The following is a 104,751-nucleotide window of genomic DNA, read 5'->3' on the forward strand; positions in this document are numbered from 1 at the left end:
TGTATTTGGGGAGTTTCTCTCCCATTTTTCTCTGCAAATCCTCTCAAGCTCTGTCAGGTTAGATGGGGAGCGTCGCTGCACAGCTATTTCCAGGTCTCTCCAGGGATGTTTATTAGGGTTCAAGTGTTCAACAAATCAAAATATATTTTATAATTGAGATTCTTCAAAGTAGCCACCCTTTGCCTTGATGACAGATTTTGCACACTCTTGGCATTCTCTCAACCAGCTTCATGAGGTAGTCACCTGAAATGCCTTTTCAATTAACAGGTGTGCCTTGTTAAAAGTCAATTTGTGGAATTTCTTTCCTTCTTAATGCTTTTGAGCCAATCAGTTGTGTTGTGACAAGGTAGGGGTGGTATACAGAAGATAACCCTATTTGGTAAAAGACCAAGTCCATTATGGCAAAAACAGCTCAAATAAGCAGAGAAACAACAGTCCATCATTACTTTAGAACATGAAGGTCAGTCAATCCGGAATATTTCAAGAACTTTGAAAGTGTCTTCAAGTGCAGTCACAAAAACCATCAAGCGCTATGATGAAACCGGCTCTCATGAGGACCGCCACAGGATAGGAAGATCCAGAGTTACCTCTGCTGCAGAGGATAAATTCATTCACTAGAGTTAACTGCACCTCAGAATCCAGCCCAAATAAATGCTTTACAGAGTTCAAGTAACAGACACATCTAATCATCAACTGTTCAGAGGAGACTGCGTGAATCAGGCCTTCATGGTCAAATTGCTGCAAAGAAACCACTACTAAAGGACACCAATAATAAGAAGAGACTTGCTTGGGCCAAGAAACACGAGCAATGGACATTAAACCGGTGGAAATCTGTTCTTTGGTCTGATGAGTCGAAATGTGAGATTTTTGGTTCCAACCGCCGTGTCTTTGTGAGATGCAGAGTAGGTGAACGGATGATCTCTGCATGTGTGGTTCCCACCGTGAAGCATGGAGGGGGTGTGATGGTTTGGGTGTTCTTTGCTGGTGACACTGTCAGTGATTTATTTAGAATTCAAGGTACTCTTAATAACAAACATGGCTACCACATCATTCTGCAGCGATACGCCATCCCATCAGGTTTGCACTTAGTGGGACTATCATTTATTTTTCAACAGGACAATGACCCAAAACACACCTCCAGGCTGTTTAAGGTCTATTTGACCAAGAAGGAGAGTGATGGAGTGCTACATCAGATGACCTGGCCTCCACAATCACCCGACCTCAACCCAATTGAGATGGTGTGAGATGAGTTTGACCGCAGAGTGAAGGAAAACAAGTGCTCAGAATATGTGGGAACTCCTTCAAGAATACCACGAGTGTGCAAAGCTGTCATCAAGGCAAAGGGTGGCTACTTTGAAGAATCTAAAATATATTTTGATTTGTTTAACACTTTTTTGGTTACTACATGATGCCATGTGTTATTTCATAGTTTCTGTCTTCACGATTATTTTTACAATGTAGAATTAAAGAAAAACCCTTGAATGATTAGGTGAAAACATTTAATGAGAACTAAAAGGTGTGCAACATGATAATATTGTCTCATTTACATTGTATAATTAATTGATGGTCCTTAATTAGCCCCAGGGATAAGCTTTACAAAGTTCAACCAACTTTAACACCTGCAAACACACACACACACCCTAAAACCAATTTCAGTCATGGCCGCTACTATCCTTTAATAACCCAATCTAAAAGGAGGCCAAATCAGGACATGCAGTCGCCTTTTAAAGGTAATTTCCAATTGAAAAGACATATGCAGCGTTTACCATGAATGCAGTCTCCGGTAACGCTGGAACATCACCTTTAAATTTCAATCGCACATTGTATCGAGCCCCTAATTCGATTTCACTGGCACCAGAGTCGATCAACATATTAAACAGTAGATTAGACAATCTATAAAAAAAACACACAACAATCTAATCAGTACTCCATTGATTTTACTCCTACAAAATAACTCCATTCATTCTAGCATGAAAATAATTAGTGTTAGGTTAAATTCGGATTAAAAGGTGTTGAATTCGGATTAAAGGAGTCTGTTAGCTTTCTAGGCCAAATAGTGCATGTCTGATATGAGCAACAACCTCACACAATGAATTCATAGTTTGACGATTCAATTGACAGCTACAATTGACACATGCTAAGTGTGTTTTTTCACATATGTGTGTAGTTGCACATAGACAGTAGTTCCTGTCCATCCTAAGACACTGGAGTACAGGTGCTTTTGATCAGAATCAGCTGCTTCTTCCAAGGAGCAGACACAATGACAAAATGACAACGGAAAATCTGGAACGAGAGAGAGAGAGGAAAGGAGTTTTGGCGTTAGGGAGTCAGCATAGCAGAGAAACTTCAATGTCCAAGTTCTTTGTGATAAGGACTGTTACCAATGCAAATAGTGCAAACATGCACAGCCTCTGTGCTATTAGCACTACCTCCACCCCCTTAACAAGAGATTAGATTAAAGACTAAATACTGATAGCTCTTGAAGGACTTTCATTGCCTCAAAAAACCTTGCGGACCCCTGTCTGCATTAATTGTCTGAAATGCAAGGCTCTCCCAAAACCATTCTTGAAATGAATTCAGAAAACATTTACATCCTCCATCTCTATCAGAAGGAAATTTAGTTTGTTTTATACCTATTGGTAATGGACGTTCAGGTCTGCCCTCCCTGTCTCTTTCTCTGTCCCCCCCTCTTTCTTATGCCCCTAAATTAAATCCATAAAATACATGCTGCAGATACCGAGCGGGTTCAAGATGTGGTTGAGGCATACCTGGGTGTTGGAATTGTCTGGAGAACAGGAGGAGGACTGGCAACCTCTCACCTCCACATCAATGTCGTACTGACCTGCACCGACCTCCTGAGAGAGCCACACCTTAGTTCAGCTTCATTTGTGCATTAAAGGGCTTTCAACAAGACATCGGACGCAGAGCAAACACGAACAATTGCAAAATCATACTTCCATGTACAATGCAAATGCAACAAAGCTATGTTTATCTAGTTGGGAAGTGAAAATAAAATGTACAGAATTAGGGGGGGGGGGAACATATGTAAAAATGCTAAATCTCGAATCACCATACCTAGAAAGAAGAAAATGCACCCCCTAAATCTTTATTAGGTGTTGCAGTCTTTATGAACAGATTGCCCATAAGGTATGATCCCTTAAAATCAATTATGAGCTGGCGAGACTGCAGTCAAACAGGGGGGTCTCTCACCTCTCTGTGGACAGAGTGGAACTTGGTAATGTTGTGGAGCTGATGAGTCTGGCTGTGGAAGTTGAAGCTCTTGATGCCGAAGGCAACACAGGCCTGTACCTCTGGGTCAGCTGGGTCCACATCCTGCCCAAGAGGTGCCGCAGTGGCCATGGCTGACAGGAGGAAGAAAGGGCAGAGGAAATGCCAGAAGTAGAACATATTCGGTCTGGTTAGTAACAGGTTTTCCTAAGACTTAGAGAGACTCTCTGGCTGGCACCAAGAAGGGCGGCGCCAGAGTTCCCACTGTGTGTACACAGAAACTCGCACGCACGCACACGCTGGTTTGTCAGTAGCTTAATCTGTTTAGTGAGCTGTGTTTGTGTGAGCCTTTGATACGTCTGTCTTGTGTAGGACTCGGACAGTAATCAGTTTAGTGGGTTAGGTTTGAATATCTCATGTTAGGCCTGGGCTGCAGTAACACGTGGTGAGGTCAGTGGCTGGGTAGGCACTGGCTATTATCAAAGCACAAATTAACCTTGATGAAGGCCAAGTTCACCGTACAACAGATACTGTAGCTTCAACAACCAGGGTGACATAGGCCAGGGTTTCTGAAACTTGGTCCCGGGGCCCCCTCTGGGTGCACGTCTTGGTTTTTTCCCTAGCACTACACAGCTGATTCAAATAGTTAAATCTTGATGATGAGTTGGCTATTTGAATCCGCTGTGTAGTGCTAGGGCAAAAACCAAAATGTGCACCCAGGTGGGGAGGAGGGCTGACATACACTATTAACTGAAATTGAGAAACGATTTGATGTAACCATCCACAATTTTAACCTATAGGTGGCACTAAAGACCAATATATGGACACATTTGTAAAAGTCAAGCTAACGTTGTTCGGCCTGCTACTTACTGTAGGGGGAGAGAGGGTGAGAGAATGACCTGTGATAAAGACTGTGATGAAGACAACGTCAGTGACTTAATGGTGCCAGAGCACAGCTTGTGATCAATCACAATTCATGGCATTGTCTGGAGGAATGGCCATATCACAAGGACTGGGGAGATTTTCAGGATAAAATGAAACAGAATGGAGCTAAGCACAGGCAAAATCCTAGAGGAAAAACCTGGTTCAGTCTGCTTTTCTCCAGAGACTGGGAAACTAATTCACCTTTCAGCAAGACAATGACCTAAACACAAGACAGAATCTACACTGCTGTTGCTTACCAAGAAGACTGAGAATGTTCCTGAGTGGCCTAGTTAGAGTTTTGACTTAACTCTGCTTGAAAATCTATGGCGAGACTTGAAAATGTCAGTCTAGCAATGATCAACAACCAAACTGTCAGAGCTTGAAGAATTTTGAAAAGAATAAAAGGGCAAATATTGCACAATCCAAGAGTGCAAAGCTCTTAGGGGCCGATCCCGTCTTAGGAATTTATGCCTTTCCTACGCACTTCTCTGTATTTGGTGTTCAGACTTGCCTTGTTCAGTCACGTAATTCACTCTGCAGGTGTGGCTACCTTGCGCACTCTGAATACATTTCATTCAACTGCTGAAAACCCTCCCACTTTCTGGCCAACAGATTTTCCTGTGGAGTTTTCATTCAGTGGGGTTTTCGTAACATTTATCTGAAGCCACTCCTTAAATACGGTGCACTTTTAATTCTAATTTGTCGACAAACTCAATAGAATACATTCTTAGAACAGGTTCAGAATATAGGAACCAATACAGCCCCACAGAGGAGGTGTCATAATACCAATAAAACCTTGCGGTCAAACAGGGAAATGGTTCCGATCATTTTTCCACCATTCATTTTTCCCATAGGGGACGTTTTGATAACCATGCAAATATCTCTCGGACAAGGTGACTTTTATCAATATATCTGGCTCTATTTACTCTCAGATTCAAAAATGCTAATTAGGATCAAAGTAGACGTCATGTAAAACTACAAATCCCTGCAAGGGCCTGCATGTCATCTCTAGCTGATACCTTTGCTAACAGGTATTGTGCCAATTTAAAACTTGCGCAAGACAGTTCACAGAATTGTCCATTTAAAGAAATGTAACCTATTTATTCATTACTACATTTAGCTAACATTAGATAGGTAATCCAGAGATTCTTACCTTTGCCTTGATTCGGCCGTCTCATCCAGATCATCATGGCATTTGTAGTTCTTTATGATACCCACTTTAGCAGCTAATTAACATTTCATTTTGGGGGAGGGAGGGGGGTAAATACAGGTGAATATATTGATAAAAGTCACCATGTCCTAAAGAGATGTACATGGTTTTAAAAGGTCACACCAGGGTAGCACAAAACACAGCCCTTATTTTAAAAGTTTCTAAAATCCCTTATGGGAAAAATGATTGGTGGAAAAACGAATGGAACCATTTCCCTGCTTGACTGCTAGGTTTTATGGGTGTTATGACTCATACTGTGGTACTCTATGAAAGAAACCAATCTATGCATTTTCGTCTCAGTTTCAGCACCAACTGATGGTAGATTTAAAAATACTCTGATTTTGTAGACCATTTAGGTACATTTTAGGGTTAGGAAAGTATGTATGAATCATTAATAAAACCGTTTGGAGATCCTTTACGCACGAAATACTGTATATTACACCAATCAAAAATACAGTGGTTTGATTAATCCGTAAAATTGTTAGAAATATTGGAAGGTGTAAAACAAAGTGTACAATGGGAGTTGAACAATAATCCTATACATCTACCCTAATTCTCACTGATCGTGGAACTGTTCGACAATAGTCCAGTCGTCGTGAACCGTGCTTCAGGCTCCCAGTTTAACCTGCTACGTGAGTTCCACGATGATTCAAATAGGGTACATGCCCTAAATTATTGCACAACGTTAGCCTCATATAATCCACTAATTAATTTACACGGACGTGACAGAGGAAAGAAAGGTAAACGGAATGATGCGAAAATAAATGCATCTGGGTATTACTGACGCTGGCTCCCGATAGTGGCTAATATTTAACACGATATACATTAACATCATTCACGGAGAAAAGCCCGGGTATATAATTAAAACATTTTAATGCGCATAGGTCTATTATGCAGATTCAGCCCTACAGAAGCCTATAGCTTGGGTCACCAAATTTCCTCCAAGCAAATGATGGCACACAATTAGAATTCGGAATAATGGCACAGCTATTTATATCCAATTTCACTGTGGAAAAGAGGCCGCAATACATGTCATGTTGATATGATTTTCAGTTTGCTTCAATATGGCTGGTTTCACATTCGTCTCCAGGGATCATTTAAAACAATTGCTATGTGTATTTACAATCCCCCTTTCCAAACGGATTACTAATTTACCTAGCTCTTATCAATAGAGATCATCAATGTGTCAATGACAGTGCTTGGAGAAAGATCTTATTTCTGTCGGGAAAAAAAGAAGTAGATGCTTTTTCCTCTTGGAACCGGTTGGTTCGCTAGACCTTATTCATTGTTTCCTCGCGCGTAAATGTGTCGGAATTATTAGGGAGTTAAAACAAGGTCCGAATACAGTCCATCTGTGGACAGACCTCCGCCACACCTTCATTCATTTGAGCTCCACCTCAAAACGCTTAAAATCAACGTCAGAATACGCATAGAGAGAAAAGTGCATACCCCAGGTCGGAATCTGGGCCTTACTCAAAATAACTCACAGCTGTAATTGCTGCCGAAGGTGTTTATAACATGTACTGATTGACTCAGGTGGGTGAATACTTGGCTAATTTATGTGCGTTGATAGTGGTTAATTAATTGATGTTATTGTTTATATTTTTATTCTTCCACTTTGACACGAGTATTTTGTGCAGATTGACAAAAATGGGCAAATCAAATCCATCTCAATCTCACTGGGTAACACAATCAAATGTGAAGAAATCCAAGGGGGTGAATAATTATGATAGGCGCTGTAGCCTATTACATTTCAAGCCCAAATCATCTTATACAATTTTAAACCATAGACAATAACCCAGTACATGTTTGTCTACTTCTAAGGCAGGGGTGTCAAACTCATTCCACGGAGGGCCTAGTGTCTGCAGGTTTTTGTTTTTTCCTTTCAATAAGGCCCTAGACAACCAGGTGTGGGGAGTTCCTAACTAATTAGTGACGTTAATTCATCAATCAAGTACAAGGGAGGAGCGAAAACCCGCAGACACTCGGCCCTCCGTGGAATGAGTTTGACACCTGTGTTCTAAGGTATTCATCGACATTTCCATAACTACAATTATCAGTGGAGGCTGCTGAGGGGAGGACGGCTCATTATAATGGCTGGAATGGAGTGCATGGAATGTTATCAAACACATGGATGCCACGTGTTTGATACCATTACATTAATTCCGGTCCATCCATTACTATGAGATGTCCGCCCCTCAGAATCCTCCACTGGTGGATTCATTCTTTGTGAGATTACTAGATGAGATGACCATTGCACCATATGAATGAATATAGACCTACCATTGCCATCTTTGGGCGTTTCTGTAATTTTATCCTCTTATTCGGGGCTCAAAACTACTACACTGAACAATAAAATCCCCAACATTTTCCAGATGCACAAAAAGGCTATTTCTCAATCTTGTGCGCAAATTTGTTTACATCCCTGTTAGTGAGCATTTCTCATTTGTCAAGATAATCCATCCAACTGACAGGTGTGGCATATCAAGAAGCTGATTAAACAGCATGATCATTAAACAGGTGCATCTTGTGCTGGGGACAATAAAAGGCCACTCTAAAACGTGCAGTTTGGTCACGTAACATAATGCCACAGATGTCTCAAGTTGAGGGAGCATGCAATTGGCATGCTGATTGCTGGAATGTCCGCCAGCGCTGTTGTCAGAGAATTTGATGTTAATTTCTCTACCATTAGCCACCTCCAACGTCATTTTAGAGAATTTGGCAGTACAACCGCAGACCACGTGGATGGTATCATGTGGGCGAGCACAATTGCGTTTCATCGATGGCAATTTGAAATCACTGAAATGCCGGGATGCGATCCTGAGGCCCATTTTTTTTAAAGGTATCTGTGGCCAATAGATGCATATGCATACCACCCTGCATACCACTGCTGGCTTGCTTCTGAAGCTAAGCAGGGTTGGTCCTGGTCAGTCCCTGGATGGGAGACCAGATGCTGCTGGAAGTGGTGTTGGAGGGCCAGTAGGAGGCACTCTTTCCTCTGGTCTAAAAAATATCCCAATGCCCCAGGGCAGTGATTGGGGACACTGCCCTGTGTAGGGTGCCGTCTTTCGGATGGGACGTTAAACGGGTGTCCTGACTCTCTGAGGTCATTAAAGATCCCATGGCACTTATCGTAAGAGTAGGGGCGTTAACCCCGGTGTCCTGGCTAAATTCCCAATCTGGCCCTCAAACCATCATGGTCACCTAATAATCCCCAGTTTACAATTGGCTCATTCATCCCCCTCCTCTCCCCTGTAACTACTCCCCAGGTCGTTGTTGCAAATGAGAACGTGTTCTCAGTCAACTTACCTGGTAAAATAACGGTAAAATAAATAAAAAATAAATATGTGTATTCTGAGTCATGTAAAATCCATAGGCTAAATGAATTTATTTCAATTGACTGATTTCCTCATATGAACTGTAACTCAGCAAAATCTTTGAAATTGTTGCATGTTGCGTTTATATTTTGGTTCAGAATATTCTATATGTTAATAATATATGTTCAGAATACCTAAGAAAAGCACCCCATTAAAACCTACAGCACCAAACCTAAATACTAAGGCAACGATGGTTTTATGACCAATAATGTATAATTTACTTATTCAACATTTTGTTGTTAGAGCCTGAATTCAAAATGGATTACTGTTTTTTCCTCCCTCACCCATCTACACACAAAACCACATAATGACAGTGAAAACATGTTAAGACATTTTTACAAATGTATTGAAAATTAAATACAGCAATATCTAATTTACATAAGTATTCACACCCCCGAGTCAATACTTTTGTAGACGCACCTTTGGAGACGATTACAGCTTTGTGTCATCTTGGGTATGTCAATCAGCTTTACACATCTGGATTTGGGGATTTTCTGAAGCTCTGTTAAGTTGGATGGGGATCGCAAGTGAACAGCAATCTTCGTCTTTCCAAAGATTGTCTGGACTTTTGGCTGGGCCACTTCAGGACTTTCACATTCTTGTTCTGAAGTCATTCCAGCGTTGCTTTGGCTGTATGCTAGTCCTGTTTGAACATACATCTTCCCCAGTCTAAGGTCGATTGCACTATTTGGCTCTGTTCATTTCTCCCGTCTATCCTTACCAGTCTCTCAGTCCCTGGCTCTGAAAAGCATCTCCATAGCACGATGCTGCCACCACCGTGCTTCATGGTAGGGATGGTGATAGATGAGTGATGAGCTGTGCCAAGTTTTTCTCCAGACATGGCTCTTTTCATTCAGGCCAAATAGTTACATTTTTGTCTCATCAGACCACATCATCTTTTGTATTATGCTCAGACTTTCACGTGCCTTTTTGCAAACTCCAGGTCATGTGCCTTTTTCTCAGGAGGGGCTTCTGTCTGGCCACTCTCCCATAAAGCCCAGATTGTTGAAGTACTGTCGAAACTGTTGTCCTTCTGGCAGGTTCTCCAATCTCAGCCAAGGAACTCTGTAGTTTTGTCAGAGTGGTCATTGGGTTGTTGGTCACCTCACTGACCAAGGTCCTTGTTGCTCAGCTTGGTCAGATGGCCAGCTCTAGGCAGAGTCTGGGTAGCTCCATATTTATTTCGATTTCCAAATGATGGAGACCACTGTGCTCCGCTGTGCAGATGATAACCAAAGTAATAAATGCTACAAAGTCCACCTTCTTCACATGAAACATGTCAGGATCCCTCTGTTGACAAGGAACATCATCTGGTGTCTCATCTACTCCTACTACCATTACTTCTTCAACTTCACTCCTTTCTTCCGCTCTTCTCAACCCCTCTGGATAAGAGACATTCTGGACAGCCCTTATTCTTGAGACCTCCGTCTCCTTCACCCCAACAGAACACTTCAGAAATTCGGGTGCATGTTCACCACAATTGCAGCGTTTAGACTTAGCTGGCATATACTGTAATTCTCCCCCATTTGGGCACGAAGGCTCTCACAGGGAATCTCATATAACCCAAATACATGCCAGCTGATTCAAACAGAACATCCGCTTCCTCCATTTTTTCCCCCTGGCGCCATGTCTTCCTGCTCTCACCTTGACATGCACTATCAACTGTGGGACCTTATATAGACAGGTGTGTTTCTTTCTACATCATGTCCAAACAATTGAATTGGACACATATCAAGGATGATCATAGGACATTGGATGCATCTGAGCTCAATTTGGAGTGTCATAGCAAAGGGGTGTGAATACTTACAATTGAAGTCGGAAGTTTACATACACCTTAGCCAAATACATTTAAACTCAGTTTTTCACAATTCCTGACATTTAATCTTAGTAAAAACCAACCCGTCTTAGGTCAGTGAGGATCACCACTTTATTTTAAGAATGTGAAATGTCAGAATAATAGAAGAGAATGATTTATTTCAGCTTTTATTTATTTCATCACATTCCCAGTGGGTCAGAAGTTTACATACACTCAATTAGTATTCGGTAGCATTGCCTTTAAATTGTTTAACTTGGGTCAAATGTGTTGGGTAGTCTTCCACAAGCTTCCCATAATAAGTTGGGTGAATTTTGGCCCATTCCTCCTGACAGAGCTGGTGTAACAGAGTCAGGTTTGTGGGCCTTGCTCGCACACACTTTTTCAGTTCTGCTCACACATTTTCTATAGGATTGAGGTCAGGGCTTTGTGATGGCCACTCCAATACCTTGACTTTGTTGTCCTTAAGCCATTTTGCCACAACTTCGGAAGTATGCTTGGGGTCATTGCCCATTTGGAAGACCCATTTGCAACCAAGCCTTAACTTCCTGACAGATGTCTTGAGATGTTGCTTCAATATATCCACATAATTTTCCAACCTCATGATGCCATCTATTTTGTGAAGTGCACCAGTCCCTCCTGCAGCAAAGCACCCCCACAAAATGATGCTGCCACCCCCGTGCTTCACGGTTTGGATGGTGTTCTTCGGCTTGCAAGCATCCCCCCTTTTCCTTCAAACATTACAATGGTCATTATGGCCAAACAGTTCTATTTTTGTTTCATCAGACCAGAGGACATTTCTCCAAAAAGTATAATCTTTGTACCCATGTGCAGATGCAAACCGTAGTCTGGCTTTTTTATGGCGGTTTTGGAGCAGTGGCTTCTTCCTTGCTGAGCAGCCTTTCAGGTTATGTCGATATAGGACTCATTTTACTGTGGATATAGATACTTTTGTACCTGTTTCCTCCAGCATCTTCACAAGGTCCATTGCTGTTGTTCTGGGATTGATTTGCCCTTTTCGCACCAAAGTACGTTCATCTCTAGGAGACAGAACGCATCTCCTTCCTGAGCGGTATGACGGCTGTGTGGTCCAATGGTGTTTATACTTGCGTACTATTGTTTGTATAGATGAGCGTGGTACCTTCAGGCTACCTTGAACCAGACTTGTGGTCTATCATTTTTTTTTCTGAGGTCTTGGCTGATTTCTTTTGATTTCCCCATGATGTCAAGCAAAGAGGCACTGAGTTTGATGGTAGGCCTTGAAATACATCCACAGGTACACCTCCAATTTACTCAAATGATGTCAATTAGCCTACCAGAAGCTTCTAAATCCATGACAATTTTCTAGAATTTACCAAGCTGTTTAAAGGCACAGTCAACTTAGTGTATGTAAACTTCTGACCCACTGGAATTATGACACAGTGAATTATAAGTGAAATAATCTATCTGTAAACATTTGTTGGAAAAATTACTTGTGTCATGCACTAAGTAGATGTCCTAACCGACTTGCCAAAACTATAGTTTGTTAACAATACATTTGTGGAGTGGTTGAGAAACAAGTTTTAATGATTCCAACCTAAGTGTATGTAAACTTCCAACTTCAACTGTATGTATTTCTGTATTTCATTTTCAATAAATTTGCTGAAACATTTTCATTATGGGGTATTGTGTGTAGATGGGTGAGAAAATACATAGATTAAATATATTTAGAATCCAGGCTGTAACACAACAAAATGTGGAATAAGTCAAGCAGTATGAATACTTTCTGAAGGCACTGATGCCCCATCCACTTCTACTGATTGTTAGCTAGTGGTGGCTAAAGTTAGCTGAAGTTTGTAATGGCTGTTGTGACAACCCTCCTACAATGTCTGCCGAATTCTCTTTGCTCTTGTTTTCCTTAATAGGATGTCGTCAGCGAAATGGGACACACCTGGGCCCGGGTGTGTCCCAGGATAAATACACCTCTTCCCCATTCATTGAGGAGGCTCTCTCCATGCAGACACATTGTTGGGTTGGGACACCTTTCAACACATCTATGCACACAACCACTCACTTACACTACTGGCTACATACACCACTGTATATAGGTTACTTCAGTTATTAAATATATTTTTGTTATTCCATATCTGTTGTCTCCCTTTTTGTTACGGGCTTCGAGCCATTTCGTGACACTGTTTTAAAGAAAAACAAACCTTGGATTACAGTTTATCCTGGCCCAAAGACTACTTTAATGGTGCGGAACCATCTAACATCGAGTTGTAAAATCCTAACCTACCTCTGTTTTGTTTTAGTCTTTTTACTTTGTTGTTTTACACCAGCTTCAACATTTTTGAAAATACGATATTTTGGGTTATTTCACAGCAGTTAAGATGGAGCAATGATTCTGTACACTTAACCATTTTTTTCAACGAGAACATTTCTACATTTTGCGCCTTTAATAGTCCACAATAAAAAGAAAGACGACTGAATATCAAAAAGATACATGATTAAAAGTCACAATGCATACACAATGTGCTGTATTTCCCCACACATAAGCACATCTAACTAAGCATGATACATTGTGCGCAGTGGCGACTTTAGCATGTAAATCTTGGTGGGGGAAAAAAATGGATGCATGCCAGCAAAGCCACAACACTAAACAGTATATTAATCACAATAACGGTGACAAACAGTGCCCACAAACTGTTAGGGCCAACAAGAGTCCCAACACCTTACTACTGCTACACCTATCAGCAGAGCCTTGTCTGACAGCAAAACAGTTAATTCAGCCTTATTTACTGCCTTAAAAAAAAGCATAGCTTATGTGGCTGACTTGCTTAAACAAATGTGGTCTACTGACAATTAAAATGTACAAACTGTGGCATATTGGTAAATTAGATTAAGACATTAATGAGCGAGCTAGGATGGACGTAGTCAATAACTATTTGTTCAGCACTTTTGAAATGTACAGCGACAGAACTCGGAACATGGGCCATTCTTAAAGTATTCTCCCTGTACACCAAGTCAGAACCGTAGGATAAATAAAGGGGGGAATATAAGTAGACAATGAAAGCTCTTACAATATTCCATGCCATTTCTCTTAAACAGGCTATATACTACATGTGCACCACCAAGTCAGACAGTAGGTAAAATGATGAAGGGAAAAGGCACAAAATTATTAGGATGAGGCACATTGGCTACTAACAGCTTACTACACAACATACACTTAGTATTACTTTCTTAGCTACAGTATACATATCTCCCTGGCATGTTACATCATTTATGCAGCAGCAGACAAGACATTTTTGGACTCACCTTGTTGTGTTGTGCTCACTTGAACAGGAAGGTGGTGCGGCGGCCCTTTGTGGGCATATTGTGTCATCAAACTTTGTCATCAAAGTCTTACATTCTCTGGATTTATGGTGCTTTCAAGACAACTGGGAACTCGGAAAAGGTTGAATCATGACGATTCATCAGTGATCTTCAGGTCGGAGCTTTAGAAAGAGGCCTGAGTTCCCGACTTGCAATTCCGAGTTGGATGACCATTCAAAACTTATTTGCCCAGTCTGAGCTCGTTTTATTCCGAGTTTCCAGTTGTTTTGAGCGTGCCAGAAGTCATGCTGGATTGACAGTATGTCCAATGTTCAATGTTTAAAAAGAGACCCTTAAACTCAGACTTGGACCACACACCCACTCCACTGAATGGCAGGCTAGTGATTGCTTTGCAATGCTTGCAGTTAGCCACCGATTCCTTCCAAACTCATTATTGAATTTGCGATTTCCAACTTCTGTAATGTTTGTCCAATGAGCACTGATATGTTTTATCTATAATTGCTCTTCATTATTTCTCTTCATATGACTAGGATTTGCCAGTAGATTGTCGACTTGATTCATGATGACTGCTAGCTTGCGAAGATTTTGGAAGTATGATGTTGACATCAAAGCTACTGTAGATAAGTGATTTGACAATTTTATCTATGGCCAATGACCTTGAGCCTTCTTGGATGGGCACTTCTAATGTAACTATGACACCACCCAAAGGCCTTGAATTTTCGAGTTCTACCCGCAGAGTTTGCGGTGACATAGGGTCCCCATGCGTGACAGAACACTGAGCCAATCACAGTGCAACTAGAGAACATTACCAACCTCTACTTTTTCCGCTGGCTGCCCTAACACCACAGAAAGTACTGAGCTAATCTGAAACACCTGCATCTTGGAGCTGCCTTACTAAAGAAAGCAAAAGAGACCAAGTTTGTATGCAGCTTTATTAACTAAATGATTTTTATGAAATTACATTGTTTGCAAACTGATATGTGACACATTACTGCCAAAATAACATGCAAAACTACTTTTTTGCTAAACAGAGCCCCATCTGATGGTGTGAAAATAAGTTCTCTTAGTAAAATGTTGAATAAATACAATATCATACATAGGTGCTAAAAACATGGTTATTTCCATTGACCTGAAAAACACTATTAGAGTGAGATTGGATAAACAACAAAAAAATACACCTGGGTGTACACATTGTTGTGTACCAAAAATCAACATTCCTGCATTTTCCTGTGATGTTGTCCTTTCCAATGTATACAGTGCATTTAACCCCCATTCCCACAGAGAACAGCCAGACTCTAAACCCCTCCAGAATACACACATTACTCGATAACCTAATCCTCACCACGGTTGGACCTTCTTGTCCATCACAAACTGTCCCTGCGGCTCCCCAGCCCCCGCAGGAAGCAGGGCCAGGTAAACGGGGGTGATGGCGCCCTCGTCAGGTGACTTGGTGGCGTTGGGCCCAGCCATATCGGTCCTCACCCAGCCCGGGCAGCATGCATTCAGAAGGATCTGGTCAGCTGGTCTCTCATGCCTCAGCTTGCGGGCGTGGATCCTGGAGAGCACGGTGAGGCCTGTTTTGGACACCCCGTAGGCTGTGTCGGGCCAGCCCCCCTGGGAGTGCGCCCCTGCCTGGGCCTCCTGGACAAACCTCTCCATCAGCCCCACCAGCTCCTCCTCTGTGATGTCATTGCTGCGGAACCGGGCCTGGAGTTCAGGGCTGCAGCGGTTCAGGGCGATGGAGCTCATAACACTAGACACGTTCACCACCCTCCCTGAGGACAGACAGACACAAACAACTGTCAATTGACACAGCAAAATAACCCCATGACTATGAGAGAGGGCGGGTAATGTGGTTGTGAGGTTCTGTGGCACAGGAAAAACACAGGGTCCTAGAATGTGTATGGTCACAGAAGATCATTGTTCTGAAAGTGATAAAACACAATGATGTGTGGTCATAAAAGGTCCCCCTGTTCCAGGGGATACGCTCTACAATCTATTGCTATGCATCAGTGTTCTAGCTGTCAGTTGGCTTGTTCTAACAGTATTACCTCCTGGTTTGATGATGGGGAGAAACTCATTGCACATGTCTCTTGTGGCAAAGAAGTTCGTTTTGAGAGTCACCTCAGCTTGGGTTCCAAAGGGTGTAGTATCAGCATCTGTAAAATAAACATCAGTCTTCTGTAATAAATACCATTTAAAATAACACAAGCATATTGCTATTACATTGTTATAACTAACTTCTTTCTAAGCAGGGTTTCTCACACACCCAGAGACAGATGGCTGACAGAACATTCCTAAACACTGATAAGAAAAGGGTGCAGACACACACACATACTCAAGGACGGAGGGCTGACTACGCACACACAAAATCTCCTGCTTAGCTGAACATTTGATAACAAAGAACTTTTGCTATAAGACTCAGAAGGATGACGCCCAGCTCATCAGGACCAATCTGAGAAGACAACAACCTGTCCAGAACCAACCAAAGGACCAGAACTTCCAGACTCAACCTACTTTCTGTGTTGTATAAAATGTCTATGCATTCTGTTATCTGGGCTTTTTCTGGAGGTTCTCTATGAGCCGAAGGAACGAGACCGTATACGCTTGTACCAGATATCTTTACTCATAATTAAACTGTCGCTTGTCATACAATTTATCACCTTGTCTGAATCGATCCTTGACCGGCTCGCCCTTCTCCATATCCAATTATCAACACTTCTCTCAGATCAAAGGGGCATCATATAGCATCATTATGGCCAATCATAGTAGCTATTACATTTTATCAACTTATTTCCATACTTTTAAAGGCAATCCCAGCATTGTTAACGAGCACATCAAGGCCACCATATTTCTCATTGAAGAAATCTCGGGCCGCGCGCACACTTTCTGGGTCGTCGATGTCAAGCTGTTGGAAGAGGGGTTTCAGCCCTTCAGATTTCAGGCTCTCCACAGCCGCTGTTCCACGGCCAGCATCCCGGCCACTGAGGAAAACATCACCATTGAATTGCTTGCAAAGCGACCGCACAATTGCAAATCCAATCCCCTTATTGGAACCAGTCACCAGTGCAACTTTTGGCATACCTGAAATGCAAAGTTTACGAGAGAATTAGATTATACCAGAGGTGTATTCATTAGCCAGATTCCGTTTAAAAACGTTATGAGGACCTGGATTTGTCCAATAGAAACTCTCGTTTGCGTTGCAAAACGTTTTTCGTTTGGAGTAGATACACGGTTTCCATGCCAAAACATTTTGCAACGGAATCCGACTAATGAATACACTCCAGGCAACCCTAGAGCGCCTTGCTGCTCAAACTAGCGATATGTTCTAATTTGCTAACGTTAGTTAGTTGTGTGCTAAATTGAAGTGACTACTCTAAAACAGAAGCAGTTAAGTTAGTCGATGGTACAGCAGTTTTGATGTACTTACTTTACAGTGGGGGTACTCTTGATGTGTCGTATAGTACTGTCACAGAACTGGCTTCAAACCACTGAGGTTGACACGCTTTAGGCTACTTGCTTGCTTCCGTAACAATAACAGCCTACTGCGCAGAACCGGAATAACAAACTAAAATGTAGATCTGGGTGAGTATGCGCTGAATTACAAAATCAACTTTTACACAATTATAATCTGTCTATGATATGATAATTATCTTTTAACATAATTCAATAGACGAATAGAGAGCCTACTGAGAGATACTTGTGACGCCACTGGGTTTGACTAGATGGGATACAGTTTGTATCAGAATTGATTTCTTGTAGCAGGTTAGAATTTACCGCTGCAGGTTAGGATAATTAACGTATCAGGTTAGGACAACTTGGTTAAAGTTAGGAAAACGGTTAGCTAAAATGAACAAAAAAAGGGGGATCACCTTGAGGTAAATTTGACAAACGGTATCCCCTCTAGCCATGACCGCAACCACATGCTGCTTGCTTGGTCAAACAGTTGGATAAACCCCAAAGTAGTTACGTTAGCTAGCCAGTCGTTTATTTCTTGGCCATATGATATACTAACGTTACATATTACTAATGTCAAAACGGGTTTAGCAACAGCATTAGCTAGCCACGAAAATCAAAACTAAATGTTTACAGTTAAACAACATAACCATGACAGTGAGTAATGGAGGCATGAGTGGGATTATTATCAACATTAGAACACGGAGTTTGCCAGTTAATACGAATGTCTGGGTATGATTTCCCATCAAAGCCCATCATCATGACGAGGAAGCAACATGGGAGAAGGGCGAGAAAGAAGAGGCAACGGGAGTGCAGAGAAACAACTGTTCAGTCAGGTGCAAATCATTACTGTCAACCTCATAATTCTCAAATTGGGTTCATGTTTCTTAGCCTTACCTTGTGGTGCTATTTGTTACCTCTCCAGTGACACTATCTCATGAACCACAATTTGTGGCTCTAAGAAGATGGCTGCAACAGAGAGGCTTCAGCTCCAAGCTTCTAGTACCTGCACACTTCTCAGGTAGAAATCCTTCAGAGCCAAGATGGATGCCAAAACGTTATAAATTTGGATAAAGAGTTGTCTTCTATTCTTCATACATTTCTAACCAGCAGCTTTGTCTTTTTCTTTACAGACACAGGACGTGGACTGATGACCTTACAGCCTATCAAGGTTATGAGAATACCTGTCTTTTACTTAAAATACAAATTTGGTTCCAGCACGCCTTCAAACTCTTGTTTTGATTGACTTTAGGCTGACGATTTGGTGATCTCCTTACCTGAAAAATGCCTTTTAACTACCTCTACTGTTCTAAGGAGCTACATTGGTGAATACATAGAAAGGTAACGCATACAAACAGCATCACACACACCAAGGGTGTATTCATTAGTCGCACACAGTAGAAACATTTTTGCAGTGGAAACCGTTTACTCAATGCTCTGCAACTTGACATAAAAGCTGCTCTTGTAGTAAATAGGAATTTATCTTTGCTACCCTGCTTCAAAATAATTACCTACAGCTTCCATTTCAGAACTAAACGGAACTCGACAGCTTTTACGTCACGTTGCAGAGTTTTTTAGAGTTAACGGTTTCCATTTAAAATGTTCTCTGCTGAGAACTTGATGTTCAAGTCCGGTTCAAATACAAAACTATCTGGTTAAAAAAATAGATACAAATGTATATTTCTGGTTTGTTGATATGTTTCATTAAATCCTCTCCTAGATGGAAACCGCCTGTGTCTCCTCTCTTAGCTCTCTGTGCTTTCCTCATCTCTGAGAGACATTTTGGCCAACGTGCAGAATGGAAGCCCTACATCGACGTTCTGCCCAAAAAATACACGTGCCCTGCTTACTTCTCAGATGAGGTCATCAACCTGCTGCCGGGGAGTCTGAGTGGGAAGGCCCTGGAGCAGAGAGCCACAGTTCAGGAGCTGCACTCCTCTTCGTTGGACTTCTTCAGCTCCCTCCAGCCTCTCTTCAGTCAGCCCGTAGAGAGTGTGTTCACGTATGATGCGCTGCGCTGGGCATGGTGCAGTGTGAACACACGCACTGTGTACATGGAGCACCAACACAGCCCCTACATGTCCAGGGAGAGAAATGTGTATGCCTTAGCCCCCTACCTGGACCTGCTCAACCACTGCCCAGCCATACAGGTGAGAGCAGTGAGTACACCTACAATGTAGGAACACACAACTTAGTCATTACTAACCTGGAATCCAAACTGAACTCTGCTCCGTTCACTGAAGTGAAACGGCAGTGAAATGGAACAATATTCAGTTTAGATTCCAACAAAAATATAAACGCAACATGTAAAGTGTTGGTCCCATGTTTCATGAGCTGAAATAAGATCCCCAAAATTTTACAAATGCACAAAGATTATTGCTTTCAGATTTTTGTTTACATGCCCTGCTAGTGAGCATTTCTCCTTTGCCAAGATAGTCCATCCACCTGACAGGTGTGGCATATCAAGAAGCTGATTGAACAGCATGATCATTACACAGGTTCATCTTGTGCTGGGGACAATAAAAGGCCACTAAAATGTGCAGTTTTGTCACGCAACACGATGCCAAAGATGTCTCAAGTTTTGAGGGAGTGTGCCTGCTGACTGCAGGAATGTCCACCAGAGCTGTTGTCAGAGAATTGAATGTTAATTTACCAGCCTCTAACGTCGTTTTAGAGAATTTGGTAGTACGTCCAACCGGCCTCACAATCGCAAACCACGTGTATGGCGTCGTGTGGGTGAGCGGTTTGCTGATGTCAACGTTGTGAACAGAGTGCCCCTCGGTGGTGGTGGGGTCATGATATGGGCAAGCATAAGCTAGGGACAACAAACACAATTGCATTTTATTGATGGCAATTTGAATGCACAGAGATACCGGGACAAGATCCTGAGGCCCATTGTCTTGCCATTCATCCTCCGCCATCACCTCATGTTTCAGCATGATAATGCACGACCCTATGATGTCGCAATGATCTGTACACAATTGCTGGAAGCTGAAAATGTCCCAGTTCTTCCATAGCCTGCATATTCAGACATATGTGTATATATATTGACATCTCTGTCTGGTGACAGTTCAAGTTGAAGGTATCAGAGTGAAGTATCAAAATGTACTCTGTCCTCAGGTAAAGGCGAGCTTCAGCCATGTGAGCAGGTGCTATGAGATCCGTAGCGTCCAAGGCTGCAAGAGATTCCAGCAGGCTTTTATCTGCTACGGTCCCCATGACAACCAACGTCTCCTGTTAGAGTATGGGTTTGTTGCTCCTGGAAACCCTCACAGTGTGGTGTATGTGGACCAAGGTAAGGAAGGCTAGCTTATTAGTGGGATAAAACGGTACACGGACCAGTTGTTTTCAGCAACGATTATATGTTCATGGTCTCAATCCTAACTTGAGTTCTGCACGCCATTGACATCAATGCATGATGTACGCAAAAGTTAGAGCTCGCTCCTCAAGTTAGTTTGGCCTTATGTTTGCTGTAATATTTAGTATGCATTTATTACGCTGTCCCTATCCCAATTTCCAACCAATAGAGCCAATTGACTTTTTATTTTTTTGGTTATTCATGTGTTTTCCAGTTATCCTTCAACAGTGCATCTGTATAACAGACATAAATCAGCTGGCACAGAAGCTACTCTTCCTGAAGAAAAATGACTTTTTAGCGTAAGTGTTATCAGCATCACAACTTACTGCTGTCTCGTACAGATGCCAGTATTTACAGTACCATGAGTTCACTTGCCCTCTCTCTCTCTCTCTCTCTCTAAAACAGAAACTTGACCCTTAGTTTGGATGGGCCCTCCTGGAGACTGATGACCGCCCTCAGGCTGCTGTCACTTAAGACAGAACAATAGTAAGAAATATAATCTTTCCGTTTTCTAACACAATCAACAGCAGCTGCAAAACATTCTTAGAGGGGCAATCTGCAGTTCAAATAATAACAAAGCGGTCACACCCCCACCACTGCTTAGGTAAACAGCTAAGGGGTGGGGCTGGAGAAATATAACAAATAGGATCCAAGAACTGACTGATCCTGCCAGTAGCATATGTTTGTCTCAAAGATTAAGCCATGCAAGTCTAAGTATACACGGCCGGTACAGTGAAACTGCGAATGGCTCATTAAATCAATGGCTCATTAAATCATTAAATGATATTAAAACCGTGTTTTGAGGCTATAGTGTTTTACAATTACATTGTTTATAAACAGAGTAAAAACAAGCTTATATTTAGTTCTGATTGGGTACAACTGTTGAATTAAGCTCATGAGGCATTTATAAATTATATTATTCTAGAATCAATGGGTATACACATCATGTGGACACCTGCTCGTCGAACATCTCATTCCAAAATCATGGGCATTAATATGGAGTCGGTCCCCCCTTTGCTACTATAACAGCTTCTACTCTTCTGGGAAGGATTTCCACTCGATGTTGGAACATTGCTGCGGGGACTGGCCATTCAGCCACGAGCATTAGTGAGGTCGGGCACTGATGTTGGGCGATTAGGCCTGGCTTGCAGTTAGCGTTCTTAATTATCCCAAAGGTGTTCGATGGGGTTGAATTCAGGGCTCTGTGCAGGCCAGTCAAGTTCTTCCACAAAGATCTCGACAAACCATTTCTGTAAGGACCTTGCTTTGTGCACGGGGCATTGTCATGCTGAAACAGAAAAGGGCCATCTTCAAAAACTCTTGACACAAAGTTGAAAGCACAGAATCATCTAGAAGGTCATTGTTAAGATTTCCCTTTACTGAAATTAAGGGGCCTAGTCCGAACCATGAAAAACAGCCCCAGTTGGCACTATGCATTCAGGCAGGTAGCTTTCTCCTGGCATCTGCCAAACCCAGATTCGTCTACCGGACTGCCAGATGGTGAAGTGTGATTCATCACTCCAGACAACTTGTTTCCACTGTCCAGAATCCAATGGCAGTGAGCTTCACAATAACAGCACTTAGTTACTGGGGCAGCTCTAACAGGGCAGAAATTTGACAAACTGACTTGTTGGAAAGGTGGCATCCTATGACAGTACCACGTTGAAAGTCACTGAGCTCTTCAGTATGGGCCATTCTACTGCCAATGTTTGTCTATGGTGATTGCATGGCTGTGTGCTAAATTGTATACACTTGTCAGCAACGGGTGTGGCTGAAATGGTCAAATCCACTAATTTGATCATGTAGTGTATTTAAATATAAAAGTCCCAAAATGTGTGTACCAATCGCAGATCAAGATTGCTTAAATTTGGAATGATTTTTAAGTGTGAATGTGTCTTTCAGCCCTTTTTGGAAGAGTGTCCTCTTGGGGGCGGTGGTGAGCCAGGACAGAGAGGAGTGGAGTGTCGATGCAGCCCTTAGGCTTTGTCACTACCTGATAGTTGACAACACTAGAGCTCTGGACAAGGTACAGTAGGAAAAAGAGACCTGACATTTAAATCCAAAATAGAAAAAAAACAACCCATAGACGCTCACAAAACATGTCGTGACATAAGGCAAGAGTTGTCAGTCTCTAATGGCAGGTAAAATGGTCCTCAGGGTGACCGGATTACCAAGAACTTGAGGTCCATATATAATAGGAAGAATAGTTGGAAACTCTGTCACCCTTAACAAAAAGGCAGTATGTATAGTGCCGATCACTTGAAGCCTCAGAGGTAGGATGAAGAATAGATAGTCTGAAATGATACAAGACTAGAGAAAGGACAAAAACTCATGAAGAAGACCAACAGAGGTGAGATATAGGAAGGTCAGAGAGACAAACAGAATTCAGGAGCAGAGAAGGACAAAAATGAATACAGACAAATCGAGAGCAGGAAAGAAATGCGGAGAACAGACACAAAAGCACAAAGAGCGAAGCAGAAAAGCTAAGAAAATCATGAAGACAAGGTACCGTGGTTGTGAGTTGCACTTGATACCCATGGCTATATCCATAACATTCAAGTTGAATTGGTTTCAGTTATTCTCCATTGGCCACTTTAACAGATATTTGCACCTACAGACGTAGTGGAGCAAGCTTATTTAGGATTTAGCTGATGTGCTGATTCTAGGATCTGACAATGAGTTTGTTTTGAAATTGTGTTGAGGCTTTATCCTCTGTTTTTCCAGATATCCCAACTAACAGAGAGGGCAGACGCGTCTCTCAAGGAGCAGCTAGCTGTGGTGGAATGTCTACGACGAGAGGAGCAAGGAATTTTGGGTCTTAACCAGAAACAATTGTTGCCAAGCAGACAGAACGGCATGCACAACTTAGTATGACGTTCCAGAACCAGTCACTTTATTTATCACAGGCTATGCTTCTATGAGGAGACAACCATGTCTGTTTCATTATCAGTGCAATGAATTGGCTCAGCAAAAGGGCACGGTCACTAGCTATGTTTCCATTAACTTGTCCAGTGATTTATTTTTTTGGTCAACATTTTGAACGATTGCATAGAAAATAGATGTGACAATTGCCTGCTAGGGTGCATTTCCATTTAACTATTTTGTCGATTAAAAACCGCTGGATGTAATAACATCCCACCAAAAAAACAATTTACAACAAAACCTAGTGTAGAATAAAAATGTGGTTCAAGTGCACAACTTTAGTTTTAGAAGTGTTGGGGACATACATTTTTTTTATCCAATTGGATAAACAGCCTACCTGAACACTCAGAGGCATTGGCATGGTCCTAAAGCTCATCGTTGCCTCATTTTGTATTACATTCCAATTATAAAAATGCAATTTCAGAATGTGGTGGTGGGGGGGACGGGGACATGTCCCCAGTGAAGTGAAAGTTGTGCCCCTGGCAACAATTGACTAATATTTGCCATATTTTAATAATTCTCATGTGCCAACGTATAGCCTAGGCTCTAGCGCCCATGGGCAGGCACTATCGGCTGCCTAGGCTAGTCTGTGCCATGTTGAAACTTGCACTGAAATAATTGGAAGGTGAAACTTGCATTCAGCCAACCAGAAAAGCAAGTGGTAGTATTCTTAAGTCAGGACAATCCTTGTGCTATTTTTATAGTTGGAAAATTGTTATTTGTAAGCAGTAGGCATTTAATATTAAATGTAGAGTGGATGATGACATCACGTGCCCACATACCCTAAAAGTATTCAGCAATCTTATCCAAAAAACAGTTACTGTCAATTTGTCGCAACAAAGAAAGTTCGAAGTATACAATTTTTGGTCCATCTTTAGAAAATGTCTCATCTGCCATTTCCATTACCCGCCGCAATGATTTCTTTTGCTACATTGCTTTTGTTGAATAAACCTGGGTCAATGGAAACCTGTCTATTGATAGGTCAACGACCTCAGACATCAGGGGTATGTTAACGTTTGCTACATTGCGGAACAGTTTGTACTGAATGACACAGTTCCCCCAAACTTCTTGTATGTTCTTGAACAGACTTTGAAATACGTTTGCTCCGGTCGGTGGGTTTGCCAGGGTGTGGGTTGAAGCAATGAGTGACATTTTTAAAGAACAGCTGTGCATTTTGAACCCACAACCAAATCCTGCCATGTTTTGTTGTTTTTCCCCCAATTGGTCATTCAGTACAGCATGGTTTCTGTTCAATTGAACGTTCTATTACATTATGTACTGAATGCAGCCCTGTTAACTCTGGCCAAACACAGTGAGGGTCACTTGACAACAGAGCGTTGACTGGAAGGACAAACTATTTGGAAGTGACCCGTCTCAACACTTCTGATATGCCCTCAGAGAGCGGTACAGGTGGACAATGGTACTTCTCCAATCCCAGAAAGCCTCCAGAAACAGGACATTGTTTTTTCCCCACCTTAGATTAAATAATTTAGCAAGAATTTCTCTGGTCACAAATGACACACGAAAAGCAGTTGCAGTTTATGTAGAATTCAAGCTGGGTCATGTTCAGTAAGGCACCAAACGGAATAAAACTTCTAGGTTCTACAGATGTTTTCTGTTGCAAATGATTTGCTACGGTGTGTCATACTAAACGCCACTGATGTATGTGTTGCTCTGTTGGAGGCTGTAAAAAATGACAATGATTCATGCTTGAGGGTTAACCACAAAGGTTTTTAATAAAAAGACAAGCCTCAATGTGTTGAATGTAATTACACTAAGCAGAGCAAACATCATTAGATATCCATCTCATTTGATATGTTTTGATCAACTCAAACGGACTCTTAGCACATATTTACATTGTACTGGAATGACTGGCAACCAGTGGTATAAAGTACTACTTAAGTTGTTTTTTGGGTAACTTTTACTTCACTACATACCTATAGAAAATATTGGTACTTATTACTCCATACATTTTCCCTGCCAACCAAAAGTACTCGTTACATTTTGAACGCTTAGCAGGACAGGAAAATTGTGAAATTCACACACTTATCAAAAGAACACGTGGTCATCCCTGCTGCCTATGGTCTGGCGGACTCACTAAACACATGCATCTTTTGAAAATAATGTCTGAGTGCTGGAGTGTGCCCCTGGCTATCTACATTTTATAAACAAGAAAATGGTGCCGTCTGCTTTGCTTAATATAAGGAATTTACTTTTGATACTTAAGTATATTTTAGCAATTACATTTACTTTTGATAATTAAGTACATTTAATACCAAATACTTTTAGACTTACTCAAGTAGTATTTTACTGGGTGACTTTCACTTTTACTTTCTTTTAAGGTATCTATACTATTACTCAAGTATGACAATTGGGTACTTTTCCCACCACTGCTGGCCACAAATACGAGGCAGAATTTGGGAGCCTGTCTTTGACAAGGGGAATGCTGGACCAGAGTGTCTGTCCGCCTCAGAGTTGAATAACCAACCTCTTCCGGACTTGTTTCTTTTGCACCATCTCCATGGAAACTGTGGCATCATACAAAGGCACCGGGTCCTCTAGCTGGGGCCTGCATAAGACAGAGGGCAAAGTGAGCACTGTCCACCAGGATAAACACAAACTCATCAACATACCAAGAACAAATGTACAGTATAACCATGCTTATTCAAACATATATATATTTTTTACTTTTCACCCATCTCGTGATATCCAATTGGTAGGTACAGTCTTGTCCCATTGCTGCAACTCCCGTACGGACGAAGGTCGAGAGCCATGTGTCCTCCGACACACGACCCTGACAAGCCGCACTGCTTCTTGAAACACTGCTTGCTTAACCTGGAAGCCAGTCGCATCAACGTGTTGGAGGAAACACCATACAACTGGCGACCGAAGTCAGCGTGCATGCACCCAGTCTGCCACAAGGAGGCGCTAGAGCACGATGGGACAAGGACATCCAGGCCGGTCAAACCCGCCCCTAACCCGGACAACGCAGGGCCAATTGTGCGCTGCCTCATGGGTCTCCCGGTCGCGGCCGGCTGCAAAACAGCCTGGGTTCGAACCCGGGTCTGTAGTGACACCTCTAGCTCTGCGATGCAGTGCCTTAGACCGCTGCGCCACTCGGGAGGCCCTAGCTTATTCACACTTGCACTGCACATACACACTCATTATTGCAGTTCTGTACCTTAAGGTCCCAGTGGAAAGCTTCTCCACTATATCCTTCATGATGTCTGAAAAGGAGCATGTAAGGTTAACATGTAACATATTAGCAATTCTATTATCCATGCTCAACCGCTTATATCAGATTTTAATTTCAATCTGTTTGTTTCATCTCAATGAATTATAGTTAGGAGATTTTAAAATTCCTGCCCCCTCCAGAGGCTGACCCAGAGGGGCTGGGGTAAGCTAAAGGATACGGAGGTACCTCCCCTGGCGGGCACTGGAAGCCCCCCACACCTCCTCGTTGAGGAAAGACAGGGAGGCGGCCTTCAGGAAGAGGCTGCGGCTATCTGGAGGGTCCAGCTGAAAAACAGAAGAGAGAGACGAGCTCAGATTAAACCCCAAACAAAGACGTTGTGTACAAACTTGAGCAAATCCACTTGAAGGTCAATGGGAAGACAGATAAACACATTATTACAGGAAACACGATCTAACCCAGATCTCTTCACTACTCCCTGCATGACATTGGCAGCATTCATGGTCTGTTTTTTGCAGTATAATTAACTTCTCAGAAAGCACACATTAATAAGCTGTAACAAACACAAACAATCACCCATGGCAATGTATGAGTGTGACAAGTAGTGATGAATAAATCTTATATGATGATTAGTGGAACTGAACTGCCAAATGGCTGCTCTAATCCAACACGAATGGTTGGATGGATAGAATACTTGACTTCCATCTACCTGTAGGTTTTGCTCAGTTGTAACCCAGTGACCTCCGACCCCGAGCAGGGTGATGATGTCATGCTTGTAAGGCAGAAGACACCTGGCCTCTGGCTCCTCCTCATGCAATCTCACTGGAGGGAACACACACACACATCACCACAATAACTTTGAAGGACACCTCTTAAGCCTGTGTCAATGGTATAAAAACAACAGGGCACAACAGCGAATCCATTTTCCTTCTATTCCTGTTACAAACCTTTACTGTTTTGTGTTAAGATACAAAATCACAGAAGCACACACACTCACAGCACTACGATTCATGTTAGACAAAGCTAGCTAGCATAATGGATAACAAACAACCACCTTCGGCCCTACGTTGGCTTCTTACCTCCAGAGTCCATGACAATGTCCACCCCTAGACCGCCCGTCTCTTCCAAACAAGAATCCACCAGGTCTACCTTGGAATCCCACACACCTATCACCCTGGCTAGACACAGGACAGGGAAAACACTTAAGGATACACGCCAAACAGTGTACCAACAATAAATAAGCATTTTTGGTACTCCATTCCCATTGCCCTCCAAGAGGACACACACAAGACTTACCTACAAGAGACTCTCGCACTCCTAGAATGCGTGATTTGAGTGGAAAAGTGACAGAGGAAACAGAGCGCATAGACTAGGATTAAATACTACGGGCCAGTTTCCCAGTGAATTTCCATCTAGCATGCTTTTCAGTCCGGGACTATGCTTAACCTGTGTCTGAGAAACCGGCCCTGTGTGTTGCTGTCAGAACTTTACTACTGTATTTTTCATGATGAGCGTGGTTTAGGTAACGGATAATAACACTGTCTCTTGGCATCCGTTATTACCCGGTTGCATTCATTTACAATCCTCAACTTCCAACAACTTCTCTACTGTGACACCGCTACTCTATTTACACACACACATTTGCCCCCCTCCCTGTTCTCACCGATGCTGGGCCGAAGCTGCTCCAGGAACTTCTGGTCTTCGGAGGACAGGGCTGATGCCAGTACTTTAACCCCATGGTAGTGGGCCAGCTGGATGGCCAGAACTCCAAAGGGCTGAAAGGTATAAACACAGCCAAAATTACAGTTAGTAGTCTTGTTCTCTTAAAGAGAAATGGTGTGCTACTATTAAGATTCTTTGCTGACATCTTCTTGTGATGTCCAACTATGGATTTATACCGTGCCATTGAATGCTCCGATGAGGGGCCACTATAGGGAAATACCTACACTGGCTCCGTCCAGCACCAGCAGAGTGTGCCCGGATGCCATACGGGCTAGGGTATGGAGGGCTGTATAGGCCCGCAGTCCATCCCGAATGGCCCCTGCCGCCTCCACCCAGCTTAACTTCTCTGGCTTCTGCACTGGTGAGCGAACACAAGTCACTCATTATTGCAGAAGAAACAATGACTTAATTTGTACCAAAGAATCTCGTAATTACTTTGTTAATTTGTACCAACAAATACTAATAGATGCTATAGATGTACTCTTGCGTAACCTTTGGATGTGTGCAACATACCAAGATGATATTCGTTGATGACAACGGCATCGCACAAACCAGACATTGCTGTATCCAAGGGCAGAATTCCTGTCACGTGGAAGAAGGGAAAAGCAAAGTCTAGATAAATACACAATGGTCATATCCAGAAATTATTAAAATGTTAGGGTCTTTCAATAGGTTATCGGGTACATTGCCGTTGACAATGTCAAAATCATCGAAATAAGGGGATGTTTTGAAGCTCTATGATTTATCCTTATGTAGCAGGTTCAGATCCCACCTGTAACATTTACCTACAACTTCATCATCAGGTTGGAAAAATGTCACCTTAGGCCCAACTGAAAAACAGAACAAAAACATTGCAAAAGATTAAAGCTTTAAAATTATAGTTCATTGTGTAATTAACATCAAAGTGATAAACAAGGTCAATTAGTGAATATTCTGTTTACCTTGGAGGACGATCCCAACAATCTCCCTCCCTACTGGCACCAGGTCCCTTTGGAACTTTAGATCCTAACCAGAGGAGAGAGGGTAAGGAAATGTGACAAGTATCCCATACAGCCATACATGCTGTGTGGTCATGTAAGGCAGGCCTATCCTATAGCAACACTGACCAAAAGCAACACACATACTTTGGTCAACAAAATATATATATATATATATATATATATATATATATATAAATAAAAAACAAAATACAGGGGCTGATACTTATTTTCAGCAGCATATTGAAAGTGACAACAGTAAGTCTTGTCCATTATGACTGAGACAGTAGGGCTATTGCTAGGTCTATATAGTCAACATTGACAATACAATGAGTACAACACACATTTACACTTACTTTTATATCCAGTGGACTAAGGGCACATGCCTTCACTTGCACTTTGACCTGGTTGCTACCGAGGGCACTGGGTACATTCTGCGACATGTTGAAAAGACAATCAGTGAGTTTGTCAGACAGAAAACTAGCGTTATGAGCCTTTCTGATAAAATTGTTGGCATGCTAGACTAAAGTGACAGCTATATTATTATGCTGGGCACTCACCGTTTCCTGGATGACAAATTTCGCCTCTGCAGCGGTTTCACCCAGTTTACAGTAAAGCCCTTTCATGGTGGAAAAACTGTCAGCAGGTGAAATTCACGCGCAATAAGAGCAACTAACGTTAGCTAGCAATGCTGTTTGTTTACCTGTGCATTGAAAGTAGAAACTTGTACTGCCAAAATTCTTGTTAAACCATGTCAATGAGTATGCAGATATCTTACAAAACAAATACATGTCATTTTGGACATGTGATATTAGTTAACGGTCTTCGGTTAAAAGAAAATGGGCAGAAAGTTAGCTAACTACATGCACCAACAACTATTTGTATGTTTTCCTTTAGTTCCTCTGTACGCCCAAAAATGTTGATACCGGGAGGTTGACTTAAGCTGGCCATTGGTCTTTTGATTTATCGCATTCACAAAATTCATTGTCAATCAGCGATTATAGTCCAATAGGGCACTTCCATCACATTTGTGCTATTTCTGATTAGTACAATTTTACGTCGATCATATTATATCGTTCGCTGATTGGCCAGATACTGCCGATACTCAGAAAACTCAACATCTCGCGGTAGTACCCCATTTCCCAATTTGCTTAGCCTTACGGCGGGTCCATGGTGGAAGGGAATTTGGAATTAAAGGGAAAATATCTCGCTAAATCGACCATTCGATTTGATCTTATAAGTAACACACAGTACCTTAGCTTATCAATTATTTAAGAATGGAAAACGAATGACGAGGTAAGAAAAATATGGTAATCAATCAGTACAAATTTGGAAGAATTTCTGGCTAGCCTGGCTCGCGCTAGCTGGTAACAGTAGCTGGTAGGGGGCAGACAAGACGGTCGGTAGGAAATCGCTGCACTGCACTTATCAACCCATTTCGTGTTATTAGCTAGCTGACCAGTCAGATGCCATTGTATGAATTTTAGTGGATGATGTTTCCAAGGTTCCTTACCTTGCCAACTAGCTAACCAAGTTAATTTGTGTTGAATGTGATGTTAAGCAAGGCAATTAGTATGTGCATTAACGTCAGTTAGCAACCAGTCAGATTAATAAGACTGTTATGTACAATGAATTGGTAAGTTATATACGGGCTGAAACATTTGTGTGCAAAATCGTGTAAATGTTCCTTACAAAACAATGTTGTATATTTGAACTTATTCTACCGGTTGCCTGTGTGGTTTGTCCTTCCCTTCAGCTGCTCTTTATTTGAGACAAAATATCCACAGGAAAGTATTGTTTACCCGACTGTTTAGAGAGCAGGTAGGTAACTACAGATATTATTATATGGTTGGGTTCGTCACCGAGGTAAAGGTAGTTTTATATTTGATATTCGGTTCTCTCGTCAATAGATATTGACCCAAGCATGCCATGACAATGGAAATTGTATATCAGGGGAGGATAGAGAACAATCCACAGCTTTTTTTGTGAGTTTTGTTGCATCTTCCCCTGATTCCGAATATACCATGTTCGTTGCCATGGCATGCTTGGCTCCATAGCTATTGATGAGAGAGAACTGAATATCGAATATAAACTAATTTTACCTAGGTGACTAACTGAACCATATACCTACCTACTGCTAAAAAGTTGGGCAAATAATAAACAATTCTTTCCTGTGGATATTTCCCTCATTTCAAGCAGCTGAAGGACAAACTGCACAAACAACCGGTAGAATAAGTTTCAATGTCATTTTATGCAACATTCTGCTTTGTAAGGAACATTTTACAAGATTTTTCACAAACATATGTCTGGCTGTATATACCAATTAATGATGTATTACAGCCTGAATTTTCAGACTAGCTAACAACCAATCATATAAGCCAACCGGCTAGCAGACTGACGAGCTAGCTAACGAAGCTGCATTGACAGTTAGCTGCCAGTTAGCTTGCTAGCTAGGTATGCTTTATTTTGTGATGTGGGCTCTTAAGAATTTAAATATTATGCTTAGCTTCAATAGGAATGACATGGCCATAGCTTTGTCTTTGCAATAGAAAAGAAGGCTCTGGACCTGGCCATATCTAACAAGAACTGTGCTGTGCCCTTGCCCTGACATCATTAGTCTTGCACAGGTTGGATTATTTTGGTTCTTTTGTTTAGCTAATGAAATGAATATCCCTCACAAACATGTCTACTCTAGGATATTTCTGTCTGACATCTCGCCATGCCACTACGCGTGCATTTGCGTGTGTGTTTATCAGAGCGAGACCGGCAGAGAAAGATAGAGGGCATGATTTTTAACAGCCATGTTTGGCATTGCCTCACACACACCCTGTGGGCCAACCTAAACCTAGCCCCACTGTCTAGAAGCCATGCCAGCTTGGCTGTCAAGAAAGATCATATAAATGATTAATGTGCATTGAACTTTGTTGTTGGAAGTGACACCCTACCCCAAATTCTCTCAATTTGAGGAGCATGAAGGAAGTGACATGCTTTGATTTTGTAATATGATTTTGGTCACAGCATAGAATCCCTTTGCCACCGTAGTTTCACTTTCCAGTGCTATAGCCTGCTGAATTTTGTTTGACTTGTAGGAGACCCACTATACTGCTCTGGTGCCAATGATTAGTGTTAGTGTGCTAATTCAGCTATTTGGTTTTCTGCTTTGTCTTACCACGTCTTAACAGCAAAGGTTGGTTGGAACTCTGCTTTGCTGGACTTGCATCTCCCTCTCAAATGGGGCTTTGTATTTTTCTTTATCAGCTTTATTCAATACCATAGAATATGGCTCGGCGGTATATACCATTATTGATGCATGGACCATTATGGGTTTTTACTTTACCTTCTATAACAGTATTTGAATGTTTGTTAAATGTGATATGCCTTGTGTAACATCCATTTTTATAGTTTACACCGCTCCTTGAGTCATCCCTCTCCACTCTCTCCATGCCGCTTTCCACACAGACCTAGTCCCAACCCGTCACTCAAGGAGCGCATTTGTTGTTGCTTCACCACGAGACACTTGCGTTCAGTCTGCAAGGTCAATGCAGCACATGCAACAATGTTGATGACAACGATGTTGTGTTCACTTTGCTTCTTAATATATATCTACAAGCGTTCTATAATTACATTATTAGTTTGTTTTTCTTGCATCTGCAAACAGCTGGTCTGTTTTTCCTTGGCATGTTTTAGCTAAATTGTGTTAGCCTCTAATGCTAATCACTAGTTAACTGGCTAGCTAGCTATTAAATGTACTGAGTCAAAGAAAACGTTGCTATCTATACAGCCTGATACCAGTGATGGTGTAGGCCTAAATCAGCGTGTTTGTGCAACAGTATCTTTTAAATCAAAGAGGAATAGGCAAAGCATGAATATGTTGTCAACATGAAGAAACATTTAATATTTCCAAAAATTATAGGGTCTCCTAGGAAACACTGACCAACACTGTGGTTCCTACCCTGTCACAATAACTCCTCCCTGACATTTTCATTTGTTGTCATATCAAACACATGTTTATTACCATTCCATTTACTCCATTTTTGCAGCCATTATTATGAGTCATCCTCCCCTCAGCAGCCTCCACTGTTATATTCTAAATATACAATTTGAATAAACATTCTATTTCCATGATTCCAACTGTTTTGATGTAAATCACAAGTCAAATTGCAACATTTGGTTAAAAATAAGGTCTAAATTTTTCCCCCCCCATATTGTGCAGCCCTTACGTGGCAGTGTGGAAATTATCTCAAATGAAGGCAGGAATTGATTAAAATGAAGGAAATTCTTTTTTGGTTTAATTGAACAGTATTAAACAATCCGAATGGAGAAACCCATTGAAATCACTTTGAATATATGTGTTGCCACCCTAGGGTCACATACTACTCAAAGCAAATTTCAAAAACATAAAATACTGTCATATAAAAAAAAATAACCTGAAATTATAATTTGGCCGTATCGCCCAGCCCTACCATAGTCATGGCAAAGAAAATGCAGAAAATTGCGCTGGCTGGTAGGAAATGCAATCTTCTTGACGGTAGGTAGATTTTCAATGCATATAGTATTGACTTGGCTTTTGAACTGGGGCTGTGCTGATGTAGGATCTGGGAAATTTCCTCTAAGGGCTGAACATGGTGTGCTTATTGCAGAGGGAATTCCAGACTTATCAAGTTAACTGAATTCCCTCCGATGCCGACTAGTGCAGGGAAAACGGCCCACCAAACCTCCTAATTTTTTCTGCGATTTTACATTAACCTTTGACTATGTTGATCCGCATCGGGGCTTATGGGCTGACTGATAGTCAACAGGCTTGTGTGTGTGTGTGTGCATGCATGTGTGTGTGAGCATGTGTGTGTGTGTGTGTGCATGCATGCATGTATGTGAGAGAGTTTTGGCTTCACAGTTTTTGATACTGCAGCGCTCCTATCTATCGCCCCTGGGTTGCTCAGCTACAGGGCAACTTTGCCTTGACATTGGCTGGAGCATGGTGTTTCAGGTCCTCAACAGGAAAGTGTCACATTAAATCTACCCACCAGCAGTCCACACAGTCAACTACAGTCCATTTTCAGCACATTTAATTATACTGCCAAAGCAACATGATGTAGGTTACAGCCAGATATGTTTCAAAGATGCAATGCTCTTGTCTTGGCGTGCACCATAGACGCTGTCGCTACCCCAGTGCCCCGTTCCCCACCTCCACCTTTTGATCATTGACCAGTGAACCAGTGCTGCCCTTTGGTCACCAGACTACCAATCGGTTGCACAGCATTCACTGCAGGATCTGTGGGCCCGAGATTGACAAGCCATCTGATAAGTTAGATAATCGTCTGTTTTTCTTAAACACCAACTCCCTTATATCCAAGGTCATGTTGGTTTGATGAGGGATAATTCTGATGTTGGTGCTGCAGTTGGGAGTAGGATTCCCTCATACTATCTGCATGCAGTTTGGATCTCTCTTGGGGATGGTGGAAAGAACTGTGTGTGTTGCACAGTTCTCAATTTGGTTGTACAGTGCATTCCGAAAGTATTCAGACCCCTTGACTTTTGTTACGTTTTGTTACGTTACAGCCTTATTCTAAAATGTATTAAATCGTCAATCTACACACAATACCTCATACTGACGAAGCAAAAAAAGGTTTTTAGAAATGTTTTCTAATTTGTAATTTGTTTTTACTGAAACATCACATTTACATAAGTATTCAGACCATTTACTCAGTACTTTGTTGAAGCACCTTTAGCAGCAATTACAGCCTCTACTCTCCTTGGGTATGACGCTACAAGCTTGGAACACTTGTATTTGGGGAGTTTCTCCCATTCTTTCCTGCAGATCCTTTCAAGCTCTGTCAGTGTTGGATGGCGAGTGTTGCTGCACAGCTATTTTCAGGTCTCTCCAGAGATGTTTGATGGGGTTCAAGTCCGGGCTCTGGCTGGGCCACTCAAGGACATTCAGAGACTTGTCCCGAAGCCACTCTTTAATTGTCTTTGCTGTGTGCTTAGGGTCATTGTCCTGTTGGAAGATTAACCTTCGCCCCCAGTCTGTGGTCCTGAACACTGGAGCAGGTTTTCATCAATGATCTCTCTGTACTTTGCTCCGTTCAGCTTTCCCTCGAGCCTGACTAGTCTCCTAGTCCCTTCCACTGAAAAACCTCTCCACAGCATGATGTTGCCACCACTATTCTTCACCGTAGGGATGGTGCCAGGTTTCCTCCAGATGTGACGCTTGGCATTCAGGCCAAAGCATTCAATCTTGTTTTCATCAGACCAGAGAATCTTGTTTCTCATGGTCTGAGAGTCCTTTAGGTGCTTTTTGGCAAACTCCAAGCGGGCTGTCGTGCCTTCTACTGAGGAGTGGCTTCCGTTGGCCACTCTACCATGAAGGTCTGATTGGTAGAATTCTGCAGAGATGGTTGTCCTTCTGGAAGGTTCTCCCATCTCCACAGAGGAACTCTGGAGCTCTGTCAGCGTGACCATCGGGTTATTGGTCCCCTCCCCTCCCAAGGCCCTTCTCCCCGGATTGCTCAGTTTGGCCAGGCGACCAGCTCTAGGAAGAGTGACACCTCTTTTTTCATCCTTTCTTCAGTTGATCCAGATGGGCCTGTGTCTGTGCGACATGGATCACTTTGTATGTCTGTGTTTTGATAGCTTTTTGTCCTACACTTTTTTTGTTTGGATTTTTCACAATGCTTTTTTTGCCACTATTAGTATTCTACTGAGCAGCTCAAGGACACCTATATAAGTCACTTGATTAATTGAATAACCTCCCCACCTGTGCAGGGATTCTTCTGATGTAACCCTTAGATGTTTAAGTCCAAACTGTAAAAATCACAGAAAAAAATTTAGGATGGAAAAACACTTTGTGTAAATTTAAATGACTAAAAGCACATATAAAGGTTGTGAAATTATATTATAAAAAAAAAATATATATATACATACATACACATATATACTACCGTTCAAAAGTTTGGGATCACTTAGAAATGTCCTTGTTTTTGAAAGAAAAACAATTTATTTTTGGTCCATTTAAAATAACATCAAATTGATCAGAAGTACAGTGTAGCCATTGTTAATGTTGTTAATGACTATTGTAGCTGGAAACGCCAGATTAAAAATTTTTTAAAAAAAAAATTGAATATCTACATAGGCCCATTATCAGCAACCATCACTCACTCCTGTGTTCCAATGGCACGTTGTGTTAGCTAGTCCAAGTTTATCATTTTAAAAGGCTAATTGATCATTAGAAAACCCTTTTGCAATTATGTTAGCACAGATGAAAACTGTTGTTCTGATTTAAAGAAGCAATAAAACTGTCCTTCATAAGACTAGTTGAGTGTCTGGAGCATCAGCATTTGTGGGTTCGATTACAGGCTCAAAATGGCCAGAAACAAATAACTTTCTTCTGAAACTCGTCAGTCTATTCTTGTTCTGAGAAGGCTGAAGGCTATTCCATGCGAGAAATTGCCAAGAAACTGAAGATTGCGTACAACGCGGTGTACTACTCCCTTCACAGAACAGTGCAAACTGGCTCTAACCAGAATAGAAAGAGGAGTGGGAGGCCCCGGTTAAGTTTAAGCACAAGAACACAGCATTAGCCATAGCATAATGCATACAATTGCAGGAAATTATCTTTAGAAACGGCAACATTTTCTCTCCGGTCCATGGCTAAATGTGTAGAATTGCAGGAAATGTATGTTAAAACTGCAAAATTGTATCCTGGCTCCATGAAAAAATTAATTGAACTGCAAGAAATTGTATTAAATGCTAAAATTGCTAAATAAAATAAAAGATGGGGGTTCTCTATCGTTTTCTCAAATTCAACCGTGCCGACAGCGCCCATAACCTTTTTGCGTGTAAAATCATCTTTATGAAAGTATTTTTTTCTTATTTTATAAACATAATAGATATGATTGCAAATCTGTTTTCACATAAATAAATGGGTTCATTATTAGGCTACATGATTTACATATTTAATAGTGTCCATGGAAGTTTTTGTAGGTCAACTAGTTTTTTGGAGTCCAGCAATTCAAAAAAAAATTTTTCCCGTTTGATTCATTTAAAAATAATGTTTAAGTGGACAAAAAGTTGTTTTATAGTCATAATACATTTTGTCTTCCAAATCGTATTGTTCACAATGCGTATTATTGTCCACCATATATCTTTAGTATTGTCATCCATGTGAGTATCAAAAACACAGTGAGACTGTCTTGCAATTTATACGTACATCATTTACCATATTTCTTTAGTTCAGTAGCAGTTCAATAAAAGGTGTTAAACTCCCTTCATCACTACAATTTGGCATTGCCACGTCCCCTGCCACGCCCACCACCTAAGGCCCTTCTTGATCCAGAAAAACCACTCCTGTTCCATTAGTCAGCCCCACTTGATGCTGTTCACCTTAACTAGTAGGGTTGTGACTCAGTGTTTTTTCCGTGGCAAAAATGAAAACACGAAGCAGGCCACCTATTTGGTCATTTAAAAACCTGCTGTATGTAAAATATTGTGTGCTGTAGCTCGGCCCTAATATTTAGGCCATATCAGATTTGATTTGTCACATGCACCGAATACAACAAGTGTAGACCTTAGAGTGAAATGCTTACTTACGAGCCCTTAACCAACAATGCAGAGTAAAGAAAAAGTTTGAAACATGTCCTAAATAAACTAAAGGAAAAATTGTAAAACAGTTCAAATAATAATCACGAGGCTATATAAAAGGGGTACCGAGTCAATGTGCAGGGGTACGGGGTAATTGACGTAATATGTACATGTAGGTAGAGGTAAAGTGATAATAAACAGTGAGTAGCAGCAGCGAATGGCAAGAAAAAGTATGTGAACCATGGCGCTCCGGTCATCAAATTTGATCTGATCTTCATCTAAGTCACAACAATAGACATAGTGTGCTTAAACTAATAACACACAAATTATTGTATTTTTCTTGTCTATATTGAATACATCATTTAAAAATGCATAGTGTATGTTGGGAAAAGTATGTGAACCCCTAGGCTAATGACTTCTCCACAGCTAATTGGTGTCAGGAGTCAGCTGACCTGGAGTCCAATCAATGAGACAAGATTGTAGATGTTGATTTGAGCTGCGTTGCCATATAGAAACACTCACAAAATTTGAGTTTGCTATTCACAAGAAGCATTGCCTGATGTGAACCATGCCTCGAACTAAAGAGATCTCAGAAGACCTACGTATAAGAATTGTTGACTTGCATAAAGCTGGAAATGGTTACAGAAGTATCTCTAAAAGCCTTGATGTCAGTCCACACTAAGACAAATTGTCTATAAATGGAGAAAGTTCAGCACTGATGCTACTCTCCCTAGGAGTGGCCGTCCTGCAAAGATGACTGCAAGAGCACAGCGCAGAATGCTCAGTGAGGTTAAGAAGAATCCTAGCGTGTCAGCTAAAGACTTACAGAAATCTCTGGAACATGCTAACATCTCTGTTGACGAATCTACGATAGGTAAAACAAGAATAGTGTTCATGGGAAGACGCCACGGAAGAAGTCACTGCTGTCCAAAAAAAACATTGCTGCACGTCTGAAGTTTGCAAAAGTATAACTTGATGTTCCACAGCCTACTGGCAAAATATTATATGGACAGATGAAACTACAGTTGAGTTGTTTGGAAGGAACACACAATACTATGTGTGGAGGAAAAAAAGACACAGCCCCCCAACATCAAAACCATCCCAACTGTAAAGTATGGTGGAGGGAGCATCATGGTTTGGGCTGCTTTGCTGCCTCAGGGCCTGGACAGCTTGTTATCATTGGCGTCAAAATGAATTCCCAAGTTTATCAAGACATTTTGCAGGAGAATGTAAGGCTATCTGTCCGCCAATTGAAGATCAACAGAAGTTGAGTGATAAAATAGGACAACGACTTAAAACACAGAAGTAAGTCAACAGAATGGCTTCAACAGAAGAAAATACCCTTTCTGGAATGGCCCAGTCAGAGTCCTGACCTCAACTCCATTTGAGATGCTGTGGCATGACCTCAAGAAAGCAGTTCACACCAGACATCCCAAGAATATTGCTGAACTGAAACGGTTTGGTAAAGATGAATGGTCCACAATTCCTCCTGACCGTTGTACCGGTCTGATCCGCAACTACAGAAAACCTTTGGTTGAGATTATTGCTGCCAAAGGAGGGTCAACCAGTTATTAAATCCAAGGGTTCACATTTTTCCACCCTGCACTGTGAATATTTACACGGTGTGTTCAATAAAGACTTGAAAATGTATAATTGTTTGTGTGTTATTAGTTTAAGCAGACTGTGTTTGTCTATTGTTCCGTCCTAGATGAAGATCAGATCAAATTTGATGACCAATTTATGCAGAAATCCGGGTATTTCCAAAGGGTTCACATACTTATTCTTGCCACTCTATGTGCGTGGAGTCAATTTGTGTGTTTGTTTCCAGTGTCGTGTATGCGGTCAGTCCAGTGAGTGTACATGGAGCCTGTGCAAGAGAGTCAGTGCAAAAACCTATAATAGATGAGAATAAAATAAGGGTGCCACTGCAAATAGTCCAGTTAGCCATTTGAATAACTGTTCGGCAGTTTTATGTCTTTTGGGGTAGAAGCTGTTAAGGAGCCTTTTGGTCCAAGGCTTGGCGCTCCGGTACCGCTTGCCGTGCGGTAGCACATAGAACAGTCTCTGCTTTGGGTGGCTGGAGTCTTTGACAATTTTTAGGCCCTATTCCTACTAGGGTGACAGTCCCTCTACTTGTCATAGCCACTTTTGTCCTCCAGTGTGTCACTGCTTTGGACGTCAGCAATACAGGCAAGAATGTGATAACGGTAGTGGCACAGGACTTTCACACCGGAGTGGGTGTCTAGGCGTGGCTAGTGAGGGTGAAGTGGGGGGGCTATTATTACCCCTCACACTGTCCCGTCACCCCATGCCCCAATTAAGACGGAGAGAGAACAAAAACACATCGACTTCCAGTTCCACACACATTTTGTTCATCATCGTAATTCCCTCATAGACTTAATGGTGGAAGAATTAGCCCAAAGAGAAATGCCCAGGGTTTATTATTGCTTTGTCTGGTTAGTTGTTGTGTGTCAGGGATATATTCAACCTCCCCTGGAGTTAACATGGTCAGCTCAGACTCAGAGAAAACAGCCATAAGCCTGGCTTAGTGTACTCAGGGCTTAGTGGACACACATCTGCTATGGCGGGCCCAATGAGAGGGCCTTGACCACACGTCACCCTAAAGTATTCACACCCCCTGACTTGTTACACATATTGTTGTGTTACCAGCTACCAGATGTTTGGGTCACTGGCCTACACACAATACAATGTCAGTGGAATGATGTTTATTGCCATTTTTACAAAAATGAAAAGCTGAAATGTCTCGCGTCAATAAGTATTCAACCCCTTAGTTATGGCAATCCTAAATAAGTTCACGAGTAAAACTTCGCTCAACAAGTTCCATAAGTTGCATGGACTCACTCAGCAATAATAGTGTTTATCCTCATTTCTGTACCCCACACATACAATTATCTGTAAGGTCCACAAAGACCAAGGAGGTCTTCCAATAACTCACAAAGAAGGGGACCTATTGGTAGATGTGTAAAAATAGATTGAATAAAAGCAATTGTACTCTCAAGGTTGTGCAAAACGACTTTTGTAGCAGGGACGTGCTGATCTACAGTGCTCTGCTCCACCTCGTACCTATGACTGCAGCACAGCCGTGCTAAAAAAGGTCGTTTTGCACAACCTCGAGTGTACAATGGCTTTTCTACAATGGGTTACAAATTAAATCAACGTTATTTTTGATAAATGTATTCATATGCTGCTATTTCATCCATCAATGAAAATATAGGCCTAGTCCCAACACATCTGTTGTTTCTAGCCAAGCCAGCTGGCCGTTCATTCTATCAGTTATGTTGCCAGACACAATCGTGAAGTATTTTTGTTCTATATCTATGGACGCAACCCAGTCGTTCGTTTCTAAATGTTCCGTTTCCATGCTGGCTGGCAACACTCTTATCCCTTGCTTGCTAGCTAGCCAACTACGGCTAACACAGTCGCGTCAAACTGTGCAGCAAGAACTACAGAAAATGACTCAAACCAATGGAAACTGTGTTGAAATGATAGTGGATGTACATTCATACAGTTTCCTGACTGGGTCCAGCTCGCAAAACATATTCCAAATGAAAGCTAGACAGTCAGGGAGCATTGACACTTTACAAACAAGATGGATAGAGGACACTATTTTCACACTCACTGCTCTTTCCCTTTGGCCTCTATATTAGTTTGAGCAGTGGAACTGAGACAATCCATGTTGTCCTATGAGCAGGCAGAATGTTATTCTGCACCATTGTCCTGAGCTGTGAGTGACACTGCCGTGGTGTTGCACGGTATGCTGGTAGCACGGTAATATCACGGTACCAAAACATCATGATACTTATGATACCAACATTTTAGAATGCCTTGGCACTGTTTCGTTTGATACCACCAACTTTTTCAGCTCTATAAATCTAAGGAACCTGCTTGCGGCTTTTCTAAATTTTTTATAAATTCTGTTAAGTTTAAGCAACAGCCACTAGTCTCTTGTATGCACAGGTCCAGTAATATCCACTTGACTTTCCTGCTCTTATCACGTGACAGCTGTAATCAGCCAGCAGTATCCCCTACCAACCCTCAATCACCTGCTTTTCTCCGCCCGCTGTCAGTTTTTTAAAATCGAATTTAGCTGTGATGTCGAGCAGAGATGCAGACCCTGATGAGTCTTCTGTTATTAGATTTGTACATTTGTCAAATTGGAGCAGTGCGTAAAGCGAGCAAAGGTTGATACGTTGTATAATTTCATCTGTTATAACCAAGAGCACAGACCAGTCTTGAGTAGACTTTGCAAGTTCTGTCATGCAGCCTCTGAGTGCCAGATAAGGAAAATGGAACACCTGCTTCGTGACAGGGAAGCTTGAATCTTTACAGTAAAGAAAATGCCTTGTCTGTAGCCTAAATGGTCAAAAAGAAATATGACCCATATTACCGATACCTTTTTTTCTTATTATTGGGATTCGCATGCTTTTTATATAATTTCACAAGCGTGCCGTTTTAAACTAATCCCGGGTCACTAATTATTGGTTGTTCATGTTACCTTGATAGCTAACAAGCTGATAACTTGACAGTAGGTTTATGCAATTTTGATTGGCACAGCAAGAAAGGAAAAGGGTCTGCTACTCATGAGATGTGCTTCAATGGTAGCATTCATATAGGCCTAATGTAAGCCTAAACTATTTAAAAAATCCTATTTCTTTCTGGTGCTCCATAATAAATTGTTTGGTGTTTGTGCGAGAGAGGTGTGTGTGAGGGAGAAAGTGAGGAAGGGAGGGAGAGTTTGTGTGTTAACTAAAGAGTATTTCATGCAGTGTTTTCCCCTTACTGGCACAATGTTAATGCAGATCATTATGCATGTATATTCCTTCCTCCCATTCCTCCAGCCAAAACACAGGTAGGCCTTTGCAAATATGTGCAAATCAGCCATTCTATGCAGAATGCCATTGTACACTGAACAGTGAAGTGAAATTCAATGTGTTCACATTTCAGTGACAGATTTTTGGAGAATGTTTAGAAAACGTGAACAAGCGTCCAGGGGACAAGACAAACAGGATGCTTGGGGACAAAATTATTTTCCCTACCGTGGTATCGTGATACTAGGCCTGGTATTGTATCGTTTGTAAAATGTGGGTATCGTGACAACACTACACTGCAGTATACAGGACCAAACAATACCCGCTTCCTGTGTTGGGCCTCTTAAAAAGAGGGAAGTGGTGCATGAAATAGCGGGACACTTCGGGTCCCACAGTGGGGCTGAGGGAGATAAGTTTTATACTGCAGGCCATAAAACTACTGAGCGAGGAGAACACTGGAGAGGAAGTTGGTGTCTGAGCCTTAGATTCTGAGGAGAAGTAGGACTCAGTCATGACCAAAGTAATGACTCGCCACTTCTTCCATCAAATCACATTTTATTGGTCACATACACTTGGTTAGCAGATGTTATTGTGAGTGTAGCGAAATGCTTGTGCTTCTAATTCCGACAGTGCCGCAATGTCTAACAAGTAATCTAACAATTCCACAACAGCTACCTAATATACACAAATGTAAGTAAAGGAATAATATATACATATAAATATATGGATCAGCAATGACGGAGCAGCATAGGCAAGATGCAATAGATGCTATAAAATACAGTATATACAGTGGCTTGGGAAAGTATTCACCCCCTTGGCATTTTTCCTATTTTGATGCCTTAAAACCTGGAATTAATAGATTTTTTGGGGGGTTTGTATCATTTGATTTACACAACATGCCTACCACTTTGAAGATGCTAAATATTTTTTATTGTGAAAAAAAAATGAAATAAGACAAACCTGAACTTCAGTGTGCATAACTATTCACCCCTCCAAAGTCAATACCTTGTAGAACCACCTTTTGCAGCAATTACAGCTGCAAGTCTCTTGGAGAATGTCTCTATAAGCTTGGCACATCTAGCCACTGGGATTTCTGCCCATCCTTCAAGGCCAAACTGCTCCAGCTCCTTCAAGTTGGATGGGTTCCGCTGGTGTACAGCAATCTTTAAGTCATACCACAGATTCTCAATTGGATTGAGGTCTGGGCTTTGACTAGGCCATTCCAAGACATTTAAATGTTTCCCCTTAAACCACTCGAGGGTTGCTTTAGCAGTATGCTTAGGGTCATTGTCTTGCTGGAAGGTAAACCTCCGTCCCAGTCTCAAATCTATGGAAGACTGAAACAGGTTTCCCTCAAGAATTTCCCTGTATTTAGCGCCATCATCAGTCCTTCAATTCTGACCAGTTTCCCAGTCCCTGCTGATGAAAAATATCCCCACAGTATGATGCTGCCCCCACCCTGCTTCACTGTGGATGGTGTTCTCGGGGTGATGAGAGGTGTTAGGTTTGCGCCAGACAGCGTTTTTTTCTTGATTGCCCGAAAAGCTCAATTTTAGTCTCATCTTACCAGAGTACCTTCTTCCATTTTTGGGGGGAGTCTCCCACATACCTTTTGACAAACACCAAATGTGTTTGCTTATTTTTTTCTTTAAGCAATAGCCTTTTTCTGGCCACTCTTCCGTAAAGCCCAGCTCTGTGGAGTGTATGGCTTAAAGTTGTACTATGGACACATATTCCAGTCTCTGCTGGAGCTTTGCAGCTCCTTCAGGGTTATCTTTGGTCTCTTTGTTGCCTCTGATTAATGCCCTCCTTGCCTGGTCCCTAAGTTTGTGGGTGGACCTCTCTTGGCAGGTTTGTTGTGGTGCCATATTCTTAATTTTTTTTAACAATGGATTTAATGGTGCTCTGTGGGATATTCAAAGTTATAGAGATGTATGTATGTATGTATGTATGTATATGTATGTTTCCAAGTCTCACATGATCTGTCACATGATCTCAGTATACTCATGTGACACTTGGATTGCACACAGGTGGACTTTATTTAACTAATTATGTGACTTCTGAAGGTAATTTGTTGTTTCCTGAAGCCCACGATCATCTCCTTTGTTGATGTTGAGTGAGAGATGTTTCCTAGCACCACACTCCCAGGGCCCTCACCTCCTCCCTATAGGCTGTCTCGTCGTTGTTGCTAATCAAGCCTACTACTGTGTCATCTGCAAACTTGATGATTGAGTTGGAGGCGTGCATGACCATGTAGCCATGGGTGAACAGGAAGTACAGGAGGGGGCTGAGCATGCACCCTTGTGGGGCCCCAGTGTTGATGATCAGTGAAGTGGAGATGTATCCTACCTTCACCACCTGGGGGACCCAGACAGTCCAGGACCCAATTGCACAGGGCGAGTTTGAGACCCAGGGCCTCAAACTTATTGATGAACTTGGAGGGTACTATGGTGTTGAATGTAGTCAATGAACAGCATTCTTATATAGGTATTCCTCTTGTCCAGGTGGGGTCGGTGTCCGTGACGTGGCTGGTTTTCTTTTTGTAGTCCGTAATTGTCTGTAGACCCTGCTACATACGTCTCGTGTCTGAGCCGTTGAATTGCAACTCCACTTTGTCTCTATACTTACATTTCCCTTGTTTTATTACCTTGCGGCGGGAATAACTACACTGTTTGTATTCGGCCATATTCCCAGTCAACTTTCCATGGTTAAATGCGGTGGTTCGCTCTTTCAGTTTTGTGCGAATGCCGCCATCTATCCACAGTTTCTGGTTAGGGTAGGAATTAATAGTCACAGTAGGTACAACATGTCCTATGCACTTACTTATAAACTCACTCACCGAATCAGTGTATAAATCAATATTATTCTCTGAGGCTAACCGGAACATTTCCGTGTGATCAAAACAATCTTGAAGTGTGGATTCCGATTGGTCAGACCAGCGGTAAATAGACCTTGTCACGGGTACATCCTGTTTGAGTTTCTGCCTATAGGAAGGGAGGAGCAAAATGGATTCGTGGTCAGATTTGCCAAAGGGAGGGTGGGGGAGGGCCTTGTTTGCATCACGGAAGTTAGAGTAGCGGTGATCCAGAGTTCTGCCTGGGCAAGTACTACAATCAATATGCTGATAGAATTTAGGTAGCCTTGTTCTCAAATTTACTTTGTTAAAATCCCCATCTACAATAAATGCAGCCTCAGGACATATGGTTTCCAGTTTGCATAAAGTCCAATGAAGTTCTTTGAGGGGGGGGGGGGGGGGGAATATACATGGCTGTGACTAACCGACGAGAATTCTCTTGGGAGATGATACGGTCTGCATTTGATTGTGAGGAATTCTAGGTCAGGTGAACAAAAGGACTTGAGTGCCTGTATGTTGTTACAATCACACCATGAGTCGGTCATCATGAAACATACACCCCCGCCCTTCTTCTTCCTGGAGGGATGTTTATTTCTGTAGGCACAAAGGATCCCGGTGGCTGTACCGACATATCCCGGGAGTTCTATGTTTCCGCGAAACAGAGTATGTTACAATCCCTAATGTCTCCCTGGAAAGCAACCCTTGCCCTAATTTCGTTTACCTTGTTATCTAGACTGGACGTTAGCGAGTAATAAACTCGGAAGCGGTGGGTGGTGTGCGCGCCTCCGAAGTCTGACCTGAAGGCCGCTCCGTCTACCTCTTCTGCAGCGACCTTGTTTTGGGTCAGCCTCTGGAATCAGTTCAGATGCCCTGGGTGGTTCGGACAAAGGATCCGCTTTGGGAAAGTTGTATTCCTGGTCGTAGTGTTGGTAAGTTGACGTCACTCTGATATCCAATAGTTCTTCCCGGCTGTATGTGCTAACACTAGTTAGTGTTACTGCACTAGTTAGTGTTACTGTAATTGTATTTCATCTGTAAAAACAATAGCGAATCCAACTCCATGTGATGTCCTTCAAAAATACATTATTTTGGCCTGGCCTTGTCTTCTGCGGAAGAGGCTAGAAATCCAGTTGATTTTAAGAACAATTCTCCCCTTCACCTGTGTGCCAGGTGTGTCTGTCAGTCTGTTTGCTGTCTGTCACAGGAGTTCAACTTCTGACCCTGCATTGGGCTATGCCCTCCCTCAGACTGCATACCTCTGCTATGACATCATGTGCGGTGGTGCACTAGCCCCAGCCCTAGCCTGTCAGTCTTATATGGGGCGTTCCACCACAACAGGAGCTTGCCAAGTGACCAGATTATGTAGATAAATCCACCTTGCAGCCTAGCCTATGTTTCTCTCTCTGAACTGTCATGTTCAAGACCCTGGGTCACAGGGAAACACTCATCACCACCAAAGACGATCAGAAAAGTTACAGGGAGAAACGAGGTCAGAGGGACAAAACAGCTTTTCCCCGCCCTCATTTGCTTGGTATGTGTGAGGAGTGCGTGTCTGTGAGTCAGTAAGTGCGAGGCTAGCTCAGAGTGTGTGACGAGGCTCTTGTGTGCCTCTCGAGGGAGATGTGATGTGAATGAAGTGTAGGATGGTGAATCACTGTGGAACAGCATGGTAATCTGCTTTGCTTTTTCTCTGCTCTTTCTGCCTGGAGGACAGAGAGAGAAGCTGGCAGTAGCGTCCGTGCACTGCTGGCCTGGCTTTGCTCTTACGAAACAGAACCTCTCAAAGCTCCGGAAACAGTCATTCCTCCCGTAATTAATGCACACAAACAAGCTTCTTTTCTCTTTTTTTTACCGAACAGAGACTGCCTAGTATGTAAATGTCGTAGGAAATTACTTATTTTTTTATGAACAGAGAGAAGAATACAGTGCCTGTGTCTTCTTGTCATTGAAATGTTTCAGCCTGCTTGGGGCTCCCACTGTGAGGGCTGAACGGGAGGGGTGGTCTGGCTCTGATTAAAATACCTTGGGGGGGGGGGGGGGGGGGTTGTTTGTGTCTGTGTGCTGCTCCCTTCCCCCATGTCTTTGTTTCACCATGACGTTTACACAGCTGGGAGATAACATTGCCTCTCCTCCGTTCCCTCTCCCGCTATCTGCCCCCCCGTCTTTGTATCTAAGGCACTGCATCTCAGTGCTAGAGGCGTCACTACATACCCTGGTTCGATTCCAGGCTGTATCACAACCGGACATGATTGGGAGTCCCATAGGGCGGCGCACAATTGGCCCAGCGTCGTTAGGCCGTCATTGTAAATAAGAATTTGTTCTTAACTGTCTTGCCTAGTTAAATTAAATAAAATCTGATTCATTCACTTTATAAAAACATGAAGAGGGCCCCTCCGTCCCCCTTCCTCCCCTCTTGTGACACCCACCCCAGGATGTAGCTAGGCCATTTTAAGGCCAGAGTTCTGCCTAATCAAAATCAAATCAAGTGTTATTTGTCACATGCTTCGTTAACGACGGGTGTACACTAACAGGAAATGCTTACATGCGGGTCCTTCCCAACAATGCAGTGAGATTTTTAACATTTTTTATAATAGAAACATATAAAAACAATGACACAAGTAATGATAACTTGGCTATATTGACGGGGTACCAGTACCGAGTCAATGGGCATGGGTACAAGGAAAATTGGGTATATATGTAGATGTAGGGATAAAGTGACGAGGCAACAGGATAGATCATTAACAGTAACAGCAGCGCTTGTGATGAGTCAAAAGAGTTACTGCAAAAAGGGTCAATGCAGATATTCAGGGTAACTATTGATTAACTGTTTAACTATTTAGCAGCATTATGGCTCGGGGGTAGAAGCTTTTCAGGGTCCTATTGGTTCCAGACTTGGACCAAAAAGCTCCTTAACTGCTTCTACCCCCAAGCCATAAGACTGCTGAACAATTAATCAAATGGCCACCCGGACTATTTACATTGACACCCGCCCCCATCTTTGTTTTTACACTGCTGCTACTTGCTGTTTATTGTCTATGCATAGTCACTTTACAAATTACCTCGACTAAGCTGTGTATAGCCTCGTTATTGTTATGTATTTTGTCTTTTTACTTTAGTTTTTGTAAATATTTTGGGCTGTATTGTTGGTTAAGGGCTTGTAAGTAAGCATTTCACGGTAAGGTCTACACCTTAATTTGAGTTATTTAGCAGACACTCCTATCCATAGTGACTTACAGGAGCAATTAGGTTTAAATGCCTTGCTCAAGGGCACACCGACAGATTTTTCACCTAGTCGCTCTTAACTGCTCGGCTAGCTGCTGCCCTGTATCATCGTCGTCGGTGATCTGGCCTACAACCGTGTCCTCGGCAAACTTAATGATGGTGTTGGGGATGTGTGTGTGTGTGTGTGTCCAGGGTCCAGTTCAGAGGGAGGTGTTTAATCCCAGAGTCCATAGCTTCGTGATGAGCTTGGAGGGCTCTGTTGTTGAACGCGGAGCTGTAGACAATGAACAGCATTCTCATGTAGGTGTTCCTTTTGTCCAGATGGGAAATGGCAGTGTGGAATGCAATAGCAATTGTGTCATCTGTAGAGCTGTTGGGTGGTATGCGAATTAGTTGGTCCACGGTGTCTGGGTTGATGGTGTTGTGAGCCATGACCAGCCTTTCAAATAATTTCATGGCTACAGACGTGAGTGCTAAGGGGTGCTAGTCATTTAGACAGGTTACCTTGGCGTTCTTGGGTCTGCTTGAAACATTACAGACTGGGTCAGGTAGAGGTTGAAAATGCTCTGAGTATGCATCCTGGTAATCAGTCTGTCCCTGCGGCCTTGTGAATGTTTACCTGTTTAAAGTCTTACTCACATCGGCTACAGAGAGCGTGATCACATAGTCGTCCAGTACAGCTGGTGCTCTCATGCAGGGTTCAGTGTTGCTAACCAGATGACAATCCACCCATACATAATGGTTGCATCTCAAATGGCACCTTATTCCCTTTATAATGCACTACCTTTGACCAGTAAGCAATGCACTATAAAGGGAATAGGGTGCCTTTTGGGATGCACCCCACGACAACCATTTGTCTGTCAGTGCAACACCACTGACCGACTCACTGTACTTTACAGTCAAGTGATTCATTTAGGCATATCTACCTATTACCAAACAGGTCATTACAAGTCTCTATTGCAAAATGTTAACCTGTCTGTTAACAACTTGCTGCCTGGAAAAAAGGCATAGAACATGAAGCTGCTTTGATTTACTTTGAGGGGAGCTTTTGGGAGATGGAGGAGAAGAGAGAGGAGAGGATATAGACACAGTTGTGGACCTATTGACTGTTCCGGACCTTCCTGTCTTTCAGGTGTTTGCAGCGAGGCTGCAGTTGACTGACCGACTGAACAATGGCTCAGTTTCCCACGCCCTTCGGAGGTGAGTGCCACCCAACCAGATTGACAACCGTATGTGTGTGTCACAAGTGTGCATATGTGTCAGAGAAATGTCTGTGCGTGCGGCTGCGTGCCTGCGTGCAGGTGTGTGTGTCCTGATCTCCCTCTACACATGGGTTAGTGAGAGTTATACTGTAACTTCAGCACAAAGGAAGGGCCACTATCAAGTTATTACTCCCAGGAGGTGGAAGCCTGCCTGCTGGACTGCATCCCTAATGCCACCCTTTCCCTACATTCCTCAACCTCAACTCTGAACCTCAAAGCCAGTTCCACTGCATGTTAACACTGTTCCCCTTTAATAAGGGACTGATTTAGACAGACACCAGGTGGATGCAATTAGTTATCAGATAGAACAGAAAAGCAGCAGGCTCCGTACCTCGTAGAGTAAGAGTTGTATACCCCTGCCCTACATAGTGCACTATATAGGAAATGGGGTAGCATTTAGGATACAGCCATGGTGTATGGTGGACTTAACCCCCCCCCCCCCCCACACACACACACACACACGGGCCAGGCGATAGCTTCAACTGATCTTTCTCTCTCTCAGGAGGCCTGGACGCCTGGGTAATCTCTCTGGACGAGCGGGCCAAACATGACCAGCAGTTTGTCAGCCTGGCCCCCTCACCAGCTGGCTACATCACAGGTCAGCTTCACTCACAGCATGGGAGGGGATGGACAAACGAAGGGAAAGAGCGGTGGAGGACAGTCTTTGCAGTACATCATGTCAGGCAGAAGTTGCTTGAAGATAGCAGAAGGTCACTTCATAAGGACTTTCTCTTAAGGACTTTCTCTTATATCACACACACAAACAGAGTGCCAGGTCAAAGGTGATGGGTTAGTGCTTCTATATCTGCATTGCTCGCTGTTTGGGGTTTAAGGATGGGTTTCTGTACAGCACTTTGACATCGGCTGATGTAAAAAGGACTTTATAAATAAATCTGATTGAATGAAGCCTGGTGGACTGAGTCTAGGGCGGGTCTTGAAGTGTTTCATTCCCTACAGCCCACACCGTAGCAAGCAACGTCATTATCCACTTTTCTCACTTTCATAAAGGACTTTCATAAAGGATTTCAGTCACTCACTCACACTCACTCATATTATCATCTGATATCATTGCCTTGGGTGTTTTGATTTTCAACATAACCTTGCAGAACCTCCTCACACAATTTACGAGACGTGTAAGTGCTTGTTTCACTCTGCTACTTCAGTAACAGGTCTCAAAATGTATGATTGTGTTCAAATTGAAATTATTTGCATATGATTCCTCTTGAAAGAGGAACCAACTGGCCTTTTTCTCTCTGTGTTTGAATAGATATATCCATAATGGTGTACAACAGACTCAACAGTATTATAATATTATTTTCCCTTCTCATTGTCCGTAGGTGACCAGGCCAGGAATTTCTTCCTGCAGTCAGGCCTGCCCCCTCCCATCCTGGCACAGATATGGTGAGTGTCTCCTCTCACTCCATCTCTCCAATTCTTAACTCAATCTGCTGCTAATGTCAACCAGTGTTGTCTCTCTCTCTCTTTGCCTTTCTCCTGTTTTTGTCGTTCTCCTCCCTCTGTCTTCCACTCCACTTTCACTCACTCTTACTTTCTCTCACCCCTCTCTCGCTCTTCAATTGCTTTATTGGCATGACATCCACACGGACATATTGTGAACAACAATGATAATAATCAGTATAATGTAATCAAATCTTTACTTTCTCCCTCTCTTGTTCTCTCTCCCTTCTCTCAGGGCCCTGGCCGATATGAACAATGATGGGAAGATGGACATGCACGAGTTCTCCATCGCCATGAAGCTGATCAAGCTCAAGCTGCAGGGTCACCCCCTGCCCCCCTCTCTGCCCCCCTCCATGAAGCAGCCGCCCCTCACCCTGCCCCCGCCACCCACCGCACCCTTCGGTAAGGGACTAGACAGGGGCAGGGTGCGTCTCAATAGTCTTAAGGAGCTTGCGTTTCTCCATCTGCACTGATCTGTACAGCAGGATAGGTAAAAGCAGTGTGGTGGATGCAACAAAAAAAAAGTACATTTTTGCTTTGACCTGTCCACTTGTTCTTTCAGATCAAAGCAGGTGATGTACAAGAGACTAGGAGCGTCTGCCACTAGGCTATGAGATACACCAATGTTACTGTCCCCATGGCCACCATTAACTAAATGGACTTTAGAGTGCTCAAAGCCAACTCTGCCATATCATCTGCACCATCTATGTTCATACAGTTGAAGTCGGAAGTTTACCTTAGCCAAATATATTTAAACTCCGTTTTTCACAATTCCTGATATTTAATCCTAGTAAAAATTCCCCGTCTTAGGTCAGTTAGGATCACCACTTTATTTTAAGAATGTGAAATGTCAGAATAATAGTAGAGAGAATGATTCATTTCAGCTTTTATTTCTTTCATCACATTGCCAGTGGGTCAGAAGTTTACATACACTCAATTAGTATTTGGTAGCATTGCCTTTAAATTGTTTAACTTGGGTCAAACGTTTCGGGTAGCCTTCCACAAGCTTCCCACAAAAAGCAGAGTGAATTTTGGCCCATTCCTCCTGACAGAGCTGGTATAACAGAGTCAGGTTTGTAGGCCTCCTTGCTCGCACACACTTTTTCAGTTCTGCTCACAAATGTTCTATAGGATTGAGTTCAGGGCTTTGTGATGGCCACTCCAATACCTTGACTTTGTTGTCCTTAAGCCATTTTGCCACAACTTTGGAAGTATGCTTAGGGTCATTGTCCATTTGGAAGACCCATTTGCGACCAAGCTTTAACTTCCTGTCCTGATGTCTTGAGATGTTGCTTTAATATAGCTACATCATTTTCTTGCCTCATGATGCCATCTATTTTGTGAAGTGCACCAGTCCCTCCTGCAGCAAAGCACCCCCACAACATGAAGCTGCCACCCCCGTGCTTCACGGTTGGGATTGTGTTCTTCGGCTTGCAAGCCTCCCCCTTTTCCCTCCAAACATAACGATGGTCATTATGGCCAAACAGTTATATTTTTGTTTCAGCAGACCAGAGGACATTTCTCCAAAAAGTACGATCTTTGTCGCCATGTGCAGTTGCAAACCGTAGTCTGGCTTTTTTATGCCGGTTTTGGAGCAGTCGCTTCTTCCTTGCTGAGCTGCCTTTCAGGTTATGTCGATATAGGACTCGTTTTACTGTGGATATAGATACTTTTGTACCCGTTTCCTCCAGCATCTTCACAAGGTCCTTTGCTGTTGCTCTGGGATTGATTTGTCCTTTTCGTACCGAAGTACGTTCATCTCTAGGGGACAGAACGCGTCTCCTTCGTGAGCGGTATGACGGCTGCGTGGTCCCATGGTGCTTATACTTGCATATTATTGTTTGTTCAGCTGAACGTGGTACCTTCAGGCGTTTGGAAGTTTCTCCCAAGGATGAACCAGACTTGTGGAGGTCTACAATTTTTTTTCTGAGTTCTTGGCAGATTTATTTTGATTTTCCCATGATGTCAAGCAAAGAGGCACTGAGTTTGATGGTAGGCCTTTGTCTGTAACCAATTGTTGGAAAAATTGCTTGCAGTCATGCACAAAGTAGATGTCCTAACCGACTTGCCAAAACTATAGTTTGTTAACAAGACATTTGTGGAGTGGTTGAAAATGAGTTTTAATGACTCCAACCTAAGTGTATGTAAACTTCTGACTTCAACTGTAGCTAGATGTTTCACTGGGACAATTTAAAACCTTTAACTACCTATTATCTCAAAGCACAACCATGTTGTTTCTGGTATTTGAACAGGCAACGCCCTGGGTCGATATTTGGTTGCTTTCCCTGACAACCAGGGCATTTTGCTGTGCACTGCCTGTTTTATGACCAGACTAATGTTGTTAATTTTCAAGGGTAATCAGTCAGAACTCAGCACTTGTGGGCTCCTCGATTTTGGATGAGTGGGGAAAATAATAATAAACACAGCGTTAAAATAATAGGCTTGTCAATAGAAAATGAATGGAGGTCTGTTGTCTTATGTTTGTCTGACATACCTTACTTCATTCTACCCTGCAGGAATGCATGGTTTAGGGGTAATGCCAGGCCTCCCAGCAGTCCCTCCATTACCCATGCCCCCTATGCCAGGGGTGGGTATGTCCCCCCCTCTGGTGTCGTCCGTGCCCCCGTCTGTACCCCCCTTGGCCAACGGAGCGCCAATGACGGGCTTCTCCCACCCAGGTATGGCCCAATCAGCATCGCCATTAGACACACCACTGAATATACAAAGCGGCGTTTTAGTGAATGACAGTGAAGCCCTCTGGCAACGTTTCAGAGCATCTCACTTTGTTGATTTAATCCTTTCTTAACCTCCTTTTTTTAAAACATTTTTTGTGACCCCATCTCTCTCGGTCTCTTTCTCTCCATCTCTGTCTCTCAGCCACCACACTCAACAAAAGCTCTTCTTCCAACCGCTCCGGTGCCAAGATGCAGGGCCAGTCTTTTGAGACTTCTAGGTGAGTCACGTCACCCACTTGGAAGAATGGCCCCTGCTCACTGAGCCCAAACGCAAAAGGACAAATGTAGCTGTGTTTGTGCTTAGACACAAGTCCTTTTTTTTTTTTTTTGGAACACACAACAGGCTAGCTCATTAAAATACCGTCACATCACTTTGAGAGGAGATCCCTCTGTTAAAAAGAGATGCACAGCCTACGTCCCATGTTGTCAGTTGGAGAAGAGTAATTCTTCTGTCCAGACCGCTTTGCATTCCAACGTTACACAAAAATAACTTCATGTTCAAGTTTAAAGTTTATTGTACGTTTTTTTCCTAAGTTAACCCTTTACACTTGTGGGAGTTGGCCTATATGGATAAATTGAAATGTTTCTTACAGAAGACATATGAAAATCATATACATAAGCATGGTAGCAATTGAAAGGGAACCGTTTGGAGATTATGGGAAAATTATTCGACCAAAGTTGATGACACAAACGAGACTCACAACCCATACAGCGCTGTGAAGCGTAGAGCCTGAGTTCTTACGTCATGTATAGCATGTTACTGTACAGCCACTGTGTTCCAATTTAGGTGCTTATCAATGTCCAAATCTGCCATTTTCAACCCGTATACCGGTACGAGTGTAAAGGTTTATAATGGAAATTTGTCTTCGTCTTACAGGCATTTTCCAACTGGCTCCGACACAGACAGCACAGCAAAAACACACAACTTAACACAACAGTACTATTAAAAAAAACAACGAATAGATACAAGCAGATGTGAGGCATCATCAAAAAGTCTGTTTAAAAATACACTTTTAATAAGATATTTCCCCCCCCCTCTCCATCTTAGCGCCCCTGTGCCCCCCCAGCCCCCCATTGACTGGGCTGTTCCCAGCTCGTCCCGGCTAAAGTACCGGCAGCTCTTCAACAGCCACGACAAGATGATGAGCGGCCACCTCACCGGTAAGACCGTGTCTGTCAACAATACTCATTGCGGTTTATCCAATCCAGAGCAGAGGTTTCTCAAAAGAGCTCATGTTTTTATCCTTGTCTTTCAGGACCCCAAGCAAGAACCATCTTGATGCAGTCCAGCTTGCCCCAGACCTCGCTGGCGTCCATATGGTAAGAGGTGGGAGCGGAGCCAATACTTAGGATACTTGGCCACTAATTCCTACATGTTCTCTGACTACTGCTTCTCTCTGCTGACTCTGGGTAGAGGTTACTTTTAGGCACAGATCTGGGATCAGCTTAACCATCAGATGGCAAAACTAATCATTACATTTACATTTAAGTCATTTAGCAGACGCTCTTATCCAGAGCGACTTACAAATTGGTGCATTCACCTTATGATATCCAGTGGAACAACCACTTTACAATAGTGCATCTAACTCTTTTAAGGGGGGGGGGGGGGGGGGGGTTAGAAGGATTACTTTATCCTATCCTAGGTATTCCTTAAAGAGGTGGGGTTTCAGGTGTCTCCGGAAGGTGGTGATTGACTCCGCTGACCTGGCGTCGTGAGGGAGTTTGTTCCACCATTGGGGTGCCAGAGCAGCGAACAGTTTTGACTGGGCTGAGCGGGAACTGTACTTCCTCAGAGGTAGGGAGGCGAGCAGGCCAGAGGTGGATGAACGCAGTGCCCTTGTTTGGGTGTAGGGCCTGATCAGAGCCTGAAGGTACTGAGGTGCCGTTCCCCTCACAGCTCCGTAGGCAAGCACCATGGTCTTGTAGCGGATGCGAGCTTCAACTGGAAGCCAGTGGAGAGAGCGGAGGAGCGGGGTGACGTGAGAGAACTTGGGAAAGTTGAACACCAGACGGGCTGCGGCGTTCTGAATGAGTTGTAGGGGTTTAATGGCACAGGCAGGGAGCCCAGCCAACAGCGAGTTGCAGTAATCCAGACGGGAGATGACAAGTGCCTGGATTAGGACCTGCGCCGCTTCCTGCGTGAGGCAGGGTCGTACTCTGCGAATGTTGTAGAGCATGAACCTACAGGAACGGGTCACCGCCTTGATGTTAGTTGAGAACGACAGGGTGTTGTCCAGGATCACGCCAAGGTTCTTAGCGCTCTGGGAGGAGGACACAATGGAGTTGTCAACCGTGATGGCGAGATCATGGAACGGGCAGTCCTTCCCCGGGAGGAAGAGCAGCTCCGTCTTGCCGAGGTTCAGCTTGAGGTGGTGATCCGTCATCCACACTGATATGTCTGCCAGACATGCAGAGATGCGATTCACCACCTGGTTATCAGAGGGGGGAAAGGAGAAGATTAATTGTGTGTCGTCTGCATAGCAATGATAGGAGAGACCATGTGAGGATATGACAGAGCCAAGTGACTTGGTGTATAGCGAGAATAGGAGAGGGCCTAGAACAGAGCCCTGGGGGACACCAGTGGTGAGAGCACGTGGTGCGGAGACAGATTCTCGCCACGCCACCTGGTAGGAGCGACAATCATATATCAGTTGCTGTTTAGGAGGGTGAAACGGAAAACTGGTCTCGGATCAGTGCTGTCAGGGTGCTCCTAAACGGCACTTGTTTTACCTTCGTCCACTCTGCTCACAGGACAGGAAGTGCATGGCTGATGGTAACACGCCACGTCTTTCTCTCTCTCTCCCCCTCTCCCTGTTTCTCTATAGGAACCTGTCGGACATCGACCAGGACGGCAAGCTGACGGCCGAGGAGTTCATCCTGGCCATGCACCTGATTGACATGGCCATGTCCGGCCTGCCCCTGCCCCCTATCCTGCCCCCAGACTTCATCCCCCCCACGTTTAGGTACAATCCACTGCACCCTCTGCTGTCTGGCAATGCCCCTTAGCTCTACCTCTGTCTGCAGGGCATTGATACCGGCACTTACCTTAGACAGTCTTGTCTAAAGATGCTTTATTGATCTTATTGCCCTTCACCCCGGCCAGGGTTTTTTTCCTTGACCCTGTGACCTGACCCGGAAAAACACTGGCTCCTATTGTTTTAACTATTAATCAATCAGTCTATATTGATTCCATGAGGAGTTTTTCCTGGTCAAGTCACACGTTCAGGAAAAAACCCTGGTCCTGCTCATCCATGCCCTATATGAGGTGCTGTAGGTTAGTGACCTGCTCTGACTGTGGTCTGATGTCCGTCTCCAGGAGGGTACGTAGTGGTAGCGGGGTGTCTGTCACCAGCCTGCACTCCACTGACCAGCGGGTCCAAGAGGAGGCCGAAGAGGAGCAGGAGAGCGAGAAACAGAAGCTGGAGAAACGTAACCACTCTTAAATTCATAGACCGAGCTATGGGTGACTGACTGTCCATGGGATCGAAGTGATCGATCTGAAGCTATGCAGTGTTTGTTTACAATTACGTTGTTCATGAACAATGGAGCAAAAAGAGCTCACATTTTGGGTGCGGTGCGTCAGTTGAACTAAACTAAAATGCTTGTGAGCTATGTTCTTCTCGAATCTATGGCTATGTATCATCAATTTTAAAGTCCAAAAATGTATGTGCCAATCCCTTTAAACACACAGCAAAACGCTCCTTTATAAATATAAACAGGTCTATAAAAATGGCCCCATTTTTCCAAGAAATGCCCCTGAAAATTAGGCAACAGGGCAAAATATGTCCCCCATTTCTCTCTCTCTCTCTCTCTCTCTCTGACCCCTCTATCTCTGTCTCCCCAAAGTGACTTTTGAGGACAGGAAGCGGGAGAACTTTGAACGGGGCAACCTGGAGCTGGAGAAGCGTCGACAGGCCCTGCTGGAGCTGCAGCGCAAGGAGCAGGAGCGTCTGGCGGCGCTGGAGCGCGAGGAGCAGGAGAGGAAGGAGCGAGAGCGGCTCGAGCAGGAGAGGCGGCGGCAGCAGGAGCTGGAGAAGCAGCTGGAGAGGCAGAGGGAGATGGAGAGGCAGCGGGAGGAGGAAAGACGCAAGGAGATCGAGAGGAGAGAGGTGAGGAGAGGAGGTGGGAAAGAGGAGTAAGGAGGGTAGAGAAGGAAAAGAGGGGTAAGGAGGACAGTGAGGATAGATAAAAAGAGAGAGTGGAGGGGGAGATGTAGGGGGAAAGTGAAGAACACAGGAACCAATGCAGTGTGTGTGTATTAACCATTCTACTACGTTGTCTTTTTAAGATTTGTATATTCACTTTCCTTATTGTATTGCTTTAATGCAGTCCTTCTCAAATAGTGGGGCGCGCCCCCCTGGGGGGGCTCGGAGCGATGCCAGGGGGTGCGCGTGTGACCCCAGGGAACAATCATTTTTTTGCCGCAGGGAGTAGTTTTTTTTGTTGCACCGAACAAGAGCACACAGCACAGAGCAGGAGATATGAAGTGCAGATAACAAACCCTTAAGAGACACCATGGAAAAATATTTAACGGGGATGAAAAGAAAGGCGGAGAGAGACGGAGATAATGAGACAAACGTAAGTCTCCCGAAAGCTAAGACGAGGAAATATGAAGACGCGTATGTAGCGCTTGGCTTCACTGTGACTACGGTGTGAGACGAGGAAAGAACGGTATGTTTACTGTGTCTAAAAAATGTTGGCAGCGGACAGCATGAAGCCAAATAAATGAAGGCGTCACTTTAAGACATTACACCCCCCAATCACGCTGATAAGCCGCTTGAGTTTTTTCAGCGAAAACGTGCCGCATATTGCCAACAATCGTCCCGCTTTGTGAATGCTACTTCAGTAAACCAGCGAGCACTGATGGCATCATATCAGGTGGCGTACCAAATTGCTCAATGCAACAACAAAAAAACTCCATAGCAGAGGAGCTGATACTGCCTGCAGCATTAGACATGGTCTCTGTCATGCTGGATGACGCAAGTGCTGCAAAAATAAAAACTATCCCTCTGTCCAATGACACTGTCGCCAGACGTATAAATGACATTGCTAACGATCTTAAAGAACAGCTGGTAGATAAACTCAAAGACAAACGTTTTGCCTTACAGTTCGATGAAGCAACTGACAGCAACAAAGGCTGTTTGTTTATCGCTTATGTACGTTTTGACGTGACAAACTCCCTGTGTGAGGATCTACTTTTTTGTAAATATGTCAGAGACAGAGCCACAGCTGAAGAGCTATTCAAAATGCTGGACTGCTTCCTGACTGAGAATGGGCTAAAGTGGGAGAACTGCATTGGCGTTTGCAGTGATGGTGCACAGACCATGGCAGGGATGAGAAAAGGACTTCGGGCACTCATCAAGAAGGCCTCACCTAATGCAGAGTGGACACACTGTGTTATACACAGAGAAGCACTGGCATCAAGGCACCTTTCCTCTGAATTAAGTGGGGTTATGACTGACATTGTAGGTGTAGTCAATTTTATAAAGACCAGACCACTAAAAACAAGAGTCTTCTCTGCTATCTGTGAGGAGATGGGAGCTGAACATCAAGCTGTGCTGTTTCACAGTGAAGCAAGGTGGCTGTCACGAGGAAAAGTCTTGTCCTGAGTTTTTGAGCTCAGAGAGCAGAAAATAATGTTTTCGGAGCAGGAGCACAAGTATGACCTCGCAGAAAAATGTAGTGATGAGAACTTCCTGGCAAAACTGGCCTACCTGAGTGACGTGTTTGGAAAGCTAAATGAACTAAATCTACAGCTTCAAGGGAAAGATAAACACCTCCCTCAGGTCACAGACAAGATCAGCTCTTTCACTCGAAAGCTTGCAATGTGGGGCAGGCGACTTGATGAAGGAAATACTGATTCATTCAAGAACCTGCATGAATTTGTTGACACTAGTGACTATGATGCCACCTCACTGATTCCATATATTAAGGAGCATATTTCATCACTGATGGGATTCTTTAAAAAGTACTTCCCTGAAAACAGTTCCCAATATGACTGGGTGAGAGATCCTTTCAATGCACCAGTTCCAACTGGTTTCAGCTCCGCAGAGGAGGACCAGTTCATTGATATGACGTCTGACTCCACATTGAGACTGAGGTTCACATCACAGACACTGAGTGAATTCTGGCTGAGTGTAGAGAGGCAGTATCCACTCTTAAGGCAGAGGGCCATGGGCATTCGTCTTCCTTTTGCAACATCTTATCTTTGTGAGACTGGCTTCTCTGCTGTTGCTGCACTGAAGACCAAGTACAGGTCCCAGCTAAACATTGAGCAGGAGCTGAGAGTTGCAGTATCATGCTTCAAACCCCGCTTCGAAAAGCTGTGCTCTGCAAAACGTGCTCATTGTAGCCATTAATCCTGACTTCCTCATTTTGATTTAAAAAAATCAGCACATTGTTTTATTCATTTTTGTTTTATAGGTCAAAGCGTTTCATATATTGTGCTCCTGAGTTAATGTTGCTGATCAATTTGAATTTATTATTATTTATTGATTATTTCATTTTATTTATCAGTATCAAATGGTCAAAAAATGTTTACAGTTTAAATAAGGCTTGATTTTTATTTATTTTTTCAGGCAAATTGATGCACTTTAAGTCTTTTCTGTTTCAGACTAAAAAACAATGTTAATAAAGGTATTCTTTGTTGTAAGTTGATCTATATTTCTTTTTTCTTTTTTTGTTTTCTTAATGTTAATAAGGATACAATGTTTTGCAGAGGTGTACTTTATAACAATTTTATTGACAAATTATACTATTTACAGTCGTGGCGGAGAGTTGGGGGGGCGCGAAATGTTTACTTCTTCCTAGGGGGTGCGTAACAGAAAATAATTGAGAAGCACTGCTTTAATGGCAGGGGGAGACAGGTGTAGAGAAAAAGGTGGAAACGCGGGTTGAACCCAGGTCTCCGGCAGGAAGTTGAATATGTGCGTAGATCTGGAAGTGTTACCACTCGAACCACGGCTGGCTCTGCACTATTTCTACGTATACAGTATAGCATTCCCTCTGTGTTTCCTCGGGCTAGGCGGCAAAGCGGGACCTGGAGCGTCAGCGTCAGTTGGAGTGGGAGAGGAACCGCCGGCAGGAGCTGCTGACTCAGAGGAACCGAGAGCAGGAGAACATTGTCCTGCTCAAAGCCCGCAAGAAGACCCTGGAGTTAGAGCTGGAGGCACTGGTAAAGACAGAGACACACACACACACGCCATCATAACTGTCTTTACTTTGTTCTTTGGAAGAAAAGACAATAAGGTATGATAATTAGTTTCACCCTCCCTCCCCAGAACGACAAGAAGAGCCAGCTGGAGGGCAAGCTGCAGGACATCCGCTTCCGCCTGTCTGCTCAGCGGCATGAGATCGAGAGCACCAACAAGACCCGCGAGGTCCGCATCGCTGAGATCACCCACCTCCAACAGCAGCTGCAGGTACGTACACACCCTGTGTAACACATACAGTCCCCTCCATAATTATTGGGACAGTTTCTTCTTTTGGCTCTATACTCCAAAAGTTTGGATTTGAAATCAAACAATGACTATGAGGTTAAAGTGCAGACTGTCAGCTTTAATTTTGGGGACAAATTCACTTGTATGTACACTGCTCAAAAAAATAAAGGGAACACTTAAACAACACAATGTAACTCCAAGTCAATCACACTTCTGTGAAATCAAACTGTCCACTTAGGAAGCAACACTGATTGACAATAAATGTCACATGCTTTTGTGCAAATGGAATAGACAACAGGTGGAAATTATAGGCAATTAGTAAGACACCCCCAGTAAAGGAGTGGTTCTGCAGGTGGTGACCACAGACCACTTCTCAGTTCCTATGCTTCCTGGCTGATGTTTTGGTCACTTTTGAATGCTGGCGGTGCTCTCACTCTAGTGGTAGAATGAGACGGAGTCTACAACCCACACAAGTGGCTCAGGTAGTGCAGCTCATCCAGGATGGCACATCAATGCGAGCTGTGGCAAGAAGGTTTGCTGTTTCTGTCAGCGTAGTGTCCAGAGCATGGAAGGCATGGAAGGCAAAGGGTGGCTACTTTGAAGAATCTAAAATATATTTTGGTTTGTTTAACTCTTTTTTTTGCTTACAACATCATTCCATATGTGTATACTTATGTAAATGTGATATTTTTTATTTGTAATAAATTAGCAAACATTTTGAAACTTTTTAAAATAAATTTTAGAATACGGCTGTAATAGGTTGAAAAAGTCAAGGGGTCTGAATACTTTCTGAAGACACTGTATATGTAGCCTATGCTTACTGATGGTATGAATTTCCCACAACTGTCCCAGAGTCTGTTTGGAATAGGCTTTTTCTTTCTTTCACAGAACGACACGCTGACCAATAGAATAAGTTAACTTTTCTACTATGGGGCATATTAGATTAGCATAGGCTAGTGATTTGCTGTTCGTTTGTCATCTTGTTGGCTCAGGAAAAGTAAATGTGGCAGTTATTTTAAGTTCGCATCGAACTTAAAATAACTTTGTCGGTAAAAAGGATGCACGCCGTTGCATGTTGTCTTAATATGATTTACCATAATCGAAATGTGATTTCTGTTATATTTAGCACTGTGGGTGGACGCTCTAATCATGGTACATAGCAATGCATATGGTTCCGGTAAATTTCTCAAATGTAGGTTAAATTTAAAATGCTGCCAGTCAAATGTCCGGCCCCACATTTTCTTAATGGAAACCCTGACACACACACACACACACACACACACACACATTATGCTGCAGCCTCAGGTGCATATCCTCCACCCAAACCCTATACAGATTAGGGATGTGACAAATTGACAATTTTTGCTTAACGTTTATACTTTTTTAGCGGTTTTCAGTTAAAAATATAACAAAAAAATCACAAGATTCCACGTCGATTTACAATGCAGAATAATGGTCCTGTTACGTATGTATGACCTCTAGGGCCGGGCAATGAAGTTATATCTACCACGGCCCTTTAACGACAGAACGCAGCTACAGTAACATATCGATAGCGACAATTGGTAACTTTGCAGACAACAGTAGTAGAATTCTGCTCCGGCATAAAATTTTCTGTATTTTTTCCCCTAACGACAGTAAATGTTGCTGATTTGATGTGCTGCTTTGTTTAGTTTTTTTTATGGTATGGTTGCTAGATGTTTAATTTATACTAAATGTCTTGGTTGGTCACTTTTTTTAGGATAGATTGTTCTGCAGCTCAAGGTCATTTGATTAACGGTTCTGGTTGCCTAGTGATGGACGTTAGTCCTGCTTCAGAAGCCTCGTTCCTTTACAGACAACTAAAATGCCCGCTCAGATCTCCAGAGAAGGTTTAGTGTCTGCATTTTAAAAATCCGTAGTGTAGCCTACCCTGACAGACAGACAGATGTGCTGTAGCCGAGGCGCTTTCAAGAGGCCACATTCCATTATGTCTGAAAAGGGTCATCGATAAAGGCTACCGGTAGCCTACCATCATTTCATATTATGAGGCAATCTGTATCCCTGCGAAATCGGTGCCATGAATAGGCTAGTATATTCTACATGCAACAGACCGAAGACTGAGCACACACTTGCACTGATACGTATTGTTATTGTTATTTTAATGTGTTACTTTTTATTTTGTACTTTTTGGGGGGCAAATATTTTCTTAACTCTTCTTGAACTGCACTGTTGATTAAGGGCTTGTAATTCAACATTTCACAGTAAGGTCTTAACTTGTTGTATTCGGTGCATGTGACAAATAAAGTTTGATCTGATCATTAGCAAACAGGCAGGCCAGCACGAGGGAGAGAGAGATGGAGAGGTGGGGCAGGCAGAAACGTGCTCATATATTTTGGTAATCTGCATCTCGCAATGTCTTACCTTGGTGAATTTGCAAAGTAGCCTGAAGTTGCTTCTTCCTCTCTGGTTTTATTTGAATTACACAACATTCCCAGGCCTTTATAGCCTATTGACTATAACCCTTATGGGTTATAGTACGTTTTGTAATAACTGCACTGAGATTTTAATTAAGTGTGTGTGTGGGGGGGGGGGGGGCAAAAAAACATTTGTTTTTCGGTTAGGGATTTTTCTTAACGTTAAGGATCCCAAATTCATTTTAACGTTTAAACATTCACAGATGCAGTTTCCTTAAGACTTGCCGTTGCTTTGTTTGTCTCCCCCAGGACTCTCAGCAGTGGCTCGGCAGGCTGATCCCTGACAAACAGTGTCTAAACGAACAACTCAAACAGGTTCAACAGAACAGCCTGCACAGTAAGTACTGCTTCCTCACCTCACCTCCGCACATCCTTCTACAGAGAGCGTCTCCCAGATCCCTGGTCAAAAGTAGTGCACTATATAGGGAATAGGGTGCCATTTGGGACTCTGACCGTGTACTGTACTATATGCTTTGCTGTTATAGATGGCTTGTGAATTCTATGCTTAGGCCATACAATAATTCCCACGTAAATGCATTGTTTTATTCCCCCATGTACTTGTCATAAATGAGTAGTTAGCTTTAGCCTGATTGCTAGTTAGTCCTAGCTATGCTATCATACTGTGCATGGTTAGGCCACATTGGACTGCCTTATTGCCTGTACCACAGTGTTTCCCCTACTATAGTATAGGTGTGGAAGTGCCCCCCACCTAGCGCCACATCAAATAACCTGGCCTATTAGTTTTAATTGACAATCTGTTGCCTGAGGGGCCTTTGTAACCCACCTGCAAACAAAACTAAGGGAAATACTGACTGCCGTGCTATACTTAATCAATAAGACCAGAAGAGGTGTATATGGTATATGGCCAATATACCACAGCTAAGTCCTTCTGCACAGCGGAGTGCCTGGATAGAGCCATTAGCCATGGTGTCTATATAGGCCACCCACCACAAACCCCCTTGGTGCCTTATTGCTATTATAAACTGGTTACCAACGGAATTAGAACGGCCTGATATACCACGGCTTTCAGCCAATCAGCATTCAGGGCTCGAACCACCCGGTTTATAATAACCGATACGGCGCTTGCTCTCTGGGTCATATTCACTAGGTTCAAAATGAACGGGCCAAATGGGGAGGGGCTAGCCAAACTTGTCCAATAACAAATGCTTGTTTTAGTTTTCTGCTGCAAAAAAGTTGCTACGCTGGGCACTAATAAATACAGCCCCGTCCTTGTCCAGGAGACTCCCTGTCGTCGCTGCAGAAGGCAGTGGAGGTCAAGGAGTCTAGTCGGCAGCAGCTGAGAGAACAGCTCGACACCGTGGAGAGAGAGACTCGCTCCAAGCTGCTGGAGATAGACGCCTTCAACACCCAGCTCACGGTACTACTACTCACTAACCACTCATCTTACTAGGTTACAGACCAGGGCCCGGTTTTTAAGGCTAAGTTCATCGTTAGAACCTTCGTAGGAGCATCGTTAAATCTCTGAGGTGTTTCTCAAAACCATTGGCATGAAGGTTTCACTTGAAAACGCTCGTTATTTACCGACTGCCCCAAGACCACTCGTAGAACAGCACAGTGCATCATTAGATGCTTTTTGTACCCTTCTGCGTCACTTCATACAAAGAATATCTCCAGTACACATGGAATGAAGATGTTGATCTGTGTCTCTGTGACTGCAGTTAACTTCAGAAGGAAGTTAACTGCGTGTGTGTGTTGGGGCGCCAAGACTGTCAGATGGCTTGATGATCCCCTTTTTTTAATTTCAATGTGATCTCAGTACTTTAGTCCTTTTTCTTTTCAACCAAAACTTAGTTAATTGCTCCACATACCACATCAGGGCCCCAGAATTTCCGATATACAGGACAGTGCATTCCGCTTATAGTGAATGCGGTCATATAAATGTTATAGTGATCCAATTGCCATGTGTGAATGTGATCACTACATGCAGAGTGCACTGTAGTGGAGTAGGATGAAATTGCCTGTAGACACTGATCTTGGGTCAGTTTTGGATTGGGGGAAGGGGGAGCTGATCCTAGGTCTGTACCTGGGGGAAAACGTTGGGGGTTTACACTGTTGTTCTCTCACTGTATCTGACTGTTGCTCACTCTGTTGCCCCGCCCGCCATCCACCCTGACACCCCCGTCTGGTCTGTGTGGCTTGGCTGACCTTTTCCCCATGCCCTCTGACCTCTGCCCTCGCCTGTCCGTCCAGTCTCTGGCTGCGTTCTATCAGGGCCACACTGCCCGGATAGAGGGCCTCCGTCTGGAGCTGCTGCTGGAGGAGCAGAGGGGGCGGCAGGTAGTCCACTCACCAGCACTGCTGCCCCCCGCAGGACACTCTATGGTAGTGCACCCCTCTGGAGAATAATAACCAATCAGAATAACGCCGTGTGCTGTTACTAAGCAGATTTGAAACCCAATGCTAAAGAAGGAAGCTGCCTTACTAACTGATGAAGAAGGTTACACCCATGTCACACTACAGGGCCAACCGCAACTGTACTGGGCTGGCTCAATTTCACATTGCCCTTTCAAAACACGGTTCCAGCATCTATGGTGGATGTGTAACCAGGCCATAGTGCAGTACGGTTCTGCTCAGCTGGGCTCAGTAATGTGGCGGGTATGTTAGGCTCACCCTGTGTCTGTACCTGTGGTAGGCTGTGCTGTTTCCGAGCAGCGTGGCCCTCTTCCCCACAACATCCTGTGGGCTCAACCTGGGGAATCAAAAATGGTTAAGCTGTATGTGGGTTGCTGTGGTTTGACGTCGGACACAGCCACATGGGGCTCTTGGGCCACCTAACTCAAGGCGCCAGGTCAGGGCTAGGGGTTGAGTCTAATCTGGATGTATACCTGGGTCATGTTCATTAAGGACAACGCAATGGAAAACAAAAATGTGCTTTCCTTATTGGGCAGGTAGTCCCTCCCTTTTTCAGTCTGTTTCTTTCTGTTTGGTGCCTAATGAACACGACCTTGTTGTTGACCTCGGTGGCACTGCTGCTGTTCTATCTGACCCTTGACCTTGGGGTCCCTGTGTGTCTCTTTTCAGTCCGAGGGGGGCTCGGTGGACCAGACGCTGCTGGACTGTCTCTCAGCCCTCCTGGCCTGTTTGCAGCGTATAGACGTCTACCTGCAGGTGTCCCTACTGCCTCTTCCTCCTCCTCCTCTTCCTCCACGCCCTTCCCCCCGTGCTCCCCCACCCCAACCCCCTTACCGCTCCTCTGCTTCCTGTGAAGGGCCGGTCAAAGCAAAGCCATGCCGCCCTTCCGCTTGAGCGTCTTTAGCTTTAGCCCCGGTAGCCCTGCAGCGTGTTAATAAAAGCCAGCTGCTTCCCTCCTTTATCTGTCTTCTTGGTGGTGCTGGAGTATATCTCTATCATTGCCTCCTCAACCCTCTAGACTAGGGCCCAATAAAAACACTAGCATACTATTTAGTATGCATTGCCAAGACCAGAGTCAATTGGGTCACACTAGGTAGTATGCAAGTGTGTACTGGGACACAGCTCCGGTCAATGTTGTTAGCCACCATGTGCATGAACCTGGTTGTTTGGCTACTTCATTTTATTAAATTGAATTAATGACAATTTTATATTTTTCAGCTCCTTGAGCACTTGAGCTTTAAGTTGTCAGGCTTTGTAGTTTTGGTTACGGTGAGAGGACAACGTTTACCTATTTGGTATCCCAAAAAACTTTAAGAGATACGTTTGTTGCGTTAGTAAACATCTGTAGAAAGCACAAAAACACTTCTCAAAAGACTCGTAAGGCACTCTGTCTTATTGGAAAGAAATGAAATGCCTTTGTTTAATTACATGGCAGGAGGACAAGATTAGAAACAGCACACTCGACCGACGCTTTGCTGCTGTACAGTCCTTCTACTGGGTGAGTGACCACTAGTGTTAGTGATGTATTTATTTAATAGTGAACTGCGGTCTCGGGCCTACTGTTTTGGGAGACCAAATCCATACAGACATAGGCTAATTGAAGACTTGGTACAGTAAAGAAATAGGGAACAAGGTAGTGAACAGGGTAATGTCATTTATCAGTAGATTGAGGCGATATGAAAAATGATCTTCAGTTGCTCAGTCAGTCGTGCATCTCTCACCATTTTAACCAAGTACTAAACAAATATCGCTTTCCTGAACGTACCTCACTCTCTCCAGCCCCATGTGTTGATGACACGCCAACTTAACATATGGGGGTGAAGCCTTTGGTTGCATGGTGTTTCACAATGCATGGTTCATCACAATCTTAACCAATGATACTGGTTAGCTGAGGGCTGGGGTGTGTGTGCTGTGTGCCCTCTAACGCCGGGCTACATTACCCAGCAGTCACTCTGTCCAAATGGGCCATAGTAGTGGTCAGGCCCAAAAGTTCTCAAGCTCGTGTGGCCTTAATGTGTTAATGTATCTCGTATCAGATATGGACATTAGAATATTCCTCTGCTCAATGCATTTTCATCTAATACTGATTAATGATATTGATAGTAATTCATTCAGGAAAATCAAGTCCTCAGAACTTAATTCCCTGCTCAGACTGTATATTAAGACTTTCTTAACCCTTTAGAGACGATGGGTTTGAATTACACCTACCTATGATCCTTGGGAATTTCCCATTCAACTCTTTTGACTGATCTCCATATCAGTCCGTGTGCTTTTGAGAATCATAGTTTGGCTCAGATTTCTCCCAGAGCCATGAATGTTCTCTGTGATTGGTTGGTACCACTTGGCTTTAACCAGTAGTGTTTCCATTTGGTGCTCAAACCGGAGCAGAGCGAAGTTGCCCCTAGATGCTGATCATAGGTCAGTTTTGCATTTCCCCTACTAGGTTAAGGTTAGGAGTGGAGGAGATGAAGCTGATCATAGATCTGTACCTAAGGGAAACTTCACCCCGGAGCTCTGAAACACTGCAATCTTCCAGTTCCAGTGGTGTCAGTGTTGCCGTAGTAACCCAGGGCTTGTTTAACCCTCCCTCAGTGGTTCATGTGCAGTGCTCGCCAGACTCCGAGAGCTGTCCAACTCCCATGAACGCACTGTGGCGGCGGCCATGTTTTGTGCAAGTGTGTCTGCCCCAAAAATCCAACCGACACCTACATTTCAGTAGTAGTAGTAGCCCAGCATTAATTGGAGAAAACACCGAGATGAGATTAAATGGAGGGAAGCAGTAGACTAAACAGACTTTCCATCTGGTAACTGAGCCCGGCTGGGATCATAATGGCGCTTACAGGGCACAAAATGGCTGACGCCTCACTGTGATGTGAGTGTTGTGTTGAGTCCCGGCGACCCCGCCCACACTTCCCCCTCACCGGTCCTCCTCTATCCCACGCTGCCTTGCAGGAGCTCCGAGAGATCCACAGCAAGCAGCAGAGGCAGAAGCAGAAGGATCACCTGGAGGGAGAAGTCAACATCCACGCCATCGCCCAGGAGAGGGCCAAGTCCGCCGAGCTCACAGACGGAAGGTGTGTGTGTGTGTGTGTGTGTGTGTGTGTGTGTGTGTGTGTGTGTGTGTGTGTGTGTGTGTGTGTGTGTGTGTGTGTGTGTGTGTGTGTGTGTGTGTGTGTGTGTGTGTGTGTGTGTGTGTGTGTGTGTGTGTGTGTGCGCGCGCGCGCACAGGACACCATTTGTGTGAGCGAGCTGCTCCTATGTCCGCTCATTCTGTATGGGTTACGCGGATGCAGCCCCATCAATGTGATCCAGTCATTTTAGAGGTTACCTCTTAACACCCCCTTTCCTCTCCCCAGGTTGTCTGCCACTGACGAGGGCCTGGCGTGGCAAGATGAGGGCACGGTGGAGGCCCCCACCCCGCCCCCCCAGCCCTGGATGAAGCGCGTGAGTGAGGAGGGGCGCACTAAGAAGGACATGCAGGACAAACTCAACCAGCTCTTCATGGAGCAGCCTGAACCAGGGAAACTCATGAACCAGAGCCCATGGCCCACGGGCGGTACGTGCCAAAAATAAAATGTATTACAAAGAAGCCTTGAAAGAGCATGCAAACATTAGAACCTCAGATTTTCAAAACCTCCGATTTCTGGACTGACCAGGGGCAATATCGAACTGGGACAATTAAATCAGACAACCAATATGTGTACTGTAGGTATCTGAATAAATGATTAGGAAATGCATGTAGATTCAATTCACACAATTCATATTTTCTGTGAAGTTTAATGCAGTTTTTAAGTAGTCTCGAGTATTTCAGTGTTCCCGATTTGACATGACATCCATTCCAAACATTTTCAAATCTCAAAGGTCCTACTGTAGAAGTTCTAAGAACGTTTGGATGTGCCTGGTTCCGTGGGTGAGAGAGAAAGATGTGACCCTGTCCTGTGTTCCTCTCTCCCTTCCTCGTCTCCTCCCTGCAGACAAGATCCCGGTGACTGGGTTCAACCAGGACAAGGTCAAGGTGGTCTTCTACCGGGCGCTGTACCCCTTTGATGCCCGCAGTCACGATGAGATTACCATCACCCCCGGAGACATTGTCATGGTGAGAGGCACGCTGTCAATCACTCCTGCCAAGCACCATTAGTGTGCGTATGTTATGGAGGTTTATGTAAAGTGATTCATCTATATGAACAAAGGAGTGTGTGGTTGAGTGTAGAGGTCAACCGATTATGATTTTTCAACGCCGATAACGATTATTGGAGGACCAAAAAAAGCAGATACAGATTAATCGGACAATTTTAAATATATTTGTAATAATGACAATTACAACAATACTGAATGAGCGATGAACCCTTTTATTTTAACTTAATATAATACACAAATAAAATCTATTTAGTCTCAAATAAATAATAAAACATGTTCAATATGGTTTAAATAATGCAAAAACACAGTTTTGGAGAAGAAAGTAAGTGCAATATGTAAAAGATCTTGCTCAGAACATGAGGACATATGAAAGCTGGTGGTTCAATATTCCCAGCTAATAAGTTTAAGGTTGTAGTTATTATAGGAATTATGATGCGTCGACTATTTCTCGCTCTACCATTTGTATTTCATATACCTTTGAATATTGGATGTTCTTATAGGCACTTTAGTATTGCCAGCCTAATCTCAGGAGTTGATAGGCTTGAAGTCATAAACAGTGCTGTGCATCAAACATTGCTAAGAGCTGCTCGCAAACGCAGTAAAGTGCTGTTTGAATGAATGCTTACGAGCCTGCTGCTGCCTACCATCGCACAGTCAGACTGCTCTATCGAATATCAAATCATAGACTTAATTATAATAAACACACAGAAATACGAGCCATTGGTCATTTAATATGGTCAAATCCGGAAACTATCATTTTCGAAAACAAAACGTTTATTCTTTCAGTGAAATTTGGGAAACATTCCGTATTTTGTCGGAACAGGTTGTAAGCCGAAGTCTAAATATTGCTGTTACATTGCAAAACCATCAATGTTATGTCATAATTATGTAAAATTCTGGCAAATTAATTACGGTCTTTGTTAGGAAGAAACACAGTTCGCAACGAGCCAGGCGGCCCAAACTGCTGCATATACCCTGACTGCTTGCACTGAACGCAAGAGAAGTGACACAATTTCCCAGGTTAATATTGCCTGCTAAAAAGCATTTATTTTAACAAAATATGCAGGTTTAAAATATATACTTCTGTGTATTGATTTTAAGAAAGGCATTGATGTTTATGATTAGGTACATTTGTGCAACGAATGTGCTTTTTTCGCGAATGTGCTTTTGTTAAATCATCACACGTTTGGCGAAGTTGAATTAGGCTGTGATTCGATGATAAATTAACAGGTACCGCATTGATTATATGCATCAACCATGTGTAGTTAACTAGTAATTATGTGAAGATTGATTGTTTTTTATAAGATAAGTTTAATGCTAACTAGCAACTTACCTTGGCTCCTTGCAGCCACAAGATCCTTTTGATGCTGCACTCGTGTAACAGGTGGTCAGCCTGCCACACAGTTTCCTCATCGATTGCAATGTAATAATCGGCCTCCAAAAATGCAAATTACCGATTTTGTTATATGAACTTGATATCGGCCCCAATTAATCGGCCATGCCGATTTAATCGGTCACCCTCGAGTGTGTGTGTGTCTGCCTGCATGCGTGCGTGTGAGTATTAACTTTTGCCTCCTGACTCTCTCCCGACTTGGCTCACTCTACCTGAAGGTGAAAGGGGAGTGGGTAAGTGCAGGTCCACTGTCTAATCAGCTGCTCACTTGTGATCCCAACACCTGCTCTCATTGGTCCATCATGTGTCCATCTCAACTGCTGTCGTCTCTTCATAAGCGCTTAAAGAATTTAACCGTTGATTGCATGTTTGTGGTTGTATATCTGTTATATGGTCAGTATACTCGGAGGATACACACTTGTTCTCAAATGGCATATGATCATACATCTATACAGGCGTGCCTCTACATTATATACTGGATAAAGCATCTTGTAAGCTGCAAGAGAGTGAGACGTTTATACAGACACATTTGATCCCATTTCACCAAGTACTCCCTCAACAAAGCAGTCCCAAAGCCATCCACTGTCATTCTTATTCTCTCAGCTTCTCTTCATGACCATCCACATGCTTGGAAAGGAAGCGGTGATATTCAACTTGTCTTGTGAATCGCGAACATCCATTCCAAAAGTGGTCCAACCACTCTGTTGTATGTTTTAAATAAGGAATAACCACACATGGCTGGGCAACCCCAGTCCACAGGATTTATTGTAACCGCTCTTAATTTAATTTGTTTTCCCACAATTTATCAATCTAATCCTGTGTTGGCTCGACAGTATCTTGGTCCAGATTACTTGCCTTGTCTGTCAGTCAGAGTTGGGGTCCAATCAATTTTAACTCAGTCAATTCAGGAATTTCCCCATTGCTTTCAACAAAGTTTTTCAGTACATGTTCCTAATTTGAAATAGAATTGATCCTAACCCTGTTGTTAGCTATGAGCCTGTAGCTGGTTAAAGGAAAAAGGTCCAATGGATAGATCCCTGAGAACTGGGGTTGTGGGTTGTTCTTGGCATAGAAATATAATTACTAGAAGGTACACTCAATATGGCCCATCCGGTCCACTCATCCCAGCATGACTTGAATGAGAATATTCGTTCTAGTCATTTTTATAGTCTTCTTTGGCTCTGTAGTGCTATCCGGTCTCTGTAGTGCTATCCGGTGAGCTGACCTTTGACCTTCAACCCCCAGGTGGACGAGTCCCAGACAGGAGAGCCAGGCTGGCTGGGCGGCGAGCTGAAGGGGAAGACGGGCTGGTTCCCTGCCAACTACGCAGAGAAGATCCCAGAATCCGAGGTTCCCATGAGCCTGCGGGCCAGTGCTGCCACCACGGGCGCCGCGCCCAAACTGGCCTCACGGCTCACACCCACCGCCGTCTCCACCACACCCAAGGCACCCAGCCAGCCAATGGCAACCCCTCCCCCGGCAACAGCTCCCCCTGCCCCCGGTCCCTGCCCTGGCCCTGGTCCCGCCTCTTCCTCCTCCTCGGCATCTAGTAACTGGGCAGATTTCAGCACCACGTGAGTGACAGCTCCAACCCTTCCTCTCACACAGCACTCGATACAATATGTTTTTCAGTCATAGTCTTACCTACATCAAGTTATTCATTGAAGAGAAATCAGTTTGAGTTGGTAAACTGTGTGTGCCTCTCTCCGCTCAGATGGCCGTCCACCAGCTCTGTGGAGAAGACTGAGACTGGGGAGGGCTGGGACGCTTGGCCCACCCAGCCGTCTCTCTCTGTGCCCAGTGCCGGTCCCGGGGGCCAGCTGCGCCAGCGCTCTGCCTTCACACCCGCCACCCTCACTGGCTCCTCTCCTTCTCCCGTCCTGGGACAGGTACAGTCGTTTTTAAAATGTATATTTTTTTTTACCCTTTTATTTAAAAAGATGTCACATTGAGACCGAGGTCTCTTTTACAAATGAGCCCTGCAACATGCAAAATAAAATGAAATACAAAGTACACACATCAGTCAAATAATAGTAATAATAATACATTTTATTGTAACACTCAGTTTAGATGACACTGAGGAGCACAGGAACATATCACCTAGGCCTAGCAGGAGAATGATATTGACTCTACCTAAAGCAGTGTGGTTGTACTGTCAGACGAATGAAGAGCAGGACTTAGAAACAGCACATAGAGATTCTGTAGTACTTCCCTTCTCTCACACTCTTCCTCTCCCACTCCCCATTTCTTTCTCTCGGTCTCTGTTCTCCCCCCCCCCCCCCCCCCCCCCCCTCTCTCTTCCTCCATCTCTCAGGGGGAGAAGGTGGAGGGTTTGCAGGCCCAGGCTCTGTACCCGTGGCGGGCCAAGAAGGACAACCACCTCAACTTCAACAAGAGCGACGTGATCACAGTGCTGGAGCAGCAGGACATGTGGTGGTTCGGCGAGGTGCAGGGCCAGCGGGGCTGGTTCCCCAAGTCCTACGTCAAGCTCATCTCTGGCCCCGTACGCAAGTCCATGAGGTGAGGAGAATGAGGACTGTCCCTCCCCATAGTCACATTTATCAATAATGTATGTATGTTTATATGTGTGTGTGTAATAATATAAACTATTATTGGAGTATTATTATTAATAATATTATATAGTAATGTATTTCTATTCGACCCGTAGGGCAGACAAAATTGATTCACTGTTTAACGGATTTTCCCCTAGAAAAGTGAGGCAAGCGAGCAAAAAAATAAAACATTCAGTGTATACGGAATAACAGTACTTTACCACATTATATGGACATGAACAATAGGAGAAATATTCAATTTCAGACTGATTTTCAGATTATTAATACACAAGTTGACATTAATGAACATTATTTACGTAAGATGTATAATAGAATGCAGTATTCTATCATATTGAGAAAAAAAAGTAATGTATGAATGTATTATCAGTTATCAATCTACTTAAATCAAATTTTATTGGTCACGTACGTGATTAGCAGATGTTATTGTGGGTGTAGTGAAATGCTTGTGCTTCTAGCTCCGACAGTGCAGTGATATCTAACAAGTAATATCTAATAAATTACACAACATATACCCAATACACACATCTAAGTAGGAATTAATTAAGTCTATATACATATTGACGAGCGATGTCAGAGCGGAACAGACTAAGATACAGTAGAATAGTATAGAAAAACAGTATATACAGTACATATGAGATGAGTAATGCCAGATATGTAAACATTATTAAAGTGACGAGTGTTCCATTCCTTAAAGTGGCCTGTGATTCCTAGTCTATGCCAATAGGCAGCAGCCTCTAATGTGCTAGCGATGGCTGTTTAACAGTCTGATGGCCTTGAGATAGAAGCTGTTTTTCAGTCTCTCTGTCCCAGCTATGATGCACCGGTACTGACTTCACCTTCTGGATGGTAGCGGGGTGAACAGACAGTGGCTCGGGTGGTTGATGTCCTTGATGATCTTTTTGACATCGGGTGCTGTAGGTGTCCTGGAGGGCGGGTAGTTTGCCCCCACTAATGTATTGGGCAGACTGCACCACCCGCAACCTGCAAGGCTTTCCAGAGGATGGTGCAGTCTGCCCAATGCATTATCACAGTTGCCGTACCAGGCGGTGATACAGCCTGAACAGGATGCTTTAAATTGTGCATCTGTAAAAATTTGTGAGGGTTTTAGGTGACAAGCCAAATTTCTTTAGCTTCCTGAGGTTGAAGAGGTGCTGTGGGCCTTCTTCACCACTATCTGTGTGGGTGGTCCATTTCAGTGTTCCATTTCAGCCCCCTCCTGTACTCCCTGTTCACCCATGTGTACGCCAAGGAACTTGAAGCTTTCCACCTCCACTGCGGTCTCGTCGATGTAGATAGGGGGGTGCACCCTCTGCTGTTTCCTGAAGTCCACGATCATCTCCTTTGTATTGTTGACATTGAGTGAGAGGTTGTTTTCCAGGCACCACACTCCGAGCCCTCACCTCCTCCCTGTAGGCTGTCTCATCATTGTTGGTAATCAAGCCTACTACTGTTGTGTTGTCTGAAAACTTGATGATTGAGTTGGAGGTGTGCTTCGCCACGCAATCATGGGTGAACAAGGAGTACAGGAGGGGGCTGAGCACGCACGCTTGTGGGGCCCCAGTGTTGATGATCAGCGGAGTGGAGGTGATGTTTCCTACCTTCACCACCTGGGGGCAGCCTGTCATGCAGTCCAGGACCCAGTTGCACAGGGCGGGGTTCAGACCCAGGGCCTCAAGCTTAATGATGAGCTTGGAGGGTACTATGGTGTTGAAAGCTGAGCTATAGTCAATAAACAGCATTCTTACATAGGTATTCCTGTTGTCCAGATGGGCTAGGGCAGAGTGATGGCGATTGCATCATCTGTGGATCTATTGGGGTGGTAAGCAAATTGAAGTGGGTCTAGGGTGGCAGGTAAGGTAGAGGTGATATACTAGTTTCTCAAAGCAGGTGAGTGCTACAGGGCGATAGTCATTTGGTTCAGTTACCTTTGCTTTCTTGGGTACAGGAATAATGGTGGCCATCTTGAAGCACGTGGGGACAGCAGACTGGGATAGGGAGCGATTGAATACCTAATTGTATAGCCTAACAATTTCAAGAATGATTGACAATAAATAATTGTAATCAAATTAAAATATTGATGCATAATAATGAGTTCATTACCTGAATGCATCTCCATAGCCTAGGCATTAGGTCTAATCATATTTGTATGAATATTTTGCTATCATAGACTAGGCCTTGTAGAAAGAGGGTCAATCAAGTTAGGTCTGCCAAATTGAATGTAGCATTGGGAAAAAGACGCACAAAACATAAATCCAGACACAGAGTATAGCCTATCATCATCAAAATAAAATAAAAATTTTATAACATGCACAATTGGAAGCATCAGTCTAATCTATATACAGTTGAAGTTGGAAGTTTACATACACCTTAGCCAAATATATTTAAACTCAGTTTTTCACAATTCCTGACATTTAATCTTAGTAAAAATTCCCTGTCTTAGGTCAGTTAGGATCACCTCTTTATTTTAAGAATGTGAAATGTCAGAATAATAGTAGAAAGAATGATTAATTTCAGCTTTTATTTCTTTCATCACATTCCCAGTGGGTCAGAAGTTTACATACACTCAATTAGTATTTTGTAGCATTGCCTTTAAATTGTTTAGCCTTCCACAAGCTTCCCACACAAAGTAGAGTGAATGTTGGCCCATTCCTCCTGACAGAGCTGGTTTGTAGGCCTCCTTTCTCTCAGATGCTTTTTCAGTTCTGCCCACACATTTTCTATAGGATTGAGGTCAGGGCTTTGTGATGGCCACTCCAATACGTTGTCCTTAAGCCATTTTGCCACAACTTTGGAAGTATGTTTGGGGTCATTGTCCATTTGGAAGACCCATTTGCGACCAAGCTTTAACTTCCTGACTGATGTCTTGAGATGTTGCTTCAATATATCCACATAATTTTCTTTTCTCATGATGCCATCTATTTTGTGAAGTGCACCAGTCCCTCCTGCAGCAAAGTAACCCCACAACATGATGCTGCCACCCCCGTGCTTCACGGTTGGGATTGTGTTCTTCGGCTTGCAAGCCTCCGCCTTTTTCGTCCAAACAAACCAATGGTCATTATGGCCAAACAGTTCTATTTTTGTTTCATCAGACCGGAGGACATTTCTCCAAAAAGTATAATCTTTGTCCCCATGTGCAGTTGCAAACTGTAGTCTGGCTTTTTTTGGTGGTTTTGGAGCAATGGCTTCTTCCTTGCTGAGCGGCCTTTCAGGATATGTCGATATCGGGCTCATTTTACTGTGGGTATAGCTACTTTTGTACCTGTTTCCTTCAGCATCTTCACAAGGTCCTTTGCTGTTGTTCTGGGATTGATTTGCCCTTTTCGCACTAAAGTACGTTCATCTCTAGGAGACAGAACGCGTCTCCTTCCTGAGCGGTATGACGGCTGCGTGGTCCAATGGTGTTTATACTTGCGTACTATTGTTTGTACAGATGAACGTGGTACCTTCAGGTGTTTGGAAATTGCTCCCAAGGATGAACCAGACTTGTGGAGGTCTACAATTTGTTTTCTGAGGTCTTGGCTGGTTTCTTTTGATTTTCCCATGATGTCAAGCAAAGAGGCACTGAGTTTGAAGGTAGGCCTTGAAATACATCCACAGGTACACCTCCAATTGTCTCAAATTATGTCAATTAGCCTATCGGAAGCTTCTAAAGCCATGATGGAATTTTCTGGAATTTTCCAAGCTGTTTAAAGGCACAGCCAACTTAGAGTATGTAAACTTCTGACCCACTGGAATTGTGATACAGTGAATTATAAGTTAAATAATCTGTCTGTAAACAATTGTTGGAAAAATTACTTGTCATGCACAAAGTAGATGTCCTAACCGACTTGCCAAAACTATAGTTTGTTGACAAGAAATTTGTGGAGTGGTTTATAAACGAGTTTTAATGACTCCAACCTAAGTGTATGTAAACTTCTGATTTACATTTACACTACATTTAAGTCATTTAGCAGAAGCTCTTATCCAGAGCGACTTACAAATTGGTGCATTTCAACTGTAGATCAAGCGTGACTAAGTTCAAGTCCAGTAACTTTGTTCACCTCATCCTCCTTCGATTGTCTCGTCTGGCTGCCACGAAAAGCCCACACCTGCGGATCTGCGCAAAGTGTGTGCGTGCCACTGGCGATGCACTTTGCTGGACACGCTAGCTGTTCCCCGCCGCGCGTCATCACTACAAACGCATTCCGTCGTGGTGTTATCGGTTGGCCTACTACTACTGGTAGTACCGGTAAAATGTAAGTTATGAATCGCAAATACAGCTGACACACTTCGATTTCATCAATCATTTTGACTTCAATTTGGTTGTCCAAAATACTCTCAGCTTGCACTGCGTCTTTGCTGATGAATGCCTTGATCTCTGGCCAGTCAATTGGTAAAATTACATTGTTTCGTCTATTACTCGCTTCTAATAGATCTGAAAATGATGCAATAACCATGAATTTAACCGACTGTTTGTTTATAATGAGGGACGTCCCACGTTTAACCTGGACACATAAATAGTAGGAATTTGCGCTGGCTTCAGCCATGACTGAATGAGAGAGAAATGAAACATCTGCACGACGCCTGCAGGCGTGAGCGTGTGTGTTTGTTTCACTGTCCAATCCGAGGCTGGAACATGATCTGAGCGTGTGATCTGAGGCTGTTGGGCATCAACTTGGGAGAGCGGACAGTTCATTATAAACATATATTGGCCAAAATATAACACATCTGATTTAGATTTTTTTGGTGGTGTGGAGAAAAGTGAGGCGGGGCATCCGTTAAACAGTAACTCAACTTTGTCCGGCCTTATCAACCAGGAAAGACGCTTGAGGTTAAAAACCTATTTTGCGTGGGTGACCTGGTCAGCAGGATAAATTTCAGCAGGGCTGCTCAACATCTTCCTGGATAGCGTCCTGTAGGTTTTCAGTCCAACCCTAAAGTAGCATACCTGATTCTTCTAGTTAAGGTCTTGTTGAGCAACTAATAGGTATAATCAGGTATGTTCATTTAGGGTTGGACTACAAGACTGTAGATCTCCAGGAAGAGGGTTGGGCAGCCCTGGACTACAGACTTCAGCCAACTTTAGAGTAAATCCCAACTACTATTGCTTGATATTGTCTAGGAGGGAGCAACATGGCTGCCATGGAATAATGTGACATCATTATGCTTTTTTTATTGAAACCTCAATGGCCAAGTTCTCTGTGTATGGCTTTAGTCCCTCCCCATCTAGAATGTATTGTTATATTAGCCACTGGCTTGGCTGTCTGAGTTAATGTTTGCCCTCTCTCTGGTGCAGCATTGAGTCTGGCTCGTCCGACAGCCCCCCAACCATGAAGAGACCCACCCCGTCCCCTACCAAGACCATGGACCCAGGAGAAGGTGGGTGATGGACCTAGACACGCGCGCACACACACACACAGCTCAGCATACAGTTGGAATCCCTTGCGGTGAAACTGCCACGTCCGTTTGCAATATTACAAAAACAAATAAATTACTTCAAACAATGAACGCTGTAGTTTTTTTCTCTGACATCATTGTATTTCATTGCACGTGCGATAGAACAGCACTACGATGTCCTACGATTGTTTTTTACCATGACGCTGGACGCTCATGTCCTTTTTGATAAGCTAAACAAAACAATAACAAATACGCCTGGGGCAACCAGTGGCACCGTTTCACCCATCGCGGATCTCGGCTTTAAATGACTCTTTCTATCAGACTGTTCCACACCATATATACAATATAAAACAGAGCACTTACACCAGAGTTTATCACGGAACACAGTATGTTCCTGTTACTCTACCTATTTAGATGAAATCCTGTGTAAAACAAAGCTAAAAAAGTGTATAAGCAGACCCTGTTGCTCAGATGTTGTGTTTCCCAGAATACATAGCCATGTACACCTACGAGAGCAACGAGCAGGGCGACCTGACCTTCCAGCAGGGCGACGTCATCGTGGTCACCAAGAAGGAGGGCGACTGGTGGACGGGCGTGGTTTCGGGCAAGATGGGGGTATTCCCTTCCAACTACGTCAAACCCAAGGACTCTGAGGTAACTTCTAGGAAACGCTTCTCGCTCACACGCTTTGTCAAGTATTTGTGTGGCGATTTGTAAACTCTGCCATGCAGTCCTGTTTGTCTGATCAGCTCTCCCAGTAAAACCAAAGCGCTCTCCTAACATTAGCGGACGTTCACGGTGAACATAAAACAAATGGAGTATGTTAGTTGGCCAACGTTAGCTAACATTTCACGAACTGTGTGCCTTGTTTAACTCCCAGTAAAACCAGAGCTCTCGGTCTTCCCTCTAGGGACTGGGACCCGCAGGGAAGACTGGAAGCCTGGGGAAGAAGCCCGAGATAGCCCAGGTCATCGCCCCGTACACGGCCACGGGGGCCGAGCAGCTCACCCTGGCGCCCGGCCAGCTCATCCTCATCAGGAAGAAGAACCCAGGGGGCTGGTGGGAAGGGGAGCTGCAGGTTGGAGGACCATCTCTCAACACTACTCACCACAAACAAACAACACTTCCTTGAAATGTCGTAGTAGATGTTTAAATGCTAAGTTGTATTCATATGTGGACATAGATGTGCCAATAATTGTCTTAATATATAATATAATACTAATATACAAGGTGATATTTATACATAGACAGTGATGTAGAAATTCATTGATTCATTGTTATCCACACATTTGCTTTAAAAATAAGTAGAAGGGACTGTTTCTAACTGTTAAAATTCTTGCTCTGCCCCTGTGGCCTCTCCCATACTCACAAGTCCTCTCATTGGTCCAGGCCCGGGGAAAGAAGCGGCAGATTGGCTGGTTCCCGGCCAACTACGTGAAGCTCCTGAGCCCTAGCACCAGTAAGACCACGCCCACAGAACCCACACCCCCCAAGCTGCCAATGCCCAGTGCAGGTAGGGGCCAGGAGCAGGGACCTGACGGGGGCCCGCCGGGGCCTTGGGGCCCCTCCTTGACTCAACATATGATGGGTACTAACACTGCTTGTGCAGACATTCTCTGTGTACTTTCATGTTATAATAGCGTCCTTGATAATAACATTATTTCCTGTCATAATAACATTCTTCCAAGTTATAGTAACGTTCTTTTCAAGAACATTCTTTCATGGTATAATAACATCCTTGATAATTGCATTATTTTGTGTTATAATAACATTCATATTATTAGTAACAGAGGACTGTGTTGTGAAGTGGGCCTAATATTAATAGTAGCATTTTAAGGTCCTGTCCAGGAGTAACCCCTAGCCCCTACACCCCTAGTCTCTTGTGTAGATCTGAGGGGATTGGATAGGTATAATTCATTTGGTCGCAGCTCTACCTTGCCCTCTGATAAGCTATACGTAGAATTTTCTCCATAGTAGCCTATATAATACCCATCCAATCCTCTCAGATCCTAAACAAGAGTTTTTGGGGTTTGTTCGACATTGCCGACTGATTGATCTACAAATTGCCTTTTTTGCATCATTAATATCCAATAATTATTAGATCAATCAGTCGTTAACAATTTACCCACAATGTATCACAGATTTGATAGAACATCGCCTTTTGTCCCTTTTCTTGTGGACGGGGCCCAAGTCTATTGTATTGTCTTGTATTGTCTGACTAACCCTTCACTTGTATCTGTATGTGTGTCTCCAGCAGTGTGTCAGGTGATTGGCATGTACGACTACATGGCGCAGAATGATGACGAGCTGCCCTTTGGGAAGGGCCAGATCATCAACGTGCTGAGCAGGGAGGACCCTGATTGGTGGAAAGGCGAGCTGAACGGTTCCGTGGGCCTCTTCCCCTCCAACTACGTCAAACTGACCACCGACACAGACCCCAGCCAACAATGTGAGTGCACACACTACTACTAAAGTCTCCCTCTCTGTCACACCCAGCAGTTTGAGTACCTACTGCACCCTTCTCACACACAGTCACACACACACACACACACACACACAGTCACATACACACACTCACAACCCAGCACGGGTCATAACGAGTACTGTGACTACATTCCTTCCTCTCTCTTACACACACACACACACACACACACACACACACACACACACACACACACACACACACACACACACACACACAGTCACAGTCACAGTCACAGTCACATACACACACTCACAACCCAGCACGGGTCATAACGAGTACTGTGATTACATTCCTTCCTCTCTCTTACACACACACACACACACACACACACACACACACACACACAAAGTCACATACACACACTCACAACCCAGCACGGGTCATAACGAGTACTGTGATTACATTCCTTCCTCTCTCTTACACACACACACACACACACACACACACACACACACACACACACACACACACACACACACACACACACACACACACACACACACACACACACACACACACCGATGTGGACTCCTGCTTTGTATAGAAGTGATCTTCTTGTATCCTCTCACTCTCTTCGATACCTAATTCATTTCAACTAAAACCCCTGGAAACCTCTGGAATCGAATCAAATGGGACCGTGTTTGACAAGGGTATAATCTGTAGGCAACTGATCATACTGATACCTATGGGCCCCCTCTTTGAAGACCTTTCAGATCATGTACCATCCTCAGTTGAATAGAGGTGTGTGTGTCTGTATGTACAGTCCCTCCTCACTAACATCTCCCTCAATGTCCTGTAGACGCCCCCTCCCCTCCACATCCCTCATGCATACTGTACCATGGTTAGACTCCACCTCATCTGTTATGCTGCACGCTGTGTGTCGTCTCGTGAACTCGTCCGCCATCGACATCCATTTAGTTCTGCACGCTCGTGTATTTGCATATTTTTCTTTTTTGTTGTTGTTGTCTTGTTGGTTTGTTTCCGTTTTTTGGTTTGCGTTTTTTGCTTATGTGCTGTGTTCTCCTCCTCTTTCTAGGACTCATATGTTGCCCATTCCCACTCAGCCTTGAAAGTCCTCAAAGAGACCCACTATCCCCTAAACACTGCCCCCGCGGGATGATGGGAGATGCAGCCACCCCGATCATGTGACTGCCACATGATAACCACCTGGCCTTGTGGGCTAGAAGAGTCAAGCTGCAGAGAGCAGGCCCGTTACCTCCTTATATTCGAACTGTTAGACGCATTCGCCAAAATTGCCAAGCAGCTTCCTTATCCTACACCGTTTATTCTTTAAACAATATACTTAAACAAATTTAACATTTATTATTAATCGAAACATTTCAATGTTTTTTTTAGGAAATTGTAAAAAATAACTACTTGAAGTGATCACATGAATGAGAGACTGGATAGTGGGTCCATTTGTGGCTTTCTGTGAATGCAGATTTTTTGGGGTAGATTTAGACATTCAGCTTTTTTTTAATCATTCTGCATTTTTTATCACCGCACCACGGATTTGGTCTATTTATATATTTTAAATTTACTAATGAGTCAAATGGCTTCCTTTTTGACGTTAAGCTTCTCCCTCCCCTCCCTTACTAACCCCTCCCCCATCCGACCCACAGCTCCACAGAAAGACCCACTATTCATGACACACAGCATCAGACGGGCCACCCAAACAACCGGGGCCTGGCCCGAAAGACAAGCCCAAGCCCCTTTCCCCTTGCCCAAACCCCTTCAGTTTGCAGATCTGAAGGAAACGGGATCGGTTGTAACCACATTGCTTACGTCTTACAGATCTGCACAAACCGAAGGGTTAGGGGAATGGGTGGTGGGTTGGTTGTCCGACTGGGCCCGGGATTGGTTCATCATGAGCAATCTGTCTAATGGACTAATCTAGGGGTTCAAAGGTCACCGAAACACACATGGGTCACGTTATAGGATGGAGGGAGAACTTATTACATTTAATGTAGCTTACATCCGGACCACCCCTGCCCCAAAGCCAGCTCATACAGTGGACAGAGAAGCTGTCTGTCAAACCTATGGGCGGGACTGAACCTGTCCATTTATCCACTCGCATCTACCAGTGTTTTTTTATGTTCATACAAACCGTTCTTTGGATGAGTCTTGTTGTTTGGAGGTGCTGGGGTGTTTACTTTGTGCTGTAGTGTTTTGTGAAACGGGGTTATGATCGACGCAAACCAAATAATGCACAGCCGGCACAAGCGGAGAGGGGATGGTACACACACAGTATGCACAGACTTGTAATTGTGTGATTTGAGTGGCACACACAAAGTAAGTAAGGATGTTATATCCTCAGCAAGTCAATTCTTGTCGTCTCAGAACTATGTATTATTCAGAGTAGATGGGGTGTTTCGTATTCATGAGTTGGTTTACATGTTTTCTCCTAGATTTATTTCAATTGAAGTGTAATTTCTACACAAGTTGGACAACTCTATATGCCCATGACAGTCTATTTTTTATAAATGAATGCAATTATAGTGCATAGTGTTTTAAATATATATGGTTATGTAGTATTGTATTTTTTTCCCCTTCCCTCCTGAAGTTATTTTTACCGGTTTATGCAGTTGCCATTTGTAAAAATCTGAAGCAACATGTCCATTTAGTTTGACCTTTTCCGCAGTTATTTTGTCAAGAAAATCCTATTGAAAAGAACTGTGATTCAGCTGAATATGAACATACTAAATATGAAAAGAATACCCTCCTGATAATAGCTTTTTTAACAATGTTTACATATGAAAACTAAGACTATGCTATTTTTTTGTAGTCCTTCTAACAGAGTGGAATACCAAGTTCTAGGGCTATATAGCTATGGCCTTAAACTATTATTCTTCTCAAACAACAGGAAAAAGCATGGCATCATCCATTTAAAGCAATATATACATACAGTAGTATTGGACTGGTACCATATCAATCTTGTCTGCATTTGTCACAACAGTATTGTAATTTTATTGTAATTCTAAAACACAAAGATGGAATTCCTGTATGCAGCCTTTTTTTATATAACCGTTTGGTTCCTATTGGTTCCACTATGTGACAGTATTGGTGTTTGCTGCTTTATGATTGGTTTGTTGGACTTTCCAATGTGTCTTTTGAGACCCGTCAGTTTCAAGGAGGTTTGTACTCCGTTACTGACTCTGGTTTGAGAAGCACAAAAAAATTCTAACTATACAATACTCTGACTATAAACTGAATTGCTTCTGGTATGTTATGAATCAACAACAAATCCAAAATGTAATCGTTACACTTGGTTCCTGAAGCATTTTATCAGAAATGAATGTACAAATTGAAAAATGTGTACAAACAAGTCAGCTTTAATAAAAAAGTGTCATGCTGTCTTTAATATAGAAAATGACGTGTATAATGATTAAAAAGCTCAATGGCAACGGTGGACTTGTGTTTTTTTTATTTACTGATTTAAAAAAAAAATCAAAAGGTTTGTTTACTTGAGCAAGAGACCTACCACCATTTCTTCTCAAAGCATGTTTGCTTTAAGACATGTTTTGTGTGTTATTTTTATTCCTTTTGTAGATAACTCTGGGGAAAATGTCAATTACAAGGCTCTAAAGAATTATACTTTCAACTAGTTTTATTTGTATGTATGATGTTTGCCTGGCTTTTGAGGTGAAGACCCTTTTACCCTACACCTAAATACATTTTTATTTTATTTTTTCCAGGGAAGTGTTTTGTAGTGTATAATGTTTATTTCAATGATTTGTTCAGGTGTCAGTCTACATGCCTAGAACTCTAAAGACAGAAAGTCCAAAGAGCCAGCCATTGGCTTTCTGTGGAAGTTTGTTTGAGAGATGGGTCATTGAGATTTGTGTTCTGATTGGCTGTGAGTGTTTGAGTGAGAGAGGGGAGCTGATCGAAGCTGTTGTCCTGTTCCACAGGGTGCGCTGACCTGCACCTGCTGGACATGCTGACCCCCGTTGAGAGGAAGAGACAGGGCTACACGCACGAGCTCATCGTCACCGAGGAGAACTATGTCAATGACCTGCAGCTCGTCACCGAGGTAGCCATATTTATATATTTATTTATTTATTTGTATTATTTTTTTTACCTTTGTTTAACTAGGCAAGTCAGTTATGAACAACTTCTTATTTACAATGACGGCCTATCGGGGAACAGTGGGTTAACTGCCTTGTTCAGGGGCAGAACGATAGATTTTTACCTTGTCAGCTCGGGGATTCAATCTAGCTGCCTTTCAGTTACTGGCCCAACGTTCTAATCATTAGGATTCCTGCCGCCCCATATTCAAATGTGTGTGTGTAATAATAAATATATATTAAATAATAAATATATATATATGTATATGTGTATATATTTATTATTATTTTCACTACATGGTAACATGATCACACATGCAGTCCAAGCATACACACTCTGCCCTATCTGCGTTACATGCAAACGTTTCCGGAATGTTTGTGTTAACATTGCGTCAACGTTTGCTCGCCAGGTCTTTCAGAAGCCTCTGCTGGAGTCGGAGCTGCTGACAGAGAAAGAGGTGGCCATGATCTTCGTCAACTGGAAGGAGCTCATCATGTGTAACATCAAGCTGCTCAAGTACGCCCCCTAGCCACCTCTGGTCCTGTTGTCATAACTATAGTTTAACTAGCTATATGGTGGATAGCAGCTGATTTCCTGTGGGTCTTCATGACTCGTGGCTTAAAGGGGCATTCTGGGATTGGTATATCCATTTGTACACTTTCAAAGTAATGATATTTTGCCATTGATTCTTGTAAACAAACACTGTACAGCTTCAGAACATAGTTAAAACTATAACCAGACGCACCAATTGTCCCATTTCTCTTCTGCCCCCTTCCTCCTGTCCCCCATCACCAGGGCTCTGAGGGTTAGGAAGAAGATGTCGGGCGAGCGCATGCCGGTGAAGATGATTGGAGACATCCTGACGGCCCAGCTGCCCCACATGCAGCCCTACATCCGCTTCTGCAGCTGCCAGCTCAACGGGGCCACGCTCATCCAGCAGAAGACCGACGAGGTGCCCGAGTTCAAAGACTTTGTCAAGGTAATGGAGAAAGGCCGTAAAGTACGCTTTGCCTGCGTCACCATCTCAAATGGCACCTTATTCCCTATATAGTGCACAACTGTTGACCAGAGCTCTATGTTTGACTAATTTGTATTGAACTTTTATTGGTCCCTAGTGTCTCGTGCACATTCACTTTGTTCATACCCCTTGTTTGGTTGGCTGTGAATAGCCTCGACTCCAGCCGTTCTTAGTTTCTTCGCGCGATGTCTGACACCGCAAGACTAGACTAATATACTAGCGTCAGTATACTTTCTTATTTGAGGGTAGCCGAGCCACGCACTAGGTTGGGACTGATTCAACGTGATTCCTGTGTATATATATTCATATGTGAGTGTTATTAGGTTCTACGCTGATTAGTGATAGTGTTTCCTCTCCCCTACAGAGACTGGCCATGGACCCAGGTTGTAAGGGAATGCCCCTCTCCAGCTTCCTCCTCAAACCCATGCAAAGGGTGACGCGCTACCCCCTCATCATCAAAAATGTATGTGCACACATGTTTTCTCACACCCACTCTTCCCACCATCCGAATAAAGTGTATGTGATTGAAAAGCCTGACCACAGCCTCTGAAGCTAAGCGGGTCGGTGCCTGGATGCTAGACCAGATGCTGCTGGAAGTGGTGTTGGAGGACCATTAGGAGGCACTCTTTCCTCAGGTCTAAAATATATATCCCAATGCCCCAGGGCAGTGATTGGGGACATTGCCCTGTGTAGGGTGCTGTCTTTCTGATAGGACGTTAAACGGATGCCCTGACTCTCTGTGGTCACTAAAGATCCAGTGGCACTTATTGTAAAATTAGGGGTGTTAACCCCAGTGTCCTAAATTCCCAATCTGGCCCACATACTGGCCCACATACCATCATGGCCACCTAATCATCCCCAGCTTCCAATTGGCTCATTCATTCCCCTCCTCCCCCATGTAACTATTCCCCAGGTTGTTGCTGTAAATGAGAATGTGTTCTCAGTAAACCTACCCGATAAAATAAGGGTTAAATAAATAGAACATTTAACTGATATACACACACACACACTGGAATTGACTATCTAACTATGTGTGATACGGCTCAGATCCTAGAGAATACTCCGGAGGCTCACCCGGACCATAGCCATCTGAAGCAGGCTCTGGAGAAGGCTGAGGAGCTGTGTTCCCAGGTCAACGAGGGTGTCAGGGAGAAGGAGAACTCTGACCGGCTGGAGTGGATCCAGGCCCACGTCCAGTGTGAGGGGCTGTCTGAGGTAACACAAACACACACAAATCATTATTTAAAAAAATATATATAATAATTCTTAACTGACTCGCCTGGTTAAATAATGGTCAAATAAAACACAATGAAAAACACAGGAACATGTACTTGTTTACACAAAGATACACACACAATTGACACATTTACACACCGCGAACACAGACTCAACTCCCAACTCACTCACTTGGCCTTTTTTATTTTAGCAACTCGTGTTCAACTCGGTGACCAACTGCCTGGGCCCGCGCAAGTTCCTGCACAGCGGCAAACTCTACAAGGCCAAGAGCAACAAGGAGCTCTACGGCTTCCTATTCAACGACTTCCTCCTCCTGACTCAGATCATCAAGCCCCTGGGCTTCTCGGGCTGCGACAAGGTGTTCAGTGCCAAGTCCCACCTGCAGTACCGCATGTACAAGACCGTAAGTACTCTCCTCTCACCAACCTACACATTGTCCGTGTCCCAAATGGCACCCTATAGGGCAGTAATTCTCAACTTGTGGGTCGTGACACAAATTTGGATCGTGTGAGGTTTTGAGTGGGTCATGGGTGTCTGATTTGCCGTACAAATCCCCAAGTACAGTAGTATGGCTGTTTTGTGGCATGTTCAAGACCATGGCTACATCCCAATTATCTCTCCTTCCTCTACATTTGTTCACTTCTCTTCACTGATTCGAAATTAAATTACCTGTATAAGAAATATTGTGGAAATTCCCTCTAGCCCAAACCTGTACCAATCCCGTGCTTTTAGATTTATGGGATGTAGTAAACGAGTGCGCACTTCAGGAGCGAGACGAGATATCATTGCGATGCACCCCAGGACGTTCTGAAGTTGTGACCTCTGACCCCCGCTACAGCCCATCTTCCTGAACGAGGTGTTGGTGAAGCTGCCAACAGATCCCTCGGGAGACGAGCCCATCTTCCACATCTCCCACATCGACAGGGTCTACACCATCCGGGCAGAGAGCATCAACGAGAGGTACACACACAGACGTACGCATGCAGTCACAGTCACACACACACATAGCCAAGGCTTTCTTTTGACCTTGTTGTGATGACTCATGCAGGACTGCTTGGGTGCAGAAGATCAAGGCTGCTTCGGAGCTCTTCATCGAGACAGAGAAGAAGAAGAGGGAGAAGGCCTACCTGGGTATAACAGTCTGTCTCTCTGCTCCTCTGTAGGTCCACTGTGTCTGGGAGGGACAGCTTTGTCACCTACCCTCCCAGACCATGGTCTCAAAAGCACTGTTGGTAACACTTTATAGGAGTGTCTTTTTGAGCATCTTTGGGTTGCATATAAGCCCTATGTAAGTACTTTGTATTATTACTTGAAATGAACCCCTTATATCTTTGTAACCTTGTGTTTATGCTAGTAACATTTTTTGTGGTCCTCTGTAGCTCAGTTGCTAGAGCATGGAGCTTGCAACGCCAGCATAGTAGGTTCAATTCCCGGGACCGCCCATACTTACAAATGTATGCGAGCACGACTGTACGTCGCTTTGGAATAAAGCGTCTGCTAAATGGCTTATATTATTATATATTGGCTTATATATTTTATGAAAATGTTGCTACATAGTAGTGTGGGAATTGTGGAGTGATTTCTGTGTTATACTTGAGGAATAGTGACTACTTATTCCACTTTTAACAAAAACGGCTTAATTTCCAGTAACTAGCTGGTAACTAGCTAACAACGATTTTGGTTTTTATTGTATGTACTGTGTTAGTACACAGGTATAAGACCAACTTCATGTAAAGTGTTACCAAACTATCTCTCATGACAACTGAGTGTTTTCATGCTGGCTTTGTCTCCTCTGACTTTGCCGTGTGTTTGTCTCAGACCATTACGTTTCGGTCTGCCTCTGACCATTACGTTTGTGTCTGTCTCGATGCAGTTCGCTCACAGAGGGCCACGGGCATCGGTCGGCTGATGGTAAACATTGTGGAGGGCATCGAGCTGAAGCCCTGCCGCTCCCACGGTAAGTCCCTAGAGATGACCCCCTGCCACACCCAGACCTGCGGTTGATCTCAACACTTGATCTGTGTGTCTCTGACACGAGAGAGTGACACACGCCACCTTTTAATACATGTGTCGATTGCTGTTCAGTACACAGGAGAAGAATGATAGTGTTAACAGTACACGCAGGGGTTCAAATAGTATTTTGAGCCTGCCTGCAGTGCCAGATGGGTGGTGTTTGCCCTTTTGGGACTATTCCATTGGTTCCATTTCACCAGGCCAGCTTAATCGAGTACAAGTATGTGGAAGATTTAAAATACTATTTTGTGGAGGAATACCCATATTGGTCTATTCTAAACGTCTATACAACTGTGCCAATCTGTTATTGGGTTGTAAAATTCCAGAAATCCCAGTTTGAGGGTTTAGGAATCAGGAGGGAATAAGCATGGAGGGAATCCTCCAACTTGGAATTCTTCAACCGGGATTTCTTTCAAACCAGTGGATTTGGGGAAAGTGAGCGGAATTTTGCAACCCTAAGTGATCTCTTCTCAGGTAAGAGCAACCCGTACTGCGAGGTGACGATGGGTTCCCAGTGCCACATCACCAAGACCCTGCAGGACACGCTCAACCCCAAGTGGAACTCCAACTGTCAGTTCTTCATCAAGGACCTGGAGCAGGACGTGCTGTGTGTCACCGTGTTTGAGAGGGACCAATTCTCTCCTGACGGTGAGGCTGCGGGCAAACACACACACACACACACACACACCAGAATAACACTGTTTAAAAAGGCTACGGTGAGACTGTGCACACGCAAGCTTATATACACACACACACAAACAGCTTTTTATTGACGAGGCCTTTTTGATTCAGTGTGCTGTCATGCGATAGAATATATCACAATATATGGTGTGACAACCTTGTATTGAACCCTCATTACTTGTCTGTCCTGTCTGTCTGTAGATTTCCTAGGCAGGACAGAGATCCGTCTGGCGGACATTAAGAAGGACCAGGGCTCCAAAGGGCCCATCACCAAGAGGCTGCTGCTCCACGAGGTGCCCACAGGAGAGATTGTCGTACGACTGGACCTGCAGCTCTTCGAGGAGCCCTAGCCCATCCCAGTTCAACCCATCCCTGCTCAGCTCAGCCTAACCCAGCCTAACACCCATATACTGTACACTCCCCCCCCAAACCCTGTTACCCCTGCCCGAAGACTCACCAAGCTCTAGTGACAATCCCCAACGGCCCAGCCCCACACTCCGGTGTGTGTGTGTGTGCGTGCGCTCGTGTGACTGTGTGAATGAATGTCTGCAGAAGGGTTTTAATTATGGGGTGTTTTTTTTCCTCTTTATGATTTGTATCATTATGGTGTATGTATGATATCATGATTCCACTATTAGTTGGTTGAACAAAATTATGAAGCGTTCCACAGCTAATATAAAATCTCAAAGGCCGTCTTATAACGCAATGAACCTTTGAGACATGATATACTGTAGAGAAATGTTTGAACAACACATATGATCATTGCTTATGCACTGTATATCTTAAAGAGCCCACCCTGTGGCATTAACACCTGGGGCGTGTTCATTAGTCAACAAGCGGGGGAAAACAGACAAACCGGGCGAGACTCCCTTGTCCAATAATAAACGTTCATTTTCATTTTACGTTGCAAAACGTTTTAAAACGCCCTCCGTTGTGTGGCCTTACTGAACACCACCCAGGTGACCACAGTGTTGTTGTGCCATCCCTGTGACAACATACGGTAACCTCCCATATAACCTTTGACACTGTGTTCATGTTTATAAACATACGGCTATTATGTCATTGCAGGTCGGACCATTTCAAAAGCGTGTCTGAAGCCTGTCTAATAATACCCCTGGTTGTATTAGCTGGAACATCTCCGCTTGTATTTCTTTCGTTCAACCGTGACCCAGGTTTCGAGTTATGTATTCTTTTCCGTGTACGTCTGTTTGAGACAAGGGTACAAAAGCAGGTACAGTACATAAGTGAATGTGAGGAGGAGAGATATACTTTGTGATGTACCCTCAAAGGTTTGGTGAGAACACTTTGGAAAAATGTGTTGAGGAATTAAAGAACTGTTAGTATGCTGAGAATGAAAATGAAGCTATCAGTAATCTTTACATATGTTCCACATATTGAGCGTTGTGTTTTAGATTGGAAATTCAAATGAAAGGCCAGACGAAATGTTTGGGTGTATTTGAGGCATTACAGAAGTACTGTACGAAAGTACACACTAATATATTGTCTATCAAATTGGCTTAGCCCAAAACACATTGTTGTACGGTTTGAGGGGAATTGAAGAGCAGATCTCCTGTTTTCTAAATGATGTGTAAATGAGTGCCGATTTCTAGTTACATTTGCAGTGTAGGCCAAGATGATGAATACCAATGTACTACAAATCTTTTATTTTTCGATGGTTAGAAGAATCATACGGTGATGTCAGGAATGTTTTTGTACTTGTTCCGAAAAAGTCTGTTATTTTCAACGCATTCATATCTTCACGTTTTGTATGTATATTTTGGTTGTTTTTAATTACATTTTTTCGTACGGCAAAAAAGCACCATTTAATATAGAGTGCTATATTTATGTGTTGGAAAGCCATTTTGTAGGTGTTTTTGTTTTGGAGACTGAGGTCCGGCTTTGTTCTGATGGACATATTCGGCCAATGCTGTAACTGTAACTGTTTGTGAAGAGGAGGCATTTCAGGTTCATTCAATTTGGGTCTCAAATTAATATATTTCCTTTGCAAGAGAACAGGAAGTATTTTTTTTTGCGTTTTGTGTGGCACTGTGTTCAGTTGAACAACACTGTATTACATATTTATTGACGTTAAGAAAGACAATTCAGACAAAAGGGAAATATCAGCCTCCAGGTTGCTGCAATATGCAATCTACTCTGAGGTATGCCATTTGAATCTTTCATATTGTCTTCTCTGTTATTTCCTTCTTTATTATGACCCTCCCATTATCTTGGGTTCCGCGTTCGAAAGGAGACGTACAAGGATATCCGAAGGCAGCGGAGACGACCGACTTCAGTCTGTTAAGTCTGACAATGTTAGCGTAGTTTGTCTAATGTTAGTTTAATGTATGTTTGTTGTTACCAGCTATGTGTCCATGTAGATAATGTACAAATACTAGTGAAATTCCACTGCCGTGTTAGTGAAAGTGGTCAAGGAGAACAGCTTTTGCAGAGCCTGTGTTCCTTATGTCTAGGAGTGAGTGAGTGTGTAACGTGAACTTACTATTCTCGAGTGCTTTGGGTTTGTGCTTGGGTCTCTGTTCAAGTTGGAGGACTTAGATTATGACTAGTCATTTCCCTATAGCGTGCGACCTGTACCTCCACTCCTTCCCGGTTACCCCACAGTAGTGCCCTTTTTAATGTTCACTCTAAAACCAGTGATGGTCTCTATTCTTTTTAATGAGCAAAGTCTTAACTGATCAAGTACAGTATGTGAATATGTTGAAATATTTGAAAGGCGTATAAGTAATATATTACAACAACTACCGTAGAAGAATGTTGATGACAATGTATTGTTATCAATGTATGAGAAGTGTATTGTCTTAAATGTTGAAAATAAAATTTGATTGGACCAAGGAGTTTGATGTATGTTTGGTTTGTAGCCTTAATTTACAAACCTTGTAAGTACTTATTTCATACAAAATATACTTAAATGTTTTGGAATTTACCGCCATATATTACTTTTCCATAATATGGGTCTCATGGATAGCGTTCACTTCAGTCGGTGCCTGAAAGCTTTGTACATGAACGTATCATTCATGTTAAAGCAGTAACCTTGATGATTTGAAGGGGCTGGTGTTTCAGCAGGGTGCAATTTTGTTATGCAATGAATGTTTGGGGCAACAGAACTTCGCTGGATTTGGTGGAGTTTGACGTTGAAATAGCAATATGTATTGTTTTTGTGTAGGAGGCATGTATATTCACATTGAAACTGAGAATGTCTTGACGTGTGACATTTTAGACATTTCGTTCTTTTGAGGTAATAGGGTGGAACTAAATTTGTTTTCACATTTGTTTCCGTTTAGCATTCTGTGATTGCTCATTCAGGGTAGTAATGTAAACAAATACAATTGTTTGCAATGTTCTCCGTTTATTACCAAGTATTTCAGTGTAAGTCCTTTTGGCTTGACGTCTAAGCTTGCTACAGTTGTTAGCCTAGTAGTCTCTTTGAGTGGGTCTAATTCTGGAAGCTGAATGGTTAAAGTTCTACAAGTTACCACCGGCTGAGGCTATGACGTTGAAATTCCTATTTACTATGTTCCAGCAGCTGGTGCGTGATATCTAAGGAAGTCTTGAGGTTTTGCTAACCTTTTAGAATAAGGCTGTAACGTAACATAATGGGGAAAAAGTGAAGGGGTCTGAATACTTTCCAAATGCACTGTAGTTGTCACATGCACACACTGACCAGGCTTGCCTATAAAAGTGTGTAGCTCTTTCAAAGTTGCTAATGGACTCTTGGTAGCCTCTGATCAGTCTCCTACTTCCTCTGTCATCCAGTTTGGCGGGACGGCCATTGGGGGGAAAAGTACCCAATTGTCATACTTGAGTAGAAGTAAAGCACCTTAATAGAAAATGACTCAAGTAAAAGTGAAAGTCACCAAGGAAAATACTATAGTATAAGTATAAAAGTTGTTGGTTTTAAATATACTTCAGAATCAAAAGTAAATCATTGCTAAAGTATACTTAAATATCAAAAGTAAAAGGATTTCAAATGCCTAATATATTTTTTTAAACAGACAGCACCATTTTCTTGTTTTTTAAATGTACATTACATTACATTTAAGTCATTTAGCAGACGCTCTTATCCAGAGCGACTTACAAATTGGTGCATTCACCTTATGACATCCAGTGGAACAGCCACTTTACAATAGTGCATCTAAATCTTTTAAGGGGGGGGGGGGGGGGGGCAGAAGGATTGCTTTATCCTATCCTAGGTATTCCTTGAAGAGGTGGGGTTTCAGGTGTCTCCGGAAGGTGGTGATTGACTCCGCTGTCCTGGCGTCGTGAGGGAGTTTGTTCCACCATTGGGGTGCCAGAGCAGCGAACAGTTTTGACTGGGCTGAGCGGGAACTGTACTTCCTCAGTGGTAGGGAGGCGAGCAGGCCAGAGGTGGATGAACGCAGTGCCCTTGTTTGGGTGTAGGGCCTGATCAGAGCCTGAAGGTACTGAGGTGCCGTTCCCCTCACAGCTCCGTAGGCAAGCACCATGGTCTTGTAGCGGATGCGAGCTTCAACTGGAAGCCAGTGGAGAGAGCGGAGGAGCGGGGTGACGTGAGAGAACTTGGGAAGGTTGAACACCAGACGGGCTGCGGCGTTCTGGATGAGTTGTAGGGGTTTAATGGCACAGGCAGGGAGCCCAGCCAACAGCGAGTTGCAGTAATCCAGACGGGAGATGACAAGTGCCTGGATTAGGACCTGCGCCGCTTCCTGTGTGAGGCAGGGTCGTACTCTGCGGATGTTGTAGAGCATGAACCTACAGGAACGGGCCACCGCCTTGATGTTAGTTGAGAATGACAGGGTGTTGTCCAGGATCACGCCAAGGTTCTTAGCGCTCTGGGAGGAGGACACAATGGAGTTGTCAACCGTGATGGCGAGATCATGGAACGGGCAGTCCTTCAACGGGAGGAAGAGCAGCTCCGTCTTGCCGAGGTTCAGCTTGAGGTGGTGATCCGTCATCCACACTGATATGTCTGCCAGACATGCAGAGATGCGATTCGCCACCTGGTCATCAGAAGGGGGAAAGGAGAAGATTAATTGTGTGTCGTCTGCATAGCAATGATAGGAGAGACCATGTGAGGTTATGACAGAGCCAAGTGACTTGGTGTATAGCGAGAATAGGAGAGGGCCTAGAACAGAGCCCTGGGGGACACCAGTGGTGAGAGCGCGTGGTGAGGAGACAGATTCTCGCCACGCCACCTGGTAGGAGCGGCAATCAAAGCGTGGGCCGCGCCGGAGATGCCCAACTCGGAGAGGGTGGAGAGGAGGATCTGATGGTTCACAGTATCGAAGGCAGCCGATAGGTCTAGAAGGATGAGAGCAGAGGAGAGAGAGTTAGCTTTAGCAGTGCGGAGCGCCTCCGTGATACAGAGAAGAGCAGTCTCAGTTGAGTGACTAGTCTTGAAACCTGACTTATTTGGATCAAGAAGGTCATTCTGAGAGAGATAGCAGGAGAGCTGGCCAAGGACGGCACGTTCAAGAGTTTTGGAGTGAAAAGAAAGAAGGGATACTGGTCTGTAGTTGTTGACATCGGAGGGATCGAGTGTAGGTTTTTTCAGAAGGGGTGCAACTCTCGCTCTCTTGAAGACGGAAGGAACGTAGCCAGCGGTCAAGGATGAGTTGATGAGCGAGGTGAGGTAAGGGAGAAGGTCTCCGGAAATGGTCTGGAGAAGAGAGGAGGGGATAGGGTCAAGCGGGCAGGTTGTTGGGCGGCCGGCCGTCACAAGACGCGAGATTTCATCTGGAGAGAGAGGGGAGAAAGAGGTCAGAGCACAGGGTAGGGCAGTGTGAGCAGAACCAGCGGTGTCGTTTGACTTAGCAAACGAGGATCGGATGTCGTCGACCTTCTTTTCGAAATGGTTGACGAAGTCGTCTGCAGAGAGGGAGGAGGGGGGGGGAGGGGGAGGAGGATTCAGGAGGGAGGAGAAGGTGGCAAAGAGCTTCCTAGGGTTAGAGGCAGATGCTTGGAATTTAGAGTGGTAGAAAGTGGCTTTAGCAGCAGAGACAGAAGAGGAAAATGTAGAGAGGAGGGAGTGAAAGGATGCCAGGTCCGCAGGGAGGCGAGTTTTCCTCCATTTCCGCTCGGCTGCCCGGAGCCCTGTTCTGTGAGCTCGCAATGAGTCGTCGAGCCACGGAGCGGGAGGGGAGGACCGAGCCGGCCTGGAGGATAGGGGACATAGAGAGTCAAAGGATGCAGAAAGGGAGGAGAGGAGGGTTGAGGAGGCAGAATCAGGAGATAGGTTGGAGAAGGTTTGGGCAGAGGGAAGAGATGATAGGATGGAAGAGGAGAGAGTAGCGGGGGAGAGAGAGCGAAGGTTGGGACGGCGCGATACCATCCGAGTAGGGGCAGTGTGGGAAGTGTTGGATGAGAGCGAGAGGGAAAAGGATACAAGGTAGTGGTCGGAGACTTGGAGGGGAGTTGCAATGAGGTTAGTGGAAGAACAGCATCTAGTAAAGATGAGGTCAAGCGTATTGCCTGCCTTGTGAGTAGGGGGGGAAGGTGAGAGGGTGAGGTCAAAAGAGGAGAAGAGTGGAAAGAAGGAGGCAGAGAGGAATGAGTCAAAGGTAGACATGGGGAGGTTAGTCACCCAGAACTGTGAGAGGTGAGCCGTCCTCAGGAAAGGAGCTTATCAAGGCATCAAGCTCATTGATGAACTCTCCAAGGGAACCTGGAGGGCGATAAATGATAAGGATGTTAAGCTTGAAAGGGCTGGTAACTGTGACAGCATGGAATTCAAAGGAGGCGATAGACAGATGGGTAAGGGGAGAAAGAGAGAATGACCACTTGGGAGAGATGAGGATCCCGGTGCCACCACCCCGCTGACCAGAAGCTCTCGGGGTGTGCGAGAACACGTGGGCAGACGAAGAGAGAGCAGTAGGAGTAGCAGTGTTATCTGTGGTGAGCCATGTTTCCGTCAGTGCCGTCAGTGCCGTCCGTCAGTGCCAAGAAGTCGAGGGACTGGAGGGACGCATAGGCTGAGATGAGCTCTGCCTTGTTGGCCGCAGATCGGCAGTTCCAGAGGCTACCGGAGACCTGGAACTCCACGTGGGTCGTGCGGGCTGGGACCACCAGGTTAGGGTGGGCGCGGCCACGCGGTGTGAAGCGTTTGTATGGTCTGTGCAGAGAGGAGAGAACAGGGATAGACAGACACATAGTTGACAGGCTACAGAAGAGGCTACGCTAATGCAAAGGAGATTAGAATGACAAGTGGACTACACGAAAGTTAAGCTTACGTTGCAAAAAAAAAATAAATAAAAGATCTTATTGACTAAAATGATATAGTACTGCTGGCTGGTGAAGTAGCCTGGCTAGCGGTGGCTGCGTTGTTGAAAGTGAAGCTGGCTAGGTAACCTCGACAATTTCTCTAAATTTCTCTAAACTACACAATTATCATGGATACAAGGACAGCAAAGACAACTAGCTAACACTACGCTAATCAAGTCGTTCCGTTGTAATGTAAGTTTCTACAGTGCTGCTATTCGGTAGAAGTTGGCTAGCTAGCAGTGTTAGCTAGCAGTGTTGGCTAGGTAGGAGGACGGCAGCGCGGCAGGCGAAAATAGCTGGCTAGCTAACCGATAATTACTCAAAGCTACACAATTATCTTAGATTCAAAGATAGCAAAGAAAACTATGTAGCTAGCTAACACTACACAAATCAAGTCGTTCCGTCGTAATGTAATCGTTTCTACAGTGCTGCTAATCGGTGGCTAGCTGGCTAGCTAGCAGGGTTGACTACGTTACGTTACGTTACGTTAGGACGAGAATACCTGGCTAGCGAACCTCAATAACTACACAATTATGTTTGATACAAAGACGGCTATGTAGCTAGCTAAGATCAAACAAATCAAACCGTTGTACTGTAATGAAAATGAAAATCAAACCGTTGTACTATAATGAAATGTAATGAAAAGTTATACTACTATTCGGTAGACGGTGGACGTTTGCTAGCTGGCTAGCTGGCTAGCTGCTGGGCAGATAGCAGTGTGGACTACGATAGACGACGAAATACGATAATTACGCAATTATCTTTGATACACAGACGGCTATGTAGCTAGCTAAGAAGAAATTGCTAAGGTTAGACAAATCAAACCGTTGTACTATAATGAAATGTAATGAAATGTAATGAAAAGTTATACTACCTGCGGAGCGAATGCAAATGCGACCGCTCGCTCCAAACCGGATGTATACTTGTACAGATAGCCAGGGGCACACTCCAACGCTTACAAATGAAGCATATGTGTTTAGTGAGTCCGCCAGATCAGAGGCAGTAGGGATGACCAGGGATGTTCTTTGATGAATTGCACCATTTTTAACAAGTAATTTTGAGTATCAGGGAAAATGTATGGAATAAAAAGTACATTATTTTCTTTAGGAACAAAGTGAAGTAAAAGTTGTCAAAAATATAAATAGTAAAGTACAGATACTCCAAAAACGACTTAAATAGTACTTTAAAGTATTCTTAAGTACGTTACACCACTGGGGACGGACTGATCTAATCAGGGTCTTAGTGCTGCCATACAACTTCCACTTCTTAATAATCGTCTTGACTGTGCTCCAGGGGATATTAAAGGCCTTTGAAATATGTTTATACCCAACCCTTGATCTTTGCCTTTCCACTACTTTGTCCCAGAGTTCTTTTGAAAGCTCCTTCATGCTCATGGTTGAGTGTTTGCTTTGCAATTCACTACCCAGCAGAGGGAACCCACATGAACTGCTGAATGAGTCCTGAAATCATGTTAATCACTACAATTTAACAGATGGAGGCCAATTAACTTGGTGTGTGATTTTGAAGGTGATTGGTTACACCTGAGCTAATTTAGGATTGCTATTACAAGGGGGTGGACACTTAGCTTGGTTGGGTATTTCCTTTTTTGTTCTTGTTGATATAAATAAATATAAATCTGAATATTTGTTTCACTTGGAAGTTGTGGGGTAGGATGTATAGATCAATGGAATAATAAACTATTCCCAGCCATTTTAATTCCAGGCTATAAGGCAACAAAAGGTGACAATTTTGAAAGGGGGTGTAGATTTTCTACAACGTCTCTTTGATTCCTCATGTCTCACCATGTTTTCATCACTTCTTTCCATCTTCCAACCCCAACACTCCCTGATTTACCCAGCCTTGGAATGATGGCGCTTGGACTGCCGTCTTATCGGCTCTTAACCAACCATGCTATTTTGTTTGTTTTTTCGTGTTGTTCGTAACTTGTTTAGTACATAATGTTGCTGCTACCGTCTCTTATGACCGAAAAGAGCTTCTGGACATCAGAACTGCGATTGCTCACCTCAAACTGGATGAAGAGTTCTTCTTCAATGAGTCGGACGGGAGGGATATACTACTACAGACACCCGACCAGGCCCAGATCCCCATGATTCCCTGGAGAAGGAAACTGAGATTTAGTGGGAAACGATCAGGGTGCCTTGCGAGGATCAGGGGATGAGTTGCTAATCTGCCCTTGCGATCCGTATTGCTAGCTAACGTTCAATCGCTGGAAAATAAATGGGACGAGCTGAAAGCACGTATATCCTACCAACGGGACATTAAAAACTGTAATATCTTATGTTTCACCAAGTCGTGGCTGAACGATGACATTAAGAACATACAGCTTGCAGGTCATACACTCCATCGGCAGAACAGAACAGCACCCTCTGGTAAGACACGGGGCGGGGGCCTATGCATATATGTGAACAACAGCTGGTGCATGATATCTAAAGAAGTCTTGAGGTTTTGCTAACCTGAGGTAGAGTATCTCACGATAAGCTGTAGACCACACTATCTACCTAGAGAGTTTTCAACTGTATTTTTCGTAGCTGTCTACATACCACCACAGACCGATGCTGGCACTAAAACCGCGCACAATGAGCTGTATACGGCCATAAGCAAACAGGAAAACGCTCATCCAGAGATGGCGCTCCTAGTGGCCGGAGACTTTTAATGCAGGGAAACTTAAATCAGTTTTACCTCATTTCTATCAGCATGTTAAATGAGCAACCAGAGGAAAAAAAATTATAGAGCACCTTTACTCGACACACAGAGACGTGTACAAAGCTCTCCCTCACCCTCCATTTGGCAAATCTGACAATAATTCTATCCTCCTGATTCCTGCTTACAAGCTAAAATTAAAGCAGGAAGCACCAGTGACTCTGTCTATAAAACAGGGGTCAGATGAAGCAGATGCTAAACTACAGGACTGCTTTGCTAGCACAGACTGGAATATGTTCCGGGATTCTTCCGATGGCATTCAGGAGTACATCACATTAGTCACTGGCTTTATCAATTATTGCATCGAGGATGTCGTCCCCACAGTGACCATACGTACATACCCCAACCAGAAGCCATGGAATACAGGCAACATTCGCACTGAGCTAAAGGGTAGAGCTGCCGCTTCAAGGAGCGGGACTCTAACCCAGAAGCTTATAAGAAATCCGGCTATGCCATCTGACGAACCATCAAACAGGCAAAGCATCATTACAGGACTAAGATCAAATCTTACTACTCCGGCACCGACGCTCGTCGGATGTGGCAGGGTTTGCAAACTATTACAGACTACAAAGGGAAGCACAGCCGAGAGCTGCCCAGTGACACGAGCATACCAGAGGAGCTAAATAACTTCTATGCTCGCTTCGAGGCAAGTAACACTGAAACATGCATGAGAGCATCAGCTGTTCCGGACGACTGTGTGATCACGCTCTCTGCAGCCGATGTGAGTAAGACCTTCAAACAGGTCAACATTCACAAGGCCGCAGGGCCAGACGGATTACCAGGACGAGTACTGCGAGCATGCGCTGACCAACTGGCAAGTGTTTTCACTATATATATTTACCAAACATATATGGATGAATGGAAATGATGCAGACAATTACATTGATGGAAGCAACAATTTATCCGCAATATTAAAGCTGATCCACCCCTTTAAAAAAAATAGGAAAGAAAAAATCCAGAAAAAGTGTCTTCACTGACATTTTCAACATCTCCCTGTCTGAGTCTGTAATACCAACATGTTTCAAGCAGACCACCATAGTCCCTGTGCCCAAGAACACTAAGGTAACCTACCTAAATGACTACCGACCCGTAGCACCCACGTCTGTAGCCATGAAATGCTTTGAAAGGCTGGTCATGGCTCACATCAACACCATTATCCCAGAAACCCACTCTAATTTGCATACCACCCAAACAGATCCATAGAGGATGCAATCTCTAATGCACTCCACACTGCCCTTTCCCACCTGGACAAAAGGAACACCTACGTGAGTATGCTATTCATTGACTACAGCTCAGCGTTCAACACCAGAGTGCCCTCAAAGCTCATCACTAAGCTAAGGACCCTGGGACTAAACACCTCCCTCTGCAACTGAATCCTGGACTTCCTGTCGGGTCGCCCCCAGGTGGTAAGGGTAGGTATCAACACATCCACCACGCTGATCCTCAACACGGGGCCCCTTCAGGGGTGCGTGCTCAGCCCCCTCCTGTACTCCATGTTCACTCATGACTCAACGGCCAGGCACGACTCCAACACCCTCATTAGGTTTGCTGATGACACAACAGTGGTAGGAGAGACCTGACCATGTGCTGCCAGGACAACAACCTCTCCCTCAACGTGATCAAGACAAAGGAGATGATTGTGGACTACAGGAAAAGGAGGACCGAGCAAGCGCCCATTCTCATCGACGGGGCTGTAGTGGAGCAGGTTGAGAGCTTCAAGTTCCTTGGCGTCCACATCACCAACAAACTAACCTGGTCCAAGCACACCAAGACAGTCTTGAAGAGGGCATGACAAAACCTATTCCCCCTCAGGAGACTGAAATTATTTAGCATGGGTCCTCAGATCCTCAACAGGTTTTACAGCTGCATCATCGAGAGCATCCTGACGGGTTGCATCACTGCCTGTTATGGCAACTGCTCGGCCTCTGACCGCAAGGCACTACATAAGATAGTACGTATGGCCCAGTGCATCACTGGGCTCAAGCTTCCTGCCATCCAGCACCTCTATACCAGGCGGTGTCAGAGGAAGGCCCTAAAAATTGCCAAGACTCCAGCCAAACTAGTCATAGATGTCCTCTCTGCTATCGCATGGCAAGCGGTACCGGAGTGCCAAGTCTAGGTCCAAGAGGCTCCTAAATAGCTTCTACACCCCGAACAATAAGACTCCTGATCAACCAATCACATGGCTACCCAGACTATCTGCATTGCCTACCCCCCCCCCCCCCCCCACCCCAATAACTCTAACTGCATGTACATATTACCTCACTTACCTCGACACCAGTGCCCCCGCACATTGACATTGACTCTGTACCGGTACCCCCTGTATATAGCCCCACTATTGTTATTTACTGCTGCTCTTTAATTATTTGTTATTCTTATCTCTTACTTTTTTTTGTTGGTATTTTCTTAAAACTGCATTGTTGGTTAAGGGCTTGTAAGTCAGCATTTCACTGTAAGGTCTACACCTGTTGTGTTCGGCGCATGTGACAAATAACATTTGATTTGATATCAGAGCCTCTGGGGGCTTGGTGGATAAGTATGAGAAAGCACTGTCGGAGGAGATGGCCAAACTACAGCGGTTGTATGGGGGTGGTGACCTCACTAAGTTCCCCGATTTTAAGTTCCCTGGTGAGTCAATTGTGTGTTCATAAGTATCCGTCCTTTGTTAATTTTGGTAACATTTGGTTGTAGTTTAAATGACATTTAAAGTGTCAGGTCCGTCTCGGCACACGTTCTACTATCCTTTGATAATCTGTGATGCACTTTATATCCAGAATGTACATCTTCATTTAGGAGCATAGATTTCACAGTGTACAGTGTGTCTTTTCTTTCTCTTTTCAAAATGATCTTCACTCTTGTCTTTTAAACCATTAACCATCTTTAAAAATATATATATATGTTTTAGTTTGGGTAGTCTCCTTCACTTCTTTGTTTAAAAAGTAGTCAATGCATCAGAAATATAAAACGCATTATGTCAATTATTAAGTATAATTTTTCAATTATTCATGTTTTTGTCATTTGTAGGCCTAGTCCATTACATACACTTTTAAGTGTGTATACATTTTATGTAATAGAAATGTATTTTTATTCCTAATA

General features: G+C 43.6%; 4 protein-coding genes across 12 annotated transcripts; 2 read left to right on the forward strand and 2 right to left on the reverse strand.

Annotated features, from left to right (window-relative positions):
* Nucleotides 1-14,778: 14,778 nt before the first annotated feature.
* Nucleotides 14,779-17,383, reverse strand: cbr1 (carbonyl reductase 1). Its single transcript, XM_055907915.1, has 4 exons — nt 17,295-17,383; nt 16,667-16,948; nt 15,916-16,023; nt 14,779-15,639 (listed from the first exon to the last, which is right to left on the reverse strand). Exons 2-4 carry the CDS (start codon nt 16,944-16,946, stop codon nt 15,203-15,205), a joined length of 825 nt encoding a protein of 274 aa, XP_055763890.1. The 5' UTR covers nt 16,947-16,948; nt 17,295-17,383; the 3' UTR covers nt 14,779-15,202.
* Nucleotides 17,361-25,355, forward strand: setd4 (SET domain containing 4). The gene is made up of 11 exons (XM_055907910.1): nt 17,361-17,449; nt 18,072-18,156; nt 18,246-18,341; nt 18,454-18,491; nt 18,573-18,661; nt 19,041-19,470; nt 20,441-20,615; nt 20,893-20,977; nt 21,084-21,164; nt 22,581-22,704; nt 23,403-25,355. The coding sequence occupies exons 2-11, from the start codon at nt 18,081-18,083 to the stop codon at nt 23,550-23,552; spliced, it is 1,344 nt and encodes a 447-aa protein (XP_055763885.1). The 5' UTR covers nt 17,361-17,449; nt 18,072-18,080; the 3' UTR covers nt 23,553-25,355.
* On the reverse strand, nt 25,311-30,426 carry LOC129840227 (quinone oxidoreductase-like protein 1). 4 transcript variants are annotated; one of them, XM_055907911.1, is made up of 14 exons: nt 30,196-30,426; nt 30,053-30,111; nt 29,849-29,926; nt 29,457-29,520; nt 29,301-29,345; nt 29,029-29,097; nt 28,740-28,873; nt 28,457-28,568; nt 28,090-28,110; nt 27,873-27,971; nt 27,503-27,615; nt 27,014-27,119; nt 26,782-26,827; nt 25,311-26,169 (listed from the first exon to the last, which is right to left on the reverse strand). In XM_055907911.1, the coding sequence occupies exons 1-14, from the start codon at nt 30,281-30,283 to the stop codon at nt 26,070-26,072; spliced, it is 1,134 nt and encodes a 377-aa protein (XP_055763886.1). In that variant the 5' UTR covers nt 30,284-30,426; the 3' UTR covers nt 25,311-26,069. The 4 variants fall into 4 exon arrangements, with proteins under 4 accessions (XP_055763886.1, XP_055763887.1, XP_055763888.1 ...); XM_055907912.1 differs by lacking the exon at nt 28,090-28,110 and having other exon boundaries at nt 30,196-30,424; XM_055907913.1 differs by having other exon boundaries at nt 30,053-30,424.
* Nucleotides 30,427-30,641: 215 nt separating this feature from the next.
* On the forward strand, nt 30,642-94,532 carry itsn1 (intersectin 1 (SH3 domain protein)). Of its 6 annotated transcripts, none has more exons than XM_055908582.1 (41): nt 30,642-30,788; nt 46,489-46,684; nt 50,110-50,177; nt 50,742-50,837; nt 51,577-51,640; nt 51,933-52,099; nt 54,214-54,375; nt 54,575-54,650; nt 55,481-55,593; nt 55,689-55,752; nt 57,258-57,395; nt 57,749-57,861; nt 58,279-58,541; nt 61,457-61,606; nt 61,713-61,853; nt 64,574-64,661; nt 65,563-65,702; nt 69,650-69,771; nt 70,054-70,253; nt 70,672-70,793; nt 71,759-71,854; nt 72,446-72,460; nt 73,473-73,801; nt 73,942-74,116; nt 74,542-74,747; nt 80,076-80,158; nt 80,664-80,830; nt 81,087-81,254; nt 81,566-81,764; nt 82,431-82,625; nt 86,573-86,694; nt 87,139-87,245; nt 87,525-87,708; nt 88,112-88,210; nt 88,795-88,962; nt 89,174-89,386; nt 89,822-89,943; nt 90,032-90,114; nt 90,857-90,940; nt 91,471-91,644; nt 91,879-94,532. In XM_055908582.1, exons 3-41 carry the CDS (start codon nt 50,150-50,152, stop codon nt 92,025-92,027), a joined length of 5,385 nt encoding a protein of 1,794 aa, XP_055764557.1. In that variant the 5' UTR covers nt 30,642-30,788; nt 46,489-46,684; nt 50,110-50,149; the 3' UTR covers nt 92,028-94,532. The 6 variants fall into 6 exon arrangements, with proteins under 6 accessions (XP_055764557.1, XP_055764559.1, XP_055764560.1 ...); XM_055908584.1 differs by having other exon boundaries at nt 81,566-81,689; XM_055908585.1 differs by lacking the exon at nt 71,759-71,854.
* Nucleotides 94,533-104,751: the final 10,219 nt, after the last annotated feature.

This window comes from Salvelinus fontinalis, chromosome 41 (assembly GCF_029448725.1).
Source record: "Salvelinus fontinalis isolate EN_2023a chromosome 41, ASM2944872v1, whole genome shotgun sequence".
In the NCBI taxonomy this organism is placed as follows: Eukaryota; Metazoa; Chordata; class Actinopteri; order Salmoniformes; family Salmonidae; genus Salvelinus; species Salvelinus fontinalis.

What these genes read in the sequence shown, in the direction of transcription:
- cbr1 (XM_055907915.1), bottom strand. Translation starts at nt 16,946, where the DNA reads ATGCCAAAAGTTGCACTGGTGACTGGTTCCAATAAGGGGATTGGATTT. An exon ending in TGCTGGGATTGCCTTTAAAA is followed by an intron (nt 16,024 to 16,666) that starts GTATGGAAATAA and finishes TTTATTTTACAG; the next exon opens with ATGCTGATACTACACCCTTT. An exon ending in CCCCATCATCAAACCAGGAG is followed by an intron (nt 15,640 to 15,915) that starts GTAATACTGTTA and finishes GTCTGTCCTCAG; the next exon opens with GGAGGGTGGTGAACGTGTCT.
- setd4 (XM_055907910.1), top strand. Translation starts at nt 18,081, where the DNA reads ATGACGAGGAAGCAACATGGGAGAAGGGCGAGAAAGAAGAGGCAACGG. An exon ending in AGTACCTGCACACTTCTCAG is followed by an intron (nt 18,342 to 18,453) that starts GTAGAAATCCTT and finishes TTTTCTTTACAG; the next exon opens with ACACAGGACGTGGACTGATG. An exon ending in ATTGGTGAATACATAGAAAG is followed by an intron (nt 18,662 to 19,040) that starts GTAACGCATACA and finishes ATCCTCTCCTAG; the next exon opens with ATGGAAACCGCCTGTGTCTC.
- LOC129840227 (XM_055907911.1), bottom strand. Translation starts at nt 30,283, where the DNA reads ATGTATTTGTTTTGTAAGATATCTGCATACTCATTGACATGGTTTAAC. An exon ending in TGTTGGGATCGTCCTCCAAG is followed by an intron (nt 29,346 to 29,456) that starts GTAAACAGAATA and finishes TCTGTTTTTCAG; the next exon opens with TTGGGCCTAAGGTGACATTT. An exon ending in TGGTGCTGGACGGAGCCAGT is followed by an intron (nt 28,569 to 28,739) that starts GTAGGTATTTCC and finishes TATACCTTTCAG; the next exon opens with CCCTTTGGAGTTCTGGCCAT.
- itsn1 (XM_055908582.1), top strand. Translation starts at nt 50,150, where the DNA reads ATGGCTCAGTTTCCCACGCCCTTCGGAG. An exon ending in GCCGAGCTCACAGACGGAAG is followed by an intron (nt 69,772 to 70,053) that starts GTGTGTGTGTGT and finishes TCCTCTCCCCAG; the next exon opens with GTTGTCTGCCACTGACGAGG. An exon ending in AGTGTGAGGGGCTGTCTGAG is followed by an intron (nt 88,963 to 89,173) that starts GTAACACAAACA and finishes TTTTTATTTTAG; the next exon opens with CAACTCGTGTTCAACTCGGT.